Here is a 125,228-nt window from a genome sequence, read left to right as displayed (position 1 = left end):
CGGGGGGCGCCTCCCCGCCGCGGGGCCGAGCCCGCTCCGTTCCCCGCGCTGCGGGGCGCCCCGGTGGGTAGCGCTGCCCGGGCCCCTCCTGCGGGATGGGGCGCCCTTCGGGGAGCCGGCGCAAGAGGAGGCTGCCGGGGCGGGCGGGGGCTGCCTGCCTTCTGGCTTTTTCCTTCCCCGCCGCCGCCGCTCCGCTCGCTGCGGGCAGCCGCCCGCTGTGCGCCTCCCCGGCGCGGTGACATTTCTGTGCTGCGTGACGGGGGAAGCAACATGTTTGTGCAGGGGAGGAAACGAGGGGCCCGGTGGGTGCCGGCGGGTGGGAGCTAAGAGAGGGGGCCCCGGCTCGGCGTCGCCCCGGGCCCCCTGGTGCTGTCGGTGTCGGTAGGGCGAGCGGCGCCGAGGAGGCCCAGTGGTGCCTGCGCCTTGCCGCGTCCGCACCGAGGGGAGCCGGGGATCCCCCTGTAAGGGCGGGAGAGGATCCGCGCGTTGCCGTCTTGAAGGTGGTTTCGCCGTGAGGCACCGGGGAAGGAAGATGTGGCGTCGTTCTCGCTGCTGCCGTTCGCGTTTTGGGTGAATATAGGGCAGGTCCGGCTGTCTGGCGGCGGCTGCCGGCCCCGAGGCTGTGCCCAGCAGGCCCCAGGCTGCCCGCAGCCCCGGCCTGGCGGGCCTCCGCGCCGGCGGTTTGACCACCATGTTGCGGCGACGGGATCGGAGCAGGTGACATGGTGGCCGGGACGTCAGCAGCCGCTCCGCGCCGGCGCCCCGCCGCCGTTGCCGGGGACGGCGATGGCGCCTCTGCGCGAGCCCTGCGGGGGCTTGCGGGAGAGACCGGGGCGCCCGCGCTTGTCACCCCGCCGACCTGCGGCCTCTCCCCGTGCGCCGCCTCGGGAGCGCGCCGGGCCGCCTGCCGCCAGGGGTTTGCGTTGGTGTCTGGTGTCACCTGGCGCCTCAGATGCAGAACCTGGCTGTCCTCTTGCTTATGATCGGTGGATCTTCACTAAGAAGAGCCCTTGTGTTTCTGTAAGCCTGCGCTGGACTGGGCTAGTGAAAAGAATACTTGTTTTTTTCCCTTTGGGGTTATCCAGTTGTTTACAGCGACAGATGATGTTGCTATTAGAATATTATGTGAATACTAATTGATTGCTGTGGGGATGCGCCTCGTAAATAGAGCGACAATGATCTGATCATGTAACATCTCTGAATTGTGCAATGTTCAGATCTATACAGTCCCATCCTTTGTGTCTTCCTCCTTTCCCCCTTCCCTAGAGGTCTCAGCTTGTTTCCTCTTTCTTGTGCTGCTCACACCTTAGTTATGCATCTTCCACACTGACATATGGAAAAATTTCTACTGTTCCTTGTCCCAGAACTGTCCTTGGCATTTTCCTTCTCTTCTACTCTGCTTTTTCCATTCCTAATGTTTTTTGTCTGCTCAGTTTGAGCTTCTCTTTCATATTTTTACCTGGCTGTTTTCTCTTTTCATCTCCTCGTATTGTTCAGTAGACTGCTTCTTGGCTCCGCCAAGTCCCTGTTGTTCTTTGTTTGTTTTTTAAGGAGATTTACTCAGGATCCAGACTGTAGATCTTTCCTCCTCCTAATGCTCTTTTCCATGGTGCCCAGGTAGAGTATTCAGTTAAGGGGCGTACCCTGTGCTTTCTAACCCACTGAATGTATTTTGTTTACTGAGGCTGCTCCCCTGACTAGCTCTTACRGCATTGCCAAGTGTTTTGTTCTTCGCATAATTTCAAGATTCTCTCACCTGTGATTTTTTTACGAATGGTGATGGTCTCCAGCAAGGATAATATTGATGAATACATCACTACCAGGCAAACTTTCAAACCCCCACTGTTGCTCCTTCTACCCTGCTTGAATGACAGGCAAGAACCAGAATGTCTCAGGTAGGAGTCACAAGTCGTAATGAATCTGAATTTACCAAGAAACAGCAGCAAAATACTGTGAATGAGGAAACAGACTGATCAGTTCGGGGTGGGGGGTGGGGGGGAAAGGCATTGGTCTAGGCATGGATCTGTGGCCACACAGGAACTGTTCCCACCCCACAGCTCTGACAGCAGGTTAAAYGGTGACAATTTGGAAAATGGCCTTGAGAAGCCTCTCTTTTTTGTGACTACATGCATCTCATACTAAGAAGTATTGACAGTGACTTTCATCATTTGGCTCATCACCACAGCATGCCTGAGATGTTCTGATATATCCAAAGAGAATTAGTTCTTTTTCAGCTCAGATAATGATAATCGACATTTAGTTGTGCTAAGTAACGTCCTGGGAATGGACTCACCCTGTTCTTCATGAGGGCAGTGGAACAACCAAGACCATCTTTAAAGACTCTTAACAGTTTTACATTTGATTCAATCAAAGCTTACAGAGGGGTTAGTGGGCTTAGTTAGGTCTGTGTAGATACTAGAGAGATACCTAGCAAAGCACCATGGAATAACCTCACCATTTCTTTTTTTTAATGATGACCCTATGACAGTGGCTAAGCACTTCCACAGAGTGACATCACTTTCTGCAGTGTGACTCTCTACGTGCTCAATAACTCAGAAAATTAGGTCATTTATGCACTTCTGTGTCTTCAAGGCTTGCAAAATCTTGCTCTAGGGCTTTCTTTCAGAAGGTTCTCAGTGTTCTGGGATACTGCTGAAACTGTGAGTGTTCTAGCACACTGTAAAAGATGAGGCTAAGACCTTTAGCCTAAAGCTGAAGCAGTAAGAAACAATTTATTTTACAAAAAATGTGATAATATCTAGGAATTATAAGTAAGTTGTCTATTCTGTTATTTTAACTGATACAAATGGATGAAAATGCTGATTAATAGAAATGAATGGATTTCCCTCTTTATATAAAACAGCAATTATAGATATCCTATACTCTTTATCGAATGGAAGAAGCTGTAGAGAGGCAGACAGCTCTTTGAAATACGTCTAGACCTGAATTCTGCCATTATTACTAGAATCAGTTTATCCAATTCACTTTTGGATATCTTGACAGTGAACCATGGCAGCCACTCTAAACCATACATCCTGCTGCGAGTTGTTCTCTGCTGGGTACTCTGATATGTGATCGTCTTTCTTTGCAAATATTCCTGGCTTATACTCTTTCCCCCAGCAAGAGAAAGTAGCATCACAAAATACATTTATGAAGTAATTTTTTTCTTTTCCAATACCGTCTAAATTGTTTTTTATAGGGACTTTCATCACCACAGCAAAGGATATGTGTCTGTCTTTAAATCTGTTAAACTGACCTGCAGATCCAGGATGGGAACTCAGATAATGAACAGAACAGATGAGTTGTGAGAAGAGGAGAGGAAAACAGGTCTTTGCTAAAATAAACTTCTTCCTGTAACCTGGAGTGAAACCCATGATGACCAAATGTTGCTTTCCCAGTGTCTCAGCAATTGTGTGGGAAGCTAGCTATGGCTGGTCCCACAGAGACAGGGATAACCTACTAAAAAGCGCAGCTCATATGACACAGGCCTATGTGGTGGCCTGAAATGCTTTCATCTTAATCATAGCCATAGCGAGACAGTGTGATTCCATGTGACAAAACTTGTGTTTTCAATTGCCTTAAAAATAGTAGTGATCTATTTTAATTATCCATTACAGTCACCTTAAAATGATACTAAGTTTGTAAAGTAAAGCACTTAAAGTGAGGAAATATCATAATTAAGGTTGCTTATGCATCCTTAGTTTACTGCTTTTGCATATGCATTATGACACCATTGCTAATTACATTTTTCACTTGCCATTTTCCCACAGACCCCAGCCCTTTTCAGTCACACAGTGGGCCTTCTCCCAGTGATGAAGCAGGGTAACATCGTGAAGGAGGTTTTGTCTGTAGAAGCTTCACTTAATGCAGAAGTTGGAAGGGTACAGTGAGTATAGCAGGAAGTAGGAGAGAAAAGATGATCTTGATAAGGGCAGTTGAATGCTGGAGGACTGGATCTCTTGTCATGCAAGTCAAACGGTGCTCTTCACCTGATTATTAACTGAGTGTTCCTCATTTTGTGAATAATTGACTTGAAATCGTTAAGCCTAGTTTGCTGTACTRCTGAGCGCTCGCAGATGCCTTTAGGTACTTTGGACATAAAAATGCCATATATTGCTATCTATTCTGGAAAAAAAGGCTCTCAATATCTCAAGTCAGAGTCTCCAACAGCAGCAGTAAACACTTTGCTCTTGATGTCTGTACTTCAGTCTTGTTCTTTATGATGGAGACAATGCCACCTCTTCTCTTTCAACCCGTCGGTGAAGTAGAAAACACCCAGAATGCTTGTGAAATGTTCAGATATAGCAGCAGAGGCACAGGAAAATCCCTCTGGAAGTTAGTATACTTCTATTCAGAGGAGAACTTAAAGAATTATTCATTCTTTAATACATGGCATTGAGCAATGGGAATAAAACAAAGTATTGACTGCTTGCTTGTTTAGGAAGCACTCTCTATCTCCCACAATGAAGGAGCCCTGGGCAAGGGGAAAGGGTATATCTTGACGTAGGTAAAGACTGTGTCATAATCAATATGCTCAAGGGGCTGAAATCATTCAGAAGCATCTCCTCTTTTAACTGTCTGTTACATAGTCTTGGTGCACTTTTAACACGATGAAGAGTTCCCAGCCAACTCTGCTTTCTTTGAGGTTGTGTCTGCACAGACCAATGCTATCAACAAGTGCTGAGCGTTCTAGCTGGTACTGTAGCTGAGCTGCTACAACACTCTGCCTGAGCCAATATACTCTGTTTCTCAGCGTGATTAATTAGTCTGAGCAGAGCAAAAATGAGTTCAGAATGTGCCCAGATATCTCTCCATGAAAGTGTCTTGTGCCATATAGGCAGTGTAAAGCACCAAAGTTGTGTTGGATAATCACTTTCTTCCAACACTGAACAAGTATCTTTATTAGAAAAGATAAACAATGTTATTTCTTAAAAAAAAAACAAAAAAAACAGTTTCAGTGAAGGTGTAGAGCTTCTTGACTACATTCTCTCTGCTTCGTCAGACTTCCAAAGACATTTAAATAAACAGCACAGATCTTTTCATATCAGTGTTTCATCGCATAAAGTAAATTCATAGCCTAAAATAAATCACATAAGCTCTCTCTGTCTTAGCTTATGTCTCTGCTTTGGCTATAGAAATATTTGTCTACCTCTTGTGAACCGTATGTGATCCAATGGCTCATTCATTGTAAATGAATCTTGAGATCCTTGGAGACGCTGAAAAAGTGCAATTTTTTTTTTGACTTGCTAACACAAAGTCAGTCTAAAACAGATACAGACATTCGCTGCCTTCCTTGCCTTGCCCTTGGCATACTTGCACTAGAGTATTCAATTTATTTTCCCTAAATAGAAAGAATTGAGAGACTTGTCTCTTTGGGACAGTTTAATTCTTCAATTTCAAAAATTCAGAAATGCTAGGAACAGATGTGATTCCCTGAAAGCCTGCAATAAATTAATTGAAAGTTTCTGTATTTCTGTTTTTTGTCTTTTATCTAGTTGCTTCCAAAATCCGCTACCTCCAGGAATACCACAACCGAGTTCTCCACAACATTTACCCTGTGCCCTCTGGAACTGACATTGCAAATACTCTGAAATACTTTTCTCAGACATTATTGAGGTAAGTTTTAACTACTGCTCTCGAAGAAAAAAAGAGTTAAAGAATTGTGGGGGGATTCATTGACTTTTTTCTTGGTTACAAAATTTAATGGGTCAATGCTCAAAGAAAAAGAGTCAGAGCATAATTTAAGGAAGGAATGGTATGAATATCTTCAGTGGCTGTTGCCCAATTAGCCCAGTTGAGCTACTTATTGAGTGGCTGATTCTAAAATAAACTTGGTTGATTACACATTTGCTTGGCCCTCCTAAGCCTTAGCTGAGTGCACAAATATACTGAACTTGGGAAGAAGGGTTATGATCTATAGTGTTTTAGAGTTGTGTACCTATGACAATCCTGGTGCTTCAGGATCCTAGGGTGATGAGCCAGATGAGCAGAACTAGGTTCTGACTGTCGCATGGTTCAGCTGGCTGCCACGTTCGGGTTCTGGTTCAGCTCTGCGTAAGAGTCAGTGCCAAGTTTGGATCCAGGTCTGGATTTGGATGGCAACAACAGATCAGGATTGTTCTCATCTGGGGATTTGATTTAGTCCAGTGTTTAGTGATAATACATAGTACTATAGTATATAATAGGTAGTACTAAATACCGTGTGATAACAAAATCTTTAGTGTGGGAATTACTACCTCTCATCTTGCTGTAAAGGTCATTAAGAATGACACCCAGATTCCATTTTCCTCCATGGTGCTACCTATTGGATTCATATTTTCAAACTGGTTTTAAAATGGCTTTTGAAACTGAAGATGTGATTTTTTTTTGGGGGGGGGGCGCTACCCAGATTTTGGCTAGCACTAGTTTTCATATCCAGAAAAATGCCATTAAAGCAACACATCTGTGTATAGTTCTTAATATATACCTGAAAAGACCGCATCCCTGGTGTCAGAAGCTAGTTTGAAAATATAGCCATTTGCCTTATTTGATGAGGAAACATTAACAGAATACAATTAACCTATATATTTGTGCACGTACTCCGATAATTAAGTTAAGAAGCAAGAGTTTAAAGTTGGAAGAATGACAGTAGTTCATTCTAACATTTGTTTAAAGTCTGTGGAATGTAACAAGATTCTTGAACCTGTTTATAAATTATACATTTTAATAAATTTATAATTTTTAATGTACAACATTTTAATATATTTTTATATTTTTAAAATAAAAATACAAATTTATAAAAGATACATACACAGAAATACTCATTATCAGTGGAACCTCTGTTTGCTGCAAACTTTAAAAACTGCTGTTCACTTCTGAAAACTTCAAGACAGTCATTTAACCATTGTGAAACTTGTTGCTTTTACTAGACGTTTTAAAATGATGAAGAAACTTATGGCAACTGTAGGAGTTTTTCAAGAGTGATAAATGAATTTTTGTCTCATTACATTGCAGCAGTGGAAAAAATATTCAAAGAGTTATTGAAAATACCTCTGAAATGAGCTCTGTTCCCACATCAGGATTTTTTAATGGATTATTTGCACAACAAACACACTTAAGTAACATTTAAAGCTCTGAATAACAAAACAGCCTCTGCTTAAATGCTGTGGGCCTTTAAGCAGTTAAAGCAAGAAAATTGGATTTGATTCTGAACATTTTACTTCCTTGTCTCTTAGCTGTGGCTATTCAGTGCTATAACAAGATACATTTCTTTTTGGAAGAGTCCATTGGGATTTTGTTGAATTTTGACTCTGCTGCTTAAAGAAAGCACCCTTTTTATCACTCTGTTGCCTTCCTCTTCCTAAGCAGTACAGCTGGCATGTCATGTGTGACAAATTCTTCACACCCTATGAGCAGTGATGTTTCTGGGCTTACTGAAAAAACTTTATAATTAATGGCTACAAAAGCAGATCAGAAATAAGGGTAACAATTGCATAACTGAGCAACTGAATTTCTCTGTTTCAAGTTCAGAATGGGACTGAACCAGAACCTGATGCTGATAACCCTGAACCTCTTGGGGCAGAAGTGATATGAATATCTGATACTCACATCCACATGGTTCACAAACAGCTTTGTCCTTTGTAATCTTGGATCTGAACAGCCTCAGAGCTGAAGGGCACCAGAAATTCAAGCTAGGACTTTGGTCTAAATTTATTAAGTGGACTGCATTCTGATACTCAGCAAGGTCAAATCCATATTCTAAATCCTTATAATTGGGGAATTTGAACTGTGGGCCAAAGCCTGAGTGCTATGGTTGAACCATTGTAAGTTTATACACTGGCTGAAACTAAGAAAGAAACTGGATAAAAAGGCAAAACAAAACATACCCTGTATTTAGTGTGGCAGATGGAAAGAAGGAAACTCCCACCCACTGTATGCAGATCTCTGCTAGATTTACGCTAAAACTAAATAGACTTGTCAAGAGCCTTCCTTTCTGAAGAGCATGTTCAGAAATTTCTTTGAATGTTCTGCATGCCAAGTCTTCTTTCTGCCTCCTACACTGAGACTTCATTACACAAGGTTTAACATCAGTGGTAGAAGTACATGATGGAGAATAATCTTTCCAGCTACAAACAAAGAACAAGTACAATGAGTTCAGGCTGCTAAGAGAATACTCATCAAACAATAGCAAAAATGCCCATTGTCTTCCAGGGACTTTGGACCTGATGTTCAAAACAGGTTGCTTGTGTTCACCTTGCTATTTTAAAATAACTTTTACAAAATGTTTTCCAATTTGGTTTGTACTCTCTTTGCAGCTGAATTTCTAGGATAAACATTTCTTGGTGAACATATACAGTCAAAGGAGTAATGGGGGAATAGTATGTAGTCTGAGAAATCCCATATGGTGATGGGGTTGTACAGGTGTAGCCTTTACTGTTTATTATACTTTTTATCTTTCCATGTTATGGACATGTTGACTGTGTTCTTTTCAGTGGACATACCCACTGTTTTGGATCACATTCATATCTGGTATAATTCTGCTAGCTATAGTTGGATTACACAAGGGATTTAATTTGCTCCTTTGCTCTGTACATAGCCTCAATATATCACAAGCTTAGGGGTGGCGGGGACAGTTGTGCAATGGTTGAAACAATTCAGTTCTTTATTTCTATGAACAAACATCACATAAAATCACCATACACTATGCATAACACATTGATTCATTTAGTTCTTCCTTAATTTTCTCTTTGGGCAAAAGCATTTTTTTACATTACAGCATGAATTAAAGTTTCATGCCTGCTCATTTTCAGTATTTTCACTTGCGGAATGACCTAAGACTTAATAAACATCTTACAGAAGAGCTCATACTTTCCTGTTTTCTTGGAGAAAACTCTCTCTCTGTTTCTTGACTCAAGGTGAAATGTTTTACATAAGGAATAGTTATAAATGCCCAGTGGCTAATTAACAGTCACATTTGCTTTGCTGCTTTGGAGAAATGCAGTTCTCTTGCAGGCATTTCAGGAAACCTTTCCTGGAAGACAGTAATTTTGAGATAGATTTGCAGCAAAGGTGTACGAGTTTTGAAACTCGTACCTGAAGCCCTGTTAGCTCTCTTCCATGTCATGGAGCAAGTTCGGCATGGAGTTACGATCTACAGACATTCCAGGTTCTCAGTACTTGGTTTCCACAGTAACAGGACCAAACTGCAAAGATTGTATCTTGATTTTAGGAGACTTACTAGATTTTGAGTGTTGACTGTTCCCTGTATTCCCACTATAACATACGGGACAGGCACAAGCTCAGGTCTGAAAGTTTTCTAAATTTGGCAAGATTGGAACTGTAATTTAGATATGGTCTTATTGCTGTTCCTGAGGAGAACAGAAGAATGCCCTAATCAAGATACAAGACTACGCTTGGGTCTCTAATCTGATGGGCCACAGCTCCATGTTAAAAGGAAGGGTAGCCTTTAGTGCAAGCTCTCCATCCCTGCCTTACACTTTCCAAAGCAAGGATTAATTAATATCATAATATCTTTTCTGGAAGTAATTGCCCTTGAAGTGGTGTGTTGGCTAGCGAAGGGATAGGTAATTGGTATCTGTTAGTAGACAGGGATAGAATACAATTTACTACCTTCACATCTCTAAATAGAAGCTGCAAAGTATGGCAAATGATAGTCAAGCAAATTAAAAGTTAATATGAAAAAGAGGAATCAGCCCTCTCATCATTTCTTTTTAAAGTCATACTAGATCTTAGGTGCTTTTCTGATATGACTTCATAAACGCTTTCATGACAGTCTTATCCCTTTTCTTGTACTGGACATTGGGTAACAGAAAACAAAAGAATGGCAAATATTTAAGGCAAAATGAAAAAGCAAAAAACCATACAGTTTCTTAAAATGTACAACATGTCTGTCTGTCTCTGATTGCAAGTTGACATGTCAGGCCTGCTTGATGGTAGCTATTTGGCACAAAACTAATTGTAAAAGTGTTATATATATGGCAAATGAATGGCACCTCCTCTTATAAGCACCTTAGCATGAGTTTARCTTACTTGTGTGGGTTACATTGACTTATGAGGTAAGTTATAATTGTGCTAAGGTGGTTTTAAGATAGGAATCTCTGTACTATTAAAGAGGACTGAGATTTCCAGGAGTGCTCCCTCTTGACATAACTCTGATTTTCAGAAGTCAATTTAAAGGAAATTTTAATACTACTCATTTGTTTCTTATAAGCTTTAACATTGACTTCAGGAACAGAGTTAAACCAACAGCAATTGCTTTGGGGAATCCCAATCCTTGAAAGGTACAAAATGTGTTTTTTTTTTAAAAAAAAAAAAAGTATTGTGTGTGGTTTAATATATTTAAAAGGTGTATTATACTTTTATAGGCACATATGAAGATTATGAGCTAACCCTATAATTGCTAAACTATAACACTGGTTAAGCAGCAATTTATTTCTATTTTTAAAGTAGTGTGGTGGATTTTTTCTTTTTTGTTTTTAGAAAATTGGAATAACATGTTTACAACATTCTTAAAATGACATAGCAAGCTGGTTGACATATAGCCTCTATTTTGATTCCCACTAAATCCTTTTTATTTTTTTAAATTATATCTCCTTTAGTTTATAGTGAGTTTTGTTGAATAATAACGTAAGTAGCAGCAGGAATGTATGATAACACACTGTCTGATCTGTAGTTACATAACTGGTCTTGCTTGCTTAGCCCTTAGATTTTGAAGGTAACTATTTACCCAAAGAGTGTTTGTATTCATAAAGTAAAATGTTTCCTCCCAAAACATGGGCAAAATTAAAAACACACATAAACAACCATTATCATTAGCTCACAAACATATGCTAAAGACCATCTACTATATATTATTTTATAGCTTTTCCAAATGTAGTTTAGTAAACATTTTAGAAATATTATATTATTTCTAAATCCATGTGCCTGTTTAAACTTCATTATCTCAAATGATACTGACTGAGTGGTCATGAAACAGTATCATAAAATACATACAGACATTATTTTGATGCAATAAACATGTGATTTTTAAGACTATCTTAACAAACACACATGTTTATTCTTTGCTAAAACATGTTTCTGCAAGTGCCACACCTATATTTTACATGTTTTCAGTCAGTTGGTTCAAAAGATTTCACAGAAAAAAAAACCCTCTCAAAATATTATCACAGGAAAATACCAAGCTATTTTGACACTGCTATTTTTTCATAGCAAACACTTTTAATTCCTAGAATTTTGCTTAACTGTGAAACATGGGTAGGGCACTGAAACATGCATTTTTATATTTTTGCTCCTTATGAACCAGATAACACATGAGATGCAATGAAAATTTTCATAAATGTCAATTTTTAATTCTACTGTTTTGAAGCATGAAAGTGAATGGTTGCTAGATTTGTAGACACACTGGTTTTGGTAGAGATTGCATCTTATGTGGGATGTATCTGGTGTTTTATTATTTGTTTTATAGTGTCATTTCAATGTAATGTGCTGTTCTTTGTGTCTTTGTTGTCTCTTTTTTTTCTTTGTCCCCCCAACAGCATTTTGTCCCGCACAGGGAAGAAGGAGAATCAAGATGCCTCCAATTTGACAGTGCCCATGACCATGTGTCTTTTTCCTGTGCCATTCCCACTCACCCCATCTCTAAGACCACAGGTCAGTTCCATCAACCCTACTGTTACTCGCTCCCTCCTTTACAGCGTCCTGCGAGATGCTCCTTCTGAACGTGGCCAGCAAAGTCGTGATGCTCAGTTATCAGACTACCCATCTTTGGACTATCAAGGACTTTACGTGACACTGGTGACACTGCTGGATCTAGTTCCCTTGCTACAACATGGTCAACATGGTAAGCAGGCCCTTGAACCCTTCCAGTACGCTTAACTTCAGTGCTGTGAATCCATGAATGATGCGTAAATACAGTAGAAGAGATGGGCCTAAACTGACCTGGATCTGGAATTCAAATCTCCTGGGATGTATTTATATCCAAGTGTTTGGTTTGACTTGCTTAAATAAAACATGTTTTTTTGCTAACTGTGGATTTGGGTTTGAATTCTGAGGTTGACTAATTTTCAGTGATATGTTGGTGATATGTAACTAAAATACAGTGGAATGTAACTAAAATAATACAAATGGGTCTAAACCATCTGGACTTTTAATTTGAATCTGCTGAGGTATCTTTGGACTGGTCTTTTGGRGTGGCTCCCTTAAAGAGGCATGAACTACTTGCAAATGTATTATCTGGCCTATCAGGAATATGCAGATTGAGTGTTTTGGTGAAGGTCCATCTCTGAGCAGAACATAATGTATGTTTGATTGAAGAAAAAAACTTTCTAACCGTGGTAATAGAGATGGCTTTAAAATATTCCTGGGTAAAAAGATAACAATATCTCTGTCTGACTTACAGAAAAACCCTATTTGCTTATATAACAAGGTTTCTGTGACTGTGCTGCATTTGTATTGTTTTCCTCAAGTTCTACATATGTGCAGCTTGTTAGTCTGTGATTGTCCATACTGGGAATCAGGAACCCAGTGCTTTCACTGTGGTGTATAAGCCAAATACTAATTGTCACCGTGGTATAAGGGGGTGTTCTTATATGGTTCAGTACAGGTAGTACTGTGCCCTAATCTGATAAATTGCTGAAACTCTGTAGCAGGAAAGCTGCTTCTGTTGAATTCTAAATTCCTTTTGAACTGGCAGCATCGTATTTTGAGTAGAAGACTGCCGTCTTTGGTAATGACAGTATGATCTTGGAAAAGAGGGACTTGTAGGGAATTATAGACTTGTTGACTTAACTTTAATTTCTGGAAAAATTGTGGAGCTAATAATCAAAACAATTTTTTTAAGTAGGTAACATGATGATAATTAACATTGAATGGAGACTTGTAAAAAACAAATAACATTGAACAAACATAATTTCCTTTTACGGCAGCACAATGGTCCTCCTGGCGGGGTTTTCTTGTCCTCAGTCAGGCTGTTGTTGCTGTGTTACTTGACATTCTAATAAGCAATCTGGGGACATATGGTCCCCACCTGAGTGAGGAAAACACTCCAAGAGTAATTACCAGCGGCTCATGTCAGCTGGAAGGATATACCAAGTGGGTATCTTACAGGACTCTATGCTGGGTTTCGTGTTATTAAATATTTTTATTTTTTTTGCTTGGCTGATGGAAATGAGAGAACACTTAGATGGGTCTAAGCCATCTGGTTTAGATATCAAGATGGGGTAGTAGCATGTCCTCTGGGTGAAAGAAATCTAATTCGAAATGATGTTGGCAAATTGCATTCAGTTTTTAAAATTTCTTCAGTTAGGACAAATGTACTATATTTAAGCAAGAGAAATCACATACAGAAATGAAGTCAGGGAATACAAGCTTGAAGGCAGTACTGCAGAAAGATCTGTGTGTTATTGTGGATCACAGGCTGACCATAAGTCACTAATATGTTAATATCATACTGCAATATATAAATAGGAGTTTTGTGTAAGAGACAACTAAGGTATTTTTTTCATTCTGATAGCCTTAGCAAGGCCTCAGCTGGAGTAAAACCTTCAGATTCGTCCATCTAGTCTCAAGAAAGATATGGATCATTTGAGAGGAATCCAAGAAAAAGAAGCAAGAATGATTTGAGGTCTAGAAAACATGAACAGTGAGAAAAGCCTGAAAGGACTTGGTTTGTTTAGAGAGGATTGAAGGGAGACATGATAATCATATACAAATACATAAAGATTGCTGCAAGGAGAAATAAACTATAACAAACTATTCTCTGGGGTCACTTAGAGTCACGCGGGATAAGAGGTAATGAGCTTAAATTGCAGCAAAGGAAATTTTGAAAAAAAAGGCCTTTTCATGATAAAGATGGTTCAGCACTGGGATGAATTGCCTGGAGAAGGAGTGAAACTTTCAGTCTTGCAGATTTTTAAGAACAGGTTAGATAAACATCTGCCAGGAATAATTTTATTGACTCATATTTGGGGCAAGGGGAGGTCACTTCCTATTTCCTGTGGTTCTGTGTACAGTGAATTGCAATTTATGACACAACTTGTTATTTATTCCTCCCTCAGCATAGCATTTAGTTAAAATAAATGTATTTTTTTTATCAGCACAATCAATATTGTTTGGGTAAGTACAACTGGTGCACCAGATGGTCCTGAACTTTGGTCTAATCAGATTCTACAAAGTTGTCAATATGGTAAATATCTATAGCAAGAGAGACACACTCTAGCATTAAGGATCTGGCTGTTGCACAGAAAACTTGCAAGAAACATGAAATGGAATGGTTACTTATTGTAACTCATGTTAAACCTATAGATAGATCTCTAAGCACTTTACAAAGACAGGTATAAATCATCCTAGTTATACAGCTAGGCTGAAGGCTTAAGGTTGCAGAGTGAGTCAGTAACAAAAGAAATTGCCGTCACGCGGGGAGACAGCTTTGTGAGGCACCAGAACCATCATACAGGTTCCAGCCTGGCGTTCCTTAGGTGCTGGAACCTTTCTCTGAGGGTTGTTGGCCCTAGGTCAGTTTCTCGTTTGAAAGAGGCTATAAAGATGCCACAGTGCCCAGATATGCAATAATCTACCCCTTCCATATAGATATCAAAGCTGCACTTTTCTTAAGTATCCCTTCCAAAGCTTATATTATAATTAATTAGAATAAGTCTGGAAATTCTGGATAAATACCAGTTCCGTTTAAGCCTTGGCCATATTTGGCCTYAATGGCTTACTGTGAAAACAAGTTTTGCAGTTCAGTCACAAGTTGTCTGAAAAATACAGTGATGCTTCCTTCTGCATCAGTCCTCTAGGCTGGAGTCTCTCTGTGGGGGGTGTTCTGCAGCTCTCTTAAGGATAATTAAGATCAAAATCTGATATTCTATGCTGGGATGCTTTTTGCAAAAGTGGGCCTTTCAATACCAAACTGCTTATCAAATTCTTATTCCATTAGTTATTTCTAATAATACCTCTACTTAAATCCAGACCTGTCTGTGTAGAGGAGTTAATTTTATTGGCTGTGGTGTTCATATTCCCTCCAAACTGTTCTGAGCACTGTTGAACAGTTTCCCCTCCTCTTAGAAGGGGCTTAAAAATGGTGGGCCAGATCACTTGTCTGTTGTGTCTGTAGTGGTTAAGTTTCTGAAATAACCTGAGGAGAAAGCTTGAATTTAAATGTAAATTTTATGATAGTTTTGTAAACCAAACAGTACATAGTTATCTTTATTTTTTCATTGTAATGATTCTGTGTTTATTTCATTTTATTCAACAGATCTTGGGCAATCAATTTTTTACACTACTACATGCTTACTTCCTTTTCTCAATGATGATATTTTGAGTACTTTACCTTATACAATGATTTCAACATTAGCTACCTTTCCTCCATTTCTACACAAGGATATTATAGAGTATCTCAGCACATCTTTTCTGCCTATGGCTATATGTAAGTAGAACTCATTCTGGTATTGTTCTGTCTCAGAAAATGGTGCACTGCTATAATAATATCAGACTGTAGGAGTCAATGTTTGATTTGTCATAGAGCTGTAATGGGACATTGATTTACCTTATGTATATACAAGAATAATTCCATGCAACTATTTTTCTGAGGGAAATAATTCTATAGACTTAATTATTTATTTATTATGCTGTATTACTGTGYGACTTCTTTCTTCATTTAAAGGGTGGTGTTAAACTTCTTTAAGAAATGCATTATTTTGAGGCTCACAGAGCTTCCAATGACGGCAGTGGAAGTCCTGAATACAGAATCAATGGACAGAATGCTTCTAAAATGATTGAGCAATTGTGATGTGTAGCTTTTATGTCTGAATTAGATTTGGATGTACAAGAATGACTCTTCTCTGCTCTGGATGCAGTCCTGAGCAACCTGCTCTAGTTGACCCTGCTTTGAGCAGGAGAGATTGGACTAAATGATCTCCAGAGGTCCTATCCAACCTCAACTATTCTGTGATTCTGTGAGAATGTCTTCTCCTTATTTGCATTCCAGACCTTTATGGAAAAACATGAACTTTTGTACTGAGATCTACACTGAAGTCACTGAAGAGCATGGAAAATGCTGTTAGAACATGGAAAGAAGCATGGTCCAGAGTTTTAAGAATAAGATTTTGTGGAAATTTGTCACCTACATTTGTTGGCTCTACCACTTGGTGGTCTTGGAAAAGTCCCTTAACTGTTCTGGACTTCAGTTTACCCATGTAAAATAATCCCTTGTAAGACGTTTCAGTGAGGTTTTCTTTGTTAGCTTTGATGAAAGGTCTAATAACAATATGCAAATGCTACAATATTTTTCATACGTATGTGCAGTAGATCCTCTTTGTGTTAAAGAACAGAATGTTGCACTAAACTCCTTTTCCCCCAGTACTGTCATCTGTTAAAGAGCAGCTGATGTAGGTGATTTATCCTGCCCTGTGTATCTTCAGATCTCTAAAACTGTTCTCCAAAACAACCAATTGAGCCAAATCCTTTGTTAATAGAGCCTATTCCCTAGTTACCAGAGATAGCATCCAGATAACTGAGAGCAACCTTTGTTACACTGCCTTTTCCTCAAACAGTTCTGGTTAGATTTTTGTATGAAACCAGTCTGCTTTTCTTTAAATTTGGCTTCTAGTACTATGTCCCACTTTTACCCAGAAGGCTACATTTTTGAATGCCAGGCTAGAGCTACTGAGCATGTGTACTTTGCAATATAAATCCATGCAAATAGAACTTGCCATAATAATTTGGGAATTGTTTTGAGTGATTGGTAGTGATGAGGCAGAGAATGGTTCCAGGGGAGCAGTAATTAAATCAGAGGTAATATGTATCACATGTATACTCAGGCATCTTAGAAATATTATATCAGTACTCTGGTTTGTGGACTTGGACCTGTGTAGCAAAATGCTGGACTGTTTTGCACCTACTTTTTTTTCTTTTTTCTTTTTAATTGCCATTGATTCAGGCAGCTCATAACTGCAGATAAAGGTGTCCTTGGGTATTTTCTTTCTCTTCTTTGTGGTTGAGATTCAAAAAAGAATGACTGAAGTCCAATAAAGAGAGTCATAGCAATTTTGGGGCATGTGGGGAAATACCAGATGAGAGAGACAAACCTTTCCTTCCCCGGTGTTGAGCTCTGAATCAAGCTGAAAGGGAGGATGCAAGAGATGGTATGAGGAGCCAGATGGGAGTGATGAAAGCATCTCGCTGAACTGGTAGTACTCTTCTGTACCTGCATCCTAAATGGCTGGTATCTGGGCCCTGGCAGCTAGGCTTGGGAAAGTGCTGAAGAATGAGGGTGGAAAAGGACATGTCACATCTCTGTGTAGGAGGTTGCCTTCAAAGCGATATTGCCTTGTTATCGTTCTGGAAATAAATGCCTATACTCTGCTGTTTTTTTCCAAGTATACTACTTGATGGTAACCAATGAACAGGAGACAAGCAGGAACTCCAGCCACTTCATGTGTGAGGTCAAAGTCACAGCAGCTTAGCTACACTTTAATATTATTGTTCATCAGTATCTTAACACAGTTCACATAAGAAGGGAACTAGATTTTCCTGTATGTAGCTATACTATAGCTTGAACTCATGCCATATGCTCCCTGAGAAGTAGTCTGTACCCTACACCAAGAGCCAGCAGCTGCCACCAGCCTCAAAACTTCACATATACCTCAACGGCAGGCCTTCCATTTTTCTTGTTTCCTTACGCTCTACTTCCTCTTGCTTTTTGTAAGATCCAGATCCTAGGTGCATGTGACTATATGAGTGAGATTGTTCTGACCACTCTGGGGGCTCTCAAGTGAGAGTGCCTGAGAAGATCACTGTCTTTGTTAATGAAGCTCTGTGAAAGAAATCTTATAGGTCTGGGAAATCAAGTGTGCACTCTGTGAGGCAAGATTATATTCAGTCATCTCTTTCTTCTTGCACTTGAAAAGAGCTTTCATCCCCTACAATATAGAATGGTTGTTCTTTTATTAATGACGTGATACCTTGAGAATTTTATTTGCATCAGTTGGAATCAGAATTATATGATATTCTTGCCTAATTTGCCTTGCTGTACACTAGGAAATGTTTTTTTTTTTCCCTTTCTTTTAAGTGGGATCCTCAAAAAGGGAAGGTGTTCCAGCTCATGTCAATCTATCTGCATCATCGATGCTAATGATTGCAATGCAGTACACATCAAACCCAGGTACGTATAAACAGGCAACATGGTATCATTCTTTCCAAAAGCTATGAGTCATGAAGTACTCATGCCACCACCTGAAAAGTTAAAATGATCGGAAAATCTGTCTCACTATCCAACGCAAGATGAAAAATAAGTTATTTTAGTCAAAACTGTCATTTCCAAGCGTATTGTTTGAAGTAATTGTTATGCTGATAAGAGATCTCATTGTGATGAAGAAATAGTATTGGGCCCAGGATTAGAGACTCTGAACTATTCTTGCTTGACATCAGAAAATAGTGTTGATTTATAGTATCAGTGTTTGAGAGAAAATAGCACCAACTTTGACTATAGAAACTCACAGAAACTGTTTGATTGTCTTATACTCCAATTTAAATCCTCCCAAGTTCACAACTGGCACTGTTTTTTAAAGAAGACAGGTAATGTCTGCCTGGCTGCAGGCTCAGAACAGAACTATGAATAATTTAACTGTAATTAGAAATCTCTGAATACAAATGCTGTTCTCTCTTACTGTGGTGCAGCCCTGGTTAAATCAGTGCAGTTACACAATGAAATCCAAACATAATTTAATCTGAGGGACCTGTCACATTTCACAAYAGACAACTATCTCCCATTTTAGGTATTCATTTAGCCGGGTAGATGGTGGGGGAACCCCCCACCCCTACTGCATTGTGTGCATGAGAAATATGACATCATGCTAATTTAGATCACAATGGTAAATAAAAGCAGCAAACTTTTTAAAAAGCTATTTACACAAGATAGTTTTTTCATTAAATGTTCTATTTTTGGTTCCCAGTTCCCAGCTATCACAGGAACCTGTGGTTTTGGGAAGTCAGAAGAGTGTTTAGTGGCTCATTTGTCTAGCATCTTTATTACAGAGTGGCTGCTATGGCCTGTGGCATACAAGGGAATGATGTACTGTTACATGCGGTTTCCATTGCTGTCTCAGGATGAATGACAAGATATCCACTTACAGCTTTTTTTTTATTAGCACACCCTTTAAAATGAAAAGTAATTAAATTGAGTGYAGAGCTTTGCACTGACAAAGGAAAACCAATCAGCTAATGACACCACTTCTGTAACTTGAGTTTCCATTTCAGTATTATGTCTATACTGTCTTTTCTCTCTCAGTGTATCACTGCCAGTTATTGGAATGCCTCATGAAATATAAGCAAGAAGTATGGAAAGTAAGTTTGTGCTTATATATGCTTTGCAGAAATGACTGTATTTGGACTGTAATGAAAACCAGGTGGTTTGAAACTTGAACTAACTGTGTGCCAAGAAGTCATAAGTGATCTTTTTATCCATTCTCCTTCTGAGTTACAGAGGGGAAGGTCCCTCTGATTTTAGTTTGTGGAAGCAGCTCCACCTTTTATACAACAGAGCTCTAGTTGGGTGTGGCTCCAGCTGGCAGAAATTTAATAACCATCGATCTTCTAAGTTCAAGTGGGACTGAATTTTTATGAGGACTCTTTGTGAGTGTTGTCTTAGCCTGAATCTGATCTGGATCCAGTTATTTATCCACATCACACCTTTTTGCTCCGTGGCTAGACAGAGGCTTCATTTGCTGTCTATCAGTATAAAATATGTGTGTGGGGGTGGTGGTAGCTGTTGGGTGTTCCAGTCAAACTCAGAAACCTGTTGTACTACATTCTTTATGAACACCTTGTTGAAATTTGTAAAAGCTACTTGTAAAAGCCTACAAAGGTTGATTGGTGGATGTAAAAATATATATTTTTATGTGTTCAGGTATCTTTGTGAACATAAATAGTAGGTATTGAATTGTGTTTTCTTGTCTTGCAAAATAAACACCTTGTATCTGTCTTTGCTTAGGATTTGCTGTATGTAATAGCCTATGGCCCATCTCAAGTTAAACCTCCAGCGGTACAAATGTTGTTTCACTACTGGCCCAATTTAAAGCCCCCTGGGGCAATCAGTGAGTACAGAGGACTGCAGTACACAGGTGAGTAGCTATTTTTGTATAAGCCAAAATAAATATTATACAGGAAATGACAGAGAGTGTATTAATGTCAGATGCTTACAGCTGTAAGATATGTTTTGAAATCTTTTTTGCTGTCAGTATTTTCTTAAGTACAAACAATATCCATTTCTTTGTGTTTTCAAAAGATAATGTTACAGAAAATAACTGTGATCATGACCAGTAAATATGTTGTGTTACTTCCAATACTAACTAAACAAAAACAAAACTAAAAAACAGAGAAGAAATAAATACAGCATTTCAAATGGTCCATAAAACTGCTTTGTCGGCTCCACAAGGATTCTGGCTTATGTTCCTTTCAATTATCACTCTGGTTGCTGTTGCTGTGCCAGCTGCTATTGCTGCTGCTGTTGCTAAGACTCCTTATCTGGTTGTTACTGTCAAAAAAGTCAGGTGGTGTCAGGTGCAGTCAGTTTAATGGATAAGTTCCCAAGGCTGAGTATAGGGTGAGAATGAGAGAGAAATTCAGCGAGACAGCTGGAGCTGAGTAGGCAGGTGGCACAAGGTCCTTTGCCTACCGAACTCCCTACTGATGCTAATGGGATTGTGCTTCTGTTGGCAGTGAGGGGGAGGAGGACACTGTCCTACAGCTTGCAAGTTGCTTTTCCAGCTTGCCTGTCTCTGTGCTTCAAATACTTTTTGTTATTTGGGATATGTTTTCTTCACTCCTAAAATTTCTGCACTAGAACACCACCTTTTAAACTGTAAAAATGAAGGATTGGAAGGGGTCTTAGGATAATCCCTAGAGCAACTTCAAGTACGCCTTGAACATTCTTGATAGATGTTTGTCTGATCTGTTCTAAAGCCTTCCATTGAAGGATTGATCTTTCTTGATTTTTTTTTTCTTTTTCTCTTGAATCATTCTTCTTGTACTGCTCTGCATCATCTCTTCTTCATGCAAACAGGTCTGTAAAGTAAACATGATACTCCAGCTGAAGCCTTACCAGCCCTGAGTAGAGTGGAATAGTTTTTCTCTATATAAATTCTCTGTTAATGTATCCCAGAATGAGATTTGTGTTTTCTGCAGTCACGTGGCACTTTGACTTTATGGCACTCCATACAGCATCCAAGTGATGCCACTTGAACATGGCTTTGTTGTTTACTTCTTGTCATTACAATGCTAAGGCTCCTTCCCTGGCTGGACTATTTTTCCTTTCTCATGGCTGTGTTTGCATATTGCCTAACAATGTTATTAAATGTATTAAGCTACATCTACCATCCTGCTCCTGGAGGGGAATGGTAATTAATTAATTCAGGATCTGCTGGGAGCAGGAAGGAGTTAAAAAGGGTGTGTTTGTGTCTTAATTTTTCCTTTTCTTTGGGTTCATGATTCATTTCATAATTAATTCTCTAACAGGTCAGGAGACATGTATAATCTAGGTTGTTTATTATAATTATTATGCTTTGTGAGGTTATGTCGCCTCTCATATTTGTGTAGCACTTAGTGCAAGGGGATGTTGATCTTAGTTGGTACTACTAATTACAAAGAATGTAAATATCTTGTCTCTGTTTATTAATCAGCTGTGTTTTGGTTTTGCAGCCTGGAATCCTATTCATTGCCAGCACATTGAATGTCATAATGCAATTAACAAACCAGCTGTAAAGGTACTGCTATTTCTTCAGGGCTCAAATGCAGCCTGCTAGAAGCAGTGGGGTGGGAGTTCGGCGCTGTGATTTGAGTCCAGCCATATGCCCTGTTTAAGTGCAGGTGACCAAGGGCAGGTGCTAAGGGAACAGCATGGTGTGTGGAGACTAAAGGCACCAGAACTTTGTGAATATGTTCTTTGGCCCCCTAAAGCAAGATGGAATATTTCTTCCAGCTTCTGTAAGCTGAGTCTTGATATTAATTGTGAGGCTGGTTGCAGAGCGCTTTGCAATATTCTAAGCTGGATTCTAGCTAATCAATATAAATATTTTCCTGAACATATTTCTCTGTGTGTGTGTGTGTGATTGTAGAGGATACTATATACACAAAATTTTATGTCAGTTACAGAGGTACCTGTACACATTGGTATCCGAATGAGGTCATACGGTTCTTTAAATTGAAGAAAACCACATTAACTCTGACTGTGATCCTTTGCTTGGAGTGGACCCTATAGCAAAGAGCAACAGAGCTTTACTTGCCTCTTTTATAGCCCCCTTTAAAGGAAGTAAATGATATCTTCCCTGTTTTCACACAAGATAACAAAAAGTAAAATGGTTTGCCCAGGATCATAGAGTGGTCCAGTGGCAGAGGCAGGAATAGCATCCCAAGTCCAGAGCATACTACTGTTAGGAGTACTAATTAGTTTTATTAGATCTGTATTAGGTAGATACGTAGACCTGACCAGTGTTCCTGGCATCATTCAAATACTAACATAATTACATTAGTTCTTCAGTGAGCTTTTTCTGCTGGGGGATGATGGTGACACTAGATCTCACAGGTCCCACAGGGGATCACCTCCTTCCACTCCAACCGTTCTCCATGATCCCCTTTAGACTCCATAGGAAAAAAGCTGGAAGGTGTTGCTTCATGTTCTAAAGATCGCTGGATTCAGGCTAATCACTAAGGAGAGCAAAATGCCAATGAATCTTACAGGTCCAAGCTTTATAGATGAAATATTTCAAGTATTTTGAGTGATCTCTTAGCTTAATTTTGTATGACAGAACCAGTCTTGTCTGTGTGGTAGCAGATCAAATGCAGCCTGTTGTCTCTTGGATAGATTAATGTAAATCTGGTTAACAAAGATGAGAAACATCAAATGAGCCATTTGTCTTTACAAGTAAGATCTTGCACTTGGCTGGACTAAGAAAAAATTTAAATGGTTAATAGACAGAAGTGAAGATGTTGTGTATGCATACTGCTGTTCAGCTTTCCCTTAAACAATACAAAGCACTTAACCGAATGCGTATGTTCATATTGTTATGTAATCAGCTAATGCATAGAAAAATAAAAGCTAATGCAAGAGAAAGAGCATTCTTTCTGAGTTTGGAAAATAGCAGCCTATGCTGCTGAAGGTCCATAACTCTCATATTGTCACCAAAATTGTGCTGTATAGCTAATAACCATAATGACAAAAATTAGATTTTGCTAAAAGAGACGTTACTGAGGTAGAGAAATCTAGACTTTTATCTTACCCAGTTCTAAGCAATGAATCCTCTAAGTGATTGTCTTTTTGGAGGGGAAAAAACCCACTAAACCGATAGTGACTGTGGAATGTAAGTAAATGTGAATGTGTACATAGAATATACTTGTAATTCAGGTTCTCATTCTTAGCTATATAATTCTCTTCGATAGAAATAATTTGAGATCCTGTGCTGCCAGGTGCTGAGTGCCATCTTCTGGAATACTAAATATTCTCAACAATTACCAAAGTTGTGTACCAAAGCAATACAGTATTTTATAGCATTAATGTGTTGAACACTGTCTCAGTGAACTTCCACAGACAGATGCATTAATTCTTTTCTTCCTCTGTGTTTCAGATGTGCATTGACCCTTCCTTGTCTGTGGCCTTGGGTGATAAACCACCTCCCCTGTATCTTTGTGAAGAATGCAGCCAGAGAATTGCAGGGTAGGTAAACTAAGAGATGGTTATAATCTGTTAAACTCCACAGTTTGAAACAGTCTGCTGCAGAAGAATGTTATGCTTTTTTCAGTATGACTTAGTATATAATTTATATAGATAACCCTATTGAAATGTATGGACCAAACTGCCACCCCRCCTGAATAAGGGTTATGGAAACTGACCCCACAAGATCAGCATTAGCTTGGACAGTAGAGAGTTTTAAAGGCTGAATGAATGATATGAATTTTCTGAATGAATTGATACTGTGGGATGCACTGACTACGTTAGGGGAACCTCATTAATGTACAACCTTTTGCTCATAAAATGTTTTCTCTCGTCATCCCTCAGTAGTCATTAAAAGCAAGGCATTACAGTGAAAGTTCTTTTACAGAGACTTCATTACTTTTCTGTACTTCAGAATATTCTCTAGTGGGTACTGTGAAGCAGCAGAGTAAAGAATTGAAACTGGTCCAGACTTGTCTAATACCTGAAAGGAATACATCCTGAGATGAATTAACCTAATTTTTTATACTGCTTATTTTGTATGCATAAATTTACAAGATCTAGTAATTCTCAAAGGGACTTCCAATCATTAATTCAAATGCACAAGGTTGCAGTTAGTTCAGAAGCTACACATAGTTTTTTGGCCCTGGTTTAACAGACACCCTTGTATCACACCAGCTGTAGGAAAAGCAATTACATCTCGTAGAAGTCACCTTGGTTATTAAGTTATTGTTGATTTAAAGCTTCAGAAAAAGAAATTTAATTTGCTAGAAGCATAGCTTTTAAGGAGACTCACAGAAAATGGTACTGGTAAAAAATTTTTTTCCATGTTCGTCTGTCACTCTTCACTATAATTTTTTTAGCTCTCAGACTTGCAGAGCCCACAGCATTTTCATTTGCTAAATTAAAGCCTTAGAAGTAATTTTTTGAAAGCCTTGAACATGATGGACCAACACCAATATAGTGGTAATTTGCAATAAGCAGGACACAACAAAGACAGGTAATGTAAAGCAGCATACAGTTTATAAAATTATGTTTGTAGAAAAGCTGTTTCAGAATAATGTCAATCCTACCACATTAAGTTAGATAACTTCCCTCTGTGCAAAAATAAATGCATATATAAATAAAGTATTGGCAAGCTAATTAGATACACAATTTTTTTGTTTGTTTGTTTAGGGATCACAGTGAATGGTTGATTGATGTTCTTCTGCCGCAGGGTAAGAGATATTTTAAGGATAGGTACAGACTAATCATAATTGTACAGCCTGATGTTTATTGATATTTTTGCATACTGTATCATTTGAAATGCTGCACTATATTTTAAAGGAATATTGTAGGATTTTAGAGTAGCTTGTACTTAAGGCTGACTAATGTCTGTAAAGTTCTATAAAAAAATTAACTAACTAGCTAGTCCTCTACCTGAATTAAGTAATACTATGCAACTCTTCATATGTGAGGAAAGAGAGACARTTGGACAGATTTTCAAATCATCAAACGTTCACAACTGGTGCCAGATTTTTTCAAAGTATTTGTGCCCAGCACAGGTGTCCAAAAAGGGGCTAGTTCTTCCGGAAACGGGGCTCTGATTCTAAAACTCCTAAAGCTTCTGAAAATCTATCCTAACAACACAAGGCTGCAAAGGTTATCAAAAACGGGGTATAAAATATTTTTGAATTGTACAGTCATTGGTCCAGTCATGGTTCATTGGCTATCAGAGAACCTGATATTGCAGTTAACCACTAAAATACAGACAAAGCTTGTTGCTAGACTATTTGGAATTCCTTGCCTTTACAAGGACAGTTGCATGTTCTCTAAAATACTCTGGCATGGACCAAACAAAGATAGTCCCTGTCTTTTTTCTTCAAACTGAAAATTCTTGAGTACTGGAGATTTTTTTCTTGCTGTCTCCTTTTAACTGAAATCTAATGTAGATTTTGGAATGTTTCCTTTACTTAGAAAAGTACTTCTCTTTGTTCAGGCACCCATGTTTACTGAATTAGATGTTGCAGGGACAACAGACTGAATAGATATTACCTACCGATTAAATCTGCAAACATTTCTGTGTGGAGTTATAGCCATTCTATCTGTAGTCCATATCTACATTGTTAATCGAAACTCACCAATCTTCCATCCTACAAACTTTCACTGGCAGTGTGAACCCATCTGAGCAGTGTCTCCCCCAGCGTGCCAATCATATTAGCATCCCAAGAGGCTTACTGTTACAAGCCTGTCTGTGAGGCAGAAGCATAAGCAGAAGGTGGATGGTATGTGGAGCACACTGCACTTATTACTACCCCAAGGCTGTTCTTTCATTTCAGCAYAGAAATAGCCAGTAGGCCTTGAGTATACAGCATCCTACCTCATGCAATCAAAGAAGCTTAGAGATCTTATTAATATCTGGAAACACAAGTTTAGCCTTGGACATTTCCTTGTAACAATTCCATTTCTCTGTGGTTGCCATAGTAAAACAGAAGGATCATCATTCTGTGTTGATGTTTTGTATGCCTTCCCCTTACAGCTGAAATTTCTGCTATATGTCAGAAGAAGGTAAGATTAAGTAGTCATTTGTGTGATGAGGCATGATTTGGTGTTGTGTGTAATGTCATTCCATTACTGTTTTGTTGCCTTTTTTTTTTTTTAAACTATTCCAAGTTTTCACAATGTATCCATGAATACATTTGTTGGGGGGTGGGGAGAAGCAAGATTTTTTCAGGGCTCAAGCCAAAAAGTGGAGTTTGACTGAAGTGTTGGTTTGGTCCATTCTAAAAGAAGAGCAGCCATGACATTTAAGTCCAGGCCCAATGATAGGCCTGAGCTCATCTTCCTTGAAGTTCAGTGACAGTTGGCATCAGGAGTTTATACATAGCTGTAGTGAATTTGGAAACAGCCAACACTTGAACCATTTCCCCCGTGCTGATTCTCATCACTGTTTTTGATTCTTTTTCCTGATACCTGTGGCCTAATACTTTTTTTGTTGTTGTTGTTTTCTAGAACTGCAGCTCACATGTCAGAAGGGCTGTTGTCACATGCTTCTCAGCAGGCTGCTGTGGCCGCCATGGCAACAGGCCAGTACGCTATTGCAAAAGATGCCATTCGAACCATCACAGCAGTGAAGTTGGGGCAGCAGCAGAAACCCATCTTTATCAGACCTCCCCACCCCCTATCAATACCCGGGAATGCGGGGCAGAGGAACTGGTGTGTACCGTGGAAGCTGTGATCAGGTAATATGGCAGTTTATAAAGTGTCAATATATAAAGTAGGATCAGACCTTCATGTAAATATTGCCTGCAAATTGATCCTAGTTTCACCAGGATAAGTTCAAAGCAGGAACACTGAATTCCTGCTGCTATAGCAGATCAACTGTGAGAGTTGTCCTCATGGAATAATTCAGCCTTGAATCCTAGGACTTGATCTTATTTCATTAATGTGCTCAGGAAAATGAGGACATCAGGTGCTTTAACCTCTAATTATCGTTGGTCATCTACCTGCATCCCGTGCAGGAAAACTATACTCACTGACCACAAACTTGTTTTATAGCTTGCTGAAAGAAGCAGAGTTCCATGCTGAGCAGAGGGAGTATGAACTCAACCGCAGGAGACAGATGGGCCTCTCTTCTTCCCATCACTCCTTGGACAACACAGACTTTGATAATAAAGATGATGACAAGCATGATCAACGCCTCCTGAGCCAGTTTGGAATCTGGTTCTTAGTAAGAAATTCTTGCTATTTTCTTTTTTTTCTTTCTAAAGCCTCAATTTCTCTTTTCTTCATAGCACTTGGATTCAGTTGGACACTTCTCTGTTTTGTAAAAAGAAGGAAGGAATTCTATGATGCTTTCAGACTTGGAAATTTTGGAGTTAGTGTGGGTGGAAGTGCTTGCTGCCTATTCTGACCCCTGTATTGAATGTGTAATAGGGCTGTTCACCCGCTCAGTTTCTCATTACTTTTTATAAGCTTTCCAGCTTCTGCTCACTGCTGACCTCTGTTCTATGCCATTATTTTAATCCAAAAAGGCAATCCCTTAAAGATGCATCTTTTACCATCCATCTTTAAACATCAGTCTCTAGAAACTCAGCTTTCTGTTTTACCTCTGAATAGGCTGGAAGGGGTCTTAGTGAGCTGCTTTCCTTCCTGCCTTCAGAGTAGTCTAGCTGGATCAGTCCCAGTTGCTTTACTCCAGCTAATTCACCCAGGAGGGGCTGACAGAATGAAGCCCTGCTGCCTCCACCCCTCATTGTAGCTGGCAGAGATTATTCCTAAATAGCAGGACTGCCACCAGCTAATTCATGAGCAGGCCAAGCTGGGGCCTGATAGGTCCTGGCAAATCAGACTTTCTCCTCAGTCTGTCAGTGACAAGTGGACAATAATGGGACCCCTGGCCAATCATCTAAACAGAGATGGGAACAGCAGGATGGCAGGTCTAGAACCCCACAATGCCAACAAAGCTGCTCTTGGAAGAGCAGAAAAGAMGACTTTAAAATGACTATGTGAGCAAACTCTGCATTCTGTTTATATCTTGTGGTTTTTGTTGTTTCATGTTATTTTAGCCTTCACATAAATCTGTTGGGTTGGACTCTGCCTTAAAAAAATTTTTTTTTTTACCGTGCCATATTCATCTGTTCTGCTTCAAATAATGTTTTATAAAGACTGAAGGCCTCTCTCTCCAGAAGAAATAGGATCTAAATGACAACAGAACAGGTTTTGTTGCACTGTGTTGGTAACATGTCTCATCCTTGATACTAAGAGTGTATCTTTCTATGGCAAGAAGGGGAGCTCACTAATTTCATTCTTTTCTTATGAAATCCTTTGATCTCTCCATAGGGAGTACCAGCAGAGATGACAGCACTGATAGTGAGAAATAGTGGGTTGTTGATTTTTTTCCATTAAATGAATGCTTTTCATCTAGGAATTGGACAGAGTTCAAGAGTTCCCCTCAAAAAGGCTGACAATGCCTTTGAGTTACCACTCAACTGAGACAGGCACCAGAAAGTAGTCAAACAGCTTAACTTAAACCTACAATGAAGTAGAACAACGAAGATGCCATTTTGAATTTGCAGGGATGTTGTTAGCTGCTGCATCCCCAGAAAAACGTAGAGGAAAAGCACTTGTGAAAAGGGTTCTGGTCTTCTCTGGGAGGCAGCGCTGTAAGCTGTTTTGCGTGAAATGATATGAATGCTTCTTCTGTCTTCATTTGCTGCAATACAGCAATCACTGGTTTCAGCTTGTCAATTGCTGGAAATATAGCATTCACTAGGAAGTTACACCTAACAGCTGATAAGTGGTTAGAAGACACTTCCTAAATCTCCTGTTTGTTATTTGCCATTCTATTGATGCTCTCTTTGGATTCAGTACGGCAAGCTGACTTGAAAGTTTCTCTGCTGGCCCCGGGAGGTACGAAGAACTCAAATAGCAGGTGGTAAGGACTTGGCAATGTGCGTAGTGTGTGAGTTGGGATACAAGCTTGGGCTCAGATGTGGGCTGGTTTTGCAGTGCAAACATTTTTCTAGAAGGAGTGAATTTAGAGAAGGGGAGAAGAATAGTCTTAATCACTCTGAGAGTTTTTGAGAACTTAAAACTCATATTCTTATCCCAAATGAGGACAAAAAGTCAAAATCAGAATCATTTCTGCAAAACAGAGTTCACTTTTATTCTGCCAAGTAACTGTTTTCTTTCAAACTTTTTGAAACACTTCAGTTGGCCTGTCCTTAAATTTTACATAATCTCTGTTTTTTGTTTTTCTTCTGGGCATTACGTTACACTTTGAAATGAAAAGTCATTTTGAAGCCCATACCAGAATGTTTCAGTTTGTCAAAGTATTCTGTATTGATATTTTCAGTGCTGAAATTAAGAAACAAAGAAATTTGATACTCTTTTCAAATTTTTATTTTCTGATTATGAAAATATTTTGTCAATAATCTTGTGCCAAACTCTGCTTAAAACTGATCAGCTCAATTACCTCCTATGTAATCTGCAGGCAGGTATCTCAGAATATGCAAAATGTAGTAGATAAAAACACTTTCCCACCTTTAATTCTAGAAATTAAATTTGATTTCTGTTTCTGTCCTCCAGGTGAGCCTTTGCACTCCCAGTGAGAATACACCCACAGAGAGTTTAGCAAGGCTGGTTAGTATGGTATTCCAGTGGTTTCATTCTACAGCTTATATGATGGATGATGAAGTTGGTAGCCTGGTTGAAAAGCTTAAGCCCCAGTTTGTTACCAAGTGGTTGAAGACAGTTTGTGATGTCCGGTTTGATGTCATGGTTATGTGCCTCCTTCCCAAACCAATGGAGTTTGCCAGGGTAAGAATAATTTATATGAAGATTCCTATTTTGCCTCAAAGATTAAAATCTGATAAAACATCCAAGCGTGTCTTAAGAAATGGGCACAGTTTCTCTGCTCCCAGATATAAGCCTGTCCTTTGCTAGTTCCGTTTACTAATCTGTGTTTCTCTGCTCTTTGCATACCATATCTCTGCAATTGTATGTTAAAGTTCATGAAATCACACAATTCAGGTACCTAATTTAAGTGGCTCAGGAGATTAGTGTGCCTTGGTTTGCCTTATTGTTGATGGAGAGAAAGAGGCTTATCTGGAAGGTCATTCAGGGTACCTGAGAAGTCCTGTGCTGGAATCACTCTTAGAAGGAGTCTTCCTGTTCCTTAACTATGAAACAGAACTACCCTCTTAACCTGGATAGCAAAGATGCCCATCAGAGTTTGGGCATATTTGTCAATATTCCTCTGTTGAAAACTAAATATCAGCATGAAAATAGGAGCTTCACATTTGTGACGGGTTTAAGACTTTTTCCTCACTTATCACTGCCAACTATTCCGCATATGCTTTTGTAAAATTCGGAGAAGACTTTCATTTCACAACCTCCATACATAAAATGTCTAGTGGCCATGTTCTTTTTCTTTCCTAGAATCAAGTGACTAGACTAGGAAGGGCCATAAAGCCTTGCTGTGATATATTACATAATCAGGGATGAAATATGGATCCATGGATTTTACATGATCTAATATGTTGGATTTGCTGTGCATGTGTAGACCAGCATGTGCATATGTGTTACCCTAGACCATCACTCTGAAGATAGACCTGTTTTGTGGGAGGATAATGGAGGGCAGCTGAGGGAATTTGAGAGATGCATGGATGCAGTGGGTATTAAAAGTGAAGAAAAGAGGTCTGGACTTTAAAGCTAGAGGAGAGAAATAACTGAACCTCATGCTGTATAGTCTGTTGTGGACCTTTCACTTATCTTGGATCCAGCCCCCTTTTTAAGTTTTATTACCCCCATTGCAATACTTAAGACAAGACTGACAACTTGCCAGATTTGCAAGGATCGAATAGAACATAAAGGTGAACAGCCATGAAATTAGCTATGATGAACGGAGAAAAAATAGTTCGTTGGCTGAGATTACTAGTGGTTGCTGCCAAAGTAGTAGGCATCTCTAGAGCCATTAGTAAGGAACAGCAGATGTGAGCTGAGGTCATTAGAATAATTAATCTCTGTAGGCCAGTTATTTATTTACTTAGGAGTATATTTTTTTTGGTTCCATCACTCAGAACCTTCCCTCAAAGAAAGAAACATTTAAAAAACCCATGTGATATGGGCCAAGTTTTTCAGTATAAAGACCCAACACTAACTAGTGGACCAGAACAAAGAATTGAAGCTGTAAGTTTGTCCAAGCTGTAAGTTTGTCCTGCACTGAGAAGTGTAGACAATGGGAGATTACTCTGTGTCATGGCATGGAAGTGAACAAACTTCATTTAAATCTTGGACAGTAGACTCTGGTCTGAGGGTCAAATGAAAGAGGAAAAAAAAATGGTGCAATCCTCATGGGTGACTTCTAAATTCAGCCTAGAAGGCACTGATGATCATCCCCCACAATTTCTTGGCTGCAACACACTGAGCAAATTTACGGTGCTGGACAAATAATGAGGACTAGAATAATCACTCATCAGTATGATTGCTGAAAATGCCCACAGGTTGGTGGATACTGGGACAAATCCTGTAGTGCTGTGACCCAGTTAAAAGAAGGTCTGAATCGAATCCTTTGCTTGATTCCATACAATGTGATAAACCAGCCGGTATGGGAATGTATCATGCCAGAGTGGTTGGAAGCTATAAGGACAGAAGTGCCTGATAATCAACTGAAAGAGTTCCGGGAAGTGTTAAGGTGAGTAGAGATGTGTAGGAGCCATTCTGTGTGTGCGTATGTCGATTGTTTAGGGTTTTAGCACAATAAAATAATGAATAAAAATGCCATTGAGATTGTTTTCCCAAGTCCAGTAGACAGTAGCAAGTGAATGTTGCTGAAACATTCATGAATTATATTTAGACTAGAGCACTTAAGCTTTGGGAAAGTTTCATTTTATTACTCTTGATATCCTTGAAACTGTATTAAGAGTCAAATACATAGGTGCTTCTTTGCTCTGAGCAAAGTGCATTTTCAGTAGCTTCCTGCTGCATGGTGGAGGAAGCATCTTTCTCCTTCTGGCCAGCAGTTGATGTGAAAAGGTGGGGATTAGTAGAAGCCTGGCCCCTATTAACCAGCTCTGCAGAGCTGGCACAGGAAGAGTGGTGATCTGTATTGATTTAGGTAATGTTTTCCCCTGCTGAGCAACAGAAACACCAGAATAAGAATGGTGGCTGGCTGAGTCATAATTACCTGTCTGGTGTTCTCTTTTTACAATAAAACTTCACATTGCCTTTTAACTGATTAAAAGGTTCTGAAGCTGACTGTAGATTTATACTTGTAGGGGCTGATGTGAACATTTCTAGTATAAATGATGAATAGTGGAGCAGTGGTGAGATGAGAAATATTCCTATACATTGGATATTGAAAGAGATTGTGCTTTCAAATGAAAATACTTTTTCTAACTGATCTCCCCAAAGTTATCTGCATAGCCTGACTGGGCCTGATCTGAGATGTAATGTACACTCAATAAGGTGCACCACCAAACTCAGGAATGACCTTGTGTGCTCCACACAGGTAGTATCAGCAACCTAGCTCAATTCCTTGTCTGACTGGAAAGGGAGGGTGCAAATAAGGAATACACAATTAAGATGACAGAAGCTTTGCAGCTGGTAGTGAGATTGACTTGCTATCAGTGCAGTGTGTGATGTGACTCAGTGATCCTATATTTTTGTTCTACTTTTCAGCAAAATGTTTGATATTGAACTTTGCCCTCTCCCTTTCTCTATGGAGGAGATGTTTGGCTTCATTAGTTGTCGATTCACAGGTTATCCATCCTCCGTGCAAGAGCAAGCATTGCTTTGGCTGCATGTAAGTGTTCTTTCTTGACATGTCATGCTGAAGCAGCTTATGATTTTGAAAAAAAAAAAGAGCCACTTTTTCAAGGATCAGGAAACCTTTCTGCCCTTTGCCTGGCCCCAATGTAAGGCAATTCATAGGTAGTTCCTGGGAAGTTTTGTGTTGCTAACCCATCATGCACAATATACTGGAAACCTGGAAATCCCTTTTCCCTTTGAATGTCAGTTGGTCTTTAAGGCCATTTAGGTATCTCTGGCTTATTGCCAGTTGTACTTTTTAGTCTCCACAGACTGTGGTCTGTAGATTCCCAAATTAATGCCAGGCTCCAGAAGCAGTTGGAGTCTCTCACATACAGAGAACTGGATTGGACTGGCTCTGGACCCATCAGGCTTTCTACTGCTCTGGGCCTCCTGTGCTATATTCTTCCACAAAGCTGGCATTCATCCAACGTTCATATTCAAAAGCTACAGGAAAAGCAGTGTCTTCTGGGGGCAGGGCATTCAAAAGGGCATGAAATTTTCCACGGCACCAGCCCCTTGGAATAATAACTATAATCTTCATTATCGCTTCTGCTCTGCTGAGGGTTATTTTGGTGTAGTTTCTGCAAAGAGTAGTTTACCCGATGATTGTAGCAATTTTCCTATTTGCAAAATTTTCTAGTAAGGTATGATTTTTGTAGATTTTGCTTGCTCCTAATAACAGTTTGACAAGTACAAATGAGCTTATTTGTTGCTGACAAAATAGATGATGAATATTCCCTCAGTGATTTGCAGACAACCAGGCTTCTCAGTATATTGAAGTCTGTAGCAACCACTCTGACTGGATTCTTAGGATAATTACAGGAATTCAGTATTAGGAAATAATAAAGATAGTAAATAGTTATGCAAGTATTGGTAACATTTTTGCTTTGCCGAAACCTTTTGTCCAACAACCTCACACACCTATGTGTTTGTGTGTAAAGCTATCTCAAGTAGCATAAAGGAGATGTCAACAAATATTTTGAAAATACCCTATTTTGCCAGTTCTTTTGCCCTGATTCTAACTGAAACCTATGCTCACAGCTCACCCCATTGACTCCCAATCATATTACTTGTTCCTGAAATTGAATGCATGAAACTTGCTGAACTGGGGATTGTGTAATAAATGTGCTTATAAAAGTAGCTGGTATTTTCGATCAAATTTGAAAGCTGATGCTGTTTTTAATTATTGTCTTTCTTCAGGTGTTATCTGAACTAGACATTGTTGTCCCTCTTCAGTTACTAATCAGCATGTTTTCTGATGGAGTTAATTCTGTAAAAGAGTTAGCAAATCAAAGAAAATCAAGAGTCAGTGAATTGGCAGGAAATCTTGCAGCTCGGAGGGTAATTGTTACTTATCCTGTTTTTTTTTTTTTTTCCTCCTTAGAACAGTTTTCATAATAGAATGCATGTGAAGAATTAAAAGGTCATTTTTTAATGTGGCAATATTTGGTTGGAAGCATGATACAAATTTTTAGAGTGAAAAAAAAAATTGGTATGACTTCTTGTATTAATGCTTCTCTATCACTTGGTCAGTGTAAAGATAATGCAGATAGGAGTTAACTGCACAGTCTTTCTCAGTGAACTGTTTTGCTGGGAATACTTTTGGAGTGTTTGCCTTGGTATCATTTTCCTTCTCTGTATCTTCTATTCTCTACCATCAACAAGAAGTTTTTATGGAGAGCTGATCACCCAGAGTGAGCTTTCATATTTTAGTAGTACATGTTTGATGGAGACTAGATATGTTCTGGGAGGATACCAGAACAGAACTTATTTTTGTGTCCCTGCGTTTTTCCTCATGTTTCGCCCACCCCATCCAAGAGATGCAGAAATTGATGTAGAATAAAGCTGTTTATCACAGGCTTATGGTCCAGAAGAAAATGTATACAAATGTTTACTACACATACTTGGAAAAATGTGACTAACTTCCCAGCAGTCTTGCACAAAGTGTTTCATGGACAGTAGGAACACAGTGCTTGAATGACCAGATCTTTAGCATCATCTAATAGTATACCTCTCTGAAACACTTAGAGGTTCTGAGGGTGTTGTAGGYGGCCTACTGTGGTGTAGACGTAAACCAGTGCTGACACGCACATCTTATTACCTCTATGTTCAGTTGCTTTGCAGCTGCTTGTATCCTTGGTATAGCCTTGGTTACACTGCTGTCTCGAGATAACCTATTTATTTATTTATTTATTCATTTATTTTTTATTGGACTATTACTATTGAAGTTGGTATCCCTTGATCATGGAGCAGATTATTGTAACCTTGAGGGCCACTTTACCGCCTATACTGATTTTCCATTTGGTTTATGATGCTAAATTTCCTCCTTAGTGAAGCTAAGTTAATGAATGTCAACCATTTAACTTAAAAGAATATGTGTATCCATGCAGAATGTCTCCTGTACTTTTAGCATATTTTAGCGTTTAATGGCATTAAGGGACACTTGTAAGTTTTACAAAAAATAGCTACAAAAGGGAATAATAAGGCTGTCAAAGTTCTTGCCATTTGCCATAGTTTCATATAGAATTAATTTGCTTAAATGCTTAACATTCATTTGGATTTTTTTTTTTTTTTATGCATTCAGGTAAGCGTTGCTTCTGACCCTGGACGCAGAGTTCAGCACAACATGCTGAGTCCTTTCCCAAGTCCTTTCCAGAGCCCATTTCGCAGTCCAATACGTAGTCCTTTTCACAGCCCGTTCAAAAACTTTGCACACCCCGGTGGAAAGACTATTGACTTTGACTGTGAGGATGATGAAATGAATCTTAATTGCTTCATACTCATGTTTGATCTCATCTTGAAGCAGGTACTTACAGAAGAAAAATATACACATTAAAGGACACTAAAGTTCTTTAAAGTCACTTGTACTCAGTCCCTTTCTGCTGAAGACTGGCATGAAGTATAAGACATTCAAACCTCTCTACAGTTCTCACCAAGCTTCAGTCTTACCAGAGTTACATGTTCATGGTCAATGAAGAGAAGGTAGATGCCTCCAGAGTGTGTTAGCTGTCTCATATGAGTGAAATGAACTGCCCTTTGGAGATACGTCTTTCTACAGACTACAGGCAGAGGCTTGTTGATAGGCTTACGTTAGATGCATAATTTTTGAATAGCTAAATTTATGCATTGTGAATCCAAAGCCCAAGTGGTTTGGATAATTGTCTCCAGGTAAAATTCATGGATCCTCTGCTTGAAATTCTCTATTTGACTTTGAAAATCTTACTTTAGCTGTTCAAATTTGGCCCCCAATGTCAGTGGCTATATTTGAAACTGTGAGTTCAAATTTATCTTGGACTCTTCCCAGTACTGTATTTTAACAGTGGCAGAAATGTAGGAATAAGTAGACTGGTCAGAGCTGTGGCCTTTAAATAAATGATCAATCCTTACTCTTTTTACTCTTTTTCAGATGGAACTCCAGGATGATGGTATCACTTTGGGCTTAGAGAACAGCATTTCAAAAGATATAATTTCCATCATAAACAATGTGTTGCAGGCACCCTGGGGTGGTTCTCACACCTGTCAGAAGGATGAAAAAGCAGTTGAATGTGGTCTGTGTCAGTCTAGTATTCTGTGCTACCAGCTGTGTTTTGAGCTGCTGGAACAGCTTGCTCCAAAAGAAGAAATCAGACTTGTGGTAAGTAGTGCAAGAAAGGGCCTGTATTAGTGGTGTGCTGAAACTCCTCTTCATTTTGCTCATTACATTCTGCATGAGGGAGCAAAGCTGCACTGACCTTTGCCRTGGAGGATTTGGGAGGTTAAAGCAAAAATACCATTGAACTATAAAATCTTATTGGTTTGAATTGGAGATATTTAAAGAATACAGGGAATGACAATATTGATCCAGTATGGGACTCTTCCCCCATCAACACTGAAGTGCTGCTTCACTTTGGATTGACACTGCTGCGGTACTGTCTTAAATGAAATGTGAAATGATAATAATTAGTGCTTTTTATCTTATTTTAAAAGCTAAGAGTGATTCTCAATGAATAATGATTTTGAGTGATTTTGAATCATTTCTCAAATGGGCAACTTGAAAAACCTTATTTGGTACTTGATTGTTGAAAATGCTGAGCACCTTTGAAAAACAGATTTTGCTGAAATATTTCAGGTTGAGTATCCAACTTTATTGGACACAGAAATCTCAGCCAAATTCTGCTAGTCATCATTTATTTCTTCTGCAAAGCCATAGATGACTTTAAGCAGTACCTGTAGTGTGATGAATTTATTTCCATCTGAATATATGTACTCTTCCATCTGACAGTTGAGAAGATAGCATCATTCCTCCTATCTTGAGTGCTCATTTGCTGTGGCATGGTGGTGACAGGATCTTTATTAGTCATTTCTTTTTGGTGGTGGGCACAGTGATCCTCTTGATGTGTGAAAGGTTTGGAATTCCATTTTGATGCACGTGCTAGTAGTAAGTATTGTGGACACATTATTCAGTAACTTTTGCCAGAAAAATCATCTCATGCCCTTTCCTGTTCGGATTCTGGCCTCAAGTGAAAAGTGGCAAATGGTAAAGTCTTTTCTGTGACTGGGGCTTGATACCATTTCTAGCATCCACCTTGAGTTTTTAACATAACGGTAACAATAACAACTTGTATTCCTGAGCTCCTGGACACGTACAGGAAAAGCAACCTCAGCCTATTCCTTTTTTCAATGTAAAAGTGATTGAGGTAGCTCCTGCCTCTAAGCCTGTAACTACATAATGCAGTAGGAAGTGTGTCCTGCTCCTCTCTGTGCAATGGAGTGACTTTTCCGAGGGAAGCATGCTAAATTTGGTGAAACCTTGGGCCTGTGACTGTATTCTCCTCAGCTCCAATATGGATACACGATTCTGTTAAGTGAGATCACGTAAATCCGTGAACCATAGTCTCATTGTCAGCATGCATTTGCCAATGCAGAATTTTAAATATGCGGGTGATTTGAATGTGCAACTGCACACAGAATTTGACAGTTTCTGCCTCATTTGGGCTCAGTTTTTTCACACGCAATATAACTTAAACAGCAGGATTTGGCCTAATATATTTAGAGAATATATCACGAACATCAAGAAATGAATTTAACTTATTATGTTCTTAAAGGAGCCCACAGATAACCTTGAGGATAGTCTTCTGTATACTAGACCTGAGTTTATTATAGGAACTGAAGGAGAAGAGGAAGATAAATCAGCACCAAAACATGGAGAAAACCCAGGAAATCACACAGAGACCACAGAAAACACTGGTAGGTTGAGGGTGAGAAGGGTTGGGTGTTTCAGGAAGTCTTTAAATGGAACACCTCTACTCTTAAGGGAATACAAGGTTTTCAAGAAGTCTTTCAAATCCAGCAATGCACAGTCAATACTTTCTCATGCATTTAGTACTTTCAACATACTAATTTTATGGGAAGGCTGTATTATGTTGGGAGCAAATCTGACTGACTCTCAAAAATCTTTGAAGATATTGCTCTTTGAGCATATAACATAGCAAAAATATTAGATGCTAAATTCCTTGCTGTTGTATCTTTACTTACTGCTGTGTTACTGTAGATAGAATTAATTTACCTCTTATCACATTCAGATCCTTTAATTTCACTTTGAATCCACAAATGAGATACTCTAACAACAGTTTATGTAACTTATATTTTAACAGCTATAAAAAATGACACAGAAAGAAAATTTTGTTATCAGCAACTTCCAGTTACCTTGAAGCTCATATACACTATACTGCAGGTAATATTGATTATTTGTTTAGTTTGAATTTTTGGTTAGGTGGTTTCACTGTGTTGAGAGTAGTACATCTGCTTGCACAGGAAATGTCAAGATTTGAAGAGCCAGACATTCTGTTTAATATGCTGAACTGTCTGAAGATTCTGTGTCTTCATGGAGAATGCCTGTATATAGCAAGAAAGGACCATCCACAATTTCTAGCCTATATTCAAGATCATATGCTGATTGCAAGGTAGGCTTTTATCACACATTTTGTTTTCGTACTTTATTGATTCCAACTATGCATTCTTGGATGTGACATCCAAGAGTTTGAACTTTAGGAAAATTAAGGAAGGATGGAAGAGAATTGYGGAAAGGGAAAGCAGTAGTATAAGGGCACATTGGATAGGCCAGTTAGGAAGCTGCAAATGGAACCAAAGTACCTTGTGTCCTCTAGTTCTGTGTTTATGTGAACATCTCTAACCCTAACAGAGGTGAAGGATGATGTGGTGTTGTTTTTTTTTTGGGGGGGGGGAATCCAGTAGCAGAGATGAAAATATGAAAAAGGTAATCATTTGGGGTTAATTCCAAGTGGTGGATTTTGTCAGAGAAATCGGAAAAATATTTGGGCTTTAATGAAAGATTGTGATCAGCATTTCATTTTGTCCTATATCTGCCTGAAAGTAAGTCTTGGTTTTGCTCAGTTCATTATGCTGTGTCTATCTGAGGTGTTGTACTACAAGGGAGATAAGACTCAAACCCACTGAGCTCCTCCTTCAGGCCAGAGCTGCACTTTCAAAGCACCGTTGAAACAGTTTGACAAGGAGAAAACAAAGTGCCCCACAGGAGCTAAAGGGGAGACTGCTAAGTCCAGTGTTGAAATGAGGGCATGAAGTCTAAATATTACAACCCCCACTGCAGAGTGTCAGTGGCTTATCAGAGTCTGAAGTGACCTGAAATGGAATGTTTAATTCACTTAATCCCATAGTTATTTCTTTTTTTAGATTATCCCAAGCAGATTTTCCAAGGAAAAAAGTACCAGCAGAATTTTGTCACAAAAATATAAATTTTGCAGAAAGCATTTTTGCTAGAAAAAGAGACTCTAGAACCATAGAATTATAGAATAAATTAGGTTGGAAAGAGCTTCAGGAGGTAGTCTGAAGTTTGAAGACTGAATTTTGAGCCAACTTTGGGCTCTAATCCTAATACTTCACTACACTTTGCAGTGTATTCTACAACAACTCAAACTTCTCCTTGGAAATGGTATGCAGCCATAGGGGATCAACCAACTATAATCAGATGCCAAAGGATCACTATTAGAGACAGGATATCATGCACAGCTTGATATTCTGCACCAGTTGTTTTGCAGTCAGTGAGTGCGAATTTCTCATTCTGAATAATAGCTTTGTCTGAAATTGAGGTCCTTCCCTGACTCTCAGGATAAAATAAAGGATGATGTAGAGGCAAAAATATGTAGTTTGTAGGATTGTAGAACTGACTGAAGAACAGTATCTCACTTTCTTTTTAAGAGGTAAAAGAAGTTCTCATTTAGTGTCAGAGTGAACGGGATTGAAATCTGCACATTTTAAGATTCCTTTTAAAGGGACTTTTGGAGAGAGCTCATTGAAGAAACACCAACATATGCTGTTCTGAATGGAGTATGTTATTCAGGGCTTGCAGCTGTTTGGTATCATTTTCACTGAAGATCTCCTGAAATTCTAGGGTTTTAGCAGACTGGAGGATCTGTCCTGAATCTAAGAACTAGTAAATCTTGAGTCCCTGACATCTGATTGATTCCTGGATGCACATGATTCRTGGCTCCAAGGCTGGCATGTGCAGAACTTGGTCACGTTGGAAATGCTAAACTGTGGCGTAGGTTATGTTCCATGGCAACAGTGCCTTGAATTCAGCAATATCTTGTCAAATCTGAAGTGTTTTAATGTAAGGGATATTTGAACCTGGGTTTTCAAGAAACTCTGCTGTATTTGAAGATTTCCAAGTAGCTCTGTTCTCATACCAGCAACTGTAGTGTTCACACGAGTGCTTAGGATGGCTCATAGAGGTTGTCATGAAAAGCATGTTCCCACTAGTGGTACAGTGTGGACATTTAGAAGAAAGGATGCCAAGGGATTGCTTTTATAAGCAGACTTGCTATTTTTGATCTTTCCAGCTTATGGGGAGTTGTGAAGTCTGAGTTCTCTCAGCTTTCTTCCCTGGCAGTCCCACTTCTTCTCCATGCGCTTTCGCTTCCCCATGGAGCTGACATTTTCTGGACAATCATAAACAGCAATTTCAACAGCAAAGATTGGAAGATGAGATTTGAAGCAGGTAGGCTTGAGAATTGTAGGCTGTTTGTGTGTGTGTTGCTTTGCTGAGGAGCTGAAGAGGTAGAGCTTTCTCTGCTGTAAGTGAGGAGAACTGTAATTGGTGATTATCTTTTTGCTGGTTTGGGGAGTTTTGGAGATAGTTTGCTGCAATGCCATAGCACAAAAAGGCAACAGAATAGAGGAGAATATGAGACCTTCTGGATAACCAAAATAAGATCAAATTCACAAAAATATTTGCCAGCTATTTTTTTGTTTTTGCTTTCTAATATGCCTCTCCTAAAAATATCTATATTTTAATCAGGACATAAAGAAGCCATTGCCTAAATTAATATGAATATTTTCTTTGTCTTGGGGCATGGCTGCTACAGTGGAGAAGGTGGCTGTGTTGTGCAGGTTTTTGGATATTCAGTCTGTGACAAAAAACCACCTRCTGAAGTATTCTTTGGCTCATGCATTCTGCTGTTTTCTGACTGCTGTGGAAGATGTCAACCCAGCAGTAGCTACAAGAGCTGGGCTATTACTTGACACCATAAAGAGGCCAGCTTTACAGGTAGGTTCATTATATGAGACAAAAAGTATGCATTCAAACAGAAAGCTGAGTTTTGACCCAAAGTTCAAGGGGGTTCAGGTGTACAGTATCACCATCACTGTTAATAGCTCATAAGACAAGCCTTATGGATCCTGATAATTGACAAAAACGCAAAACAGCTGTGGGAAATGATACTGCCCTAGCCCCAACTTTGGCTACAAGGGATTACTATGGCATTTGAACTGTTACTGGAGAAAGCTGTAAATGTTGTTAAAATGTGATAGTGTGTACCAAATGCTCAGTAGGTAGAATTTTGCCTTCAAAATCAGTGTAGAAAATTCACCATTCTAAATACGGTGCTTGTTTATCTCCTTACTTATCTTACTTTTCTGCTGGTATCAGTAGCATTGCTCCTGATTTAAAACACTAGGAAACAAGAKCTAAACCTTTGTTCTCTATTAATTGATAGAAGTTGTGAGCTTTGACCTCCTGTTGCTTTTAAAACACTTATAATAGTCTTCGCATCTCAGTTCTGTATTTTTTCTCTACACAGGGTCTCTGCCTCTGCCTTGATTTCCAGTTTGACACAGTTGTTAAGGACAGGCCCACAATTCTTAGTAAGCTTTTGCTGCTTCATTTTCTAAAAGCAGATATTCCAGCTTTGAGCTGGGAGTTCTTTGTGAATCGCTTTGAGACCCTGTCTCTGGAAGCACAGCTTCATCTGGACTGCAACAAAGAATTCCCTTTCCCAACAAGTAAGCAGAAACCAAATCATTCTGATCACCTTTTATCAGCTGCTGGAATTTCAGCTGCCTGCAAGGGTATGAGAGAGATGTAGGCCTCACCTGCATAAACTTGCTGAAACTAACTAATCTTTCAGGTCAGAAGAGAATAACTCAAAGTAAACACTTTTTGACTGCCCAAATGCAGATTAGGATATATTCCATTACAAGTTTGGGCATTGTGTTTTACTCTCACTAGAAGGTGATTCCCAGCCCTGGTTGAAACATGATCTGGTTCTGTGATGAATCAGCTGCAACCTGCATTAACCTATTTGTTCTTTTGTAGAAGTTCTTACRCTATTAGCATTAGTATTCCTGAAGGGCTAGATCATGCCTGACCCAGTTCTGTAAGGGTCTGTACAAAGACAGATGAAGGTATGATCCCAGCCCTAGGAACTGCATGATCTCCAAAACACAAACAAATGCATGGGACACGGCACAAGAGGTACTTGGAATCTTAGAGCAGGGGCTTGGTTAACTATTCCTGCAGGGACTGTAACAAACTTCTGTAAATGTTTGTCCTGTCCATATTTTGTTTCTTGATGAGATTACGTATCTCTTTCCATTCACTTGGAAGCGGAAGGGGCTAAAATAATAACCTGTGCATGATTGTTTAACATGCTGAATAATTAAGTTTTCTCACTCAAGTGGTGGCCATGAGCCAGTTCTGTTTTCATCTGACTTGCTTGGAGGAGGTGGGGAACAGCTGTCTGGACAGCATCTGCTCCATCAACAGCCTAATGACTCCTCTTGCAATTGTGTGAAGCCCAGTGCCTAAAAAAGCCCAGGTGATGCTGCTGCATCCATCTAGGAAATGGATGGAGCTGCAAACATTTTCTCCTTCGTATATGGGTATCTTGGCCCAAAGTTGGGACCTATTGCTGTGGCCTGAGAAGGGAATCTCAGCAGTGGTTGTTAGCACCTTTGGCAGCAGATGTAGGGCTGCATCTTTAAGTAAAAATATTTGAGAGCATTTAATTTAAAAAATGCAAAAGATATTTTTCAAGATTCTTTTGAACCTTTCTTTTTGCCTTTTCAAAGACATCTATAAGTGGTTCAAAGGATGGGGTCACCAGCTTTGGTGACTCAGGTGATAAAACTCWAAGGGTTTGAATGTGCCACAGACATGAGTATAGAAAAACATTAGTGACTCCATTGAGATAGATGCACTGACGCTACTGGTAACAGCACTGTAAAAGCATAACAACACTCACAGGATTTTGGAGGCACTGTTCAGATCCAGGATGATAGGTGTAGGCAGGACAGAATTTCAGTCTGAGGTAGAACTAGAGGCCACATTTTGATATGAGTGCACTAAATGTGATCCATACTTATGAGGTTTCTGCCATTTTAAATAGAGGGCACCTTATACTCCCTTACCCTGAAATTCAGGTTTTGGGGTTCAAGAGTCTGGTTTTGTCCAATCTCTAAATAAACAAAGGGATTTTACAGATTTTAGACTGAGCGCGTGCAAATGAGTTCCTTGCAGATGGACCCCTTGAACCTGTATGAAGCATTCTTGACTTCAATGGGACCTGGGGCCCAGTTGCACTTGGCACTAGGCAGCATTAGGGCCTCGCCATGCTGTGGAATGAATCCTAACTTGGTCAATTGCATTTGCAAAGCTATCACTGCTGTCCGGACAAATGTCGCCAACCTCAGTGATGCAGCAATGTGGAAGATCAAGAGGGCTCGTTTCGCACGTAATCGTCAGAAGAGTGTGCGTTCCCTGAGGGACAGTGTGAAGGGACCAGTGGAGTCAAAGAGAGCGCTCTCCCTTCCAGAAACCTTAACCACCAAAATTCGTTGAGTATCTATTTATATTTTTGTGACACGCCTGTATCTTCTCCCTTAGGATTGTATCCTATTGCTGGGAACTCATTGTCAATATTTATCCAACTGGGATAGCAAATTTAGACTTCTGACTGATTTGGACATTATTCAGATAATGACAAGTCAGTGAGTTTGACGAAGAACATAGACAAACATTAGGTCTATGCTCTCTTTATTTAAAATGCCAGAACAAAATGTTCTAAGACTAGTTGGTAGATAGAACTTAATTTTTTTATTGTGGCTAATACACAGTAATTTTGTATAAAGTAGATATAGTGTTCWCAGAACAATTACTCTACTACTAATTTATTTATTAATTACAATTATTGATCAGTTTATACAGTGTTTGCTAGACATCTTAGAAGCAACTCTTAATGTCTTGGATGAGCTATTGGATATCTTCAGAATTCCTTTGTCAAAAAAAGGAATGTACATGCAGCAAATCCTTCCTGCCATCTTGCACAGGAGGACAACTTAGGTGCTGGAAAATCATAGGCCTGTATGGAGCGCTATACAGATATTTCCCAAGCAAAACTAAAGCTTACCCATTCTCATTTAGAGAATTTTACAAATGCTAATTAGTCTTACATTCAATTTGGACCCCTCACATTGCTCCTACCCTTACAATAGCATTCAATCATGGGTACTAGTGAACTGCTAAAGTTATCGAGGTAATTCCTTTTCTCCAAACCAGACAACACCATATTTTGGGACTCTTATGTCATCCTTCTTGATCAGCTTCTGAACCTGCACAGGTGCTCCTGTGTGATGACTCTTGTACCAGCAAAACTGAATGATGAAGAAAACTAGAATTACAGAACATAAGTGCACAAAATCTGTAGAGCACAAAAGTGACATGTTTCAAACTGTTACACTCACTGCCTGACAACAGTGCATGAGTAAATGAATGTATATATGGTAGCACTGAATATATGCTGAAGGTTAAGATGCCAGTACTGCTTATATAAACAGACCTGTTCTTCTGTTTTTTTTTTTTTTTTTTTTTTTTTTTTAAGCTGTCAGCTTGACCAGACATGAGCAGTCTGCTCCAGCACTTGGTGGAACACCAGATCAAACACCAGGTAGGTTAGGAAAGGGGGATGTTTCGATGAAACAGGAAAAGCAAGGCACTAGTGCTGGCTTTCTTGCTGACTCAGAAGATGAATTTATGCAAGATGCGAGCTATTTAAAAGGCTGAGTGATTCAGGTGTCTCAGTGTGGTTCCACAAGGTGTAAATTSAAGTTGTATTGTAGATCTGTACTGAAAACTGCCCCCAGTTGTAAATAGTGCTTCAGGACTGGGGGAGATTATTCAGAGCAGTCAGTTGTGCTGCTAGTGTCTCACCCTCCTGTGTTTCATTGCCCACAGGAACTAGCAAATCTTAAGTGTGCTGTCCCAATGAGTAACCTATGTTCAGGTTGATTTTTCACCTTCAGGTTTTAGAGAGCCAGTAGACAGAATGCTTTTGAGTGCAGGTACTATAAGTTGCAGTGTCCCCTCTGTATACTTATATCCATCCTGAGTCCCTTATTTTTTATTTACTGACAACATTTTGTGAAGATGCAGCCCTTCTGTCAACCGTTTGTAGAATAGCTAGCTCAGCAGGGCCCAAGTAAGTATATAATCTCTAAATAAGGATGATCACTGACATTTCTTGCTCTGCTTGAGCCCTGTATACGCTGACCAGCTGGAAGTGGAAATCTCAGTTTCAGATCTTTTTACTTCTTTCTTCAGGACTTGCAATATTTTCAACAGACACAAATTCACAATCGGAACAGATCAGTTTACTGGGTAATCATTTGAACAGGAGAATGCCTTGCCCACATAGGCACTAACTTTGAGATATGAAATGGATTAGGAGAGTATCTGAATTAGCACTGTTTATAGCCCTATCATATCAGCCCAGTGAGAGTTGGCAATCAACCCGTCCTTAAAGAACATATGTGCAGATTGTCACAGGGTCATAGAAAGAGCGAGTGAAATAAAGGTGCGAAGAGCAGATATGAAAGCAAGTGATTGTTCTTTTTTATTARCACCGTTCTCTATATTAGGGTTAAAGAAACCTGTCACATGAAAAGTGTCAGTCTCACAATAGGCATTCTCAGCCACTGTGATTTTATTAGACATATTTTGCTATTTTGAAGCCTCAGTTTCCAGGTTCAAGTCATTATCCGAACAGCAAATTTCAATTTTCACTAAAATACATATATAAAAAAAGTTGTAAGTACCAAGTAATCACTGATATGAAGAAAACTCTGACAGCATGATTTAGACTTCTCATAGATGCTTTGAAAACCAGAAGACAAATGGCTTTCCCTCTCCTCCTGCACAGGACTTATTACTTCTTTTTAAAATCTCACAATTATTTGTCATTAAACAGATTTTTAATCACAGATCAGAAAATTCATCAGAATACATTTTAGTAACTATTAAAATTAATTGTGACCTCATTAACAGTAATGGTATTTAATGAACAAATTAAAATTAATGGTGTAATCAAAAACTTAAATTTCAAGTATCTCCCCCTTTTTGATGCTGTCGCAAAGAGTATTTTCTCTGATCTTTGTTAATTATTCTACTGAAAGTAAGGTGTGCATTTTATTTATAGAGAAGCATTTTATCTAAACTACTGCTTAACAGACCATGTTTGTCATTACTTTCTTTACTGTGCTGTAGCCATTCACATTTTCATAATTAATAAAAAAAAAAACCTGATACACTGATGTGTGAAATACCTGCTGCTTTTTGTGAATTCAGTTGCTATTGTTAGTATAGCACAGAACTGTAAGAACTGCTAAGCACTAAAGATCTTTAGTAATATAAAAGGCCTTACACACAGGGTGAGATAGAAGAGGATACCTCTAAAAGCAATTACTAGAGGAGTCTGGTAATAATAAACAGATCTAAAAGTACATGGAAATATTGTAAAAATCCATAACAATCTGGAATATGAAAATGAAAAGACTGATGTCCACTAATATTGGCTGAGAAAGAATGAAAACTATGCTAGATGAGAATATGGTGGCCATGGGATTTGATTTGCCTTTAATTCCTATTGATATAAAGGAATAGTTACACTCAGTTTGGCAGAGATGCACTGGGATGGGAAGATTAGCAGCTTTATTAAATGTGAGAAAGCTGAGAAATAGGCAGAATGTCACCAATGTCTCTCTTGTACTGCTAGGACAACCCTCCCCAGAGAATGATAATACAATAAAAGATCTGCTGCCAGAGGATGCTGGGATTGATCACCAGACTGTCCACCAACTGATTACTGTGCTCATGAAGTTCATGGCAAAGGATGAGAGCAGCGCTGAGTCGGACATCAGCAGCGCTAAGGCTTTCAACACAGTCAAGCGCCATCTGTACGTCTTGCTTGGCTATGATCAGCAGGAAGGATGCTTCATGATTGCACCACAGAAAATGCGCATTTCAACTTGCTTTAATGCCTTTATCGCCGGAATAGCACAAGTAGGTGAAGGCACTTACTACCTTTTGCAGCTATTTCTCTTTGCCTGTGATTGAAACGGCAGTAGCACAGCCCTCCTTGTACCAAAATAATGGCTGAGTGTGGTAACCCTATTTTGCTCTACTTAATACCTCCTCAACTGCTGAGGTGAATTTGGGAATGAGGAAGACTACTTGCATCTTTACCCTTCAGAAAACTCTGTCTGATCTAATTAAGTGCTTTCTGTAGAGTTTTGCTTGGGAATAAAAAAAGTAAATGGTTACAGAGAAGGATGCTAAATACCTTCATGCTAGTGCTCTAAACTTGCTACATTGGTGGCATAGCGGTAGTGCGTGTGTGCGCGCACACACATGCATGCACAGGTGTGCAAGTACTTCTGTGTTTGAAAAATCAGAGACTGCTCCAAAATGCCCCTTACCCTCTTTCCCTAGCCTTTGAGTGCCTCACTTTCCTCACATATAATTTCCTGCTTTCCCCCTGAGGAAGACCTGAGAGCCATGAGCCCTTGCCTGTCCCCTGCGTAAATAATCTGTAAGCTTTCTGACATTCCTCACTTTGCAGTAGACTCACTGTCCTCCTTAGAGTGGACCAGAAATTTCTTTTCTCCCTTTCCTAGGGACTGGTGCCCCTTTCATAAAATCTATACTGCTATGATAAATGACTTTGAGCAGTTGCCTTGTACCTTCTTTCTCTACCTTTAAAGTAAGGATGGCAGTTATTCCTTATATCACAAGCCTCTTCTGAGGCTTGATTCTTACTGAAAGAACATTTTTTGTGATGATGAAAAGCATTGCACACTTGCACACTTACTGTTTATGGTGAAGAAGCTTCATCAATTCCATAATTCCACAACATTTTCTCCTCATCACAGTATCCCATAAGGATTACTGTAGGGGAGAAGACAGTATTATTGCTTTAGATATCTGCCAGACTCTTAATATGCCTGTTGTAAAGTTCAGCCATTGCTCATAGCTGTCCTTACCTCTCCCGTAACCTCACTTCTTATTACGGTTTTCTGGTTCCATACACTGGAAGGAGTGATATTTTTGAATATCTTGATTCTTCATTGTAATGAAGATAACTTGCATGAACTTTCATAGTTATGGAGAAGTCAAGTATCTATGTTCCAGCAGGCAAAATAGAAGGTGTCAGTGCAAGATGGATAACTGCAAATGCATCTGATCCACTGTCTTGGGGCAGCATTGCTGTATGTTGTTCCTGGCTCATCTTCCCCTTGTACAGTTTTAAGATGAAGCATGTGAAAGGAGGTTCAGGCCCATTATGTTGTATTGAGAGTCCAGAAGTGGTGGTTTAGATCACAGGGCAGTATCTTCCACACTTCTCTGCACGTTTTCCAAGTCTGGATGCCCAAACTTCAGACAAAGATCTTAAATGACCTGGTTTTCAGAAGTACTACTTACTGCCCCTCTAAATATCAGCCCTGCCTTTTCTATTTTTAAACTGTCTAAGGATAGCCAAATTCACCATTTCTGTCTGAAAAGCTTCATGGATGAATCTTGGCTCCACTGAAGTCAAATGGAGTGTGTCTGAGGACTTCAGTGGGCCAGGATTTTTTCTCCATRTTGTAGGTGTCGAAACTCTTAAATTGTTTTTTGGGGAGATTTTTTTCTTAGCTGTAAGGATGTGTTCTGTTGGGAATCTCCTTTGCTGCAAAAGAAATGCTATTTGATGCACTCTCAGTACACATTAGCAGAATGAAAAGTCTGTATGGAACTTTTTATTAAAAAAAAATAAAAATCTGTTCCAATTACATGCTCCTGCTGCCCCCCCGGTCATATCTACTTGCTTTGCACTATCAGCTCTGCAAACATTGGGACTGGACTAGCTTGCCTGATTCCTTGGTTTTAATTACAAACTTGGTTGGAATGATCAGTTCAAGAAAACATTATCAAAGACTTCTGTTAACGTTTTGCATCATAAAATCTGAGTATTTGGAATTTTTGAAAGGATAAAATGCCTTTTTTCCCTCCTTAGCAGCAAATGTGGAAATGTTTTGCTGCTTGAAGTCAGTTCAGTATTGCCCCGCATGGTGGCAATGTTGTACAATCCTGTCTGGGGGGTGGAAGTACAGCATGTGTGGGAACCTAGCAGTGTAGTGCTCTACTCCAGATCCCAGGCTGAGTTCTGCTCAGGATTTGTAGCATCATTTCTTCTAAATCTGCCTATGACATCTTAAAAAATGTGTCTACTCAACTGAAGGCCTGTCTGCATTACAGGATGTACTGTGTTAAGGCAGGGCTCTGTCTTCTTGTATGGATGACTTTGTCCGAACCATGCTATATAACCATAGCTCAGCCTGAGGGCACAAGGCGTTGCAGGGCAGGGCCATGTTTGGTGATATATGCCATCTGATTGACAGGGCAACCCTACATGGATAGGCATGGGATTCATCTCTTTACCTCTGTGCATGCAGCAGGAAAATCTGAGACAGTTGCACATTGAACTAGAGGATTTTATAGGGAAAAAACTCTAATCAGCCTGTTCAGGAGGGAACTTGGGAGATAAATTTTGTGTTTGTAAATTAGGCTTGTCCCCATGTTCTAATAAAAACAAAATCAAAAAGCAGATATACAGCTCTGAAGGAAATGGATGATGTGGATGATAAGCAATGTTTGTGTCTGTTTAGATGTACAGGGCTCCTGATAAAGTGCTAAGTCCATTTAAACTGCAGATCATGGGAGGTGATAGATTTTAGGGGATGCACAGGTGTTTGCTTGCTCTGCTGTTATATCTCTCTAGGCATCAAATATCAGTCAGTGTCAGAGGCAAGGGCTTTGTGGATCCTGGGTATGATCTAGTTCAGCTACTGATTCCAGGACATATGGCTTTAAAGAAAGCCAGCCAATATTGCAAGATTGATGAAAAATAATGAAAATTAGCAATACAGTGTCAATAGAAAACACAGTCGTGTCAGTGAGAATTTATGCCCACACTGTAGCTAACTGTCAGGAGTCAAGCATATAAGATAGGCACCAAGTGGCATGATGCTCTTCAAAGTTCATGAAGGAGGCAAGGCTTATGGTTAGCAGTAACAATAGCAACCTGGCTACAGCAGCACCACCGCTTAAAAATGATGAACATTTTCTATAGCTGGATATTTTTTATTAGCTTTATTTGTGGATCCTTTAGGAATTAAATATTTAGACTTCCTTCRTAACTTCTCTGCCACATACTTACCTTTGCTATAGCAAAGAGTGGGATTCTTGGCTGATTACATGATTCCAGAATATGTGGCTTAAGAAAAAAGCAGCTAATGTTGCAAGACTGATGAGAAATTAATGAAAACTGGCAGTGATAATTAATTAAAAAAAAAACCCTCACAATTGTCTGTCTGTTAAACATGGGGTATACCATAATATGGTTTTGTCTGTTGAGGCATGATCAAACTATGCTATAATGCTGTGTTATCCCAGCATAATTTATTCTATAGACATTCCAATGAACATTGCAATATAGACTGTGCCAGATAAAATGCTTTTTATAACACATCTTTTGTTTCATTTTGCATATCTAGCTAAAAGAAGACTTTTCTACAGTAAAATAAAAAGTGTTATTTAATTTCCTAGCACCAAACAGTTTTGGGAAGTGTTTTATAGCAGTGATTAGGTGCTGGAGAAACGTTTTTTAAGTCATAGAATTAATTCAGAAACCTATTTTCCCTTTTCATAGCTGGTGCTGGCCATGAGAAGTCCATTAACTTTCAAAGATGAAAGTGATGTAAAATGATTTGAATAGTAATTCTGTCACGGAATAAAATGTACTGAAATCTTTCAGTACAAGGAGAGTATTTAAGTGCGAAATATGCCTATCTTTTGTTTACAGTTCAACAATTACTGTTTGTATGGTTAAAAGAAGTCATTAAAGAGTTTAGTTAATTTGTTGCCTTACAGCTTAACACAAGACTGTAGGAGCCCACTTTTCACTTTCCTTAGCTTTTGGACAGCTGTATTGCAGAAGGATGTCATCAAAAACAGCAGTTTGATCAGCTGAACCACATTGCACACCTAGCTTGTATATGTTTGCAGATTGGCAGTTGTATAGATTTCACACAGTCATGCCTGGCTGGACTCACTGTCTCCCAGAAAGATACTTTAAAAGGCTTTGGAATGAGTGTTGATGCGTACTTTGTCTGTAGGTCTTGCTGGGTAGAGCTTGCAGATACTGTCAAGTGTGGCTTTTTGCAAGGGTAGGTAACAAACCAACAGTTTCACTACAAAGGAATACATGCAACACAAAGTTGTTACAAACTGGCAAGCTGGCAAGTTTCTACCTAATAGTGAGGCTGCCTTGAAAATATGCTTCTTTTCACTTAACTAATATCTAAACTGCATTAGATATTTTGCCTTTCAACATCAGCATTGTTGATTTTGGTGTACTAACTCCTGTGCTAATATTCTTTTCAGGTGATGGACTATAACATCAACCTTGGAAAACACCTTCTTCCCTTGGTGGTGCAGGTGTTGAAATATTGCACTTGTCCTCAGCTAAGGCATTACTTTCAGCAGCCTCCTCGCTGCTCCCTCTGGACCCTCAAGCCTCACATTCGGCAGATGTGGTTAAAGGCTTTACTTGTCATTCTTTATAAGGTGAGTGGCCTTAAAAAGATGCCATCCACCCTAAAATTCACACTTCAAAGTGAAATTTATTAGATAGAGTACCTAAATCTACTGCAAATGAAAGGAACTATAAAGAGTTTCTCTTCTTTGGTTTTCTTACTTTGTGTATTTAATTTTAATTTGTCTGAAGTAGTTTACACTTTCATCTGTGCTAGTGACCTGTTCCTCTTGCTGTCTGTATTGTCTTTCATACAGCTACCCGAGAAAGAAAAATACATATTTGAAAATAGGAAAATACTGTATAAAGTTCCAAAAGCTGATAGAAAGGAAAGATCATGGATAGTATTCTATGTAACTTAGAACTGATTTTAAAAAATTGGGTAACTTTTAAATGCAGTGGGTCAGCTTAACAACTTGTATTCTTTAGTTAAGTGATGCTTTTAGGAAGCGTTATTAAAATACAATGTGTTTACGTGCAGAAATGAAGATGTGAATGCTTTTGATATGTTTAATAAAGTTCTAGCTGGCATATAGGGTGTGCAAAGAAGTAGAGACACTAGCAGTGAATGTTAACATGCAGATTGAAACAGAGTATTTGGAGACCAGTTCTGATACGACCTTTTGCAGTATTATTAATAACTGGTTTTGTAATAAGAAAATCAAGGAAACAATGTAATAAATGTCTGTACAAAGCTGAAAACAGTCCTGCTTCTCATGATGTATTTAGAAATGTATGATCAAAGTAAGGCAAAGGAYATCTGGCTGAAAATATTCTTGTCATTTTTCTATTTTATTGCCTAAATGTTTATCCAAAGTTAGTTTTTAAGCCGAAGTTTTTCTCTTTCACTGAACAGTATCCCTACAGAGACTGTGAAATCAGCAAGATTGTACTTCACCTAATCCACATCACAGTCAATACCCTCAACGCTCAATATCACAGCTGCAAGCCCCATGCAACTGCTGGTCCTTTGTATAGTGACAACAGTAACATAAGCCGATACAGTGAAAAGGAAAAAGGTATTTTAAACACTCTCATTTTTATGATACTCTTTAATTTAGTTCATTAAGTCTCGCTGCTGTTGTAGATAAAGGGTAAGTGTGGTCTGAATTTAGAACATAGGTGTCTCAATGAAGACCAAGGTGTGATTCATCTGACCAACTACAGGCATCTATAGGAAAAGAAATGCACTATTTGTCTGGAGGCTGAGCATAGCATAGCAGCCTAACTTGAAGAGAGTGTACCTAAGACTTAGTAGTTCAGTCACCGTGCCTGGCTAGTCCTTGGTCTTTTTTTATGAAAATATTAACTGCTTGCAAATTTGATGATGGAGAATCATGCCCACACACAGGAGACACAATCAACCTGTTACCATGTTGTGGATATTTTCAAATATTGGGAATGGGTTTCATCTGACTAAGTGTAGACATCTGTGTGTGCTAGCTGTCTAGAATCCAATCAGAGTTAAGAGGAAAAACAGGTGCTTTTGGAGTGCATATCATTTCATCCCAAAGCAGATGGTCAAAATAGCGAATGCTATATAGTACGTAGTTTATAGTAACATATATAGTAGCAAATAGTAGATGTTGAAATATGAAAATGATAATTCAGTCTATGGTTTGTTTTTTCTCTGACTGTGAAAGGAGCTGAAGTTGACCTAGCTTAGATACAAACATGTATGACGTAGATGTCTAAGGGCAGAGGAGGATGCTTCCACCCCCAGAATCTGTGTCTGATTGTTAACTTTTCTGTATGCACTTGCCAGCTATAACAAAGATGATGTGATGTTGTGAGCTGGTGTAAGTTTAGGTCCTGAGAAGTAATATATGGAGCAGTGGATGTTGTTTACCTTGACTTCAGCAAGGCTTTTGACACTGTCTCCCATAACATCCTCATAGACAAGCTCAGGAAGTGCAGGTTAGATGAGTGGACAGTGAGGTGGATTGAGAACTGGCTGAATGGCAGAGCTCAGAGGGTTTTGATCAGCGGCACAGAGTCTAGTTGGAGGCCTGTAGCTAGCAGTGTCCCCCAGGGGTCAGTACTGGGTCCAGCCCTGTTCAACATATTCATCAATGACTTGGATGAAGGGACAGAGTGCACCCTCAGCCTCCAAGTTTGCTGATGATACAAAACTGGGAGGAGTGGCCGATACACCAGAGGGCTGTGCTGCCATTCAGAGAGACCTGGACAGGCTGGAGAGGTGGGCGGAGAGGAACCTCATGAAGTTCAACAAAGTCAAGTGCAGGGTCCTGCACCTAGGGAGGAATAACCCCAGGCACCAGTACAGGTTGGGGGGGGTTGACCTGCTGGAAAGCAGCTCTGCKGAGAAGGACCTGGGAGTGCTGGTGGACACCAAGTTAAGCATGAGGCAGCAAGGTGCCCTTGTGGCCAAGAAGGCCAATGGTATCGTGGGGTGCATCAGGAAGAGTGTTGCCAGCAGGTGGAGGGAGGTGATTCTCCCCCTCTACTCAGCCCTGGTGAGGCCCCATCTGGAGTGCTGTGTCCAGTTCTGGGCTCCCCAGTACAAGAGGGATGTGGCACTACTGCAGCAAGTCCAGTGAAGGGCTACAAAGATGATTAGGGGACTGGAACATCTCTCTTATGAGGAAAGGCTGAGAGAGCTGGGCCTGTTTAGCCTGKAGAAGAGAAGGCTGAGAGGAGATCTTATCAATGTGTACAAGTATCTGAAGGGAGGGTGTCGAGAGGATGGGACCAGACTCTTTTCAGTGGTTCCCAGCGACAGGACACGAGGCAGCGGACACAAACTGAAACACAGACACTTCCATCTGAACATGAGGAAATACTTTTTCACTGTGAGGGTGATAGAGCACTGGAACAGGTTGCCCAGAGAGGTTGTGGAGTCTCCTTCTCTGGAGATATTCAAAAGCTGCCTGGACGCAATCCTGTGCAATGTGCTCTAGGTGACCCTGSTKGAGCAGGGGGGTTGGACTAGATGATCTCCAGAGGTCCCTTCCAACCTCAACCATTCTGTGATTCTGTGATATGTCACTGAATGCGATTCCCTACAATTGCAAAGTTTATTATGTGATAAATTTATCTGATCAAAACTTAAAAGGTTCTTTTGATGTTAAACTACAGCTACCTTTTAGTCATTTGTTATTTACATCCTCCTTTTCAAACATTCTTCCTAGTGTGCAGCAAACTATTCTTCCTGAAGAAGAAGAATACAAGGAGCACTCTGTCCTTTTATGTATGTCAGTACCTTTTCTCTTTTGCTGCTCTTTGCTCAATGAAAAGATATCCAACAGAACAAAGACCTGAAATTTGTTTGCCTGAAGAACATATCTCTCAGCTCTAGCAAATTAAAGCAACCTTAAAATGGATGTAAATGATACATTACATATTCTAGCTCACTTGAACATTTTGTATTGCCAGAGAAGGGCTAAGAGGCTTCAGATAACTGTGAACTTGCCATGAATTTGTCTTTGCTTTGAGCTGCTGAAGTGAGTTAGGGTGATTTAAGAATATTAAGGGTAGTAGTAACACATTTATAAAACGGATTCAGGGTTGATTCTGAGACGTTTCCAAGACTAAGTGAAGTGCCTAGATACTCAGCTTGCTGTTCAGTGAGTACCAAGTTAGGTTTAGAAAATCTGGTGTTTCAATCCTGTATCTGACATTGATTTCCTGGGTGGCCTTTTGTCTCACTTCATTACTGTTTCCCCATGTTTAAAGTAGGGTGAATAGTATTTACCTGCTTCCCAAAGCTTGTTATGAAGGATCTGGGGCTGCTCAGAGATAAAGGACTATAGAAGGGCAAACTCTTACTTTGTAAATGCTGACTTCATCAAAGGGGTGAGTGTCCTCCTTTGCTGAAGTTGTACAGAAGGGCAAAAAGAGGATGCAGGGAAGTTTTCCTCCACCTGCAAGAAGCAGCCAACATCATTCCATAGGTGTGTGGAAAGCTGAAGTCCCTTTCACCTTTCCTAAGGAGGCTGGTTTAGTCTCTAGCCAGGTAGTATGTGAGCTGCTGAGATCATTAAAGGTGATGTTTAGATGATCATCATGAGAATTTTGTTAGGCCGCAAGGATCCCTGTGCCAAGGATGGATTTTCCCAGTACTGAACCTCTGTCCTAATTTTTCTGCTACACTTTGTGATTGGGGTCATGGCATGTGTACAGATTGTTGTAGAGCTGATGATGAATCCTGTGAGAAAGGCAGGGGAAAACTCGATGCATACAACATAGAGCTAAAAGTGATCTCCCAGTTTATTAAGCCCAGTCCCTGCAGAAATCTGTATTATCAGCTAATTTTGTTAATTTTCTGGTTTCATCTTATCATTTGGGTTTCTTATCCTTCATGCTTTTAGGTGGCTGTTCCATAATTTCACATCTAATAGAAACTTTCCACCAATTTTAAAGTTAAATATATTAATGTCTAGTTTATGTCTTCAGTTTTAAGCCATTGTTACACTTAGGCTTACTTGTCTCCTTTTCATTCCTGGACACCAAACACATTCCCTCTCGGTGTTTGTTTACTAGAATAAACAAGGCAAACTCTTTTTGCTTCTTCTCTTAAGATGAGTGCTTTATTTTCTTTAATGTCCTAGTAGTGTTTCTTGTTTCCTTGGAGATGCCTCACTAGATACATGACAGACTTGGATTTTTCCTTTTTTATACAAGTGACATATGGTAATTGTTTGATGGATGAATAGACTGGAATCTTTCTTCTTCTCTGCTGTCTCCAACTGCAAGGTCTCAAATTGGAGCATAATGTTTTGCTATTACATCCTACATCAATAATGTCATTATTCATAGTTAGGTCTCATTCTATGTTACTGGCTTCCCAAGATTATCTGTTTCTTCTTGGTTATTATTCTGATCTTCCTCATATTGGTCATATTTGTACTTTTGTATTACAGATTTAATAACACACTCCTGTATTTTCTCTCCAAGTGGCTGACTGAAATATTTAAAAACTGGTCCTAAGACCATTCTTGTAGAACTCCAAAAGTGAACTCCTTCCATTTTTTTTTCACTTTCCTATTTTGCTAGTTCATTACTCACTTTGAAGTTCTTATACTAATTCCTATCTCTTTCAATGTACTAATTCTCATTGAGCACTATGGTCGGTTATATACTGAAGTCAGTGTCCAGATCTACTGTTTTTCTTCCTTCTAAGGAATCTGTTGTCTTATTAGCAGAAAAAATCAGGTTAGAATGGTAAAAACTTTGGCACGCTTTTGTTGCATTGTATCCCATTATTCCATTTATCTCTGTCCTTTCAAACCTTAAAAATTCAAAATGTGACAAGAATGGCAAAGGATATACTTGGGATATGCATTTCTTTACAAGTTTCAGATGATTCTTCATTTTCCAATTCAAAGCTAATTTAAACTAGCTAAGGATTTGCTACATGGACTGTTTTTCGTTCAAGGAACTGCACTCTCTTAAGAATATTAATGTTTTTTCTTTCTCCAGCAGAGGAAGACAGTGTTTTTGATGAATCTGATATTCATGATACACCAACCGGACCTTGCAATAAAGAGTCTCAAACTTTCTTTGCAAGACTGAAAAGAATTGGTGGCAGCAAAATGGTGAAATATCAACCAGTTGAGATGAATGCTCAGAGAAGTATGAATTTTTATCAACATAAACTCATGCAGAAATACATGTTAGATTCAAGCTATCACCTTTTTTTGAAGAGTTTGTTGCACTGCATAATTTAAATGCAAAGACTCTCTCTGATTTTTGAGAGCAGGTACTCTCCATTTCTCTGAAATGAATTCTCTTAAAGGAATCTCAAAATAGACACTCCAAAATGAAAGATGTAAACATGTTTCATGAAAACATGTAAAATCAGCAGTTGTTTTCTGAAAACTTAAGCTCTTTTGAATATCAGAAAGTTTCTTAAGAAGACTTCTTGYAATCTTTTTCTACCATTTGGTTGAAAATTTTTATTCAAATTAATTTTTTTCACAGAAATTGGCTTTTTCATTGTGTGGAACTCTAGGACAAGCAATTTCTGTTGCTACAAATATGCTAGTTTTTCATTAGAGAAAAGGGTCAATTGCTGGTTTCCAAAAATAGAAAAGGGGTTCTGTTTACAGATTTAGGATTCTGGAATGAACACCCTAAAAATTAAAGCATCAAAGAGCCTCCCCCCCTTTCTCTTTTTTTATTCCAAATATTTGCACAGGGAGAAAAACATTCTGACTAGAGCAAACATCTGCTTTAACTTTTCTTGCTGCTTTTTCGCATGGTGATTGATATGTGGAATGTTTTGAAATATGGGGCTGATAATGATCAGGAATATTATGTGTTACTCGAATACATGTTATTAATGATAATGATAACCTTTTTAAATGTGCATATGACAGAATAGAAGTCCAGTGGTAGCACCAGTGAGCATACCTGCACTCACTTTACTCCTGCTAGGATGGGAAGCTATGACTATGTGATGAGATAGACCCCAGCAGAGACTAGCAACTAAGATTTCTGGAGGAGTAATTTTCTGAACAGTTGTCTGTGCTGAAGCTTGTGCTGCCACATCCTCACTGCTATTGCTACCCTTGCTTCTTGAATTAGAAGCACCCTGGTTAAGCCTACCTGTGCTGCCATAAATAACACATAGATGTGCTCTCTAATATACATTGTGCACAACGCTGTAATCGTTGTGCACAATGCTGTAGTCAAAGATTATACTGAAAACTCTTTGAGGTTATCTGCGTAACTCTTCTTGTTTCACTTCTCATGCATAATGCAGCCATCTCAAGTGTCTGCAGAAATTACTGTTCTCTGCCATCTTCTATTTGATGCATAAGATCAAGTGGACTATCTTCAGGGTACATCTGTCTGGGATGAGTAGAATTATTTTTATAGTAGTGTTTTTGTAGTTTGTTATAAAAATCTATGTAATGTGGCTCTGAGGATAAAACAAATCTTCAGCAATTTTGACTGATGTGTAACTAATACTGGGTTTCTATCTGAAATGCCAGTTATGTGCTGACTTGTGAGATGAGAATGAAAATACCTGCCAAAAGTCTCCAACTGAGATAGTATCAGCTCTTTCTGTTTTAATCAGGTGAAATAGAGCTGGCTGAATATAGAGAGACGGGGGCCTTACAAGACAGTATTCTACGCTGTGTGAGAGAAGAAAGCATTCAGAAAAAAAAACTGCGCTCTCTAAAACAAAAATCTCTTGATATAGGGAATGCAGACTCCCTGTTGTTTACATTAGATGAACATCGTAGGAAGTCCTGCATAGACCGATGTGACTTAGAAAAACCACCTGTCCCTGCTGCTTACACCATGCACAGACAGAATGATTATGGACGACCTCGGCAGAATTCTTCTACCAAAACTGAAAATATAGAAACACAAGAAAATCCCCCTCCTACAGAGAGTTTTCAGGAAACAAGAAGACCTGTCATACCAGAAGTCAGGTTAAACTGCATGGAAACCTATGAAGTGAAAGTGGACTCTCCGGTTAAACCTTCTGGTCCCAAGGAGGATTTAGATCTGATAGATTTGTCCTCTGACTCAACATCAGGTCCTGAAAAGCATTCAGTACTCTCTACTTCAGACAGTGACTCTTTAGTCTTTGAACCACTTCCTCCCCTTAGAATAGTGGAGAGCGATGAAGAAGAAGAAACAACAAACCAGTTAAATGATGAGGTCTCTGGCAAAACTGCTGTGTCGTCTCCCTCAACCCCTATCAATGCCTCTGCACTCAGCCTCAGCACAGCCCCTCTAGTTCAGTTCAGCATTGAAGATTGCTCCAAAGACTTTAGTTCCAAGGATGCAAGCAACAGTGCTTCAGTAGGAAAAGAGGAGATCCCTTCCACTTCTCCCAGAGATCGAAAGGACTCTTCAGATTTAGCTAAGCCTGAGGAACTTCAGGACATGTCCTGTGGGAACTCACTAACACTGAAACAGAAAAGGGACCTGCTGCAGAAGTCATTTGCCCTTCCAGAAATGTCCCTTGATGATAGCTCTGAGTTCAGTGTGGAGGAAATTAGACCTAGTGGAGCAATTCCAAGCCCAAATGTCAAAACAGTCCTTATTAAAGTTCCTGAGGATTCTGAAAACCAAATAGAAAGTGATAAACTCGACACCAACACAGAGTCTGACACTGAACAAAATATGGAGCAGAAGCAGGAAGAGGAGGCTGAGGAGTCAGAATTTAAGATTCAGATTGTTCCCCGCCAGAGGAAGCAGAGGAAGATTGCTGTGAGTGCTATTCAGAGAGAATACTTGGACATTTCCTTTAACATCCTGGACAAGCTGGGAGAGCAGAAAGAGGCAGGTGAGCTCAACCATTGACACCATCAAAAGGCTTAATATTGTGTGAAGCTTTTAGCAACAGACCAGCATAGGATGGTCTATATACACCAGATAGGTTTATAGAGAGCATCTGATGTGATCTGAGCTAGCTGAATACTGTCAGGGCTTCTGTTCCTCACTGCTGATACAAACTGTCAGGTGAATGTACTGGTTAGATGGTTATTGAGCATGAGCAAGGGTCTGTTTAAAAGGAAGTTCAAGCTCAATCACAAAAATATTGACCTTGACATCAAAGTTAGGGACTGAAACTCCATGTATTAAGGATATCAGAAAATGTCCTACTTGTGCCTTTTATCCTTAAAACCTGTTAATCTAGTCCATGCTACACTGATTATCTTTTGTGTGTGGTGTTTTTGGACTGGACTTTTTCTTCTGCAAACACAAGGAAGTAGAAAGCAAATTGGATTGTGAAGGGTAAAACTGAGCAGGCTGTAGACTTCTCCAGAACTAAGAGCAATTGGAATTAACTGCAGTTTGCCTTTAGGATCAGAGATTTACTCATATTTTGTTTTTATACACTAAAGAATTTTTTTGACCTTCTTTGTACATGGATATTTACAAAGTTTACAAGGCTAGTGTTTGTTAAAGATTTAAAGTTCAAGCATAGTTTATGGGGAAAATCATACAGTATTTCTGTGTATCCCTAGTTAGTGCAGGTCGTTTCAGCACAGAATTTTGTTACTTAGTTTTTCAGGTGGAGGAGTGTATTTTAACTGTGTGTTCAGATCCTAATTGAATGTGTCAAAAACAATTTCAAGAAGTGTATTCTGCTGACTCCTCGCTTCCGTGGCTGTTTTTTTCAGGATATTTCAGTTATTGAAATTTTATTAGTCACTTTTGCTATTAATATAAAAAGGAAAACATTCCTCAGGTTTCAGTTCTTCATTGCCAGTAAAGTGAGGGGTAATACTTATGTATTCTTGATCTCACTTCTTTCTTAATCACTTTGGAGGGAACAATACTATAATTTCTTACTATGATTTGTGAAATCATGATATTCCAATTTTGCATGGACAAATCATTCAGTGTGATCATAGTTACGCTGTTCCCTTTATGTTTGAGGCCTCACATCCCATTGTGGTTCCAGTAAGCTAAAGAACCTCTGCAGCTTTGTAAAACAAATAAAAAACAAGTGCTTTTGAACCTTCCACATAGGTTCTTAGAGAATAATGGCCGTAACAGAACAGCATGTTTAGACTCGAATGCTTTTTTGACCTGTACATCAGAAAGGACTAGTTTTCATACATAAGTTTGCTAACATCCTTGGAACTGTGCTTGGAAAGGCTGCCCCAGTTCTGACACACCACATGGAACCTAGAATTATAGCATTTACTCATGTGATAGTTGTTTGGTTACATGCATCTGTCATTCAAAAGGAGCATAAAACATTCAGAATGACTCATTAAGTATTCATGGCTGTTACAGGTTGATACAGGCAATTCAGTAACTAGGTAATTCAGTGATTTGGGCAGTTTAGTTTATCTCTTTATAAGTTCTGTTTTGCTTTGTTTATCCTTATTAAATAGTTTGCTTGAGAACATTTATTGTAATTCATTTATGTAGCCTTAATATCACCATTATAATTTGCCAATTATAATTTTGAAGTCTTACTCAAGCTTAGACAGCCTATTATATTTGCATATGGTTTAAAAAGGCTTCTGATCTATGAATTAAGTATCCTAATGGGTTGTTTCTTCAAGTGAACAATTCTGGGGTACAGAGTTCCCTGCATGAGACTTTTTACAGCACAAATACATATTCATTTTGTATTGGATATGTTAAAATCAGGCAGCAATACTTGAATACTTTTTTGCTTTATTCTTTCCGTATTGACAATATCTGTTATCATAAAATAAAACATTAGCTTTAATAGTGTATTTTTTTTAATGAGTCCTTCTTCTGTTCTTTGAATCTTTATGATCAACTGCTAGGTCAGCAACCTTTTGAATGAAAACCATTGGAGATAAAGCTTTTAAAAGATGCTAATCTATCACTTAAACTAGGTTTATATCAGTGATGCATCTCTTTTTTCTATGTTGGTGGTCACTCTGAGTGGGATCAAAATCAAATTCTATGTGCATTTATTAATTCTGAACTCTAAGAGCYATATATACAAGACTCCTTTGAACAGTGATTTAAGTAGTAGACCCCTGTGCCTCTTTAATGATTACCASATACTGAATTATTTTAAAACTGTGGGAATGCCAGATGGGAGAAGGAAGATTAAAAAGATGTGAAAAAGGCATCCAGGGAGAAAGCTGTTGGAAAATATTTATTGATTCTAAATACTGAGAATTTAAGCACCATTTCCATATGCAGATCCTATTGTGAAAGGACTTTCAACTCTGGAAATGCCCAGAGAATCATCTTCTGCACCAACCCTTGAAGCAGGCGTGCCAGAGACAAGTAGTCACTCTTCCATATCAAGTAAGTTTACCACTGCTTTGAGGACTTTATCTCGGTTGCTGCACTTGTACATCAGATACATATAATATATGGCAAATGCCTCCTTCTGAATGTTATTGATACTTGGAAATACGGCTGCATTGGGTATTAGGGTTAGGTCTGTTATCTCTGATGGTCAGCAGGATGTTAGCAGTTAGTGGCTGCAGAATTTTCTGTTGTGAAATGGCAAACTTGACAAATGTGATTTTCCTGACTTAGAGAAGGTGGCAGCTAAAAGGAGAGACTCCCTGGAACACCTTCACAGAATCTAGAACAGCATGTCCATCTAGATAGTGTTAAGCTGTGCATCTGAGGGTTGATAGGGCAAGACTCTGTTGCTGTTAGAAAAGGGAGGGGAAATGGTGACCTGCTTCGACAACAGTGAGCTGCTAGATCAGCTCAGTAGTCTCACTGAACGGGACTTTCAGATTGACCTAGAAAAGTTAACTTAATTTCTGAAATTCAGCATCTGCTGATTTGATTGGAAGGGGTATCTGGCCTGTTAAAGGATGATGTTACTGTGAAAATGCCAGATAAGGACTCAGATGCAGGTTTTCTCTCCAGTTTTACTGCAAGCATCATGTGTGTTGTGCATCTCATAGTGTGAGTTGAACATTTTTTGGCTACCTAATGACCCAGATGGGATTTACTAAAGCAGCTAAAGGGGGTGCTAGTTAGGACGTATCTCTGTCTGGTTTCCCTGAATGTTAGGTTTTCTGTAAATTCCAGTATATGGACTCTGGAATAATACCAACATCATATACAGCCTAAATTCCTTTGTAAGTATGCCTTTCTTCTTTGTGTTCCTCAGTTTCCAATTGTAAAAAGCAGGCATTAATACTTCCTTTGTGTCTCTTGTCTATTTAGGTTGAAATATTTTTGGTCTTTTACTATGTGCCTTTACAGTGCTTAGTATAATAAGCCATGATCAGGACTGTGAGCAAAAGGCACTTCCTGTAACACAAATAGGTAACATTGCTTGTGTAGCCAGTGCATGGCCACAGAAAGCATATGTCATCAAACAGTTGCCATAGGAAGATATTGCCTTTGGACTTCTCTTTTTGTGTAGAGAATTCCACAGAAATGGAAGAATGAATGACCAGATCAGTAGCTAACATATGAAAGGATCACCAACTAATATATGAAAGTTATCTATCCTCTCATGGTTGTTAGGTTATCTGTCAAAAATCTTTTCAAGCAAAACTTTCCTCCCCCTCTCTCTGGTCAGTCATAGGCATGAAAAGTCACATGCTGTTCTGCAGCAACCAGCCTGACTCCACTATCTCTCCAAGGCTTGCAGGTTTCTGGGTTTTTTGTTTTTGATTTYTTTCTTCAATATTTGAAATCACAGCTGTCCTTGAAAAAAATCAGGTAAATAACCCTGGAAATCTAAACCTGCTCAACAATAGCCTGATAATGTGAAATATGCATGAAAAAGTTTTAATTACGATCATAAAAGCTGTTAAGAAAATTCAAAGAGATAATTTTCTAGATTTTGACAGTCATCTGCGCTCCAAGCAGTCTTGTCAGTTCTAATGTTAATGCTGTTCTTTCATCAGGAAATTCTGTGATTGATAAAGTGATAAAGCATCTATTTAAAATCCTTGCCCTGGAAACAATAGAAATTATATTTTACTCCTAATTTGCTATGAAAGGCAGCTGCAAAATAACTTAAAAAGTCAAACATTGAATGGTCTCTTGGTTCGGTTCCCCCCTTTGCAGCAGGGTTGGAGGAGTTTGTTGTACTTGGACCAAAAATRGAGTTAAAATGTACTCTGATGTATTGGAAGGATATAATGAAGGAAAACTTAAAATACTTCTCCTAATAAAATTGTTTCAGTATGCAGATTCCCACTGAAGTTATCGTTGTGCTTGTTATTACTCTGTGCCTATATTTGTTTTGTTAGGAAATTCTCTGCTTTCTCTGAATTTGAAACTTTCAGTTAGAAAATGAATAGAGTCAGCTTAGGACCAAGACACTGAACCCCTCAAAGCTTTTGGAAAGTTGTGGTTTATCCCTTGTCGGTAGTTTTTCGTTGCCGTTAATAACGTGAAAGACTGGGTTTATTTTCAAAGCTTAGCTGGTTACTGATAGGAATTTTAGAACTAAACTACCTGATGTTACATTAATACTGTTTTTAAATGATGTTGGATGTAGTTGTGGATGAAAATGATCATAAGATTTTGTTTTGTTACTCTTGCTTTAAGGAAGCACTCAAAGCATTCAGGAAAGCACTTAAACGTATACTTAAGGCAACATATTCAAAAGCTTTGCTGCATGGAGATGCATGTAAGCACAGTCTCACATGCCATGTTTAACCGGGGTCTAAGACTGTCTTCACACTGTGAACAATGATTTTGGTTTCAGTGGCAGAAATACATTGTTCAGACTCAACTGGCAAAGTGACTGTATTGTGCTCATTCAATATGACCCCTCCTATGAAAGGAGAGAAAAGTAAGAAAGTCAGGAGTGTTGTATGATCTGTTTTTTCCTCCATTTAAGCACTGAGAAAATCATGACAATAGCAGTCCTAAATTATAAGTCCACAGTGTTTTTTTTTCTGGGAGCATTGTCCAGTGAGACATATCCATTAAAACACAGAGTAATGCCCATTTAAAGAAGTGCTGTAAATAGCCAAATGAGAAAACAGCAAATGCTAGTTCCTTGGTAGGTATAGTCATATAAGAGGAATGATGAGAAGAAAAGGTAGAACAAGGGAAATTATAAAGGTGGGGACCTATCTGCAAAGGTGTGCTGGCCTCATTCTTCAGAAGAATGTGCAGTGTTATGCCTGAGTGGTGGGTATTCAGGAGGCCTGTTCAGATTGCCTTATCCATGAAACGTGCTGATGGTTTGCAGTCAGTGAATGTTTTTTCTCCAGTGAGCAAGGATAGAGTACTCTCCCATACTTTACTGGGTGGAGATTGAGCTTCCTTACTCAGCACGTTGCATGCAAGTGAGAGATTCAAGTACATATTTATCACCTGTCAGCATGGGAGCTTTGTGGTGGTGTCTTATACCTCACAGATATCTAGTGTTTTGAAGAGCTTTCATGACGTGGTGACGAAAAGGCACTGACAATTGGCACAGTGGGTGAAATCCTGGATCCAAGTCCTTTATGACATATATAACTGGGGCCAGCATTTCACCCCATGTAGTTGTGTGAGAAGTGCATGTTGCCTTGAGCAAGATCCTTCATAGCAAGCAATTCATGTCCTGTCAGTATTTCTCTCTTTCTGATTGGTAAGATCAGGAAATAAGAGTAGTTTTACATGTTGTCTGAGCCCTTGAACTCTTGCATTTCTGACTTGCAGCTCAGTTCAGACAAATGAAAAGAGGCTCTTTGGGAGCTCTGACAATGAACCAGCTAATGAAGAGACAGCTGGAACACCAGTCTAGTGCTCCCCACAATATCAGCACTTGGGATACTGGTGAGCTGCATTTCTCTGTTCTTTATTTCTATTCCCTTAAAACAATTATTCTTTGTATCAATCAATAATAAAAAAGTGAGTATTTCTGTTCTGCCATTGGAGAGAAGTAATCAAGCTCAGGTCTAAAGTGGAATTGTATAGTGGATGCCAGATTCTCAGCTGGTATAAATTGGTATAGTTCAAAAATTGGGATATAGCCCCTTTGGTACAGTGCTCCCCACTATTTTGTACATTATTTGGATGARTTCCTGACCTCATAGAATGAAATGGAAGTGTCACTATTGACTTTATTAGATATAGGATTTCATCCCTGGTGCATGGAATCATTTATTTGCGTATGCATTTACAATGGTGCTGGTACACTAAACATTTGCACCTTATATCAGCCAGTTTCCCTTTAGAGAAGTTTCTGCCAGTTCATGCTGAAAGCCTGAAGTTTCTATTCAGTAATTGACCTGTTTTTTCCTGCTTTAAGATTAATGCAAAGCAGACAATGAAAACTGAATTAGGCACATAATTTCCCTATGAACCATGTGAAGTGTTTTATTTTATTTTTTTCTTCAATAGAAGATTTTCTTCATGGCAGATGTCACTAAACAATTAATTTAGGCTGGTTTGACATAGATACTAGATGTTTCATTGCCCATCTTGATATTAATCACATTACAGAACTGTGCTTCTTAGGAAGTCATCAGCAGGTCTGGATGCACCCAGAGAAAGGAACATTTAAAACAATATGTGGCACTTAGCATGTTGTTGAATGAATGTCTCACTACCACTTGTGGACAGTTGAGCTAAAAAATTTTGCTTAATTGAGTCTTCAGTCTCAAGTCTCAATCAGACTCAGTCTTGTAAGTGAGGCGTGGCCTAAATTATGGTATATAGTTTAGGATTATCCCCTTTTACCCTAGTTTCCAACTAGCATGCTCAGCATGAGATCCTTAATTCATCAAGGTCAGAATTTGTCAGTGATAGCAACTAATTTTTTTTGTCCTATCAGCAGGTAAGTTTATTTATTGAAAGGACTTAGTTGGCATCATCTAGTTTCTCAGACAGAGTTTTAGAGACGAATAACTTAATACTTTCATTCTATGAGAAACAGTTGGCCTGTCTTCCAGAGGGACAAGTCAGTACTCAAACCATTGAGGAACCCTATCTTACTAATCTTGTTCCATGCCCATCCGCTTTCTTCACAACATCTATGACTCTTCCCACCAATGTTCATTCCATCTACAGTCCTCCAAGCATAGAGACACTAAGTGAAATGCCCTTTTCTAGAAAGCTTTGCATACCTCAGTCTCTCTTTCAACCATTAGCTTTAAAACAAAATTATTATTTGGACAGTTAAAACAGTTTTTTTCAGGATAAATGCTGTGTGACTACTTGTCATCTCAATGTCACACCAAGTTTTGGGACTAATTCTCAAATGGCTGCTTCTCATGTATAACAGCTATGAAATAATCTTATACTATGCAAGCATATGGGAATATGTCACTTCATGTATGCTTTATATTTTTAACCGTAGTAGTATATTTTTAACCGTAGTAGGTTACAGTAGGCATCATTCCTCTTTTTCATTTCTTATTTCAAACCAGTCTTTCCCAAGCTTGTTCTCTGTAAATTAAAATCATTGCGTGTCTAGTTTCTGTCAGCACAAACTGTCCATGAACTTCTAGTGTCTTGGTATTTCTAAACATTATCTTAACTCTTTTTGTGACTCTTCACATATTCCCTTTCTTGCTAAATCTTTACAGTTAGCACTCTCTTTCTTATTTAATGTCACTTACTTTTCTAAAATGCCTTTTTTGATTTTACTTAATTTGCATCCTTTTTGCTTCATGGACTTCTTCCGTCTTTCTCTTCCTCTCATTTTCTTTTGCACCTTCTGTGCTTAAAGTCTTTTTTTTYCCTCCTAACTGTTGTGTTTGTTTTTGTTGTTTTCATTGTTTAAGACTTGTGGTGCAGGTAACAGATGCTGGATTTATAGTGCTGGAGGCTGAAGTTCTGTATTTATTCACAGAGCAGATACAGCATGGGAAGCGGCTCTGCAATGTCCCTGTTTGCCTAAACCCTGACCTGGAGGGACCCCCACTAAGAATCAGAGGTTAGTTCAGTGTTCATTTGACCTGATCTCTCTGCTAAGACTGCAAAGAAAGTTTTTTGGTTAGTATTAAATGGAGGTGATTATTCTGCTCCGTTTAGTTGTACTAAAGTCCTCAACTGTCTTGCAGAACATATTATTGGCAATTATCAGATAAGACATTTCTTGGAGGCAACTGGTAAGAGGTACTGACTTTCTGCTAATACCTACTTTGGCTGGACTTGAAGTGGCAGCTTGGAAGTAAAAGATGCCATACACAGACAGTGGTTGAATCTCATTTCTTAGCTTTATGAGCTTTCCTCCTTCAGAGCCAAAARTATACAGCCTTTCTTGCATCCTTGCAATGGAGCAGCAACTTACCTTTTTCACCTGGATCATGTTTCTCCTCCTGTTCAGTGCGTGGGGGAAGGACGTTTTTGTTATAAGTAAGTCTTATTCCAACACTGTAGCCTGCATTATAGCAGCTTTTAGCATTTGCATGCTGCAATAGCACTTGCATCTAGGGAAGACAACAGTAAAACTTCCAAATTCATGATAGAGGAACCTTTATTCAGTCGTGAGGAAAAGACTGGCTAGAAATATGTGCAAATCTACTCTTATTCCTTGTGTTCCGGATGGTGTCCTACATTACTGAAGAGTATTCTGGACTTCCTGGAGTGTGTGTTCATATCCTGCAGAATCTCAGGAGACAGGAAGTACTSAACCCTGTACATACTTCCATACTTAGTAAAATGATTGCTTAAAACTGTCTTTTCATGAAATCAGCCCTCAATACTCCACATGTTTTGAATTCAGATATTGTGGGAGCTTCCCRCTTTGCTTGAGAGATGATATTAAATTTGCTTTTCCTGCAGTAGCTGGGACTATCTCATCAGAAATTTTATCTGAACCTAGCCTAGATGGGGAAGCTACCTCCAGTTTCCGTAATTAAATATTGTCAGTACAGGCTAATGTTAACATTAAATGTGAATCTGCAGATAGAAGGAACTGGCAAGAAGGTTGATAACAGATTGTCAGCTGAGGTTGAATTGGGATTAAAAGAGCAGTGAACTCTTCTAAAACATGCTTTACAAAATGAGCTTTTCATAGGCGGGTCTCCAAAATGAGATGCCCCTTGAGGCAGCTTATACACATAATGATGATCTCTCCTAATTAGCTTCCTGAATTGTAGTGGAGCTGAATTGTATGGGAAAAGGAGTGATGCTGCTTCTATTGTTTCAGCTACACATGGCAACAAAATGAGACATTACTCCGTCTTAAGAGCTGAATCCCTTTTTCTGTCTTAGCAGTTTCATCCTCCAGGTCACTAACAATATTTAGATGATTTTAATTTAAATGATCATCACAAGGCACCTTAGATGAATGGCATGGCTTGGATCAAAGCTACTGAGATGTACAACCTTCTGAAGGCTTGTCAATGAATTTGTTGCATCTGATTCATGTTTTTGAGGTTTTATTTGCAACCAGAAGAGCTAGAGAGATACCTCTTCTATATTGTTTTTTTCTGCAATTTTGGTTGTCCGTTTAATGAAAGCAAAGGGTTTAAGAAGGAAAAACGTGGTACTGGAGAGATATGCTAGACTATCAGACTGCACTGTATTGGTATAATTCTGGAAAGCAGAGTTTAGATAAGCCAAGAGTTTGAAACTTCCATTATACACAACTTTTCATATTAAAACAAGAATTTAATTCCCTCTGTTGGAAATTAGGCACACAAAAGGTGCCGAGGACAAAGGGACACCAGCTGTCAGCATGCTCGCAGTGGCTAGGCCACTGGGTGAAAAAGGCAACTTTGTAGAAGCAAGTTGCTTGTGAAGGCTTGCAATGGAAAGCGTTTCTAATCATCAGCTTTCCAATGCTCTTGAAATATTTTTCAAGTCCTAATGAATTRTTTTTTCCAACAACCCTTTCCTGATTTCTCTCCCATGCCTTTGTTAGGGATGGTATGAATAGGCTGGTGACCATGTGGCGAGATGTGTGAACTGACTTCCTTCTTCATGTCACCGACAATTGTGGGAAGGCAATTCCCTAGAGGCTGGGGAAGATCGCAAATTTCCTGGTGTCCAGTCTCATACTAACTGTAGAATCATCCTCCCTCCCTGAAAATGAGTAGATACAATTGCATCAGCCTTCGTGGAATTTTTGTTATTATCTTTTCTTTTTAAGAATTTTTTAAAGATTTTTTTTTTTTAATAGATGGTTATAGATAATTGGAGTAGTCTGGCAGAAGCAAGGAATGTGCCACAGATTTTTGCAGGCAAGCGTATTTCTTATTTCTGTGCAGTGTAAAGCCGTTATGGCTCTTATTTAGGCATCTGCTCCTCAGGCCAATGCAGTTTAGGCTTCTTTTTAACTTTTTTTTTCTTTTTCTTACCAATTGCCTCAAGGGGCCACAAAATCCAGCTTGCTTTCAGCACCCAGTATAGTCAGTATGTTTGTACCTGCACCAGAAGAATTTGCTGATGATCAGCCCACTGTGATGACTGACAAGTAAGTGCTTTTCTGTTGGTTTCAAAGAACTAGTTGAACTTCAAAATAATAAGTAAAAATAAAGCATAGATATACTTTATGGAAATATAAGGTCCATTCTATTATTCTGTTATTGATTTCTGTGCCTTTTTTTTTTTTAACATAAGGTAAAAGTTTTCTAAATATTGCTAGCAAAATGTGCTTTTAATTCAACAGGACATGTGTGAGCCTGCATAGGCAAAATGATGATGAGGCTATTGTCTGTGCATGGGCTGGGGGAGGCACTTTCCATCCTTCCTTTGAAACTGGGCAATTATGCTGTAAGAACTGCAAAATGTATGTGGCCTACCTAATGGCATTTGGGTGACAGAAGGTGGGGTGTTTTTTTTGTTGTTTTGTTTTCTTTTTTAAGCTGTTTGTGTAAATGGGTGAAATACTGTTCCCTATTTTAAACCAACGGCTCCATGTGATCCATTGGAAACTATTTTTTCTTTAAAATAAAAAAAAAGGTCTTTTTTGACTTCTTATGAGCTTTCCAATGAAATAGAAAGGCATGACTACACGTCAACACTTCTGACTGTTAACAACATAGCATTTATAATGCTTTTCTGCCTCACTGATCTCAAAAGCTTTTACAAACATTAATTGTTTGGTTAAAATGCCATTGAAGTAAGTGTTAAACATAAGYGTACTCATTTAATGGAGAGGTAAAATAGTTGGCAGAGAGCCATGTATTGATTTGGTCAAAAACTGGGAAGAGAAACTGAAAGCTCTTGCTTGTGGTCCTGTGCTCAGTCCAGCAGGCAGATGTTGCAAGATGATCACTGGTGAAAAAGAGGGCCATTGTGTAGGTTGTGGCTGGAGCTGGACTTTATTGTGTGACAAAGTGAACCATCCCAAAGGCAGGCTTATCTTTGGCGTTTTCTTTGGCCATTTACCCAAAGCTCTTGCTCCRCTTATCAACCTGCAGACCAGCCAATCTCGACTTCCATGACTTTGTTGGCATCTTTTCTTCCTCTTCTGTAATGAAGGCAGGAAAATTGCCTGTACAATTCCATTAAGTTAAAATATCACAATCTATTGGAGTCATTAGCAACTGATTGACCAAATTAAGCAAGCTTTCCTACGGGGCTGAGATAAACCAGTTTCCCACACTGGTTTGCCTTTTTCATATGGTTGTGAAAGCCTGTCTCATCTCTCCTGACATCCCCCTTATGAATAGACATTAAAGAGCTATTTCAGAACTTCATCAGTTGTCCCATAGCATTTCAGGAGGGATAAGTGACTCAGCAGCAAATCTGTCCTCCCAAAGTAGACTTCTCTGAACTCTAGGGTTCTGTGCCCCTGAGAAGTCCTTGGTTTCCTCCTTAATAGCTATAACTGCTATAGGGGCCAATCAGATTGTATAACTGTATAATTGTATAATTTTTTTTCATAATTCATGATTGACAGGAAGGACAATGTGAAATTGCTCCATCAAAGATCATCTGACTGACGTTGTCTATGTCTGTACTGCTGAATAGAAGGGGGTCAGGGACTGATTCCTCACCTAAGGCCTAGTGGCACATACCAGCTGGTGTTCACATTACTGAGGGCTAGTCCTCACTGTAGTAGATTTCTCTTAGGTAATGCAAACTGAAGCAGTCCAGTACAGAGCCAGGGAATTAACTAGCAATTACTAATGAGGGGCCCAGTACTTAGGACTGATCTGTGGTCCTCTTTTATTTATCAGTGTAGAAACAGCAAGTGCAGCTAGTGAAAAGTTTTCTATAATAGTGTTTGAAAGCATGGACTATGTTTTTGACRATAGAAAGATCACAACTACATTACTTTTCTAAATTAATTTTGAATAGAATATACTAAATAACAATACTTTTAAAAAACATAATGATATATATACATGTGTGTATATATAGTAATACTTGGATTTAAATTTATTAGTACCTGTTTTTAAAACTGTTTTTGCAGGTGCCATGACTGTGGGGCTATCCTTGAAGAATATGATGAAGAAACACTAGGCCTGGCCATAGTTGTGCTCTCAACGTTCATTCACCTTAGTCCAGACTTGGCCGCACCTTTACTGTTGGACATCATGCAATCTGTTGGAAGGTAACTTCAGGTCTTTCCTCTGTCTTATGTAACTGAAAGACTTTTGTGCCCAGAATTGGGTTTATATAAACTTCATTATAAGCTGGATACTTAAGTGCTTTGCCTGTACAAAGGAAAGGAAACCTTTGCTGATACAGTTCTTCTGCTTTTGGAAACTGAATTCAGCTTCAGTATATTTGCATTCATTGTAGTCTCACCTCCAGTACTGTCTCTGAAATACTCTGGTGGCTTACCAGACTGCTCACAAAGAAGACCTAATTTAGAGTTGAGATATTTTGATATGAATGAAAAGAGCATTTTAGAACATTATGTGTCACTATGCAGTAAGACTTACTATTGAAGCATGGCAGTATCTTTTTCTTGATCAGTATGGTGCAGTCGAACAACAACTCAAAACAAAGAAGCAGCTTAGTCTATAAGCAGAGTCCTACCTTGCAATGTTCCCCACTTCATTGCTCACTGTCTTTTTCAGGGCATCTATTAATAAGTTGAATGGCACAGGTTCTAGCACAGATGTGTGCAGAAATCCCCTGATGACATCCCTCCACTGTGAAAACTGACTTTTCACTCCTCCTTTCTTTTTCCTGTGTTTTCACAGTTATTTTTCTATGCAAAGAAATTCCTTCTTCTGTCATGGCTGCTTAATTTGCTTAAGGGTCTTTGGTGAAGGAATTTGAAAGCCATTGGAAATCTAAATTAGCTGAGCTACCCTTTTTGACGTGCATGTTGATCCACTAAAGAAACTCCAGTGGGCTTGTAATGTAGCATTTCCCTTTGCAAAAGCTAGGCTGATCTTCCTGAGGTGAATAATAATTTTTGCCTGGTAGAGTTATGCGGCTTACAGACTTGCAGTTCCCTTCAGGTACTGTAGAATATTTTAACAATTTGGTGTTGCACTCTAGGTCTCAGGTACCAAGGTGGCTTTTAGTGAGGGATTATATATCTCTCACTCAGTGAATGAAATAATGCAGGTGTTTATTCCCTGAGTTCTTTTAGAACTCTTTGTTAATAGCATCTAGTCCTGCTTATTTGTTACTGGTCATTTTATCAATTTATTATGTAACTTCTTCCACTGTCACTTCAATTTTGGACCGCTCGTTTGATGTGCTCCCTCCCTGCCCTCCAAAGGACGGTTCACATTCAGGAATCTCCCCATTTTGTTCCACTGTGAGTGGTGGTGTAAAGAATTCATTTAGGTTTTTCTGCAGTGGCCTTATCTTCCTTGAGTGCTCTGTTTGTAACCTGAACAACAACTGATGCAACGTACTCTCTGGTGTGCTTCTTGATCCTGTTTTATTTCAAGAAAGGTTTACGATTAGTTTTCCTTTTGCTAGTTGCTGCTCAAACTATCTTTTTTGGCCTGCCTTCTTGTGTTTTTACACTGAATTTGTCAGAGTTCATGCTCTTTTCTGCGTTCTTTACTTGGGACATTACTTCAGCTTTTTGAAAGATACTTTCTTGTTTCTAATAAGCTCCCTCACCCTTTCTTTCTTCTGCTCTCTTGAAGCCTTTCTTAATAGTTGGTATGCCTTGGCCTTGTGCTTCCAATGTAGTGTTCTTAAATAGCTTCTGTGCTCCCTGTAAGGACTTAATTCTCTTGGCTGTCCTTCTAGCTTCTTTGATGAATTTTCTCACTTGTATGTAGTTCCCCTTTTAGAAGTTAAGTATAAATATGGTCAGCTTTTATGACTTTTGTTGCTCCTGGAGGATTATTGACTCTTAGGTGTATTATGTTCACTAACATACCTGAAGCCCTTAAGGCTCTTCAACCATATCTTGCATGCTAATTAAGACTAAAGGGTTGCATCTCCTCTTCAGGGCTTCCTAACCAGCTGCTGTACGAGACAGTCATTGATAATATCTAAATGTTTGCTCTTTGTGTTATTTTGTGATGTGACTTTTACCCAATATGCATGCGGTAATTGAATTAGTATTGCATTTCCTGTCCTTGCTGCCTCAGCCTCCTTCACAACTTCCTGCCTTAGAGGTGGGAAGAAATGCATTGGGAGTGTTTTTGGAGAAAATCCTGAGCAGCACAGAGTGTGGTGATGGCGCACAGCTCCTTTTCCTGTGTTCTTTTCACTGGGGTAAGGCAACTGAAGTTCAAATCACTTCACAATGACTACTGCATGCTCCCTGCAGCCCTGCCTCTCTATTGCCTCCCAGTTCCACTTGAACACAGTGGCTATTCGAGTCCTCCGTTTCCATTAATTCCAAGGCTGCGATTCCCTGCTGTCACTGCTAATGAATTCTAAAGGAGGCAAATTTGTAATCTACACAGATGCTGTCCGTTGTATGTGATTCTTGTAAATACAGCACTACTAAGGATCATTAAGAAACCACAGAGTAAATCATTGTAAGATAAATTATCAAAGGACAAGGGAGGAGTGGGCTACCCTTTCCTGTGCTTTGAGGAAGAAATGCTGCATCTTTGGAACAAGACAGCYGATTCTTTTAGAGTAGCAGATGGCAAACAACATGGGGTATTGCAGACTGCTAAATGTCCTGTGTCATTCCTACTGTCTGTCATTTCTGAATAATTCCAATTCCAGTAATAGACTCTCCACAGAGGAATTGCTTTGAATATATGCAAAATAAGGTAGTTCATCTCAGTAGCAAATATAGGTAGGAAGGCACTGGGGAGCCTCATGTGTATAACCTAAGCATCTGTCTTTCCTCAAGCAGTGCCGTAGCAGTACCTCCAGATACCTATCTGACGGCAAAAGTGTTGCCTGTTGTGCTGAGAATGTATTAGATTTCTTGCATTTTTATCCTTAAAAAAGGAAATACTACTGATGTGTTTAAAAGAGGGAACAAGGAGTTAGGAAATCCAAGGTCTTTCAAAATGCCTAAATGATATACAGAAAGATTTTCAAAAGTTATTTGGGTACCCAGAGGTGCAAATAGGCATCTACTTGGATTTTCAGAAGAGGTAACATTAAAAAAAAAAAAAAAAATTGCATGCACCTTTATGCTCAGGTTTCTGAATCTAGATTTTTGGCTTTTTGATTCTGGCATTTCATTGATTTCCAATGAGATTTAAGTTTCTGAGCATGAACACCCTATTTGAAAATGRAACTTAGACTCCTGAGCTAGTGAGGAACTTTGAAAATGTTAACTTCTGTTCTTAACTTGCACAACTTTGAACACATCCATTTGCCATCTGCAAAGTGGAGGTAGTGATGGGGGTTCATGGCTTTTCTGCAACAAAATATTTAGATTAGTATTGGTAAATACATACAAGCTGTTCATTTCAAAATGCTTCAGATCTTCCCAAGTGTTTAGTGTATGTCATGTTTTGTGAGGTTTCTCCAAAGTTAGAATCCAAAATTTTTTTTTTCTGTTTAAAAAAACCCAACAACCTTGCATTACTGTATTTAAAAAGAGAGAAGAAACTTTGCCTAGGGCTTTGACGTTCTTTTAGAAGGATTTTTTTATGCTGTATTAGAATGCTGCGGTAGATTTTTGACAATAAAAGTAATGTCCATTAAGCATGTGTTAGTCCCACTGAATTCTGTAGAAATACTCATGTGCTTTAAGGTAAGCAGACACTACAGTTATTCTAGAATTAGTGCTGTGTTGCTTGAAGGTGTCTTCAGAGCTATTTCCACACAGAATTGGCTTTGCACAGCAGAATTAATGTATCATATTTTAGCATGGACTCCACCTAACAGCGATGGAGTGAGGTACTTCCGTGAGTTTTTCTGATTTATGCTGGTACGACTAAAGGGAAYATCATTTTCAACCCTCTGCGCCCTCCAACCTGAGGTTATGGCTCTGTTGAATGGATGGTATGTCCCCAGCTTGTCATGCATGTTAATGGAAATCACCATATATTTTGGTTTACACTGATGCACTTGACTGAAGTGCTTTAGGATCCTTGCTGGATTTTGTAGAGGTGGCTGGAGAGGAACCCGTCTCCAGAACTCAGGTTGACAGGGGATTAAGCAACAGCTAAATCCAACCTAAAGAAATTGTGAACCAAAGATATACATGAAGGCCAGATCATCAGCTGATGTAAATTAGCCCAGCTCTCTGAACTTTCAGTTCAGACATATGAACTTATACCAGCTGAAATCCTGATGTGCAGCAGATGAAAGTAAAAATTGGATGGTATTTTGTATGTAAAAGATACTTTCAACTTACATATTTATAATTGCCTTTTTAGTGACATTTGGTATTAAATATGTGTTGTTTTGGTATTATAAACCTGACTCTATTCGTTTACATCTCCTGGATATTGAAATGCATGATTTTACTTTCAGACTGTTTGGTATTTTTTAATTGGATGCCCTTAAAATGGGCTTTGAAGACTGCATTTTAGATACTAAAATAAATGACCTGATTTTTGAGAGTGTTGAGAACCCAGTATTTCTCATCTGACTTTGTAAGAGCTCTTAGGTACTTAGTGTTTCTGAAATTAGGCCACTTATTTAGGTGCCAAAATCTGGAATTAGAAGCCTCACTTCAGACTGCCAAGTGGGAGAATTTTAGCCCAGTCTATGTTGCTGTGTTAATCAGAAACAATTCAGTCAGTGGGCAGCTTCTGGCAGTTTTTATTCTCCAAATCCCTCAAGGTTAATAATTATCCTTGATGTGCATGTGAGACAATAGCTTTACTTCGTTATCATCATGCTGGTTCAGGGAGGCAAGTAGAATTGTCTTTGGAGCTGGCAAATGTTTGTGATGTTGAAAGACTGTATGAAGTTTATATGCCGTACAAACAAGATTTGAATGAAATTAAGAGCCCTTCAAAAGATCTTTCTGGTGACATTCAAAATATTCTCTAAAACTTCTGTTTATTATTAAAAATATTGGTAATTTTATCGGCTTACTTTAAAATGAAATAGAAAAAAGCATGTGAGCTTCACTTACTTTTTTTTTATTCCAGGTTGGCATCAAGTACCAGTTTTTCTAATCAAGCAGAAAGGTATGGTAACAAAGGATACCTTGGCTGATATCAAGCAATTGATCTAAAGTGTCATCCTCCCTGTCTCCAAAATCAAGCAAATTGAACCCTAGCAAAGTTTTCTTTTAGATTTGTAAATCAGAGAAAACCCTGTCCTTTTTCACGTGGTTCAGATATCTCTTGTATTCTGAAGATGAGCAGGAACTCAAATCCATATAGACTGAACCTGGAAAAACTGAGATTGATATGTAATTCAAGGATGCCTTCTGGCTTCCACAATTTCACTGTAGGTCTTTCTAGCTTGTTCAATGCTCAGTATTTGTCTTGATTCACCATCTCCATACATTTTATGAGGTGAATCATCCTTGAACGTGGAAGACCCACCCTGGTGATGTCTCATGTCAATCAGACACAGAACACACAGAACAGGATCAGTTCATTGTGAGAGGTGGTGTGTAAAAAAAAAAAAAAAAAAAAAAAAAANGAATCATCCTTGAACGTGGAAGACCCACCCTGGTGATGTCTCATGTCAATCAGACACAGAGCACGCAGAAAAGGATGAGCTCATTGTGCGACGTGGTGTGTAAAAAAAAAAAAAAAAAAAAAAAAGCAATTTATGAATAAATAGATAGCACTTTAGCTTTTTAAATGAAACCATTTCATTTATGAATGATTAAGAAGCACTTCATCTCTTGAAAGAAGATGTGAGAGGCAAATTAATATTATAATGTATATGTTGTTTGTATGTTTTACCATAAAGCCAAGAATCTCATTTGGTATCACTGCAGCCAACAGGGTGAGAGCGGGGATTAGAGTTCAAACCCTGACAACTCACAGGCAAAAAGATGTGGAGAGTCAGGGAAAATGCAATTATTTATTTAGACTTAAGCACTTCAGGTATATGTACTTAACTTTTTTAGCTCTGAATAGTTGAGTCGAAGTCATAAACAGAACTGTCCTGATTTTCCCCCCCCCCCCAGCCAAAATCCCCCAACACTTCAGTGTGCTGATTTTATGACTATGTCGTAGTAATAACTGAACATCTTTATAATTAAAAAGAATGAATAAAAGAATCAAAAATAATTCTTTATTTTCTCCATGTATTCAGCTTTGAGAAATGTATTTAACCTGCAAGACAATTTCTCTCTTCCTTCTCCTTCCCTTTCTTTCAGCATGATGATTCCTGGAAATGCTGCAGGTGTGGCCAAGCAGTTCCTCCGCTGTGTGTTCCATCAGTTGGCCCCCAATGGCATCTTCCCCCAGCTCTTCCAGAGCAATATTAAAGGTAACGTGCAGTACCTGAATGCATTTCTGACCGCTTCAGTCATCCCCATATGGAAACCCAGCACAAAGATGTCATTCCAATTTCAGATGGAAGTTTTTTACGGACCTTGGCCACCTCTCTCATGGACTTCAGTGAGCTGAGTTCCATTGCTGCTCTGAGCCAGCTACTAGAGGTATGTTGGCAGTCAGCTCTAATGTTGCTAGTTTTATTAGCACTACCAGGTGTATCGATTCAGTTCTCCTCATGCAGTAAGAGCTCTAACTTGCACCACCAAAAGCAATGTGAATTTTTGGTATATTGTCTCTAGAAGTAGGACCAGGTTGTTGTATCCTCACCATTTGCCTTTTGCATTTTGCTCTCACTGACAGCTTTTGTTCTCAGTCCAGGCCAGGGGCACTTCCACACATTGGTAGTGTAGGCTACCCTTTTCCCCGGCACTGTTTATGTCTTTCAGAAATTTTTCTGCTCTTGCCTCTCAGTTCCCTGTCTCCACTGTATCTGATGGCAGTTTTTCCAAGCAATCTGAAGGCCTAGCGTCTGCCTTTCCCTGGCTCCCTTCTGCGCACTTGCTTTGTTTTTACTGTAACCTTTATCTTTCCACTAGTACTAGTCACCTGCACATATCCTTCTGTTCTTCCAAGAATGTGGAGGTTGCTTCATGCAAACAGGATTTTGACAGCACTTTAGAACTGATTATGTTTTTCCAGGCCTATCCCTAGTATACAAGCCAAAACAGCACACATTATCTACCGAACATTAGTGAATATATATTGTTTTAAAACTGGCCCAGGGAAAATACGGAAAATCCACTGGTGACTTTTACAAGTCCTGCTTTATTTTCACTCCCATGCCAATCTAACTAGGATATGAGTTAGGACCCTGCTTATAACATTTTAGCTCAAAGTTTAGCATCTTAAGCTTTTGGCGTGGAGATCTTTTGGTCAATACTTTAGGAATTGAACTAGACTTAACTGTCACATATATAGTTCAAATTCCCTGCACAACATTTTATCATTAGTGTTTTAGAAGAGGTAAATAGTATTTGGTCTGAGCTAATTAACCTCAGCATTTTCAAATATTGTTTAGGTGGCTATGTCTACATGTTTACATTTGTTTATACTTACCATTTTCTTTCTCAGGGTTTAAATAACAAAAAGAACTTACCAGCAGGGGGTGCAATGCTACGGTGTTTGGAAAACATTGCTACCTTTATGGAAGCCTTGCCAATGGATTCGCCTAGCAACCTGTGGACCACGATTAGTAATCAGTTTCAGACCTTTCTTACCAAACTCCCTTGTGTTTTGCCACTTAAGGTATGACGTGTGGAATGCAGTTTATTCTATGTTCGTAAAGGTAGTTTGTATGTGATGACCAGAACATGGGAGACAGGAACAGTGCTGGCATTGGTCAAGGCGTACATAGGCAGTGCGAAAGCTGCAGATAGCAACCTGCACCCTGGCTCTGATTTTCTATGAACATCTTATAGTGATTCAACTGATGTTTCCAGAGGATCAGATTTACTGTATGCCTGATCCATCCCTTTAATAATATTTTTCACAGGTAACAATAACAACTCTGACCAGAGAGAACTTTTTCCCTCCTTGTTGGTTTTTTGCTTCCACCCTTTCCATGCCCTGCCTTTATCAGATTATAACATTGCATTTGAGAGAATCTGCACTTTGACAATAAAAATCCATTTTGTTTCAACTATTAAAGCAAAATAAAACCTGCAAGAAGAACCTTAATTTGCTGAAAGTACACAATAGTCATACAGGCAGAGAGGACTCAGATTAATGGGAATCGAGCCTAGCCTGTTTGACTGACTAGGTTATAGTTCTGGCTGTAATCAGGATATAGTTGTAGAAACTGAACCCAGAAGTTTTGGGCTCTGAGTTCTGATTGCTCAGAGAACATGCCGAGAGGTTTTGTCTCCTGGTGCAAACGTTTCCATATCTCTTTTTAGTAAACACAGTAAAAAATTTTCTGAGTCTTTCCGGTAAACATTGGATTCTGATGCCTTTATTCTGGCTTAATTTCCCACAGCATGAGTGAGCCCAATAATAACTTATTCTGTGGAAAGCATTGTTGCCTAGGATGAGCTGAGGGATACAAAATCTAATTTTATGTGATTTATAACTTTGTTTTAATTTGGGTGTCACCAGCAAACTGTATGAATCGTTTAAGATTCTTTGGCAAAACTTTGAAAACTCCTTAGCTGTTAGTGAATTGAGGCACCACCCTGCAGCACTTAACTAAGCCAAATGGAATAATCATTCCATTTGGTTATTAGCCACCCCAAATTTGTTGAATCTTGAATAATTTAAAGTAAAAATTAGATCAGTGAATTGGATCATAATGGTTCCAACTGCATATCTGCCATTTATGGAGCATTCAGATGGGGTGTTTACTATGACTTCCCTTTTATTTATGGGAGGTATCATTAATGATACAAGTAGAACAATTGCTTGCTCCTGAACTAAGCAGAGGGGGATTTTCCATCTCCTGTTCCTTCCTCTAGGGTCATAAATGACTCTTTTGCTGTTTTTTCCCCTGTTTGCAGCAGGAAAGAGGCAGGACAGTGGATGGACCTTGAAAAGTCCTGTTCTGCTGTAAACTGTCTGATTTACACAGAAGAGATATTGGAGCATGAAGCTTTAATATCTCACCTGAAAAATCAATTACACTATAAGGAACATCTTTAGAATGGCCTCTGGAACAGCTATTGCCAGGGCACATTCTGGTTTCAGGGGTTCTGAGTTGCAGCCCTGCCATGGGGTGGGGTAAAATGTCATAGCCCAGRACAAGCACAAAAGTGTAACACAAGGTAGATGGCCTGTACCTCCTGTTAATCCACTCATATATATATACACACACACATGCGCGCACACACATATATATACACACACACACACACACGCACACACATATATACATATACGTGTGTGTGTGAGTATACACACACTTATATAGATACACATATATAAATATATTTTAATGAGGCATTTTATTACAGTGTGGGTGTACTTCTAGGAGATTTCTGTCATACAAGGGTAAAGTTAACTCCTAAACCAGCATTTTAGTGAAATATTCTCATCCCAAGGCCCATACTGTCTTGTATTACTGATGAGGGGGATATGACTGTGTCTTCTGGAACAAGCCAGTTCAAGGAAAGTAAATAAAGATCAGTTATCAAGGATTATTTTTCAGACTTTACCTGTAGCTTATTCATGACTGTCACCACTAAAAGCAAGAGATGTGCACAAAAATGTACTAACTCTTTTTTTTTTTCTGCCTCCAAATGTATTCACAGTGTTCTTTAGATTCTAGTTTAAGAATCATGATTTGCTTGTTGAAGATACCAACCACTAGTGCTACCAGGGTAAGTTCCAAGGAAGACAACTCTGTTGCCTCAGATTTAGCCAGCTTGTGCTATTCTACAAATGTATTCTTAGCACCTAGCTACAAAAGTATTATGTGTAAGCATAAAATTGTGCAGTCCGATACCCTATGGTGAATGATAAGAGCTTTGGAATCTAGGTTACAGTAAAATGTGAGTGGGATTACATTCCTGTGTGGATATGAGTATATATCTTATTAAAGATTTGATATTCTCCTTCAAAAAAGCCTATAGTAATCAACATCCTATGAGTCTGATTCTGCAGTCTTCTCACTAGTACAATTTCATTAATGTCAGTGCATAATTTTCCTGCATAAACACTACAGATTCTCTGATATCTCATAAGCACTGTGTCAAAGATGAAACTATTTGCTGATATTTTGCTTCTAATTTGTCTTATAAGCATGGGTACAAATGCTGGAACAGCTATTTGACTGAAACAGCGTAAATCATGGCAAAATAGCTTTGAGCTAAAAATAATGATGCTGTTGCATTCAGGCATTTCAGAGCTGGAATGCTTATTGTTTTGCTGAGCAATCAGTTATTGATTTCCCTAAATCATCTCATTGCAGAGTCTTCTGGAGCCATTTTCAAAGTTACTAAGCTTTGTAATTCAAAATGCTATCTTTACTCTGGCCTACCTGGTAGAACTGTGCGGTTTGTGCTACCGAGCCTTCACTAAGGTAACAATGAGACTGTAACTTTCATTAGAGACAACTGAAAATAGGACAGAAAAAATATTTCTTTCCTCAAGTAGAAGTTTGTAACTGAAGGTGAAATTGGTGTCAAATTTCAGATGTTTTAGCAGTTTTAATGTAGTTTAATCAAGTAGTTATGTTGATTCAGTGCCTACTAATAATACTGACTTTCACATTCCCAGTACAGACTCAGATAAAGGGAATCTGCTGAAAACATTGCTTGGGAAAATATTTTGATATGATTTCATGACTTTGAAAATTTTTCTTTTTTAGAGGTCATTCATGCATGACTTAAAATGCCTGTTTAGTTATAAGGATGTGTTTGTATCTGTCCTAGTGGACAGGTTTAGCCACATTTTGTGCAGTCAAAACTAAATAATTCCTGGTGGTRCATCCTGAAAGCACAGCTCTGAGGGAGCTCTGAGGGCAGCAGATTGATGATCAGAGTGGAAGACTCCAATTTAGGGGCTTCCAAACTTTGCTTCTGTTTTGTTCTGTATTAGGTAACTCACTTTGCGCATGGCTAAAACCTGCACAGAAAGAGATAGCAGCGTATATCCAGCTTTGAAATAGGATTCTTGGATGAAAGCTGCTGTATACAAGTAACAATCAGTTATTATTCAAGTATGTTTTTGTAGCTGTTGGTGAGAGGATGAACAACAAAAAACTTGCAGAAAACAATCAAACCTTTTATTAGGGCCCCATATGCTCCATTATGTAGATTGTTAAGACACCGAACAAAAATGTTATCCAGCCTGTATGTGCACAATTTTCCATCCTAGATACTTTTGTCACAACAATAATTAATCATCAGAAAACATTCTTTTGTAAGTAGCTACATGATTTTCTAGGTTGATATTGTATTACTGGAACATGCATTGCTTCAGTCTTTTTAAGACTTAGAACAGACAGACAGTGAAGAAGAAATGATAAAAGCAATGACAATCTTACATAAAAGCTGCATTATAAGAAAATAAGCAAAACTATTTTATCAGATGTAATGATTTGGAACATTAAATAGAAACAATCAGCATATTTAATGACACCAAGGAAATTGTACCTTTTCTTGTCTCCTTTGAAAGATGAGTGTTTATGAGAGGAAAAAAAATCTGAATACAGAAGAGACTGTCCAGCTGTTGGAAGTAATTTGAGATAGATCTGTACATAAAGCTTTGGTCAAAGYAAAGTAAAGTCAGAAAAATGTTAAGTTAAAGTGCAGTGGAAAAAAAGTATGGGAGGGTTTTTCATTGAAACAAATAAGCCCCATTTAAAACTGAAGCACACATGCCTTTTGTGTCTGAGATCTGATGAAACTATTTCATATGTGCTTGCTAAAGCAAATTGCAAAATACGGGAATCGTTTCACTGTGCATAGACTCTGTAGTTTCAATTATTACAAAAACATTTTTATAAAAAACATGGTATTTTAAAAACATGTTTTTCTTACATACTTCCTGGTTCAATGTTCCATTGACTACTTAATTGCATATAGGAAGCTTGKATTATACCACTTAGTAAAAACTATTTCTTGATTTAGTTTAATGCAACCTGGTGACCCAGAAATGAGATCATTAGTTAATGTTTTCCTGCAATATATATCCAGAAAATGCTTAATACAGTRGAACTCCACACTACATTATCTTTGTTATTGCTGAAAGCTTACCTTGAATTTTAAGTAGAAATACCAAACTAATGACTGCCTTTAGAAAAATGGACCAGTTGTGATATCTAGGTTTCTCTACAGTGGAAATCACTGTAGCCAAATGGAGTGCTTTTTGTGATATGGTATCATGTGGAAGTGAATTCCAGAAAGAATATAATTTGTGAATGTTGAAACTATTCAAATTTAATTGTTTTGCATCTTCTAATGTGCCTGCTGGAACAAAACAGTGGCACAACTTTCAGCTATGCTATGRAGTAAACTTTATTTGTCTTTCCAAAGGACAAGCCACTCCAGTGTGCGCTTTACAGAGGTCAGTGCTGTACAACCAGTCTGAATCTTTTTTTTTTTTAATCCCCCTCTCCCCCCTTTTTTTTTAATCTCCAGCATCTCTCTAATAGTCTGTGGCAGGAATATCTCAGTTTCTCTTGTCTTTGAGTCTGAAGAATCACGTCAATCCAATATTTCCTTATCTGAGTTTCTGTTCCAGGTCAACAATTTGATTTTTTATTGCTATTGAATCTCTCAGTTGAGAGTAGCATCACTTCTGTGGACTGTAATCTTTGTATCTTCAATTTTCCTCTAAGTCTCTTGAAGTCTTAAATGGACACTTCTTGGCTTTCTTATCTCTTACAGCTGCTGAAGCTTTAACCTGAACTTAGTCTTTTACTAACATTCTGTTGGCCCTTAGTAAATAAATGCTGTATGCCACTGAATTGGAAATGATATAATTTTGCTATTGAAATTTTCTGAGAAAACTGAAGCAGCCCATCCTTAGTAGTTGTAATTACTGTAGTAGCAGCAGAGACTATTGTCTCTGTCCTGGCTTATTTGGAGGGTAGCATACTACTCCATTAAAGAAACAAATTTACTATTCTTAGTAATAAGTTGAGACCCTGGGACTCTGTTGCAAACAAACTTCAGTAATTTCACATTCTATGCATAGACCTCTGGCAAGTCAGTTTGAAGGTCACAAGGCAGCTTTTTTACAGGGATGTACAGACATCTGAGAGGGTTGGTTATTTTGGCTGAACAGAGATTAAAGGGATTGCATTCCTGATTCTTTGGGACCAGACTGACACATGTGACTCTTCTGGGCTTTATTCTCATGTAACTAATGCCCCTTTTACATTTTTCCAGCAGAATATAAAGTTCTTAAAGTATATATAAACAAGCACCAGCAGAATGATAGGAATAAGGAGACTTCGATAGGAAGGGGGCTCTGGGCCATTGATCTCAGTGTCAACACTCCTGATTACAGTTCAGGAAGCAAGAGGTCTGATGTCTAAAAACATTTATCCCRATTTTGCCTCATTTCCCTACTTGCTACACATGATGTAAAAAATTGAGAATTTGGAATGTGAGATCAGGGTGGTCTTTGAGAAAAGGGGTAGCACTTTGTTGTATCATCCGTAGAGCCAGTGAAAGTTGGGATTCATGGAGCTGGTTTCCCTYCCCGACAAAAGAATTTATTATGGCCCAATTATGTCCTGTACAGTATAGCTGTTAGTCTGTAAAGCAGTGGAATGCTTTCAGCAAGGATTTTAGCCTTCTCCTTTTGCAGCATGTGCAGCCTACTCTATCAGGTTACTGATAGGARATTATATCCAGTGTTTTGGGGGATGTAATCATCAACTCTCTGAACATGGCACTGCATTATGGATGGGCCTCAGGACTGTGAAGGCACATGACAGTGGGAAGTGTCACTATCGCTGGGGAATACGCTTTCTAGCAAGAAACGGCCTATTTGTGCCTTGAGTATTGTGCACAGTTCTGTTCCCCCATTTCCAGTAAGGATGTAGTAGACCTGGAAAAAGTTCAGGTAATGGTAACAAAGATGATCAGTGTGTGGAATGAGTGCCATGTAAAGAGCAACTAAATTAGGGCTCTTCAGTCTGAAAAAGCAACAATTGATGGGAATGTGATCAAGGTCTTTACATTCACAAGTGGGTAATTTCATGCTTTTTCCAGTGCCAGAAGTAGAAAGCATCAGGTTAGGAACCAGGATCAAAGCAAGTAAAGGAAGTGGTTTTTCAGTACCAGAAGTAGAAAGTATCAGGTTAGTAGGAACCAGGGTCAGAGCAAGTAAAGGGAAGTGGTTCTTCAAACAGTGTGGAACCCATTGCCAAATACTGTGCTGAAAGTTGATGTGGATTCAAGAGGGCATTGATCACGTATGTGGAAGGGAAATCCACTGAGAATTAGGAAATACACTGAAACCATACTGAGTTCAGGAGTTCCCTGAACTAAAAATAGTTGGTGGCTATGAGAGTACTATTGGGAATTATACATGCTTGCCCTGGTTTTATTCTTCCCTAGGCATCTGCTTAAGGCCTTGAGGGGGAGAAGTTACTGAGTACATGTCATCTGGTCTGATCTCTCCTGGGCATTCTTATGTTATGTTATGTGAAACACATGACTTTGAGTACTTGTCCCTTCAAGACATGGTTTCATAATACAGCTGAACTGATTCAATGTTTGTTATTCCCATAAAGGAATAGTCTTTTTTTTTTTTTTTTTGATTGTTAGCTTTCTGTGAGTTTAGTTGCCTAAACTGTCTAGTGTGGCAGACAAGCACCACCGTAGTGTGGGACCCATTCCATCAGCTAAATATGTTATCAGACTGCACACTCCAAGTGGTTGGAATGAAAGTTCTGCTTTAAATCAGGCAAAACAGCAGCTTGAACTCAGACCTTTTGCTTCACAAGCTAGTATCATACTGCCCATGAAAATCATACAATTCTGTCATTTTGGCACCTCCTCCCAAATCAAGGGCTGATATTTAAAATCTGTTTTCATTAAAATGTTTGTGGGTGCTATTGGAGGCACTCACTGTTCCCATGAGTTTTGTTTGGCTGTGTGCTACTCGGATACAATGTGTTGACATTGGTTTTCTGAGAAGGAAGACCTGTGACTGGCTTCTTGGGCTGCGGTAACCAAAGCTCTTACTTCCTTCCAGCTGTTCATCTCCTCCAAGTCCTCCTCTTTTAGTTGTGCTTACTGCTGTGTGCAACTGCAGAAGATGGGCTTCAAACTGACCCTAAACAATTAAACCTCACCTGACCTCTTTGAGGAAGAGACAAGCATTATAATCCCATTTTACAGATGTCACAGAGGAACTGAGGCCCTGACTGAGTGAAAAGTTACACACGATTAACTTAAGCAAGCAAGCAGGCAAGTGCATGAAACTTGCAAGATGGAAGACTGCAGGCTTTAAATCTTAGACACACTTTGTATATGCCCCCTTTGCTGGACAACATTTTTTCACCTCTGATGGTCAATTGAAAGAGAGCTCAGAGTAAGTCTAACTGCTGATGAAAAATTCTTGAGTTGCTATGTTCAGTAGCAGGTTATAGATTTGTTCCATGTACTTATCTCCTAAAGTCAGAGAATGTCAAAGTTAGACGGATAACAGACTCATCTTCTCTCTTGCACCTCCGTGTTGTTTCATCTCCACAATTCTGGGTTCTTAGCCTTTTTGTTCTAATCTCTATTGCCTTATCTTCCCTTATATGTTTTAATGTTTTTTGTTGTGGCAGCTGTAGTGAAGAGGGTTTTTACTCTGTGAGGGGAAAAATACCGCTAGTTTAATGAATGAAAATAGATGTCCAAGCTGCTGTAATGGAGGCACTCTCATTTTAAGGGAGACAACAACAAAAGTAGTATGATAAAACATGGGGCTTTTCTGGCAGGTTTAATGAGAGAATTATGCTAAATGTTATTGCCAATTTTGTTCTCCTATGTGAAATCTTAATTCTTTCCCCTTTTTCCTTTATATGGAACTATACAGTGAGAATTACCCTGCATGTTGGGGCTCTATAAATGTCTAATAAAACCTATCTATATTTCACATGTGAAATATAAAAAAATTTCATAATAGTGCCTATTGCAAAGTGAAAGGAAGATCAAAGGTATATTCTCACTGCTGTCCACTYGATCAAGTCTGTAGAATTACATAAATAAATGATGAATCATGTCTGTCTCTTTTGTAAGACAGGAACAAAAAGTGCACTTCTATGACATTTTATTTTCAAATTTAGATAAAAAATATCTTATGGTTTACTAGTGGATGTCAGTGAATTTCAGGGCATTCTTAATTCCGTGTTTTTCTGTTGTAGGAAAGAGATAAATTCTACCTGACTCGCAGTGTCATCTTGGAGTTACTACAGGCACTCAAGTTAAAGTCACCCTTACCAGACATGAATCTACTGCTGTTGGTGCAGGTACAGGAGATCTACCTCATGTTATTTTCATACTGATCCTGTCTCAGCCCAAATTCAGCAAACAAAACAAAACAAAAAAACTGGCAAGTCCAACATGTTTCCAAAAAGTACTAGTGGTGTCAAGTGAAGAAAGAATTTTTTTGAATCAGAACCTAGAATTTACATTTGTAAACATAGGTGCATACATTGTACTGTCACAATAAAATTTAAGCACCTAAATAAGGAAACCCCATTTCCAAGGATGATGAGGACCCAAGCACCATTGCTAATGTACTGGGCTGCCGAGCGCGCTAATGTACATTGCTAATGTACGTTGCTAATACACTGGGCTGCAAAGCGCATTCCAAAGGCAGAGCTGTCCCAGCAACAGCCTTGTCTCCCTGTTATAGCCCCAAAGCCAAGAAATAGTTTGTGTATAGGAAGGAGTGCTAACTCATCATGGAGCTACTGGAGCGAGTCCAGCAGAGGGCTACTAAAATAGCTAAGGGACTGGAGCATCTCTCATATGAGGAGAGCTGAGACTGTTCAGCCTGGGGAAGACTGAGGGGGGATCTTATCAATGCATATAAGTATCTGAAGGGAGAGAATAGGGGACCAACATAACAGCAGTCCAAATGGTTCAAGCAAAAAAGTAGATCATTCACAATGCTCCCTTCATCACAGCTGCTTTCACTGCCTCTTCGCTTCTGTTAAGTGGTCAAAGCTTGACAGAGCTTACTATAGGCTGGTTTGTTTTTGAGTACTGGTACATTACTCATAGAAAATAAATGGTTGCCAACTGACAAAGAAATAACACTGACAAGTTAGATTATATAGTAGTTAGGATAATTTTGAAAACAATTATTATACCATCAATATTAGGGGAAGAAATGGAGTGGGGGGTGGAAAATAACTTTTTTTGTTTTGTTTTGAGGGTAAAGGGTGAAAGGGTGATTTTTTTTTAATTTATCCATTTTAATTTAAAAAAGCAGTTTTGGGGGGTTTTTTGTTTGTTTGTTTGTTTTTTTTTTAGCCTAGGCTTCTATTTTCAATCCCAGGCATGATGACCACTAAATAACTTAGCAACCACCCACCTCTTTGTCTGATGGATGCAGTGATGAAGCCTGATACCATGTTCTTCAGTGCTTGTTGACTTCAACTAACTTTTCCTGAATTACAGAATAAAACAGCTTTTCTACCTTTTCTACGTTACTCTATTAAATACCTCAGTTCAAAGCCATTCCAAAGGATTAAAAGGCAGTTTAGTCTCTACAGTCTAATCAATCCAAAATTCCTCATTTGAGAATGCAAAAAACATGCTCCTTAAGGCCACTTCAGTTTTGGCAGTGGGATTTAACTGGTAAACACTTGTCCTTCATATTGACTCAATCACCTGACAAGAGTCAGTAAGCAAAACTCCCTCTTACATACTGAAAGTAAAGATAAAATGATGATTGCCTGGCTTCTCCTCCTAGCACTGTTCCCATATGCTGTATTCGCTCCCACATCAGCACCCAATGTGGATGTGTCTTGTTCAATATCTCATTTTCAGAGGCTGATGAAATTATCTGTATATCTCCTGCAATCCAGAGCAGCCAGCTTCTGGCTTCAGGAGAAAATCTGTCATCTATTTCCATAAGTCCATTTATGGGCCTTCTCTTAAAAGAGAAGTGGAGAGTCACAGTCACTGCTTGAACTAAGATTAAGTCTGGATTAACACAGCCCATAACTCAGTCCCTGAGGCGCTCCTTTCCTTCCCTGTAATGATTAGAGATCTGGTACAGAGGAGAATTAAGATCATCTCTCAACTGAAATATGAGTCAGATTCTTCTTTTATTTCTATTATTTGGCTTATTCTGGTGTAAAATAACTTATGAGCATAAGCAGAGTCAACTGGAGCCAGGTCTGTTTCTGAGGATACCCAGTTAGATTATTCTTACTGGTATTCTTCCCAAAGAACAGACCCTTGGGCAAGACATAGGTCTGATGCATGTGTTGTTTCCAAGTCTTGGTTGGCTGTCTGAGAGTTCAGATTAAATCTGTCTTTGAAAGGTAAAGATCATGGAAGTGTAAAAGTAAATTCTAACACTGTAAAGGATATTTGGGAATATTTTTAAGAGAATGGTCAGTCATTGAGCGCACTGATAACAAAAAATGCATCAGTAAATTGTAAAGTATATTGTGTAGTCAATATCTGCCTCAGTTTGTGAAGGTACCACAGTATTCATTATCAAGAAAGAAAATTAAGGCTTATACCTCAGTTTGTCAGTTCTGCTTTTCTGTCTGCTGTTTGTTAGAAAGTTACACTGCATCATTCTAGACAAATTGCTTCAGTGCAAATACAGCATTAAAACAACAAAGTTTTAGGAACAAGGAGACCATCTTATCTGCAGGGTGTCAAATGCATTATTGAAGATTATAAAGGTTAAATAACTAGATCTGTTAATATTGTTATTCATTAATAATTGTTTTTGTTAATATTGTTAATATTGTATTTGTTAACATTGTTATAGATCTGTTAGGTATCAATGAGGTGGACATCGGAGATTTTGGGGCAAGGGATTTGGTAATAAGAAGTGAAAAAAGATATAAAAGAAAGCAAGGAGAATAAAAGCATAAGAAAATCAATTAGGGATATTCTAGCATAACAGAATTTTTCTGAACTTTGCTCTGAAAAAGACAAGTAAAGTTTTGTGGCCTGTGTTACAGGGAAGTTATACTACACCGTAACAGTCTGTTCTGAATTTGAAAATTGTTCATGTAATTCATCCTTGTAGAACTTCAGTGAAGGCATTGTAGTACCACAGTGGAGAACATTGCATGTTGCATTGTTCTCCTCTATCTTGATTTACACTATAATGAAAGAAGAACACTTGATATATCCGAAGAATTGCAAAGATATATATTTGTACTCACAAAGAAAATCTGTTATATTATATAACATTCTTCAGATTGCTCCCACACAGTATACACATGTTAATCAGGCACATTAAAGTCTTTTTTTTTTTTTCATTAAAATTAACTCATTTATAATGGTGAACAAACTAGGCTGTTTATAAAGTAAGAGAGCTGTAAAGGCAAATTACCACAAATATAAGCAAGAAGAGATCTCAACTGATCTTAATAAAGTCATAAATAACTTAGTAGTGTCTTAAGGTTCCTCCAAAAATAATTCATCTTTAATTTCTTCTTAGTTTGTTTGTGCAGATGCTGGAACAAAACTGGCTGAATCAACAATCTTGCATAAACAGATGATTGCCTCTATGCCTGGAGTAAGTACTGAATCAAACTCCCATCTCATAGGTTTAATTTTTTAAAATAGGTCTTATTAAGCTTATTTTGCTTCAGTTGAATGTTCATTCCTTTTCATTTCTCCTTTCATTGGCAAGGTGTATTGCAGGCAGAAGCTGAAGTGCTTCTTCCTTTTTTTGAATGTTGGAAAAGTTCTTAACTTGATCTTGCTGCCCTTACTCTCTCTAATAATTAGTCATGTGGCACATACGACTGACTTTGGCCAAAGCCCCTGCTAGAGATCTATGGAAGACCAGATGTGGGGAAGAGACCAGCTGAATGCCTCAAAAAATGGCAACAGAGAGGGAAGGTGCCAGCCACTGCCTCCATTCTGACAAAAGGCTATCTGGTTAAAGAAGGGATGCAAGGCATTCGTCTGGTGATATATAATGTAGCTGAATTGCGAGTACTCATAGTTGCTTAGCTGCTGAGTATGTGGCTGGTGAACATGCGTGGAAGTAACACAGCTGGAGGGTTTGAGTTGTTCCATGACACACATCACTAAGTACCCAAACAGAGGGATGAGGGTTAGCCCAAGTCTACTTCATGAGCTGTGGGAAACCTTTTTCCTTGTTGACTCTAGGGATGTTCTAATAGGATTTTTCCTGTATGTCTTCTGAAGCGTGTGATTTTTTAACTCAAATCTTCAATGATGTCTCTCTTCTAAGGGAATGTTTTAGTTTATGTTTGGGTTAAGTAGATAGACTGATATTGGTGTTACAAGGTATGATAGGAAAGGGATCATTTCAGAAGAAATTGTAGAGAAGGAAGTTGCTTGCTGCTTGAATAAAACTGAATACATGATTGAACATAAGCCTTTTGCAATAGAGCATTATTATTCAGAGGTCTGAGCATAACATCTTTTATAATACTGTCATTCAGTGTTTTAGAACCTGTGTGGAATCCTTAGTCCACAAAAACTGGATGGAGGATACTCCAACAGGGCTGCCACTGGCTGCATTTTATTGTTTGTTATTCTGTCAAGGGAACTAACGGACATAGCATTTTAAAAAACAGAAGGTGGTATAGTTCAACAACATGTAGATTTATACTAATGTAGAAAAATGAGAAACACACAGGTCTGTTGCTTAAGTATAGACTGCTAACAGATTTTCAAAATTTCAGCAACTAAAACTCAATTAAAGCTGAATAATTTTGTGATCAAAACCAAATCTTGTTCATGTGTATACTCAGATAAGGTAATAGATTTCAAAGTGTAGGTGATTAAACAGAGCTCAAAGAAGCATATTTTCCCCTGATAAACTTTACTGTGATGTTTTGCCATGAGCCTATGATTTGGGTCCAATAGTTTTCGTCCACTTTAAGAAGAAAGATACCTAATTAGATAATTTCATCATTTAATCTCTAAAGTTAAGCCTTGTTTTTACTTGGCCCCAGAAAATGAGGCATTTATAAAGACTTGATCTTTGAGAAATGTTGAGCATTCACAATTCCCCTTGAATTCAGCTAGAATTATCTTCACCTCAGATTATTAACATAAAAAAAGGTTATATGATACCTATTTGATCAGTCATAGCACCTTCTGAAAGCTTTTCTGCAGGGCTTTCTGCTCTGTTGGAAGCCTCTATCTAATATGATAGTTTTGTTCCATTGACTGCTTTGCATACCAAGGGCATGCCTTGTGTTAGCCAAAGGCTCGACTGGCATTTCTCACTGCGCTCTAGGAAAGGGACTATGAAAATTTTTACTGCAAAAACACAATATGCACTACACTGAGTCCCATTGTTTTCCCCTTGGGGTCCTTCTTGTTCTGGCACAAATCATTTCTCAATGCTTATACCTTTATGGTCAAAATGGAGCAGTTCATGAAGGAATATAGGAGGATTTCATTTATCCCTTATAGCCCTTGTATCAGCATGTAGAATGCCATAAGGTTTAAATGTATGATGTAGTTTTTCAGATTTAAATATAATTAAAGGAAAAAACTACATCTTTATAGTGCATATTTACCTGCGTGACCATAGAAGGTTTTGTTTCGTTTCAGCATTTCTAAAAATAAATTATTTAATACTTGTACAATAAAAATTACTTTTAAAAATTTGTGCAGTGGAAATAATTAGTAAGAATAATTCAAATGCTGCCTTTACCATCCTTTTGAAAGTTGCAACTAACTTGAGTGCCATTAAGATGCTATATTTTGAATGATGTTGCTCAGGAATATCCCAGAACCTTTGTTAGTTTAAAAAAAAAAAAAAAAAGTTGCACTTAAAAATTTCAGTGATGTTTATAAGTAAAATACATGAGGACAGTCACTCAAACTGCTTTTCCATCATGATTCATGTGAACATAAGGGCATCCGTGCCTGTTACTTAATTTTGTTTTCCAGGATTGTAGCTGATTGGTTTCACTCGCAGAAATGCTCAGTTGCTTAAAGAACTGAGCTGGTAAACTCTCATTGACTTTAAAAAACTTTGCTTCTGGACCAGTGTAAATTTTAGGAGATATATGTTAAGGATATTATTGCAAGTTTCATCAGATAATCTTTTATCACTGTAACAGATGAGAATATTTTATAATGCATGATGCAGCTAGTGTGACTGGTTTTTTTTATACTGTCATCAAATAAGAAGGCAAATTACTGTGAGAAGAAAAAGATCCAAGAATACATACTCCTAGTTAGAGTAGACAGTAAAGAATTTGAGACAGACAAGAAACAGTATTTTTGTGAACAAGAAGAAAAGATGAAAACATGAATATATTCAAAATCTGGTGATTAAATATGTTTCTTTTGTGTTGTAGTGTGGAACAGCAGCAATGGAATGCATGAGGCAATATGTTGGGGAAGTGCTGGATTTCATCGCAGATATGCATACCTTAACCAAATTAAAGGTTAGTTATGGGCATACATTTACCTAAAGTGTGTGAGCTAATTACTATTTAGTATTTTCTGTAATTAATCTACTTGGAAGAATCCTTTGGAAGTTTCTGAGGATGACTGACAGTTTTTTTTTTGTTTGGTTGGGTTTTTTTTAAAGTTAGTACTGTTATAGATAAGTCACTTCTCAGGGATAGGCAAAAAGTATCTTATGCAGTGTTGAAATGGAGGCTAATTTGAATATGTGGAGCACAGAATAAAAATGCAGGCTTTCTTTTTATGCAATATGGAGGTTGATGATAAGATAATGTCATAACAAAATCATTGTATGAGAAGTAGTCATGTTAAAAATAACCCATCTCAGCACAAAATTCCTTACCTGTATAACTAATTACACTGTTCTGGAGAAATCCTGCATCTGTTATATACCCAAGCAGACATTCTTAGTGTTCAGAAGAAGTTCAGAGATTATTAAAATGAAGTAATTGACAAATGTCCTTTTCCTTGTAGATGCTGTTGTTTTCTTCATCATACTACATTCTGTTGAGGTGGGGAAAACTGACTGGTAGCTCTCTCTGTAGTCCAAACTGCTTTTTGGTTCTTGTATGTTAGTTTGATGCCAAAGGGCAAGTGTAAGAGGATTGATAGGAAAACATTTCTGTCAACATAAAATGTTTAGGAATAAATTTCATGAGAACGCTTAAGTAATAATTAGCTGGTCAAAATTTGGAATTTCTATTTGACAAGGAACCCAGTATCTCTTAAATTTAATACAAAATGAAAATTCTTGAAGAAAGATGTTTAGAAAAGAATTAGGTGAAATCATATTGCTGCAGTATAACAGGAAATACTTTGATCTAGAAGAGGAGCTGTTTCAATCACAAGCAAAGTACCATCTACTGTTAATAGCTTAAATAAAGAACTAATGGAATTTGACAGACAGTTATTGATATATTAGCTGAAATAATGCTGTGTAGGGGGCAATATTATTTAGGTTGTTTAGAATAACCCTGTCCCATTGGGTAGTTTTATCATACCATCTGGACCTCAGTATTCAGTAAGCAATGAGCTGAAGATGAAACTGCAGTGGTTAGAGTCCTCCTTTGTGTAGAGGGAAAACACCTGTCTAACAGTAGAACCATCTAAATATCACTTCTCTCCTCAATGTCATGCTAAGTTAGAGCTTACTCTTTTGAGCTACGTGCTGGCAGCCTGCAAAAGGGTGGATTTCATTCAGCACATAAAATGAAGGTAAAGATGTAAAGAGGCCTTGATGCTTCTGACTTCTGCAGAGCTAGCAAGACAAACTGATGGTGTAGGAGTGCAGCAGAGGGACCATTCCAAATACAGAAGAGAGTCTGTGCTGTCAAAGATGCAGCCAATTCTAAAATCTGGCAACAGGTTTTAGCATTTGTACATCAGGAACTTGGTGATTCAAGGGGAAGTTCATCAGTTGAAAGAGAGGTCATTTCATCACTGGCATAGTCAAGTAGCTGCCAAGTTGCATGTATGTGATCTAAAGTTTAGTTCGCAGATAGAGGGGAAAAAACTGCTTCCAGTTCTAGCTAGCAAGAATCATATTGCCATCACTTACATGCCTGGGTTTTGATATATGTGGTCTTCTAGGGAAGTTTTTTGACCAGGCTCTCACATTTATTTCTAACCTGAAGAGCAGCTGCTGTTCTGTAATGCAGTGTGCCTCTGCTAATAAAGGATACTGAAGTCTGTTTTCCTGAGAAACGGGTATGGTGTTTCCCCGGAAGAGCCTCTCTCGTATTGTACCAGTCCCCTGCTGAAAGTTACTAGCGATGCATTGGAGTGTTTCATGCCACGAGTTCATTCCTTACCTTCTGTCACAGGCAAGACAGAGTAAACGACAACCTGTAGTGGATTTGGATACTGAAGTTTTATTTATGAACCAACGAGATTAGAGCTTTTACCCTACTTGATTATCTAGCACATTCCCCTCCTTGCTTCACCCCCTTCCCCCACCCCCTGCAGCGGGGACTCTTTACTGCAAGGTGATAATGCTTACCACACAGGAGGAAGAATCTCGACTAAACTGAAAATCACATCTCTTGAAACCTGAAATAACCTTGTTTCACTGCAAAAAATATCTTTTTGTAGTTCATATCCTGTTGGCCATTTGCCTTGAATCCCATTGAGTTAAAAAAAAAAAAAAAAAAAAACACCTCCAATAAGGGAAACAGCCTTTTGTTCTGGAGTAGAAATTTACTTCAAAGCATGAACTAATTAATCATTTTCAGCTGAATTGAATTCCCTTCCCACTCTATCCTTTAAAGTTATCCACCCATTTCTTTTTCACTTCACAATCGTTTTCAAAATAGGTTGGCACATGAATCATAAATGAGAGATACATCTGGTTTGCCAGTTCCATAGAAAAACACAAATTTGACTGAAACCAGGAATTTATTTGTAAATACTTGCAGGTGTCCTCTCTTGCACATAAAATGTTTTTGTAGAAAGCTCTCTGCCATTCGCACTTTTTATCCATGTCACTTCTTCCTTGAACTGAACTGTAGTCTGATTTTTATAAATTCTCTTACAATGCTTAAGTCTAATCAGATGGTAGTTTCTCCTGCTCTTTAGTTATTACATTTTTACACATGGATATAGCTAGAACACAAACTAAAACTTTACCTGGTTCTTCTCTTTTATATTTCAAAATTAGACACCAAGCTCCCAGAATGTGTAGGTTGAGGCATTTAAAACTGAATCAGAACTGAACAGTCCCGAATTTTACGTTGTTTTGATTTAGACGTATAATACAGGAATCTGACAAAGAAGAGATGAGCATTGTAGGAGAGTCCAAATGACCATAATTTTATGTATTGTGAAAAATAAGTTTTGTCTGTCTTTGTGAAATGAAAAGGCAGATCGTATTCCTTAAGACAGTTTCAATTTGAGAAATCTTAGCCTTTTCACTTTTGCATTCAAGCAGATATCTTAAAAGAAATTAATTCTGTGGTTCCAATATAGTTGGGAAAATACTGCAAACATTTCTAAGTAAAAACTTCACAAATAGTTGGAATTTTAAACAAATTCACAACATCTAGATTCATACTCTTTTGTGTTGATTTAATATAATTACTTACATTGTCTACATTTTATTAACACAGGTGTTCCTAGAAAGTGAGTCCTAAGATTATCCAGTTGTATAATTTTTTACTACAAGTATTATCAACAGCATCTGAACTGGCAAATTGACAAGAAGAATACCATATGACTTATATGACCAGTAACAATCCTACAGCAAAACTTTAATCTTGGTTTTCAAATTTCAAGTGAAGTTTCATAGAGGAAAGAATAAAAAATTAGAAAAATGTTATTAAATTATTTCATATAATATATGTAAAAAAAAAATCCCCCTTTACAAATTCAGTGAACAGAAATAGAGTTAGTTACTAAAGCTATTTACTCGTTTCTGATATCTTGAGTGTCTGAGAATAGCCTGTTTCTGTGAAAGAGATGTTAGTTATTTGCAGTCTTGCATACTAGTAACCMGTACATTATAAACAAGGTATAAATGTTAATTCTCAAGATAATAACATTCTAGTTTATTACTTCTGTTGGGCTTATTATCTTTTTTTCCCTTTGGGATAACATTTTAATTTCTAAAAGCTCTGCAAAATTTTACTTCTTCAAAAACAGTGGAATTTCATAAGTATAATATATCTGCCTGCCTGCCTATCCTTGTTACCTCTCTCTGTAGCTAGGTGACTAGGTGGTGTTCATGCTGATATATATATTTTTTTCCTCTTGAAAGAGACTTCAAGTAAGTGATTTTGATAGTATAAGTTGCTGGGGTCAGATACTTCTCTGCTATAAAATGTTATAGGTTCACTGATTTCTGACACGTTATARTAATTCAATAATTGATGACCTGGATTTTCTTGCGCAAAGCATATGGCTTTCCCTTAAGCAAGCACATGCCCTCAGCATGTGTTCTGTTACTCCTATAACATAAGATAATGCAAAGTTAGCTCAATTACAAATGTAGAAATATCTCAAGAAGCACCAGTGAAACGTTCATTAGAGCTGACAAAACAGGATAATAAATTATCTTTCCAGTCATAAATATTTGCAGGTGTCTTGGTAGCCCTTATATTTCCAGGGCTTAAATGCACTTGTAGCATGAACAGTGCAAAATATTCATATCTCTGGTGAATGGGTGATAGCTTATTTCTGTACATGTAAATGGAATCTTGCACGGGGAAGGCATTTCCTACACAAAGAATGCTGCCTTATTAAATGGTTAGATTCTCTGATCTTCAGTTAAAACTGTCTCAATGTGAAACCATTAGTTTGTATTCAGCAGGTGTTGAGTTTGCTGATACAAACAGTGCACATACATTTTGCACAATTCTCTTGTGTTGGCTCTTGAAAATGTGGTCCTCCATGGAAGGAGCTGCATCATAATGCTGTTACTAATATAGGCATTGGAGAAGTTTTTAATCTATTTCTGATTTTTGTTCCATAGCTTCATAGACACAATTAGAGACTCTGAGAAAGGGATTGAAGGGAAATAGACTATACTGAAGCTTGGAAGAAGTTAGACCTAATGACATAGTCTTTTGGGTAGGGAATCAGATCTTTGCTTTGCAGAGTCACATGAAGACGTGTTCTCAGCCACTGCATGAAGACACATTTGGTGGGCATCTGAAAGTTGGTTTAGCTCAAATTGCTGCTATGGAAATTACACGAGGAAACCACAGAGACAACAAAGCTGTGATCCGATATTTGCCTTGGCTATACCATCCGCCTTCTGCAATGCAACAAGGGTAAGGATGCCTTTCCACCAGAAAGAATACTAGAATGAGTTGGAAATCTTCAGAGAATTCTGCATTTATTGCCACATTGCTTAGATAGGACCTACACTTGGGAGTGGTGGCAGTGGGACATTGAAACAGCTGGTTGGCAGCTCCCAGTTTCCTGAGGAGTTCATCAGTGCCACATTTAAGTGGAGGCTAACGGGACCTGGGAGGTAACTTTATTGACTTGAGTTATTCTGGAAAAGAACTGATTGTAGATCAGTAGATCTACAATGGAAATGAACTTTATTGTAGAAAGTGAAAGCAATGCAGGTACTTGGTCAGGCCTAGAATTATAAAGAATATAGTGGGAATTATAAAGTACAGTAGAAAATGCCCAATGAAATTACTAAATGCAAATAAGAACTTTTAAGTGTGTGATGATAATAATACTGACTTCTCCTGGTTAAAGTCAGATGTGAGAAATTCTGCTCTTGAAGACATGCTTTTATCCCTTTTCACTGTGAAAAATCCTAACCTGAAGTGTTTTATGTTGAAACATAAGGACAAGATACTGTCCCTTCTCTTACAATGTTAGCGAACAGAGAGATATTTTGAGTATAGAGCACTGGACTTTGTTTCAACAAATCTGTGTTCCTGTCCCAACTTTGTCCCAGACTTCTGGCCACAGTAGTTGTTTTTTGATCTGAAATCAATTTTTTTTTTTATGCCTGTGAATTTAAAAGAGTAAGTAATCTGAACTTCGTAACAGCAAGGGAATAGGCAAGATGACACCAGAGAAGTATTATTCCTTTTCAGATTAAATAGGCAAATTGATTTGAAATTAAACATTTCGCTAGATGGTGGATTAATACTTAAGTGTCCCAAAAAAGAATAGTCCCTGCCCTGAAAAGCATGCAGTCCAAATGTCCAAAGAGAGGCTAAGGAAAAGAGAAATTAACTGCATTTTACTGATGGAGAAGTGGAACACTGAGCAAAAATAATACAGGGAGCCTGCCTCAGAGCTAATGGTGGAATGAGAAGTTTCATGACAAGCCTTGTCAGCTGTGTGCTATCCAGAGGAGCTACGAAGAGCAACTCCACTTGGATAACCCTTTCTTTTTGATGATTTCTGTGTAAAAAAAAAAAAAAAAAAAAAAAAAGACTGGATGTGGAACCTGTGAGCCTGTGCATGATTTGGCCATGGATAGAGGCTGTTTCTTAGGCACGCTAAATATTTTCTGTTGGACTTGTTAATGGCATGTCAAGTCCCTGAAGTTCTGTGTAGTTCTAAATGTAATTCTAGTCTTCGCACTAGCTGTATCACTCATTCATGCCTCCAGCACACTGAGACAGCATCTGCAAAGTATGTTTAAAGAGATTCTCAGTTTTGTGGAAAAATAGAAAACTTAACAGCATTGTAAAACACATTCTTTTTTGACAGGCCCAAAGAGTTCATAGAATGTGTCTCACATATTCGTTTGCTGTCGTGGCTACTCCTGGGGTCTTTGACACACAATGTTGTCTGTCCAAATTCTCCATCATCTTGCATGCCTATTCCACTGGATGCAGGCTCGCAAATTGCAGACCACCTTATTGTTATTCTGATTGGGTTTCCAGAGCAATCAAAGGTAAGGGATTCCATCTTTTAAGAGGAGACGTGATATATATTGACCTTATTATTGCAAGCGCTTATCACTAGCTTGTATTTTATTTGGATGTGAAATTTTGAACTTTTCTAAATCTTACCAAAACAATCTCGTGTAAGCTAATGTCCTCTTTAAAATTGCTTGTACTTCTAGCACAGCAGTCCCCAGAATGTGTTTCTGAAGTAATACAGTAATATGGTTTTGAGAAGTTAAGAACCGTTTGCTTTTTTTAATGCTTAAGAGATCCCACTGGATTAAAACAGGCCAATATTGGAATATTTATTTCTTTATGAGAAAAAAGGAGGGAYAGAACCTTGTAAAAAACAGAGATTTGAGAAGAAGAAATCTCTGTAGTCTTTCTTGCATAGCTGCATTTTCATGCATATAAAACTGGTGATAAAATCACTACAGATAATTTTAAGAGATTTAACTACTTCAAAGTATCTCAGCACAGGAGTGAAGAAGGAAAAGCTGAATTCCAGAATGAAGCTTTAGCAATGACTATCCCTGTAGCAAATCTCTAGATAGTTATTTCATTCTCTTCTATTTATATAGTAGTATTGGATAACTTATAAATAATGTTGTGATCAAAAGTTAACACTATAAACAGTGATAGTTTAAGCACAGTTTTTTTTTTTTTCTGAAGGTGCTTTGGACAAGGAAGGAGAGTTATTGCAAATTATAAGCCATTTGTGACAGTAGTTCAACACAGATAATAGCAGCACTCTGATGCTAACCAGGGTTTTATTAAATACAGAAGCAGAATGATCGCATATTTGTCCAGTACTTAGAATCCCCCCTTCACTCTCCTCTCCCAGCCAAGACTGGTGCTTCCCATTCTTTCCTTCTGGGCCTTTTTTTGCTTTTTCAAATACCTCTTTCTAGTTACCGAGCAACCATTGCAATGTTTGGTGCAGTCACACTGCCACAGTGTATGAATCAATGTTGCACTTTTAAATTGAGAAAACATCTCTGACTTGAAACAAGGTAATGGCTGAAAAATAAAAAGAATGGATGTAGGATGATATATTTTTACTTCCTATCAGGTGATCAGACTATCACCTGTGCAGGTGCATGCAGTTATTCCTCCCAAGGGGCAGGACTTTCTTGTACTTTATGAAGTTCCTCTCTGGCCATTTCTCCAGCCTGTCAAAGTCCCTYTGAATGCAGCACATCACCTGGTGTATCAGCCACTTCTCCCAGTTTTGTATCATCTGCACACTTGCTGAGTGTGCATTTGGTGCCATCATCCAGGTCATTAATGAAGATGTTAAGTGGTATTGACCCCAGTATCGACTCCTGGGGTACACGATCAGTGCCTGGACTTTGTGCTGCTTATCACAACCCTCTGAGCCCAGCAGTTCAGGCAGTTTCCAGTCCACCTCACTGACTACTTACCTAGTTTGTACTTCATCAGTTTGTCTGAGGATCTTATGGGAGATTAAACTTTATTAAAATTTTAAACCATGTTTGAAATGGAGTCATACATGACAGAGCCTCCTGGCCTTCTACAGACTGCAGTGGGAGTTTTCAATGAAGGAAGTCTCAGGACTCATCCCTGAATAGAAGCTGTTCTACAAAACTAACCTTTTCTTTAAAGGGTCTGACCTTAATGTGATTGCGTGGGAGTGTGGGTTTCCAAGTGCAGKTTTTGGTCTGTAAATATAAAAACAGGTTTTGAGCATGGAAAAGATGTTATTGAATATGTCTGACTTACTATTTCCTAATGGGAGGAAAACAGTTTGGAAAATGAGGGGCAGGATTGTACAGTGGGGTGCATTAGAGAGGAGTTCTTTGATCGAAGCCTGTCTAACAGAAGAGTGCACTGTACCCCAATATACTTATTTCAGTGAAACATTTTCTTCTCTTTTCTATTTCTACAGACATCTGTTCTGCACATGTGTTCTCTCTTCCATGCATTTATATTTGCCCAGCTCTGGACAGTGTACTGTGAACAAACAGCAGTAGCTCCAACAGTCCAGAATCAGAACGAATTTAGTTTTACAGCAATCCTTACAGCACTGGAGTTCTGGAGCCGAGTGACACCTAGCATCCTACAATTAATGGCACATAACAAAGTGGTGAGTCAGATGCTATGTACAGAGTTAGTAAGGCCTGAAACAAAGCCAAGCCCTCAGAGGCTGATGTTTAAATGGAATACACTATGAATAACTTTATAAAGCAACTTTGATGCTTTTGAGAAATTAAAGGGAAAGCTAATTAGTAGTGGTTCAACCTTGCAGTGGCCTGAAACAGGATCTAGCCAGGAGCTGGCCTGAAATGGGATCTTGGTGTTCAAGAGTCACTGTTTGTTGGGTTAGGGATTCCCTGCTTCAGGTCTCATTTTAAATATATTTCTGTTCTTCAGAACAGTCTTCTTGTTTCTCTTATTCTGACTACAGGAGCAACTAAATGTTTTAAGATAATTCTGTGAATAGCCATCTGAATATTTTTTACCACAGGATTCATTCCTGTTCAGTAAAAAACACACAAAGCTGACTATTGACCACTTAAACCCATTGGTTACCCATCAAAAATGAGCCATGTAAATCTTTCTGGAAATGTTTTTGAGTAATGAATGATTTGAAGGAGGTATGTTTAGAGATAAGATTTGAAAGGGAAATGTTCACTCTGTCCAGAAATTGTCCAGGCTAATTTTGGAAATAAACTTTTGAGTTCATTTTTCAACTGCTCAGTGTTGCTGGAGCAGCTTTGTACAATAAGGACCAGAAGTGTGCCAGAAGCCTTCACACAGGTGCTACCTTTGCTTCCCATTGATTAATGATTCTCTCTGCTTGCAGGCTTAGGGTTGAGAATTTGTTTCTAATGGGCAAGTTGTATTGTGTTTTCTGCTTCCCAGAAGGTCATGACAAGCCTCTTACCACTACTGGACATTAATGAATGTTTGGCTTTAACTGAGATGACAGCTAGTAGCTTTGACTCTGAAGAATCTGATACTGGCTTCAAATGAGAAAGATCACTTGTATGTGGCCCAGTCCTCTAAGTCAGGGTTTTTTCTTCTTAGTTTGTTTGTTCTTGTTTTTTGCTGTTTTAAATGGAGACCCGATCTCTATATGGTAATTATTTTATGTAATTCCCCTTTACCCATGTGAAACATCTCCTACCCCACACAGGTATGGGCACTTGCCCTTTCAAAAATAATTGCATGACCTGCACTGGGATGTTTTTGAACCAGTTACTATCTCCTCATGTCTTCTACATATCAGGCAAGGACTTCAGCTATCTCAAGCTGTCTTTAAATAAGTTTTTAGCCTTTGACATCTAGTGAGTTCTCTGTGGTTCACCAGCCACTGTTGGGAACAGTGGTTCATGAAGCTCCTACTGAGTGAAGAATTATGCACAACTCTTCTAACCATCCAGTTGTTCAGTCAGACACAGGAAAATGTCAAGCCTCAGGACAAGAATATGACCTGGAAGTCCCAAGTTCTAATCCTTATTCTGAAAGTGTCTCGTTATGCGGCTTCACTACAAGTTATTAAACTCTCTCTGCCTCAGCTACTGCTCTGTGAAATGCAGATAATAATACATACCCATTTCACAGGGGTGTTGTGAAGTTTAATTAGTTAGTGTTTGTAAAGCACTTTGAAGATGAAAAGCACTACATAAAAGCTAAGTTTATTATTATCAAGGGGAATTTACACATAATTTAGACCAGCACTGTAAAGAGTCACTGCTGGCTCAGGGTATATGTCCTGTTGTACCTGTGCATTTACATAATATAAAATATAAAATGCTGTCTGCTACCAAGTAACTGATATTTGCATCTGTCATAATTCATGGTACAAAATTGAAGAAGTATATATTCATGGACTTGCTGCCAGTTCAGAACAATAAATTGTCTTTTGGTGGGGAGAAAAAAAGATGATTTTTGTGACTATGTTAATTTTCAAAGGATTCAGTAAATAAAAATATCATTTTCTGACACGTTGATTGATGAGAAGTACCCAGCAAAGGCATGTAAAAGGATTTATGATGTCTGCAAAGAAGGAAGCTGAAGACAACTTGTTTTGATGTGTCATAGGAATTAAAATCCATCAAGCACTGTGAAACATTTAACAGATAGGTATTGCTGCATCAGGGGAAAACTAAATAAAGAAAAATGTCCCTTATGTGTTCATGTAATATTTAATCTTATATGTCAGTCGTTAATAAATACACATCTAAGGCTTCAGTATAACTGCCAAGCAACTGCAGGAAGATTCATTTTAGGGACTATTGGCTTAGATCACAACACTGTTATGCTGGACATTTATTTGTTTTTGTTTTTTTTTTCAGATGGTAGAAATGGTGTGTCTGCATGTGATTAGTTTAATGGAGGCTTTACAGGAATGCAATTCTACTATCTTTGTTAAGGTAGGCATTCTGCATATCATGAATATTTAGTTAAGGATGTTGCCTGTATTTTGCAATTTCTAGAGATTTTCCCCTATCCCCATCCCTCACTAAAAAAGGAAAGTAGAAGAAGCTGAGGTTCAAGGCTAGTGCAGAAATAAAACCTAGAAGAGCATAACAAAAAAATCTCCAGTAAGAGGTGAGACCAGACAGTAATCTGAGATCGAAACTCTCCTTATTTTTTTTAAATGAACTTCTGATCTACTTCCTCTTCCCATTCTTGCAGTGGTCCTATTTCTCTAATAGACTGAACTGGTGTCATTGACTTTGCGAGAACCTGTGTGTTCTGAATTTTTGTTCATTCTGGTAATTTTTAATCATCACAGATTCTTGGCAGATCACTTATTGGCAGATTTTTTTTTTAGGCTGGTAACAAAACTTTGTGTCCCAGTGGTTTTCTTGTTATTATATGCCTACATGTCTGTTTCTTAGTCAAATATTATTTGACAGTAAATCTTCTTCCTCTAGGATATGTAACAGGCTATTCTTTGGTAGAGATTCAAATCCTGCATGCTTTGTTCATGTGAAAATCCTTTCAAAATCAGTAGCCAGTCTCCTGTGGATCACCGCAGTACTCTCTGCACTAACCAGATCAGAACAAAACAGGTTTATGAAGGGTTGCGGTAGCCAGACAAGCATAAATCAATTTCAGTAGTCTTTTATGGATTTTTTTCCCACTGCATTATTCTGAAGGTAGTTTTCAAATAAAATAACAACAAACCAAGTAGTTATATACATTCTGGATCTAACTGAAATATGTCTTTATTTTTTTCCCCCTGTTGCCATAAAGGAAATTATGACTGTTGTTTTACTTCAGTCTTACATGGTTGAGCATTAAGTGAAAATACAATAGCTAAAATTGAAAGTCTTGTTGTAAACTGGCCTGAAAGTATTCAGATTCATTGTGAAAATACAGATTTATAATCAGTAATGACTGGATGCAGTACAGAAACTCTATCAGTCTGGGATATTAAAGTGATCGTGGCTATTCCTGGAGGAGATGTGGGCTGGCAAGGTTTTCAGAAGGTTAATTAGTTCAGCTTCTCTTCCAGGTAGTCCAGAATGTCCAAGTTTTGACAAAGATGAAGAATGACTTTAAAGCTGTAAGAAAAGAGACCTTTAGGCTCAAATTCCTGTCATAATTCAAATGAACATGTCCAAGGGTTATATTTCGGAGTGTATATCAACAATAAGTTAAATCAGGTTAAAGGGATGTTGTTGTTACTGCAAAATCAAGCTCATAGACCCCTGAAAGCCAGAGATAAGTTGCATAGCTTGCTTTCATTTTTAACAGATGGGATGTGGGAGAGAAGAATCTGGATGACCAAATCCCCTTTACGTAGTCCTAAAGTGAAATCCTGCAGGAAAATACACATCCATAATGGTATTATAGGTTTTGTAGTCCTAGATTACTCTCTTTTCCAAAACTAATTAATTGTGAAAATGTTTGTTCTATCTGCAGAGAATCTGAAAAATAAGTGCCATGATTTGGGGAAAGATTCACTGTTTATTTTGAGTCTTTCAGTGACACAGAACTGCAAAGTTTATTCACACAGCAACCAGTAAATGAGTGGCATCTATATAATTTGAAACAAGGTCAGCTTTGAGACTGTATTTTCTTCAGTGGCTATAGAGGAGATAGAGAAGATCTATATAGAGAAGATCTGAACTTCATCACTCCTAATCTAGTTCAGAAGTCTGCAAGGATGACAGTTCTTTGGATATTGGTTGACTGGGTGGTTTTTTTTTTTTTTTTTTTTTGGTAGCTTGTTTGTTTCAGACAACTCAGTCTTATTACCTTGCCTTCCATAAGGAAACAAGTTATTTATTTTATTCTTCAAAGCTTTTTTTTTTCTTTTAGTTTAGATATAAGCCTTTCAAGCAAGGGTCATTGTAGAAATGAACACAGTGTAGTGAAGGATAGATATATACACACACACACACACATGTATATATAACAGAAGTTCTTAACATCCTTTCTGAGATCTTTCAGCAAAACTAATAATTCCCAACGTCCTCCTCTTGGAATTGAGCACAGCAGCCAGTATTAAATCTTGAGCATTTATCATTCACATAATTATATTTACTGCAGTAAATTTTATTCTACCTGAAGAATCAGGTGCTGCAAAAACTTCACTTGTAAATGAAGTCATTGTATAATAATACATGATTCAACACACATTTATATTTTTAATACATTATAATAAGGAGTCATCACATGTTGCCAGGTGTTTTATGGAATAGCTGTCTTAGGTGGCTATTTCATGTATAACTTTCTCAGGTGACAAGTGAGGGAAAATCTCTTCTAAAATAAGAGAGAAAGGAGAAGGCATGTGAGCAATTCAGCTCTCCTTCACTAAAATATGTACTTTCTCTTTTCAGTGTGGCAGGGATAATCGCTCTTACATTTCCTGATTGTGTTGGTGCAATGAGCGTTTGTCCTCTTGGTACTGTGTTAGACTTAGCTACTAAATTAAACTCATGCTGAACTTAGCATCAAGACATGTCTGTGATTGCTTTCTGTAATCTTTGAGCCATTCCCTGTTTTCTCAGAGGACAATTTTTGGAACTGACTTTAGACCATATTTACCCATTTGTTGAGGAAAACAAAGTTTCCTTCCTGGAAAACATTTCAACTATTCTGTATTTATTTTTCTTTCTAGGTTGGAATGAGTTTTATGCAAACTTACACAGATGCACATTTATCTGCATATATATCCATTATATTTTTCTCTAAGGGGAATCATTATATTTTCTTTGAGGGGAAGCATTCTGCTTTAGGAGGACTGAAACGGAACRGTTGAGCTTTGTTCCCAGGAGAGCCATCGGTGCTGGGGACCAGCTGCTTGCTGAGCTCAGCTCTCTGGCTGCCCATCAGACATATGTCTGAGGAATTTGGGAACCCAGAGAAGTGAAGGGAGCAGCTCAGCAAACCRCAAGGTCATTTTTAGAGACCCAGGGATTTTAGACAACTCTAGCAGCCGCCAGGTAGCTTCTAGAGACCTTGGCAGGCAGCAGAGCTGGGGACCCAGAAAAGCACACTGACCAGTCTGTTCTCCAACCTGGTTTCTGTCCAAACTTGCACTGGAATCCACATGTTACAGGTGACAATATCAACCCCCCAGAATGGATACTCTCTGACAGCAGTCTGTTCTTCCAGCTGTTCTTTCTAACTAGCTTTATATATTCTTCCTTTGGTGAAGAAAAGGCTCACTGAGGACTAGATCACAAAACTCAAGTGCTTCAGTAAAATTTCTTCTTGTCTCAATTATCTAACTGGCAGCTGTAGGAGTGGAGGGTTTGCTTTCTTGAGCCTGCAGCTGAATGTTTAGTTTCCCTAAATCTGTCCAGACCCTGGAAGAAAGAGATGGTGCTGGATTACAGTGATCTTATCTAACCTTAGACCTCTACAGCATAGATATCAATATGAGCTAGTTTTCCTTAGCACCCTTTATAGTCAATGGAGATAAACAGGTATTTTTAGGCCATGATTCATCTTCATCTATTTTAGCTACCTGCTTTGGTGATCTCGGTGAGATGAACTGGCTATGAGAAGTGCTTATTTCTCTCAGCTGACTGGAGATGATGTCTAGTCAGTTGATTCAGATGCAGCGGGGTACCTCAGGCCAGAGAAATCCCTTTCCTGAATTTCTGCATAGTTTCCCTCCTTGCTTCCTGTCCTTCAGACACCAGTCATGTCACCAACTGGCTGACTGGCTCCATAGGAACTTCATGAACTCTGGATGAAATTTTCAGTGACGTTTAATGGGGGTGGAGCTGTGAGGTGTGGAGCATGGCTTCTCAGTACACTTTCTGTTCCTCACCTCTCCAAAAAAACACATGGGGACTTGGAGCCACTGGACCTTATTAAGTATTTCCTTAGTGTGAGAACACAGGGAAGGATGTACAGAACTCACACGTCTACTGCATCTGGCTGCATTCCAGCTGTTTTGGTATTCATCTGTCTAAATGCTGAGGCTCGAATATGGTTCTTTATTTGGTAGGCTRAGTAATCAGTCCTGACAGAGCTGCATATGATTCTCCAGCAAAACAGCACTGAAATTGAAAAAATTAGCGTTCCTTGCACAAGGGAAACAGTGCTTTATCTAATGTTGTCAATAGCGATTAGGTTTAACTTGCAGCTCCCGGTAACATAATTGGTAAATTGCAAATTTTGATGCCATTTGGAGGAACATTTTAGAACAATAACATCAGTGGTTAAATTAATATTGGAGAACATGAATACTTTTTCTAGAAATGCCTCTCTGCCTTCCATAAGCTTATAATGTTATACTTACTCAGAAATAAAAGTTCTCTGAAGGGCTCGAGACAGAAATAAATATCAACTGTGAGTGATGGATTCCCAGACCTCCTTGCTTTGTCACTCTGGAGAGGAGTTAGGAGGAGAATTTCTTATCTGTGTTCCCAGGCCTACATGTCACATTCCACAGTGAAGCAGTGACATGACTACTGGCTTATAAAATGGTGGTTACTGCTTAAATATCTGGCCTGTTATTAGGAAATTCTGCTGTATGTTTTTTTTTTCCTGTTGTTGATGTGCACCTTGCAGTGCAGAATGTGTACCATATTCATTCCAATGCTTGCTCAACTGTGCATACAGAAACACCCTCAAAAGGAAAATAATTGATTTTCTTTAATGAGTTTTCTATTTTGAACTCTTTTCATTGCCTTAAACAGGATATTTGTAATATCAGTAATTGCTACAAACAAGGGAAGATGGCTTCCTTACCTCTGAAAGTCACCTGCCCCCAAGCATGTGCATCATTTTAAAATAAATACATGTCCAGATTTGTGGCTGAGTGCTTTTTGTGTCCATTCTGAGGGCTAAATGTGTTAGATAAACTCTTCTCTGACTCACAGTAACTAGAGCATTTTTGCAGGCACTTGTGTAATAACAAAATGTTTCTCTCTCTCTTCATACAGCTCATACCAATGTGGTTGCCAATGATACAGTCGAATCTAAAGGTAGGTTGTTTCTTGCACCTTGCTCTTCTATTGCTAGTGTTGTGTGTTTCTGTAAATTAACTCTGGAAATAAGACTAAGTCACTAGACTTCGTCTCCCAGCTCTCTGAAAATATATCACTGTAGTGCATCCAGATGTACTGGACAGCTCAGGACTGAAGGTCTCAGATGTGAGCAGACAGGAAGCATCATCAGCTAACATACTTGTCCTGTGCTCAGTACTGTTTTCCCTTTCCCTTTGGAAACACTTCCTTCTAASCAGGGTTCTGTGGCAGGGCCTTTCCCCCTGGTTTACTGAGGTTGGTCATTCCCCCAGATGTATTTTCTTCGGTTTGAGACTCCCTTTGACAACTCAGGCTTGGGACCCCTTACTGGGGAGATGGATTTTGGTTCCATAGCAGATATTGTTGGCCTGTATGGGGTAACACTGTCCTAGCTGGCTCTGTTTGTGAGGATGAGTGAGGTTTGCCATTCAAGAGAATTTTGGTGATGGGAATAAAGGTGCTGCAGATAAACCTAGTGATTTGCAAGCTACAGTGCAGAACATGGAAGAAAGAAATGTGATACTGGGGCAGTGGAGGAACTCTCCATGGCCAACAACCAATTTGTGATGAAGATAAGTACATTTCACTGTCTTGTATTAATATGTGTATTGAATAAAGAGAGAAACTGAATGTCTGAAATTGTTTCAACAGCATTTATCTGCTGGACTCCAACTACGCCTCCAAGCCATTCAGAGTAATGTCAACCATCACAGCCTAAGGATGTTGCAGGGGTCAGGACAAATGAACAACAGCTCATCCGTGCTCCGCAAATGGCTACAGTGTACCCAGTTTAAAATGGCTCAAGTGGAAATTCAGTCATCAGAAGCTGCATCTCAGTTTTATCCTTTATGAGTCATATAAATTGTTCCAAATGTTTATTTTCAGTGTAGCAATAACAGGGTTAAAGCTGTAAAACAGAAGCCCATTTTTGTATAAATCAGTATACAGAGTATATACTGTATGTRTACTTTTTAGCCTAGGACAAATTGTATGAAAGCTTATAACGGGTGAAACTAGGAGCCTGATCCTGCCAGCCCTTAATTACATTTATTCAGTTTTGCTCAAATGAGCAGGTTCAACAGGTCCTCAAGTCTGTGTTCATGGTCAAGTATTTGCAGGATTGGACTCAAATCTTTCACATTGTAGATATCTCTCTGATCATTGAAATATCTGATTCTTAAATGTTTATTTACATTATTTTTGAAACTAAGACAAAAATTGCTTTTCTTTAACTTCTATTTTTTTTAAAAACTAGAATTGTGGGTATTCACAAATATATGGAAGTGCTATGTTACTATTTTTTGATGCTAAAAAAAGAAAATAGGGTTTTTAGGAACCTTTCTAGTGTGTGTGTGTTGTGGTTTTTTGTTTTTTGTTTTAAGATTCACAGCTGGCAATGCAATAAAACCTGTCACCGTAAAACAGTCATGTTCTAATGAGGCTTTTTGTCATCATCTTCTGGGAAAACAGCAGCTTGTAAGGAGAGTTATTATAAAGTGCACTTAGAAATTAGGTTGTTAAACTGTGCCAATTCATTTGTCTTTTTTCAATATTGTTTTCCAAAAATGCCAAGTCTGATTTATTATTTTTTTGAAATATTGTTTTTACTTCATTGATTCTGTGCTGCTTTTCTCTGTAGGTTTCATAGAAGCCGCTTTAATTTTGTGAATACTGTATTGTATTCTTCTGTCAATACTTGTATACAGTGCAATTCAAAATGGATAACCCAGACCTATTCTTACTGATGTCTACAGAACTTGTATTGCAGCCTTCAATAGGAGCAGGATTGGACTTGAACTTTTGCATAATGGTATGAACAAATTATAGCATTGTCATAATATTGTATTGAACGTGATGCTTAATAACAAATGTATTTTAATATCTTTAAGGGACTTAGTCAAAGCCCACTGGAATCTAAGGAGATTCGACTAATTCAGTGGGTTTTGCATCAAATCTTAAGAGCACCAAGATTTACCACCTCTTGCAATTAATATTTAAATCTGTGCAATCACAGTTGTATTTCCTGTATTTATTACTGTAATGCACTGACTGGAATAACAAATATACATTTAAGCTGTATTTTAGAGTGCTATTAAATTCATAGTCTTTATTACCACTTGCAGAATTAATGTTTTTCCTCCCTATTTGTATAGAAGTGAAAAGGCATACCTGTAAAGAATTGCTTGAGTGTATATTTCACTAGTTGTGGAGGGTCAATCTTTCCTCAGTCTATTTACCAAACAAAAAGTGGAAATGTTTGGAAATATGTCATTAAAGTACCATTATGCTTTAAAAAAAAAAAAAAAAAGAGAGACAGTAAAGTGTGTACCAGCTTACTAGACATATCCCCTCTGCGTGTTTTCAGTATTTTATTAGATGCCTTTAAGATAAGGATGATAAAGGGAAAATATCATTTCCCTTTTCTCCTGATAATTTTACTGAACCAATGCAGTAAATAGACACTGGTTTGGATTTCCTTCCTTCACAGATTCAGACATTCATAGAATCTAAGCTCAAAATGGACCATTCTATCCAAAAGAAAATCTAGCAGATACATTATAAGCTAATTAATTGCAACTAGTTTTGCTTGTATTGAGGTGAGTGACTTGCATCTAAGCAGAATGTGTTTGAGTTTCTACAAAACTTGTCAGTCTTGATTTGAATATTATTAAGAGATCCACCACAAGGTAGTTTCTTGGTGTTTTAGGCATTGGTTCTTGTCCTGCTGAATTTGGATTGCACACATTGGTAAGGGAAGGTTTCTTCCCAAACTTTTATAGTGGTAAGATAGAGAAAAAAGCATTTTCCTTCCCCAGATTTTGACTGGCTCTGAAGAAAGAAAGAAGAGATACGGAAGTAATTATATGGATCCTATATGTTCCCATTCCTCCTTCCCCCTGTGCCCCCCCTCCCTTTGCTGGTTACTAATCAGCTCTTAGTCATTAAAAACAGACTAGGTGGTAGGCAGTTGTAATTGTGGCCTTCAGGCAAGAAGGAGCTGTGGCTTGTGTTTGCAGTGAGTTTGACTCCTTCCATTACGGGGCTATATCTTGTTCATGCTTTGTGGGAGTTTAGATCTGGTTTCAGCTCAGGACTTAGAGATAGGAGCTGGTCACAGATTCTAGTTCCATATCTGAACAGGGGGTTGCAGTTTTTAGTATGCATCCATTACCACCAATGATATTAAATATGGTCCTTATGCAGCTTTTATGAATAGTCAAATAAGATACAAGTATGAATTGAGAAGCTGCTGTGGTGTAAAGAACACGGTCTGGAAGAGGGTATGATTGATTATTAGGGATATATTGACTAACAACAAATAATGTGTGTCTCGGCCAGATGTTTTGGGTTTAACACCTCTGGTACGTGGGGTTCTATTTTAAGTGTCATGAAAATCACTAAATACATTTTAGTCATCTTTCAAGACAATTGCAAAAATCTACTTTAATTGTTTTTAAAAACAGTGTAAAATACATCTTTACAGTGCTTGAGGTCAATATACAACTCAAGTGAGTCATTCATATTATCTCTTTGAAATAGCCCAGAGCCACAATTCTTTGTATTTTGTAGGCGGATTAGGAAGTAAACAACACTTGGTGTTCTGTATAAATGCTACCAAATAATACAAGCCAATCTTCTTGCTCTGTTATGCTCCCAGAGTGTCTGTCTCTTTGTGTATGTGTCAACAAGAGTCAGGCCGCTGCAATAGAATCCATCTTCTGTGTGATCATAAAGAACTGCAGTTTAGAAATAGTATTTAGTTATATGTTGGGATAAGCTGCTTAAATCAATGCCTGTTACCAGGGCTGACCTACTAAAAGAATCAATTTGTTGTGCACTGAACTGTGAAATTTTCGACAACACAGTGCACTTTGGGTTAAAATGACAGTTAAAAAACCACCATGCATGCAGTACGACATACTGGTAAATTACATAACTCTCTGTCCTGAAAGTAAGGTTAACATAAACACTGACTACCTTATATTACTGGACAGTCTTTTCTGCAGTCTATTAAGAAAATCAGTATCTGACCTATGTGGAGARCTATGCAAGCAAAAGGCTTTTTCAGCACATCAGTTACTACCTATATAGATGCCTTATCTTATACRTAACGTTTCGGTGACATCTAATTAGAACTGTGCCAGGGTCAAAGGCCCTAGAAACACACAGTCAGTCTTCCAGTTCTGTTTTTCATGATCTGACAGGACCTGATGTGCTCTAGGACTGATAAATGTTCTGGGCCGCAAGTTTTTTCTGAACTCTGGCCTGCTGAGCCTCCTTTCAAGCTGGATGAAGTTTACCAGAGCCCAGGGCTTTTTTTTTCCTTGGCTAGCATGTCCTGATAAAGAGCTCCGAAGCAAAGGTTCCTTGTGCTGCATACAGCTCCGAGGGAATCTGATCTGTAACTTTAATTTTTCCGTCTTACCGTGACTCTGCAGCAGGGCCAAAGTCTATATTCCTTCAGTGGGATTTGAATCTTGATTGTATGACAGCCCTTTGGTCAACAATGTGGCTCTTCAGCTTAGCAGTGGGCCTAAAATCAGGTTGAGGCAACATCGATACAGTTGGCCTWAAGTTGAAACATCATTTGTTTGAGTTGATGCACATTTGAAAGGAAGGGCTCTGCTTTTGTCTGTTGATTTATAAATCTGAATTATTCCATTCACTTCTGCCTTTTCCAGCTACGTACAATTTCAGCTGGAGACTGCGCGTCAAGGGAGAGCAGTCAGAATAACAAGTTCAAGGGGAGGCATCCTGATGCCTCCCAAACTGTAAAGGATTTGGGAAGAGAATCTGATGCTCCCTTTAGTATCAGCCTTTCCAGGGTTTGCTGCATTGGAGTCTGAGGCCACTATTGGAAATACCTTTGGTAAGATTACAGAAGGCCAAGTGAGAATGAGGGAGGCCTGCTGTAGCCTGGTGATTTGCTGTAGTGCCTAAATCATGCAGCAAGGAACTGGGTGGTTTTCAGCCATTGCCGTGTTTGGAAGGTATATCATAGTCCTGTATACAAAGAGCAGCAAATTGTAAAGAGCTAGCAGTATTTGTAAAGACTGGCTAGTTTCTCATCAATAGTTATGAAGAATTAGCATGGAAGAACAAAACCCATGGCTTAATAACTGGAAATCTACATAGTCAATTACTTCCCAGTATTTTCCTGGAATTGATTAATACTGTTGGTCTTCCAGTTTACTGGTGAGCAGCCCAGGGATCATATTCTGACATTGTGTTTAACCAGTTCCCCATCAAACCTGACAGACCGTGACTGTGAGATGGGAGGCTGTGAGGATGATGGACATAATGCAGTGCTAGGTCAATTTTGATAATGTATAATTCAGCAGCATGAACTGTAACATAACAAATGTAACAAAACTGTTAGGGCTGTTTTAATATTTTAGATCCTCTCAGAAAAGTACAATAGCATGTGTGTGATGTTTTACACACACAATAAAAATTTCACAGGTAATCCTTTCTTTGGGCAGGTTTGCTTTTCTGACAGCTCCATTGCTATCATGTGAAATCAAATTACTTGCAGAGAAGTTATTTACAAAAGCTTTTCTAAACCTATGAATCCTTGCCATGCAGGAAAATGTCAGTAAAACAGAATATAAATGAGCCCTATTAAAATAAATAAATAAATCATTAAAACTGTTACCCATTTTGCGCTACTGAGGAAATCCTGTGTAAATGATATTGATGGGTTAGATCCCAAGCAAGTATATATTACCAGAGATTTACTGAAATCTGCAGATTTATTCCTATTAAGAATCAAACTCAATATTTATAGCTCACGAGGAATAAGGAATTGATGCTCTTTATCAACTGAGTACTGCAGTAATATATATTTCTGGTGCTAGTTGATTCCAGGCAGGCACCACATTAAATTGATGCAGCCATGATGTGGTGTCCTTCATATATGTATATGTTTGTTCAACACCATAGTTTTACCATCAGGGCACAAACTAGTCAATAAGTGAAGGTTTTCCTCCTTGTCACGGTGGGGGGAAAACCACATTTGTTCCTCCGTGTTTAAACTGCCCCTTTATTTTGCTCTGATCACACACACCTTAGAGCTCAGCATCTTCTTAACTCATCTGGGAATAGTTAGTGCTCCAGTAGCTGCAAGTCCTCTTTTAGTTTAGAAGATTGTATTACTTATACCCATCCAAAACATTTTTCAGCCTTCCAAAGACTTACAGAACAATAGTACTGGCATTTCCCTCCCAGAGCACTCCATCCTCGAAGAAACCGAGCTGTCTCAAATGTTGAACATTCTGGGACATGTTTATCTGCTTTAAGTGTGTGTCCCTTAATACTAACAGCCCAGACATGTTTCCAAAGTTTAGTAGGAAGAATGTGAGAGGGGCAGATATGTTATTTATTTTGCCAACTGATTATCTTAAGCCACCTTTCAAATTTAAAACCATTTCTTTTCCTTTCCTTGCACCTGACCCCCTGTGTCTCTGCCCCAGCAAACACTGCAGCTGCTTGGTTCCTAATCAGAACTTTCTCTCTCAGTCTGTCTCTAATGATTATTTATGATCCATTGAGAGTTGTCAGGGTGATGAATGTTCTACAAGCCAGGAAGAAAATGTGCTTCCTGCCCCAAGGATTTTATGAAACTCCAACCAATGGAGCCCCAGCACTTAAACTTCCATTTGGCAACTGCCATCTTCAGAACCTTTTCAGCAGTAATATTTATCTATGTTTCATTGTAACATTTTTAATATTTTTTAATGTTTCTGTCCAAGTGAATTGCAGCTGATTCACCTAACGTACTAATTTGCAAATTAATTCTATTAACTGAGTTACACTTAATTGATCTGCATTGTCCAATTATTTGTCTGACTCACCCATCCCCATACAGAAGAAGTAGCCTTAGTGGGTTATTACTCCGTTCCTTCTGAATCACAAAACRGCTGCTAGTTTTCTCCAGCTGTGAGGTTGAGATCAAACATAAAGGTTCCTGAAGATGCTTTGCTTCAAATTAAGATATTAGAAGTAGGAAATTTAGTAATGTTGCCTCAGTGTCACAAAGCTGAGCAGAATGACATGGCTGGGAAGTTAAACCCACAACAACGTTTCAAGGCTCTGCTTAGTCCAAGCTCCAGGGCATTTTTCTGTCAATTCCGGCACCTCTCTAGGGCCTAGTCATGGATGYGTGCTAGTTGAGATGTGTTAAAAAGAAGGTGACAAGTAACTGGTCCCCCTTATGGCCTCTGTTGGTGGACCAGCCCCAAGTGTGACATAATGCTGCTCTCTCACCCCTTAGCAAAGTGAGGCGAGTTTTGAAGAGACTTTAGTCCCCCCTGCTTCTTGATGAAGGCACAGAGCATGGTCCTTGCAGACCTGAAGACCCAGGGAGGAGCTGTTCCTGCCCCGTTCTAGGTGGAAGTGGGAGAGGCCACGCTTACATCCTTTGGGATATGTGAGTAGGCCTGTGTCAGCCTGAGGCATCCCTGAGCAACTTTTCCAGCTAGTGTTTTTTTGSGGCAACCTGGATCTTAAATTTTAGCCAGGGGTTAGTCTTCTGAGAAGTGACAGACAGCCGGTGGTATTTAAAAGCACATATATACTAGGTTTCACATTACAAGAGAGTTCCAAAGCATAAACACTTGGGGTAAGCAATATGCATAATGTAATCAGTACAGTGTCAGTAAACTGGCACCTGAAGATGCTAGGAAATCCTTCAGGCTAGGTCATGTTTCATAAGCTAGAGGGACATTGCCTCACGTGGACATTTGCTTGCTATCCTTATTACGGCCAAAGGGCATAGCCTCAGAGGTAGAATATCAGGAGCAGGAGGAATTAGTGGCAGATTTCCTGTGTCTGCGTTGTGCCTGAGCCGACTAGTCCCGGGTACTCCTTATGCACAGCCTCTACGGTAATTCTAGACAGCCTGAAGCAAGTCCTTGCTACCTTTGTGGCAGGTGATGTTTAGACCCCTAAAGGAAGGACCCTAGACTGTCTTATTTGCCTAGTGTTTGCTACCACTGACACCACTGCAAAAGTAGAGGGCATAGCTGGAGGCATCAATGGGCCCTGTGGAGTGAGTGTGCTTGAAAGAATAGGGGGATCTGGCATTTCCTCCTGAAAGGATTAGCTGGATTGCTCAAGAGCCCTGCAAGTAAGGAGGTGGCTGGATGGCCTCAGGGCTACACTTGTTCAATAACAAGAATACAGCAGGCCTTCAAATGCTGACGTCCTCCTTTAGAAGGCATCAGTTTGTCCAAAAAGGCCTGTAAGATTCAGACCTGCATATGCTGCTAGCCCTAAGGGCATAACTTTTATATAAGCAATTACCCTCTGTCACTAGGTAATTATCTGAAAGTAAATGAAGTTACTTCAACTGTACTCTCTTCTCAGATGCTATCTGCAAACAGAAGGATTCTGACTTGATTTTTCTTCCTTTTTTGTTTAAGGGGATGGACTTGTGGGTCCCACTGGAAGATTGACTGGGACTGAACTTTTTCCTTCCCTGTTCGGCATCCTAGCATGTGAAAACTGAAGGTTTGGCCAGTTCTGACCTGTATTAAAGGATTTAGTGAGAACAACCTTAGAGTTCAACTCACTTTTCTAGTAATGAAAAGTTTTGGAGATTAGGAGCTGACTCTTTGATGCTGGGACACTTACTTGGTTAATCCTTGCAGCTAACTACAGTGTTAAGCTACTCATTTTTTCTCTCTTACTGCCCAAAGGTTTGATGTCAGACAGCTATTTTGCTGATATCTAGAGCAGAGAGGAAACATAGCAGGTACCTTAAATACATCAATGTAGTTTGGTTTGAGCTTAGATCTAAAGCTAGKGGGGTCCTATATCATGATTCCCATGCAAAAAGAACAGTTGATCTTATAGTCACAGACAACATGCAAGATTCTCATATTACCCAATAAAAAACTAAGATGATTTAACTTAATGTCCCTAAGCCAAAAGCATCTTACCTGAACTCTCATAGGCTTCCAAAGTGGAGCCAAATCTTACATGCCCTCCTTAACCTACCCTTATTAATTTCAGTAAAATGTTAATTCTCAATGCTTTTGTCATATGAAAACTTGAAAGTACCAGTGAAGTGTATTGATTTTTTTAAAGTGAAAACTAAGTCTCAGGGGAGTCTGGCTGGCTCAGAGGATTGCATAATATACTGATTAATCCATCAGCCATTGCTGTCTCCAGAAGAGAATAGTAGTTTATGTTTGTACAGTGATGCTCACTTTTGGCTGGCTCTCAGGGAATAAAAGCCTTGACCCTTAAAGGTTTTTGGGCATTGATTTCAAAGGGAGCTGGCACTTGAAAATCATTGCAGTTCTGGGCTAAAGGCTTTCAATTACTCTTTAGCACTTAAGGCTTTTTTTTTTTGGAGGGTGTTTTGTTGCTGAGAATCTCCCTTTAGGAACCTTAATAGAGATGGATAGTACTTTAAGAACTACATAAAGAAAAATATATTTCCATCACTGAGAGGACTGATTTTTGTTTTTTTCAAGATAAAAAGAAGATTTCAAATTCTTTGAAAATTTGCAAGAGTGATCCCAAAAGTGTCTCTGTAGTCTGGGTAGCAAACATACTGTCTTTTTTGTGCTCAAAGTAATGCATTGCAGAAGCAGTTAGGCTTTTTAGAACAACTTTTTAATTAAAGCAGCAAAATGTGCCACTCACCACAGAACTCAAGTGGCCTCCTTCTTTGTCTTCCAAATAGGAGTTATGATTTCAGCTACTTTATCACCACTTACACTAAGCAAGAATCAGAAAGCAATCAAGACTGAAGGGCCACAGGAATTTCAGATTAATACAATCAACCTAGCAATAGGGAGACTTCAATTGGTGTAAAAATAGTGAATAGCAATGCCAAGTAGGCCCTGTATTTTTTTTTTTATTGCCACTTGTTTCACACCATTAAATGCTTTGGAAGAAAGGTACAGTAACTGCAGCTATTATAGGTAAACTTTAGATGAATGTACCTGTCAGAATATAAATGAAATCCTATATCACTTTGCTTGTTTTGTTTTGTTTTTCCCATCCTAAATGAAATTACAGAGAATTAAGTTTTTGAAGCATGACCATTGCACAGAGAATTATGCAGCTAAAAGCTGGCCACCTGCAAGAGGTTCTCTTCCTCGCTCGCCTTAAGCTTGTTATTCATTGTCTCTGTTACTAATTAGGTTTTCTGACTTAAACTTAGTTTGCAGTTGATGGATTTTAAAGAATATTGTAAGGGACAGGACATCAAGGTCAATATTTGCAACTGGCAGAGAAGTAACCTTCAGAATGCTTATGCTCTGTGATAGCCAAGGAAAGGGAGAAGCCATGTGCTGAGCTGACACTCTTATTAGTGGTTTTTCTTTACTCTTAAACCACAGCATGCAGCAAATTGCACTGCTGGTAGTGACACCATAATTATGAAAGTTAAAAGCAGCACCCACTATGTGTGAAGGTCTTCGCTAGACAACCAGGAAATGCTTCCAGGGTGGATAAGCAATATATTTTCTTCCAGTCTAAGGACAAAATGACAAGGAGCATAAGGGAGAAAGATGCATTATAAGCATTTTGGATAAACATCAACTGCTTTACTGCTTACTGTGAATTCAGGAATGGAGCTTTGCAAAAGTGAAGAGAGAAGAATCGTAACTGGATCCATGGCTAATTCTGCAGCAGCAAAGCTCAGTCCTAGCCTACTCTTTCATATACATAAAATGGAAAATTCCACTTCAGTCCAGTTGGTTTCTGGTGCTAGATCTACTTTAAACAGCTCTTTTCTCCTCCAGTAGGCCTAAGGACTTCATTACAGTCTCATGTGATCAAAGGCACTGCTTGGAGCAAGTATGGTGATTGGGGTATGGTCCTCCACTGGTGTCACAGTTCAGGAAACTCTCTCCAGGAATAAAAGTTTCACAGTCTGGCCCCTGGAGGATAGAAACCATAAGGAGGAGTGTTGTCAGAGAATGACTCCATGGTGAAAAAGACACATTGATCTTTATGATAAAAAAGTAGCATTTGCCTGTTGAACATACACAGTACTTTCAGAGGACTAGGCTCTTGTAAACTGCAGTGTTCCTGTAGCTATCAAGACTTTGGCTGAGACCATATTCTCCCATTCTGAGGATAAGTAGTATCCTCAGGCTTGCCTACATGCAACAGTAAAACATGTTCTAACTGTGCTGGTGTGGGCTTATTTATAGTGGTTTATTTATCCCATGTGGCGAGGGAAATAGGCTTTACTGATAGTGCACACCTACAGATCAAAGCAGCGGTAGCCACCAGTAGAACTGTTGCAGTAGATCACTTTTACACTAGAAGGCACTTTAGCTGGAGTCTTTTCTCTCTCCTTGTTCTGAGCTGTGCATTCATACAGGCAGGGTAGTTTCCTTCCCTGACTGATACAGTAGTGTCTGTTTTGTTCTGAAGGTCTGTGACTTTTAAACTTCCAAGGTCCTTCTCCTTTTGCTATAGCAAGCTCCTGATACAGTGTGCCATTTCCAGAGGCATTTTTTCCAAAGCTGGGAATTTGTGTCCCTGGAGACTGATTAAAGCTCTTCTTTTAGCATCATCTGTGGTAACAAAGATATACAAAAAGGCTCTTGGCCAAATCTGCAAAGGCTTTTTTAAGACTTCTTCCTATAAGAGGGGGATGGTTGGGGCTAGAGCTTTGCGATCTTCCCTAACAAAGCTATTAGGTTGTGGTTGTTATGACTCAGCTCAAACACAAAGATAAACACGGGATGAAAATCTGAAACAAACTTTGCATCAAGGTTCAATTGATTTATTAAGTATTCTAGTAATTCATGCAACACTGACAGAACAACACAGGTATTTCAGGTCATTATTCTTCCATACTTGCTTGAGATAACTTGGTGTTTAAATATGTACAGATATTTTTTTCATACTGGGATTAAGTGTTGGGAATGACTAATTTCAATCAGTCTTACATCTGTAATAATTCTGCTCACCACAGCAGGTTGATTAGGTTCACTGGATAAGAGAGCTGTATGATATCCTGTGGCAGGAAAGAATGACTGTTTGCAAAAGCACTCCTATTGATGGAGGTGTTTCATTTGGGAAATGACAGCAGTGGGAGAGATGCAAAGGATGGGTCTGAAAGCTTAAAAGCTAATGGCAGGATAGGCTGCTTGCTACAAGAGAAAGGAGAGGACTTGGGTAATTGTTGCTGTTATTATTCCAAGTCATTGCTCTTTATTGGATTGGCCAAGTCAAAATCCTGTCTAAATTAATGCTTAGGAACAAAACATTTGGAATAAAAGAAATAATATTTACATAATTACATTTGTTTGTCCTCAGATTCTCTGATCTCCTTTACAATCATGGAGAGTCATATTTTCAAATGTATATATTTTGATGTTATATTCAACTCCAGCATGCACAGGCCTAAATTGGCTCTGAGGCATTGAAACAATTTTATGCTTTTATGAGGCAAACTAAATCTGGGACTTGTACAGACCTGCTATGTAATATACAAATAGGAAAAAAAGTTTGTTTAATCTGTGGTATTCATTAAGTGAGATACACTGATTACATTGACTTAAGTAATTACCAGCAACCAAATAATCCAGCATGGGAATACACTGGGACTGGATGTCGAGATGGGACATCTGGATTCCATCCCCCTTGGTCCCAGAGAGGAACCTGTCTTAGACAAATCATCTGTGTCTCAGTTTCTTCTATGAAGGAGATAAAACAGACCTCCCTCAGAGCACTTTTATGAAAATCATATTTATCTTTGTAAAGCCTTTTGAGAATTGTAAAAAGAATTTGCCCACCCCTGTCACAGTGTAAAGATCTTTTGTACACAAAGGATGATGTACGTATTCAAAAGGCAGTAGAAATGAAAAGCCTAAGAGATGGAGATCTGATGTAGCCATGGCATCTCTGTGGGGCAGTGGAGGAAATTTCATAAGGAAATGAAGTAAAGCCAAAAAAAGTTTATCTGACAATTTTCAGTAGATTCCAGTCTTCATGAAGAGGAAATTACTCACTCAAGAAACATTTCAGACATAACTTTTCTAGATGTGATACCTGGTTTAGAGGCCATACCAAAATTAAATAAAAAGTAGATTAGCTCACATAGCAGTCAGTTGGAACAAAAGAAGTTTAATTTATTAAACTTTTACAGATAACATCATGTTTTGAAATTTAGAGGTGAACTTAAAGCCCAGATTGTATCTTACTGTAGTTCATGCCAGAAAGACTGATTATAGTCTAAGCGTGGCAACTTGATATGTTTTTATAACGATGTTTTATTATTGTAAATATAGGCAGCCAAAATGCCTAATGGAAAGAATAATTTAAGCAATAGGCAGGAAAGATCTGAAGTTTAGCTGGGAAGTCCTTAATGAGCAAAACACGAATTGTGCATCATAGTCAGTGAACCATAAACATTCCTGGGATGAAGACACAAAGATTTTTAAATTAAAAGAAAGGGAAAAATGGTAAAGAAAGGATTCAGCAATAATAAAGCAGAAGGGAAAGAAATGGGCGATAGCGTGACAGACTGTTGGAAAAGTTTGTATTTTCTCTAGAGAGATGCCTCTTAATTTTCTTAAGGTCTTTGGTGCTTTGTATCATTAAGGCTCTGGACTGAGAGGTGCCAAGGGATTTACGTGCCACAGTGCACATCTGACTTCTTTAGGGGAATTATATCCCTGAAGTAGGTCCCTGGACAGTGGAAAATATTTTCAGAGATCAGGAATTTTCAAAACAGGCTTTTTGGAGGTCCCTGGACACTGAGCAGGGAGCTGACTAAAGTAGACGGGGAAATAGTGAGGGCCAGATAGTGTGTTTCCTTAGGTTTAGGTACCTCAGTGCTGCTCATAAGCACTTCCCTGCATCTGAAATTCATCATTCTGAACACTCTTCTAGGGGGTTCCTAGGAGTTCCTATAATGGAAGAAGGGTTTTTTTTCATTTTCAAGAGAATTGCTGGAGAAAGGTGCCATAAAGGTGCCATTACTCCTGGTTTTCATACTATAACATGAACACCTGTGCAAGAGGGGTAAGATGAATTCTCACCTCTGTG

General features: G+C 38.6%; 1 protein-coding gene across 2 annotated transcripts; it reads left to right on the top strand.

Moving 5' to 3' along the window:
- The first annotated feature begins 5,541 nt into the window (after nucleotides 1-5,541).
- UNC79 (unc-79 homolog, NALCN channel complex subunit) lies at nucleotides 5,542-112,789 on the top strand. Of its 2 annotated transcripts, XM_026079529.1 has the most exons (50): nucleotides 5,542-5,616; nucleotides 11,535-11,839; nucleotides 15,254-15,424; nucleotides 18,068-18,160; nucleotides 19,286-19,341; nucleotides 19,988-20,117; nucleotides 21,694-21,758; nucleotides 23,616-23,704; nucleotides 24,878-24,918; nucleotides 26,220-26,248; nucleotides 26,693-26,922; nucleotides 27,239-27,410; nucleotides 29,771-30,001; nucleotides 31,687-31,877; nucleotides 32,864-32,987; nucleotides 34,196-34,336; nucleotides 35,580-35,801; nucleotides 36,402-36,629; nucleotides 38,080-38,221; nucleotides 38,629-38,708; nucleotides 38,789-38,937; nucleotides 40,855-41,012; nucleotides 41,380-41,561; nucleotides 42,094-42,295; nucleotides 43,948-44,127; nucleotides 47,341-47,627; nucleotides 52,050-52,232; nucleotides 53,057-53,219; nucleotides 57,646-57,795; nucleotides 59,246-60,469; nucleotides 62,827-62,934; nucleotides 66,268-66,384; nucleotides 68,405-68,488; nucleotides 70,873-70,975; nucleotides 72,923-73,063; nucleotides 77,955-77,993; nucleotides 79,145-79,257; nucleotides 79,344-79,429; nucleotides 80,397-80,570; nucleotides 82,568-82,636; nucleotides 83,227-83,337; nucleotides 89,131-89,235; nucleotides 92,409-92,486; nucleotides 95,266-95,355; nucleotides 99,968-100,143; nucleotides 101,558-101,744; nucleotides 103,646-103,843; nucleotides 106,059-106,136; nucleotides 111,120-111,161; nucleotides 111,855-112,789. In XM_026079529.1, the coding sequence occupies exons 2-50, from the start codon at nucleotides 11,593-11,595 to the stop codon at nucleotides 112,053-112,055; spliced, it is 7,860 nt and encodes a 2,619-aa protein (XP_025935314.1). In that variant the 5' UTR covers nucleotides 5,542-5,616; nucleotides 11,535-11,592; the 3' UTR covers nucleotides 112,056-112,789. The 2 variants fall into 2 exon arrangements, with proteins under 2 accessions (XP_025935314.1, XP_025935315.1); XM_026079530.1 differs by lacking the exons at nucleotides 5,542-5,616; nucleotides 11,535-11,839; nucleotides 57,646-57,795 and having other exon boundaries at nucleotides 15,291-15,424.
- The last annotated feature ends 12,439 nt before the right edge of the window (nucleotides 112,790-125,228 follow it).

This window comes from Apteryx rowi, unplaced genomic scaffold, assembly GCF_003343035.1.
Source record: "Apteryx rowi isolate R43461 unplaced genomic scaffold, aptRow1 scaffold_5, whole genome shotgun sequence".
NCBI classification, from domain to species: domain Eukaryota; kingdom Metazoa; phylum Chordata; class Aves; order Apterygiformes; family Apterygidae; genus Apteryx; species Apteryx rowi.
The sequence above is the reverse complement of the archived record's forward strand: the minus strand, read 5'-3'. Positions and strand labels throughout refer to the sequence as shown.